This window comes from Carassius carassius, chromosome 6, assembly GCF_963082965.1.
Source record: "Carassius carassius chromosome 6, fCarCar2.1, whole genome shotgun sequence".
NCBI classification, from domain to species: Eukaryota; Metazoa; Chordata; class Actinopteri; order Cypriniformes; family Cyprinidae; genus Carassius; species Carassius carassius.
Window position 1 is genome coordinate 9,733,785 of NC_081760.1, and position 144,179 is coordinate 9,877,963.

General features: G+C 38.4%; 2 long non-coding RNA genes across 2 annotated transcripts; both read right to left on the minus strand.

Annotated features, from left to right (window-relative positions):
- Nucleotides 1-29,932: 29,932 nt before the first annotated feature.
- On the minus strand, nucleotides 29,933-95,368 carry LOC132142368 (uncharacterized). The gene is made up of 5 exons (XR_009434049.1): nucleotides 94,814-95,368; nucleotides 93,467-93,596; nucleotides 93,239-93,323; nucleotides 30,133-30,260; nucleotides 29,933-30,007 (listed from the first exon to the last, which is right to left on the minus strand). It is a non-coding gene; the product is annotated as an uncharacterized LOC132142368 (long non-coding RNA).
- LOC132141865 (uncharacterized) lies at nucleotides 30,981-32,304 on the minus strand. The gene is made up of 3 exons (XR_009433939.1): nucleotides 32,247-32,304; nucleotides 32,060-32,150; nucleotides 30,981-31,110 (listed from the first exon to the last, which is right to left on the minus strand). It is a non-coding gene; the product is annotated as an uncharacterized LOC132141865 (long non-coding RNA).
- Nucleotides 95,369-144,179: the final 48,811 nt, after the last annotated feature.

The window sequence follows — 144,179 nt, forward strand, 5'->3', positions numbered from 1 at the left end:
GTGATTTGAGTGCGTTGGTAGAGATGACGGTGGTGGTAGATCGGTGATCCGTGGTGATGATCCGTGAGTGACTGTGATAATCCAAAGTAGACCGAACAGGAAACAGGGCAAGGACAGGAACACAGGAGCACGAACAGACATCAATACATGGACCTCAAACAACGATCTGACAAACAGGAGACGAAAGACAGGGCGTTATATAGGCGGTTGGAATGAGATGCACCTGCCGCTGATCAGGCGATCAGTGGCCACACCCACATGAACCAATCAACATGACATAACAAGACTACAGCTGGAGACGGTGCGTTCACGAACCGTGACAGTACCCCTCCTCCTAAGGACGCCTCCTGGCGTCCCCAGAATCTCTTACCTGTCGATTGTAATCATCGATAAGGGAGTGATCCAGGATGTCCCTGGCAGGTACCCCACTTCTCTCCTCCGGACCGTAACCCTCCCAGTCCACCAAGTACTGAAATCCGCGTCCCCTCCTTCTAGAGTCCAGAATACGATTTACCAAATAGGTGGTCTCCCCATCTACGAGACGCGGCGGGGGAGGGACCGGGGTAGGCGGATTAATGGGAGAATGAAATACGGGCTTAATTTTGGACACATGAAAGGCGGGATGAATTCTCCTGTACGTAGGAGGGAGTTTAAGGCGGACTGCCACCGGACTAATGATTTTGGTGACAGTAAACGGGCCAATAAATTTGGGAGCCAATTTATTAGATACGGACCGGAGAGGAATATTCTTGGTTGAAAGCCACACCTTTTGACCCACGACGTATACGGGAGGCCTAGACCGGTGGCGATCGGCCTTGGCCTTGGTGCGCGCCCCCGCTTGGAGTAGAGTCTCACGGGCTCTGGTCCAAGTGCGGTGGCACCTCTGGACGAAGGCGTGAGCGGAGGGGACCGCAACTTCGGATTCCATACTGGGAAAAATAGGTGGCTGGTAACCTACACTACACTCAAAGGGAGATAGGCCCGTAGCTGATACTGGTAAGGTATTGTGGGCGTACTCCACCATAGACAATTGTTGGCTCCAGGAGGAAGGATTCTTGGAGACCAAACATCGCAACACCCTTTCCAAATCTTGGTTGGCTCTCTCGGTTTGACCATTGCTCTGGGGGTGAAACCCTGAGGACAGACTTACAGTCGCTCCCAGTAGTCTACAGAATTCTTGCCAAAATTTAGCCACAAATTGGGGTCCCCTGTCGGAAACCACGTCTATCGGTAGGCCATGTAAACGAAAGACGTGGTCTACGACGGTCAACGCTGTCTCCTTGGCTGAGGGTAATTTGGGCAAGGGAATAAAGTGGGCCGCCTTCGAGAACCGGTCCACCACGGTTAAAACTACCGTGTTTCCCTGGGAGGGTGGGAGGGCGGTAATAAAATCTAGAGCGATGTGGGACCAGGGTCTCGAAGGAACCGGCAGCGGTTGGAGTAACCCATCAGGGGGCCGATTGGAAGTCTTACCAGTGGCACAAACCGAGCAAGCCAAAACAAAACTGTGAATGTCGCGAGCCATAAGTGGCCACCAGAATCGTTGCTTGACTAAAAATCTAGTACGGTTAACCCCTGGATGGCAAGCTACATTCGAGCAATGTCCCCACTGGATAACGTTGGACCTTAATCCCTCCGGCACAAATAAACGGTTCGGTGGGCACCCGGGCGGAGGCGTTACCCCTTCTAAGGCCGTTCTGACCTTCGATTCGATCTCCCATGTGAGAGTGGAGACCACTAATGTCTCAGGAAAAATACACTCGGGAGTGGACGGGCGTTCGGAATGGTCAAAAATACGCGACAAAGAATCGGGTTTGATATTTTTGGAACCCGGGCGGTACGAGATAGTAAAGTCAAAACGTCCGAAAAAAAGTGCCCACCGAGCCTGCCTGGAGTTCAACCTCTTGGCGGTGCTAATGTACTCTAAATTCTTGTGGTCAGTCCATACTATAAAAGGAACCCCCGATCCCTCTAACCAGTGTCGCCATTCCTCTAATGCCATCTTAACTGCCAACAATTCTCGGTTACCAATATCATAATTTCGTTCTGCCGGAGATAAACGATATGAAAAATACGCGCAAGGGTGGACCTTGTCGTCTAAGGGAGAACGTTGAGATAACACCGCTCCTACCCCCACCTCTGATGCGTCGACCTCCACCACGAACTGACGTGTAGGGTCAGGGGTGATCAGAATAGGGGCTGAAGTGAAACGGCTCTTCAGTTTGGCAAACACAGCCTCAGCTGTGTCCGACCACCTGAACGCAGTCTTGGCGGAGGTCAAGGCGGTCAGAGGTGCGGCTAGTTGGCTGAAGTTGCGAATAAAACGCCGGTAGAAGTTAGCGAACCCCAGAAACCTCTGTAGGGCCTTACGGGAATCTGGGCTTGGCCATTCTACCACAGCCTTAACCTTCTCGGGATCCATGCGTATTCCCTCAGTCGACACGATATACCCCAAAAATGGAATTGACTGTGCATGAAATTCGCATTTCTCCGCCTTGACAAAAAGCCCATTCTCTAGCAACCTCTGAAGCACTCGTTGGACGTGCTGCACATGTTCCTGGAGAGAAGAAGAAAAAATCAATATGTCGTCCAGGTAGACATAAATGAACTGATCGATCATATCTCGCAGCACGTCGTTGACAAGTGCCTGGAAGACCGCTGGGGAGTTGGAGAGCCCAAAGGGCATAACCAAGTATTCAAAGTGCCCTCTGGGGGTGTTAAAAGCGGTCTTCCATTCATCCCCCTCCCTGATCCGAACCAAATGATACGCATTGCGTAAGTCCAGTTTTGTGAAAATTGACGCTCCCTGCAACCTCTCGAAGGCCGAAGACATCAACGGCAAAGGATAAGTATTCTTTACCGTGATGTTGTTCAGTCCCCGGTAATCAATACAAGGTCGCAGAGATCCGTCCTTCTTTCCCACAAAAAAGAATCCCGCCCCCGCAGGAGAAGAGGAAGGGCGGATGAATTTAGAAGCTAGAGAATCAGAAATATATTTCTCCATAGCCTCCCTCTCTGGAACAGAAAGTGAATAGAGTTTGCCCTTAGGCGGAGACTTACCTGATAGTAAATCTATGGCACAGTCGTAAGGACGATGCGGAGGAAGAGAAGCAGCCCGAGACTTACTGAACACTTCCTTCAGATGGAGGTACTCAGCGGGCACGTTAGACAAATCCACCGCCTCCTCCTGCAACACAGACACAGACACAGACGGACAGGCAGACACTAGACAAGACTCATGACATCTTTTACACCAAGACAAAACGGAGTTAGAGAGCCAGTCAATGCTAGGGTTGTGGAGGAGGAGCCAAGGGTGTCCGAGGACAATGGGTGCCAGGGGAGAGTCAAGGATGTGAAAAGAGATGGTTTCGGAGTGATTGCCAGAGGTGATGAGTGTAATGTCTTCAGTGATGTATGATATGGTGGGAAGTTGCTGACCAGTGAGGGCGTGAACCGTGATGTGGTGCGGAAGAGGTCTGAGGGGGATGTGGAGCTTGTGGGCTAATGTGCTGTCCATGAAGTTACCTTCTGCCCCGGAATCCAGTAGTGCCTGACAGTGATGTGTCTGTGCTGACCACCGCAGCCATACCGGGAGGAGCGTAGAAGATGATGGTGATGATAATGATGATGATGAGGTCTTCTCGGCGGAGATCCCACCCGATAGTAGCCTCATACGTACTACCGGGCCTGGCCTTTTACCGGACAGGCGTGGGCTTGATGTCCGGCTCCCCCGCAGTAAAGGCAAAGGCCCAGGGACCTCCGCCTCTCCTTCTCCTCCCGGGAAAGCCGAGCTCGCCCTACCTGCATGGGCTCGTGATCGTAGACGGGGCTGGCCACGTCCCCGCCGCTGAACCGCACGTCTGCCGGTCCCCTGGATGGGGTGTTGAGTAGCCCCCTCCTCTCCATCCGTGCCAGACGTGCGTCGACCCGAAGGGCCAGCTCAATGAGTCCATTGAACGACGGGGGAAGGTCCAGGGCGTAGATCTCCCTCTGGACGCGGTCAGCCAGCCCATGCAGGAACATGTCCCACTGCGCCTCCTCGTTCCAATGGCACTCCGCCGCCAGGGTCCGGAACTCGATGGAGTAGTCCGAGACGGATCTCTCGTGCTGGCGCAACTCCGCCAGCCTCCTGGCCGCCTCCCGTCCTGCGGCGGCCCGATCAAAGACCCGTCTCATCTCGGCGGAGAGGGCCTGGAACGAGGCGCAGCATGGGTCCTGGTTCTCCCACACCGCTGTTCCCCACAATGCCGCCCTCCCAGAGAGCAGGGTCAGGACGAACGCCACCTTGGCCCTCTCAGTGGCGAACGTTCTAGGCTGGAGGGCAAAATGCATATCACAACGGTTAAGGAAAGCTCTACAATAATCGGGTTCACCTGAGTAAGCCTCCGGAATCGGGAGGCGTGGTTCCGGCTGGGAGGGGGCCTCCGATGGTGCTGGTGGAACAGGCGGTGTGAGTGGCGCAGTGGGAGCTCGTAATAGCTGGAACTGTTGGGTGAGCTCGGACACCTGCGTCACTAAAGCCTGAACCGCGCGACCAGTGTCGTTAAGAGTCCGCTCCTGGGAGTCCATCCTCCGAACACTGGCGCTGAGGAAAGCTTCGAGAGAGGAGGGTTGGTTACTCGCTGCCTCCATGTTGGTCAGATCGTTCTGTGACGCTAACAATGGAGGACAGGAGGCAGATGCAAGTAAAGGTAGTTTATTGACAGGAGTTGTGATGGATGAATGCTGGTGAGTGACGCAGGAACCACGATGGCAGCACAGACAGGTGGGTAGGTGATTTGAGTGCGTTGGTAGAGATGACGGTGGTGGTAGATCGGTGATCCGTGGTGATGATCCGTGAGTGACTGTGATAATCCAAAGTAGACCGAACAGGAAACAGGGCAAGGACAGGAACACAGGAGCACGAACAGACATCAATACATGGACCTCAAACAACGATCTGACAAACAGGAGACGAAAGACAGGGCGTTATATAGGCGGTTGGAATGAGATGCACCTGCCGCTGATCAGGCGATCAGTGGCCACACCCACATGAACCAATCAACATGACATAACAAGACTACAGCTGGAGACGGTGCGTTCACGAACCGTGACAGGGAGGCAATACAATACTATGCACTTACATCATATATATGCTAATTAGCGCATGACATCATCTAGTTCATGTTCTCATGATTTATTTTTATGAATTAAAATGTTTCAAAACACCCCCCCCCCTCTGTTTTTTTTTCACAAATCGCACCCTGATTATAAGGGTATTTTTAAGGCGTTATAATGAACGTTTAATACATTAAAAAAAAAAAAAAAATATATATATATATATATATCATCTTGTAAATAATCATAACAACAATTATAATGTATTAATATATATATATATATATATATATATATATATATATATATATATATATATTAATATGTATAATACTTAAACATTTGTAGTTATGACTTTTAAGATTATGATTATTTATAACACACAATGAACACCATAGTAAAAATCTACATTTACATTTATAATGGACCATATATCTTGACATTGTTTAAGATCTGCACAGTATCTTACTACATCTTGTAAGTGGTTAGGTGTGGAGTGTTATTTGAGTATTCCCTGTGTTAATATTCATTTTGATGTGAGCTAGTTAATAATGCAGTCTCAGGGGTTTGGACGGGCCCGCAGCTGCAGTGGCACATCAATTGCCTAGAGTTGTTAGCAGCGCACCTTGTCTTGAACCATCTCAAAGGTCTCTTACGAGGCAAGCATGTGCTGGTCCGAATGGACAACACTGCAACTGTTGCGTACATCAGCCGACAAGGTGGTCTGCGCTCTCGTCGTATGTCGCAACTCGCCCGCCACATCCTCCTTTGGAGTCAGAAGGTTCTGAGGTAACTTTTTGCCGTTCACATTCCAGGCCTGCTCAGTCGTACAGCCGACGAGCTGTCTCGAGCAATGCTCCCGGGAGAATGGCGACTCCATCCCCTGATGGTCCAGCTGATATGGAGGCAGTTCAGAGCCACTCAGGTAGACCTGTTTGCTTCTCCAGAGACCCCTCACTGCCAGTTGTTCTACTCCCTGACCGAGGGAACTCTCGGCACGTATGTACTGGCACACAGCTGGCCGCGGGACCTACGCAAGTATGCATTTCCCCCAGTGAGCCTTCTCGCACAGACACTGTGCAAAGTCCGGGAGGACGAGGAGCAAGTCTTGCTAGTAACATCGTATTGGCCCACGGGGACCTGGTTCCCCGAACTAGTGCTCCTTGCGACAGCCCCTCCTTGGCCAATTCCTCTGACGAAGGATCTACTGACTCAGAGATGGGGCACCTTTTGGCACCTGCATCCAGACCTTTGGAATCAATGAAATCGTACAAAACCACCACTGTAAATCAGCAAATATTGGAAAATATCACTGAATTGACAATTTTAGTGATACAATATGAAACAATGACCATAATTAATACGATATTTAATTCCACAAATCACAAATCAGTGAAACAGCATACAGAAAGGAAATTACAGTAGGACTATGGCTATGCATTTTAATTGTGGAATTGTACATTTATTGCAGTTGACTGAAAATGGTGGTTTGTTTCTGCAAAACTTGTCTGGTGTAAAACGCAGAAAAGAGAGGAACTGAAGAGATTAGCTATGCATTTCATATTACTCATGGGCCTGTCTGAGTGCTTCAGGTGTCAGCAAAAAGAGTAAACTTGAGCATGGCTAGTCATTACTTAGGCTAATCAGTCACAAAGGGTAACTATAGCTTTGTGCTAATTAAAGGAGGATTGTTTCACTGGCAGTTTCTCTCAGTGGACTAAGCTAATGAAGCAACAGCACAAAGTTCTACAGCTTTAGATCCTTACTGTAACTCTGTAGTAGCCACTATTCCTCATTTTGAAGCAGGAGAACATCTTAATTACTTCACAAGAAGTTTGTGCATAGCAGTGTCAACCCTCTGCTGTGTAACACACTAAAGGCTCAATATTATGGGTTCAATATAAGTTAAGCTCAATCAACAGCACTTGCTGACTACCACAAAAGATAAATTTGACTTAAAAGTAACATTTTTCAATTCTGTTGCCATGGCAACATAACACTAAAATGATTGTAAAAAAAGAGCAACTTTACAGCTCAAATAATACAAAGGTTTGGTAACATATTACAATAAAGTCCCAATAGATAATGTTAATTAATGTTTTAACCAACTTAAACAAACAAAGAAAATTTGTTCCCTTTCAGTCAATCACTCACAACATAGTCTGGCATAGCCAGACCTTCAGACTGACAGCTGTAGGTCTGGAATCTATGGCAGCTTTCATTGGCCAAGGCTTTTAGACTGACATATCAAACAACCAATCACAGTTCGTTTCATTCAGGGTCACGTTTTGCGGCGTGGAATTGTCGCCACAATAACAGAATAGTGTGTAAAACTCTCAGACGTATTTTAAAGATTCTATGCCGTAAACTTTAAAAATTTCTCATACTTTTGAATATCCAGCATTTAGTTGATCCTGATAAGCGCTCGTCGTCACAGTTGTAAGCACAATGGCTTTCTACTTTCATCACAGGGTTTGGCGCCACGGCATTTTTGTTTCAAGGTGAAACATTAAAGAACGCAACACACTTGTATCCCGGAAATCCTGTATAATTCAACCAATCCGATGATGACTTCAATACTCCTTAAGTGTTTTCACTTTTATGTCCCATATACATCAGACGTTTAGCCAACGGTCCATGGGCGTGACTTCTGAGACTGAGACTACTCACAACATCACTTTGGATGACTGACTCTCGCTTAGAGAGACCAATCCACTTAAAGTGTAACCTAAACGTGCCAATGCACATTTGCATGCAATAATTGCATCCAGTTGCTGCTGATCACAGTGTGAGTATACGTAGGCAGCAGGTGCAGAGCAAAAAGTTTTGGCGGTATGGAGCTTCAGCGATGGTAGTTTCCCATGTAGAGTGTGTTGCACACATCAGGCTGCACTGCTGCCTTCTGGGACTGTAGCAATGCCTGTATCGGATCCGGAAATAACGGCTATGCTTTCCTGGGTGGCCATAGGGGTAGGGCTCAAGTGGAGACTCCCACCATGTCCTGAGCCCTCAAGCTTGCATGAGGAGCTCACCAGGTCATGGACGGCAACTTTTACTGCTGGAAACCAATCTGCTGGTTCCTCCTCCCTCAATACCTTCGACGGTGGTGCAGCTAGGGGGTGTATGTGGGTATAGCGGTAAGTTGAGATGGAGTTGTGTCCTAATACGGCCTACACCCGGGAGGGTTGAAACATGCCTCCCCTCCAGGGTCTGTAGGTACTCTTCTGACCAGCGATGCTTATACGACCTGTGGAGAAGCTGCCTCCACATTACACGCTATGGCCATAATGCAGGTTCTTCAGGCTAAAGTATTGAGGGACCTGCATGAGGGTGGTCACGAACTGGAAGTTCTAAGAGAAATCCGAACCACAGCTGCTCTCACCATGGTTACCGCGAGTTCTCTGGGTTGTGCGATGTCTACTCTTGTGGTCCAGGAGCATTTCCTCTGATTGTGTCCGGTCAACATGAGGGATGCCGACAAAGTTTGTTTTCTCAAGGTCCCTGTGTACCCAGACCAGCCTTTTTGGTGACATAGTCGAGAACATGGCCCAGCAGTTCTCAGCTGCACAGGAGCAGACTGAGGCAGTTCGACCTTCTGCCCAGTGGGCAGCTGCTGCCTCCACCTATCTGTTGGCCACAGCATCCCAGCCTGCTCGTTGCCGAGGGCGGCTCCCTGTGTCCACCCACGCACCATGCAGAGATTGCATTCCTACTTGTGAAGGATGCAATACAGCCATTCCCTCCAGCCAATATAGAGATGGGGTTTACAGCCCCTAATTCGCTGAACCCAAGAAAGGTGTTGGGTTACAACCAATCTTAAACCTGCATGTTTTGAAACGAACAGTTCACTTGGTTACCATTCAAGATGTTGATGCAGGAACGCATCTTCGGGTGCATCTGTCCCTGAGATCATGTGGTGATCCTTCCGCACCACAGATCATTGCTGCAGTTCTTGTCCGAAGGACAAGCGTATTAGTATGAGGTCCTGCCCTCCGGGCTGTCCCTGTCGCTCTGTGTCTTCAAGAAAGTATATGAAAACATACAAAAGAAATCATACGAATTAGCCACCAATTCAACCATAAAATAGGCACAAACTGCTGTGGCAGAGTGTTGCCACCAGCTGCTATAACCTGTTTCTTTCTTTTTTCCCCTCCACTGAAAGACTGAAGAAATTTTAAAATCTATCAGTTTCAAAACTTTTTATTTTTACTTTATTTTAATACACACTTAAAATCACAACTAAAATCTGAATTCAGCTAAATAATCTGCCCTTCTCCCCGGAAGCCCAGTGATAAAATCAGCTAAAACGAGCCAAAGTGAATAAACTGAGAAGTGTGATCTAAACTGCTCTTCTGTTTATTGTGGAGGCTTACAGAGAGAGATGACTTTTATATACCAGGGGAGTTTTCATTAAAAACTGGAAACGGCCTAATAAGACAATATGCAGGTAGAGGGACATCGTCCTGTAAATGTTTCTATAAACAATTTTGAACATAATCGGAAACATAAGCCATTTACCAAAAAAAATAAATAAAAAAAATAGACTATATCTGTACAGTATATTAATAAACAGCAGATATGTGCTGATTGATGATGATTATTATTTGAGGACGAATTTAATGGTTCAATCTATTAATGATCATCAGACGTTCATGGAGACACATCTGACATTTAAAGGGTTAGTTCACCCAAAAATGAAAATTCATTCATCTTCTACTCACCATCGAAGCATCCTAGGTGTATGTGACTTTCTTCTTTCAGAATAAACCAAGTTATATTAAATGTTGTCCTTGCTCTTCCAAGCCTTTCAATGGGGGTAAGCAAGTGTTTGTTGTCAACAGTTCAGAAGATGTGAAATAAAGTGTGCACATCTGTAATAAAATGTCCCTCACACAGCTCCAGGGGGTGAATAAAGCCCCACTGTAGCGAATGCACGCATTCTTTGTAAGATAAATATCCAGATTTAAACTTTTTTTCTCACTTCTGCTGACTGTGGGGAACGCGCGGAGAGAGAAAAAAACAAAATGCAGGTCATGAACTAGAAGCACAAAGCGATTTTATTACAGATGTGCGCACTGTATTTCACGTCTTCTGAACTGTTGACAACAAACTCCCACTTACCCCATTGAAAGGCTTGGAAGCGCAAGGACAATTTTTTTATATAACTCCATTTGGATTATTCTGAAAGAAAAAAGTCACATGCACCTAGGATGCTTCGAGCATGAGTAGAAGATGGACGAAATTTCATTCTTGGGTAAACTAACCCTTTAACAAACATTCTCAAGATTCCACGAAACTCACCAAGCTCATTTGGTATTCAGTCCGTGGTACATCATTGCCTGAGGAAGTCAGTTGTAAAGGGAAGAGGGAAGAAGAGTTGTAAAGGGTTTCCTCACAAACCACTTTATTTTCCTCTTTTCATCCCCTCTGCTCTCTCTCGTGCATCACTTCATTATTCTTAGGGCTATTTTGTAAAGGTTTCATCCTCTTTCTGTCTGTTTTTTTTTCTTCTTTTCTCTGTCTCCCTTTAAATTAACAAGTATCTTTGAACTTTTGAACAAAAGTGCAGAATTACTGTAGAGTAGAATTTCTCTCTCTCTTTACTGGTGTACTGTAGAAACACACAAGCCCTATATTGCTGTTACTAACCTAGTGAGCTGGCTCACTGTCTACAGTCAAGAGGCAGAATCCTAAATGTTGCCTTAAAAGCCTAAAATGAAATAAATTAAGTTACCTTTCTATAACATGCATTTAAAAAATAGGGTGAACTTTCATTTCATGCCAGCCTAAAACCCCACATCACATAACACTCTTTCAACATGTCCATCAACACCCGAGAGGTAATCAGGGTAATTTCAACAGTCATTATATCACACACTTGACATTCTAGTATAAAAGTTCAAACAGTAGTGTAGAGTAAAGAATCTAAGCCATTTAATGCACCTTCATTCAACAACAACAGTTTTAATCCACACCACAAGAGAAAAAGCCAGACAGCAATTACTGAGCTTAATAATTTTTACCCCCTCAGGGGTGAAATAACTCACTTGAAACCAAATCAAGAATTATGCATAACTAAGGGCTTACCCATTTATAAAAAGATAAAGAAATCCTTGAGATATCTCAAGGGATGTTATGACTTAATGAGATCACGCTGAACTAAATGTGAAAAACATTAACACTGAGTATCTCTAAAAGCTTTAAAGGCACCTTTTTTATCCCATTTTTTTATCACACGGGGCTATAAATAGATAAGCCACAGGTGCATCATCAGGATATTTTGTCTGAAGAGCAGTCCTGGGCAGGGCTCTGAACCGGTTCAACGAAAACGAAAACCGGAAACAAACGAAATTTTGACAAGAACAGAACCAGAAACAGAAACTAAATCAAATTTTATAGTTCCGAACAGAATCGAAAATTTTAAATGGCCATTAACGTTATTTTATCGTTCCATTTAATATTAGAAATTTGCTGTCAATTAATCATGAATTCCAGAAGTACGTCCTATGCAAATGTGATGCTGAAGCCAGCGAGTGAAATGTTCTCTCAGCTGTGAACTCATCATAGGCAAGTCGCATGGCAATGCACCGCCCTTAGAGTTTATCTGAGGATATGTGAGATGAATTCAACAGATCACATACCTGCAGCACTTCTGTGAATGGAGAAAACTGAAAAACGAACCCCTATAGGCTTACATAAAGAGGAATATAGGCATATACACTAAATATATTTCAATTAAATCATATTGACAGATTAACGAAACGAAAGAAAAAGTGTGCTAAATTACGGTTCATTGTGACACTTTCCAAAGTTTTCGGAAAGGAAAACGAAACTGCAGAGTGAAGTGTTCTTCATTTTGCAAAAGCTTTACAGTTTTACGTATTTTGCAAAAGCTGACAGCTTTGAATAATGTATTGCTTCTATATAATCAACCAGCTTTGGTATGACCAACGCGCTGACACAACATCATTTTGCTTTATTAAAGCCTGTTATCAAAATAAAATAGAGTTAAAGAAACAAATTAAAAGTTAGACTGCTCCGTTGTACAACATGTTGCATTCAGAGTGACTGCGCCTCACTGTGCTGATACAGCCGATGTGAAGGATGATGTTTTATGTAGATAAAAGTAAAAACACTATATAATAAATAATAGTTTAGCATCCAAATGCGTTTTTTTTTTTTACAATTCAGCAAATATTTTTAAAATATCTTTAAAAAACTTTGATGCCTTTAAAGTGTTGATAGATTTTTTTTTTTGTAGCCTACATTTATCTAGAAAATCTAGAAAAGATGACTAACCACAGCGGGTTATTGACTAACGTTAGATCTCTATTTTTTTCTTTTTGAGTATATAAAACGCTGTACTTTAATATTATTACATTACTATTATTGTAGGGAGTGAAATTTAAGGTTAAAATGAATGTTCTATAACTTTAAATAAGATATAAAGGTAATATCGCGAGAACAGAGACCCGCGATTAGAAGCGCGAGAGAGAATAGTCTGCGCGCACTTATGAGGGGTAGAGAGAGAGAGAGAGAGAGATGACGCACACTGTGTAATCGGATATGGCTAATTCCTAATGTTCACCTCTTCATGTTTAATAAATCAAGTGTTATGATCTGCCGAGCTCCCTGTCGGTGTCCTCCTTTCAACAAAGCCAACGACCTAGCGCACGGTAAGAACTGTAAAGCCTGCATATAGAAACGAAGCGTGTTACATTATTATTAGGCAAATTATAGACCCATAATATTATATTATTATATTATAAATAACGTTATTAACCGGTATTTTTTCCACCCGATCCGGTTTCGGAATGGTAACAATTCAGAGGAACGCAGGAACAGAAACGCTAAAATATCGATTCTGCTCAGAGTGAACCGATTGAATTTTCTTTTCATTTTCAAGCCCTGGTCCTGGGACATCTTTAGCATGGCAACGAAGTGCAGCATCTTGTTCCGCTTTCTCAGGGATCAAGGTTACATTTAAGTAACTGGGAACGTTCCCTTTCGAAAGCTACAATCAATGCTGTGCTGCTCCGTGCATTGGGAACAAGAATACCCACGCCACCGTGCTTGAAAATGTCTGGACCCCTATGGTTGTGCGGGTGTGATCACAAAACCACAAGAAGGCCTCAGTTCAATTCAATTTAAGTTTATTTGTATAGCGCTTTTTACAATACAAATCGTTACAAGGCAACTTTACAGAAAATTATGTTTCTACAATATTTAGTAGTAGCTAGTTATTAGTGCACGTTTGACAGGATTTTAGAAAAGATAAAAAATAATAATAATAATAATACAAGACGTAGTCAGCTAGACGATGAACTATCAATATTAATTAATAGTTATTATATGATGCAGTCACATGTAGCAATAATTGTTAGTTGTGTTTGTTGATTCAAGGTTAGCATCATCTGGGGTCCTCTGAGGGTCAGCATCATCTCTTCTCAGGTGTTCTGGATCCAGACTGGAGCTTGTGTAAATCCTAGTTAGGCAAAACATAGAAACAAAATAGAGACATCATTAGCATAGCTGCTGATCCAACAAAGTAAAATTAGTTTAACCCAAGCTAATGAATAAAAATGCACATTTGATCAGATGCAACTACACTCACAATTTAAAAGATACATTATTCGTATGCTTGGCGAAAGAGATGTGTTTTTAATCTAGATTTAAACAGAGAGTGTGTCTGAACCCCGAACATTATCAGGAAGGCTATTCCAGAGTTTGGGAGCCAAATGTGAGAAAGCTCTACCTCCTTTAGTGGACTTTGCTATCCTAGGAACTACCAAAAGTCCAGCGTTTTGTGACCTTAGGGTGCGTGATGGGTTGTAGCGTGGTAGAAGGCTAGTTAGGTACGCAGGAGCTAAACCATTTAGGGCCTTATAGGCAAGTAATGATAATTTGTAACTGATACGGAACTTAATAGGTAGCCAGTGCGGAGACTGTAAAATTGGGGTAATATGATCATATTTTCTTGACCTCGTAAGGACTCTAGCTGCTGCATTTTGGACTACCTGTAGATCGTTTATTGACGAAGCAGGACAACCACCTAGAAGTGCATTGCAATAGTCCAGTCTAGAGGTCATAAATGTGTCACCGGTGCAGGCCGGGGCGGACGACCAGCCGCCCCTGACTCCAGACGCCACCGTGAGGAGCCGATACCACAGGCACGCAACAGACGGACAAAGGAGGAGGCAAGTAATTGAGTTCAAAAGTAACAATCTTTATTGAATAATAATCGACTTAAGGAAAGAATGAGCAACTCTCGTCTTCTCGGGCTATTTGACCGGAGTAGCCGCTGGGACGATTCTTCACTGTCTTCGGGACACAATGGTGTGATAGTGGCTAGGAAGGCTTACTCCACGGCGTTGTTGCACATCTGTAGGACTCAGGCGGTAAGTAACAGGTAATGCTTCTTCTCTCAACAGCAGATTATCTTATCAGGACGTGAGGGGGAAATTGTGACTTTAAAACTCACTTCACAGCGTTGCTGCATATCTGCAGGACTCAGACGGTAGGTAGCAGGTAATGTTTCTCTTAACAGCGGATTCTCTTATCAGGACGTGAGAGGGGAATTGTGACTTTAAAACTCACTTCACAGCGTTGCTGCACATCTGCAGGACTCAGACAGTAAGGAACAGGTAATGTTTCTTCGAGACTTGTAATTTTCAGAGAAAGAGAGAGAGTTAACAGGAGCCTTCAATGAGGAATTGCTTCACAAAAATACTCAGTGGAAGAGAGGATAATACAAAGCATTACTTCACCGGTTCAGTTGTATCGTTCTGGAATTTAGATGGGGACCAGTAGATCATTTCACAAGAATGAAAGCAGGCGTTGGGAGACTCTTCTCAGCATAGCACACAGCACTCATGTTCACTACAAATCCACAGCATTAATTCAGCGTGCATCAGGTAAGGCAAACAACTGCTAATCAATCACACAATAGGGCTGATCAAAAGCCTCGCTTCATCCATGCATTTCAATGGGAATATTCAACTCAATTCCTCTCCAGTGTATCTGGAACAGATGTCCTCCTCAACAGTAAATTTCACATTCACAGTCTTTTCTTCAAGCTCTACATTTGATTCAACGATGTAATTAATTCACTTATCTTTCTCTCTTCCTCTTCCAGCACAGATCCAAGCAGCAGTTCAATCCAGTAATATTCCACAAGCAGCTCTAAACGACAGACTCCAATGGCAGTTCTTCACTTACACGAATTTCCAGGATTACAACGTCCAATGTGAGCGCTCAAATAGGAGATCTTCTACCCCAAAACACGACGACAGAGACCCAGCCGAACCTGATCAACTGGACACCGACTGCCTTTTACCAACTCCAACCCTTCTCCTCTCTTCTCTTCTGAACGGCTCTTTTATCCTCCTCTTGTGAAGCGGAAAGCCTGTGCAAACGCCTCTCCTCTCTCTCTCACACCTGCCGTGTATCAGCAGTAATTAGGTAGGACAATGCCTCTGCTACACCCGGGGTGCTTCTCAATTCATATTTGTGCATCCTCGTTTCCTTTCCTCGCTTCCTTTCCTCGTGTCTTAGCTCCACCCTTTCAGGATGCGAGGGAAGGACGCAAGGAAAAGACGTGAGGATGGAGGACTTGAATCAAGTGAAATGATTTATCCTCGCTCCCTTCAGCGTTACTTCAAAGTGTCATCAGCTGTAATTAAAGGGATCTGCCCTTATGTTGTTTAAGTTTGTTAATTAAGACATTCATAATAAATATTAATAAAGCAAGATGCCCTGTTTGAAATATATGGGTGCTTCTCAATATCCCTCCTCGTCTCCTCTCTCCTCCGTCCTCTATCCTATGACCCGGAAACCGATCGAGCTCAGCCATCTTGAAGGACATCTCAATTCTCTAATTGCACTGCGAGGAGTCGAGGATCGAGGAGTGAGGAGGCTTCCAGAGGAGTCATGAGCGAGGATACACAGGTGCATCCTATGCGGAAGAGTTTTATCGACTAAAACATGACGCACGTATAAATTCTCCTCCCCCTTCACATCGGTCACAATAATTTTGATTTCTACTTTACTTTTGCAGTTTATATAAACCACACACCTCACATATTTCAACAGGGTATCTTTCTTTATTATTATTTATTATGAATTTCTTAAATAAACAAATTTCAACAACATGAGGGCAGATCCTTTGAGCGCTGCTGATGACGCAACGAAGTGACGCTCGAGTGATCAAGGATTCCAATGTGTAAAAAAAGCTTTCATTCGATCCCTCCGTCCTCGCGTCTTTTCCTTGCAGCCTTCCCTCGCATCCTACAGGGGGCGGAGCTGAGACGCGAGGAAAGGAAGCGAGGAGAGGAAACGAGGATGCACAAATAAGAATTGAGAAGCACCCTATGACATGCATGGTTTATTTGAAGTGAAAAGGTAAAATATAAATAAAAATTGTTACAACAGATGTGAAGGGGGAGGAGAATTTATACGTGCGTCACGTTAAGTCGATAAAATACTTCCGCATAGGATACACCTGTGTATCCTCGCTCATCTCTCCTCATGAAGCCTCCTCCCTCCTCGATCCTCGTCTCCTCGTGGTGCAATTAGAGAATTGAGATGTCCTTCAAGATGGCTGTGTTCGATCGGTTTCCGGGTCATAGGATGGAGGATGGAGGAGCGAGGAGACGAGTAGGGATATTGAGAAGCACCCCCGGACCCGGAGTGAGGCGTTACACCAAACTAATCCCCTCGGGGAACATGGAAAAAGAAAGGTTCCGCTTTCCCAAGCATTCTGTCACCCGTGACAAATGCATGAACTAGCTTTTCTGCATCAGAAACAGATAACATGTTTCGTAGCTTGGCAATGTTTCTAAGATGGAAGAATGCAGTTTTTGTAACATTGGAAATATGATTTTCAAAAGACAAATTGCTGTCTAATATAACACCCATTATATTATGATTTCTGACTGTAGAGGAAGTAACAGTACATCCATCTAGTTGCAGATTGTAATCTACAAGATTCTGTGTAGTGTTTTTTGTCATCCAATCTTTTACATTTTTAACACACTCTGTTAGCTTAGATAATTGGGAAGTTTCATTTGGTCTCGTTGAGATATATAGCTGAGTATCATCAGCATAACAGTGGAAGCTAATTCCATATTTTCTAATAATATTACCAAGGGGCAACATGTATATTGAAAATAGAAGGGGACCTAGGACGGATCCTTGTGGCACTCCATATTTTACTGATGATAAATGAGATGACACCTCATTTAAGTAAAAAAATGGTAGCGATCGGACAGGTAGGATCTAAACCATCTTAGAGCCTGCCCTTGAATACCTGTATAGTTTTGTAATCGATCTATGAGTATGTCATGATCTATGGTGTCGAACGCAGCACTAAGATCAAGTAAAACTAGAAATGAGATGCAGCCTTGATCTGACGCAAGGAGCAGGTCATTTGTAATTTTAACAAGTGCCTCAGACGTTAGCTTGTGACGTTGAATCAAGGACATAAGAGCCCGGAGTAGCATGAACATCCAAACTATAAAATCTTATGAATCTTTATGGAGAGGACCAACCTGCCGCATCACAAACCTGTTGTAATGGGCGCACCCCTTGCTAAAGCTCTAGAGGAGGAGACCCCGCTGGTGGAGTGAGCCCTAAGACCTATTGGCAAAGCTTGACCATGTGCCTCATAAGCAAGAGCAATAGCATCCCTGACCCAATGAGACATGGTCTGCTTCGTGGTAGCTGCTCCTCTGTTACCACCACCATAACAGACAAACAGTTTGTTCTGACTTACGCCACTGGCTAGTGGGGTGGATGTAAGTCTGAAGAGCACGGACTGGACACAGTCTATAAGATTTCTCCTGCTCCAGTGTCGTGAACAGCGGAGGGCAGAAGACCTCTAGAATGACCGGATGTACAGCCGAAAATGGAACCTCAGGCAGGTAATCAGGATGAGGATGCAAAATCACTTTCACCATTCCTTGGGCAAAGTCTAAGCATGATGGAGAAATAGACAGAGCCTGCATATCCCCAATTCTCTTTAAAGAAGTTATTGCCATGAGAAATTCAAATTCAGATTTTTAGAGTCAGAGGGTTATTAGATGCTGATTCTAAAGGTTCAAAGGGGGTTTCAACAAGACCCTCGAGAACTATAGCTATGTCCCAAGAAGGCATCTTGATTTTTACTTTAGGCCTCAGTCGTCTGGCCCCACGAAGGAAGCAAGAGAGCAGAGGGTGTCTCCCAAGTGGCATTCCGTCAACCAAGGTGTGGCAAGCTGAAAGAGCGGCCAAATTGACCTTAAGAGTGGCAGGGCATGTGCCTGTTGATAATTTCTCTTGCATGAAGTCCAGAACTGAAGCAATCTGGCAGTTGACTGGATCTACATTGTGTACAACACACCACCTTTCAAAAACACCCCATTTACTGGCATAACTCTGTCTAGTGGAGGAAGCCCTAGCACTTAGAATGGTATCAATAACATCTGGCGAAAGCCCTGTGTTTCTCAATTGGTACCATTCAGGGGCCAAACATGAAGATTCCACAGGTCGGGCCTGGTGTGCAATTTGGTGCCCTCTGCCTGAGACAGAATGTCCCTCCTCTCCCTAATGCCCATGGTGAGCCGCCAAGTAGAGATATTATCTCTGAGAACCACACTCTGTCCAACTTGGCACTATCAACAAAAGGCAAGACCCTTGTTGGCAAACTCTGGTTAGAACTCCCGGGAGCAGAGAAACTGGAGGAAACGTATACAGGCACATTTTGGGGTATGTGTACGCCATCGCATCCAGACCCAGGGGGGTTGGGTGACTCAGAGAGAAGTAGAGGGGACATTGCGCTGTCTAAAGGGAGGCGATGAGGTCCACCTCCACTTTGTAAATTTTTTCCAAATCTGTTAGGTTGCGTGAGCGCAGACCCCCCTGGTGATTTATATAAGAGACTGTTGCTGTGTTGTACTAGGACATGACAGCCCCTCAATTGATGGAGAAAATATTTCAGAGCTAGAAAATACGCCATCAGCTCGAGGAAATTGATGTGCCAATCGAGCTGATGACCCTCCCATTCCCCTTGAGCTGGATTGCCATCCAAGACCGCTCCCCAGCCCATCAGGGAGGCATCCGTCGTTAGCAGTCTGTGATGACACGGTGCCCCTAGAGTGGGACCCAAGGCAAGGAACCGGGGTCTGAGCCACAGAGATAGTTTACGAAGCCCGCGGCACGACACTTTTATTTGCTTTTGAGGATTGGCTCTTGAATGAAATCCTCTGGCTTTTAGCCACAACTGAAATGGTCTCATGTGCAATAGCCCCAGAGGAATCACCGTGGATGCTGAAGCCATGAAACCTAACATCTTTTGGTACTGACGAACAGTGCGATCTTGGCCTAGCCTGACCTTGCTCATGGTCTGCCGAATGGTCTCGATTCGAGTGGGAGACAGTTGTGCCCGCATCATGATCGAATCCCAAATGATCCCTAGATAAGTCGTTCTCTGGGCTGGATAAAGAACACTTTTCTTGATGTTGAGTCTCAACACTAGAGAAACTAGATGAGCTGTGTCTCTGTGTTGTAGCACCATCTCGTGAGATTGTGCTAGTATTAATCGATCGTCGATGTAATTCAAAATGTGAATGCCTTGGAGTCGTAATAGAGCCCGTGCTGTATCCGTGCATTTTGTGTACGTGTGGGGTGATAAGGCTAGGCCGAATGGAAGAACCCAAAATTGGTACACTTTGCCCCCGAAAGCGAACCTCATGAATTTCCTGTATGGCAAAATTTTTATGTGAAAATATGCGTCCTTCAGATTGATCGTGATGAACCAATCATGATGTTGGATTTGCGACACGACCATCTTGACGGTTAACATCTTGAACTTGAGCGCTTTGGGGCAAAAAGGGGCGAAAAGATCTCGAACACGCCCCATCCTGTGAGGGACTACCCCCACCAGGTCGGGCGCCAGACCATCAGGACTTTCTCTTCTTATTAATGATAGTCCTGAGGTCTGGCTTGGGAGGTTGCTGAGCACGGTGAACCTGTCCCCAATCCCTACGAGGGGGAGCATGGTCCGCCACGCCCTGCTTTTTAACCTCCCTGGCTTTTGAAGGACTGGGGCGAGGCTGGGTGGCCGAAGGCCCATCCCCTTGAGTGCGGTGAGGAAGGAACTGAATGAATGCTTCTTCATGTTTTTTTCACTTCCTAAAACCTGTTGACAACCGTATTAACTGAATCGCCAAACAGGCCAGATGGAGAGATAGGAGAGTCTAAAAGAAACAAATGATCTTTCTCTTTAATGCCCGTCAAATTAAGCCACAGATGCCTCTCCGTGCTGACTAAAGCTGACATAGAACGGCCGATGGCATGGGCCGTTTGCTTGGTCGCACAGAGAAAAAAATCTGTGGCTCGACGAAGCTCAGCGAACGCTTCCTCATCGATTGTACTGCCCACACTCAAGTCCTTCAACAGGTCAGCCTAGTATGCCTGTAACACTGCCATAGTGTGCAGCACAGCACCAGCCTGACATGCAGCATGTAAGCTTTACCCACTAGTGATGACAGGACAGAAACCTATCCTCTAGCTTACTATGTTTGGGGGTCTCTTGTTCGCGTGGCAGTCAAGTTGTAACCTGTCCTCTGCGTGAGTAACCACATCAAGTAGCTCTTCTACAGATTTTTTCTTACGAGAGGAATGCTCAGAGGCGGGCTGATCATAGTCCGAAGACCCAAGAGATATATCATCCTCGTCGTAAACTGAAGAAGCACCAGAGTGCGCTTCGAGATCACGAGAAGGGATGCGTGGATCAGGTGACACAGCAAGCGAAAGGGACAGGCCCGTCGCTCACTCGTCATGCAGATCCCTACGAGAGCCCCTCGATGAAAAAGTGGGTGTGGTCTGGAAATAGTTCAGACGAGAGCGAAGCATCTTAACTGAGAACAGTTCATAATGCTCGCACTCACCCGTCTCTAGAGCCAGAACCGTGTGCTCTTCCCCCAAACAAACAAAACAGTAATCGTGTGTATCCAGCTCAGACATGGGACGGGAGCATGGAGGAACACAACACTTAACGTTTCGTTGGCTCATCCTAACGAAGATCTGAAGCAGATGAAATAGTTTTTTTTACGCACACATGAACAGAATGATCTGAAGACAAAAGACCTGACGATGCACCTGTGGCTTATGTATTTATAGCCCTGTGTTGCAGACGCGTGCCGATGACGTCATCAACCGACGCTATATTACCTCCGGGTCAATTCTATTGATATCATATATATATATATATATATATATATATGATAGTGTATTTATTTTATTATTCAGATGTATTGATGATGTATTCAGATGGATGTATTGTTCAGCTTTGAATGTGTATAGTTCTTTAGGATGGTGTTCATGAGCTGTGGATAAATTATTTTGAGTTGGACAAGGATCTCAAAGAAAGAAAGAAATGACAGAAACAAAGTTAATATGTTAATGAGTGTGTAAAATATGTTAGCCCCCTACAAACAGTGATTAGTAAGTGTCTACCAGCAGGGTCCAGCTGTACCATTTGTAAACCAAAATACACATTTCTGGCAGGTTTCTGGTGGTTTTTCAGTTAAAGAACACTTAGTCTAAGCTTTTAGCCATGCAATGTATAAATATGTAGGATATAAATTTCGTTCCATAGTAATGTATGTATTTATCCCAATCATGCCACATTCCATGTAAATTATCAATTAAGCTGAAGCTGAACTCATTACAATCCACCAAAGAGTGAACTCATTAAAACCAACCAGACTCATTGTCTTACATTGGATTTTTAAAACCTAATGTGTCTGGACATGAAATGTTCTACACTCCCAGTAATTACTTATTAAGCTAATGACTTCCACAGCATGCTAATATATATATATATATATATATATTTTTTTTTTTCCTCTGGGCAGCTATTGCCTTCAAAGACTTACAATAAATATATAGTAGCTAGAATGTCTTTCTTGCTGTGAGGTGGGGAAAAGCAGCATTGCTGTGATGTAATTGTTTGAGGCCAACAATATATTTTGTGTACTAAATACACAGACAAGCGTCTTCCCCAGCTCATTTTAAAAGAGAAACTACTCTTTCATTTTAATGTACATTGATGAATCACGCACAATAAGACCAGGGATAATTATTTAGAAAGTAAAAAGTGTCCATACAGTTCCGGTTTCATTACAACTTAAACTCTTTTACAGATTTTTTGACAGATAAAATCTGTAATAGCCATCAAAATCATAATTCTGTACCTTCAATTGATAAAAACTAACAAAAAAATATATTTGCATTATTGCACTTACAATACAATTTAATGGGGCAAGAAATTACATCAGTTTGCATGTTAAAACACACACTTGTTTCTAAAGTACATGTTAATGTGTGAGACTAGTGTGAAATAATCACTTACTAATCTTAATAACTTGAGGCCTTTTGTAAAAAGAATAGTTTTTCAAAGCTGGTGTTGTACATCAAAGAAACCCACATCCACACAGATTGAATGTTCAAACATCTAATATTCTATAAATATGACAACAGTCCCTGTATTTATTCACTAGGACTTGACATTCCATCTGTCTGTTTTCAAAACACTGATTCTGTCATTGAGCTTGTGCTCATCTCCGTCTGCTCATCACTTCAGCATTCTTGTATTTTCAGCATACATATCCTCTTCATCTCTGAGTCCAAAGTTTGTGGCAATAATAGCAAATAATGATTTTAAAAAGAAGCTTGATCACTGGGATAAATCTAGACACTCAAGGGCGAGCTCGACCTTTAGCCTCCAAGTTCTGGACGAAAAAACCCCTCAAAAATGGGTGTTGGGTGTTTAAAAAGGGTAATTGTCCTTCACAATTCAATACAAACTCACATTCAGATCTGGCTCCACTCTGATACCTAACCAACCCAGTCTTACGGCAGTTCGTGATTTGGTCACGTAATTTAATCTATTTATTCGTGGCAGGGACACGTTTATTTCGTTATTTTCGTGATTGCAGCACGTTTTTTAAACTAATGCATTTCAATTGGATGCATCTTTCGTGCATCAGCACGATACTTTCTGATTAATTAATTATTATTTTTTTTTTCCACAGGACAACAGAAGAAACTCACTGAAACTTAAAAAAAAAAAAAATCGGAGCTTAACTTACTGTAATAAAACTGAGCAACATACTGTATTGCTGGTGACAAAAACACATATTAAAACGTTTTTTGCTGTAAAATGCGCAATAATGCTTTTTTACTTTTTTATTGATTTTTTTTTATAGGCCTACTGTAGATTTTTTAAAATTACAGAATTCAATATCAAGTCATTGACACATAACTGTAACACATTTTCACATTTAGAAACAATATAGTTTAAATAAAAAGAACAAAAAAAAATATAAAAATAAATAAATAAATAAATAAATAAACTAGCAGAGATAGGCCTACAGATCTTTTTTTTTTTTTTTTTTAATTTAGACTCTAAAGTTAAAAGTTTTAAATAAGGTTATTGAAAAGGCTGCTTAAAAATGCGATAGCCATACTGTCGTTGATGAGCCGCTGATCGCTGTCAGATTCTGTAACCAAAATAATATAATTAAAATAAAGAAATGAACGAATACAATGATAACATCTAAATAAATGTTGATAGATGTAGAGTTATAGTTTTAAAAATATCAATAAACAGCAAATCAACACAGCTTCGAAATAATAACCGAAAAAGACCTAAATAATAATACTACATAATTAATATACAGCGCAGCCACTCCCACCACGCGCATCACGCGCTGTGTGTCAACCCATTCTCACTCCCAAAGCTTCAAAAACTGAAGCACGGTCAAGCGCCTCTAGCGTCACTGACATGTTTATCGCTATCGCTATGATATTATCACGTTCAAGAAGTCTCATTCAGCACACATCGCGATCAGTGTTGCCAGACGTACGATAATTATCGTATTTGTATGATCATTTTTACCTCTGTACGATGTACGATCAATAATGAAAAAAATCCCGTAATGTACGATAATTTCAGAATTTTATGAAAATTTAAATGATAGTAGTTGCAGTCATAGGGCTTCTTTACTCATACAAGAAATGGGCTCATTACAGACACTCTAAATGCGTTTGTGTGCAGCCGAGGGTGTGTTAAGAATGCAGTTGAGTGCCCTGCTTTAAAGCCAACGAGCACTAGTTGCGGTCCATGACAGCAAGAACCCCTTCAACATCTGGCAACACGCAGGATTCCGATGACAGCGGCTCAGATGTGGAGTTAACTGCACCACGCACCAACAGCTAAATTCCTTCTTCACTGGACGCGACAAAGCAAGTGTTAAAAATCATTTTAATATGTTTTAATATGCGCCGCGAAGCAGACAGTCACTGAAAATATGGGATAGTATTTTGTCTCACTGCTTCCGTCCAACAATTCGCCTTGTTATCTATTGTGGTAATTTGCAGGTCGTGTCAAAATGTTGTTGGTTTAGAATAGATAAATAACCCTTTTGACTCGTGTACGATAATTTTCTTCCAAATACGATAATTTTGAACTTCTGGTACGATACTTGGACATTTCCAATCTGGCAACACTGATCGCGATACTTGCCATCAGTTTACAAGAGCCGCAGGTTGGGTGAGTAATAGTAAATATGCTCTTTTAATGCCTGTTATAAAACGTATTCTGTCTTCTTTATTAATCAGATGAGCGATTTATGTTTACTCTCTTTATTATATCGGTCATCCGAGGCTGTCTTTGAGTTTCATTGTGTTTAACTAAATGAACAGAGCTGCTAACTGGGGTGATTAAACTCTATCTGACACGTGACGTGCCATAGACCTGGGATCCGTTTTATATTCATTTCCGGTTCTAAGATGTAAGTTGTATTTGTAGTAAAATCATGGTAACCATGACTCCTACAATAGTAGGTAAAAGCCAATACACAAGACATTTAACATGTTTTTTACCACAGTAACTGTAGTTTTACTATGGTATAGTAATAGCACAATAATCACCAAAATAACTATAGTTGTACCACTGTAATGGTAGTGTTTTAATGTACTTTTATATGACATATTTCACAGTAATCACATTTACTATACCATGCTTGTAATACCTTTTTAATGTAAATACAAAAAAAAAAAAAAAAAAACATTTTTCCCATCTTGCAGTTCATTCATATTAGTTTAAATCTTAAATATTTTGCTCACAGATCAATATTAACATTCTGTAAATAATTCTGTTTTATTTTCTTTCCCCTTTCTCATTTATTTTTTAGCTGAAAAGACGTAAAGGAAGCAGTCACCCCAGTCATGTTTGTGGAGAGGTATTCCTTCAGAAATGGAGAAGACAGAAATCTGCAGAGGCAGGTTGGTCTGCGATAGTTTGTCCCTTTTATCAAACATTCCTGCTGTTATCATTTGCACAGCAGTTGTTGTTTCTTAAACTGTTGTACGGTCCAAATACCCACACTTACCATTTTTGCACATTTCCTTTATTTGGCCCAAGTGAGCATGAAGATCACAAGTGTGTGTCGACAAAGTTCGTTTCAACTTTGCATTTTAAAATAAACTTCTAAATGTCTTTTCAATAGTCCCTATTAAAGATGACAATTTCATTTGTGGTGCTTCTAATTAAGTGATAAAAAGCAGTTGCAAATGATGTACAAAATAAATATACTTTTCTGTGCACCAAGAAAACGTGCAACACTTTGTTTTACTACTAAATTATTCTCAATATCTAATTATTATTATTAATATTTCAGATACATTGGAAAGGTTTGCGTGACCTCTTGTGAAATCTCTGCAAAAAGTCTCACGATTAATTCCAAGACATGATGCATGATGGGATACATTAAGCGTCGTATAGTACTCCGGAGCAGTATTGGAGAGGTTTAGTGTGTGTTAAAGACGCTCCGCTTTGGCATTATTAAGACCGGGGACAGTCTTGTGCATGCACTGTCACGTACACAAGCTGTCAAGTGACTAAGACCTCAAGTGTGGGTATTTGGAAAGTGGAAAAGTCTTTAAAATTATCCCTAAATACAGTCGCACATCAAAGTCTTAATAATTCAGTAATTCAATTTAACACTTGTATGATATTGTATGGTATTGTACAAGCCCCTGGACAATCTCATCTGACACTATCACAATATTGGAAAATCAGTTGCCCCACACAGTCAGAAAGTTTATATTGTTCATTGGCCTCTCATTAAATTACTTCAAATAAGCCCCATCAGTTCATGTTCCCACTATACTATGATCTCCATGAGTAGGAATTGCTATTAATGCTATAAATGGCTTTTAATAATGGATGCATTTAACATTCAATTATACAGCATCTTTGCAGAGGATGCTTTCATGGTCAAAAAAAAAAACACAGTAATCTTGCATGTAATGAAATAATATTTCTTTCCTTTCTGTCTTACAGGATTGTTTGCAGATAACACTGTAGTTCTCCATCATGCACAAGGGCTCACCTATCTAACTCTTTACCCCCCCCCCCCCCCCACACACACACACACACACATACACACACAGAAATGGTTCCTGGATCAGTGACTTTAGACTTTGAAGTGGTAAGATTTCTGCGGAAGATGTAACTTTGTTTTAATTAAGCTTATAATGAATACAATGTGACCTTCCACCAACCCATATACTGTACTGTATACAGAACCAGTGATGACAACAATAGTTAAAAATAGTATTTTCATATTGATAAAGCATTGTGTTCTCTTTTTCAAGCTTCATACGGTAAACTTTACTCCTGGTGCTTTTATCATAAAAAAAGCATCAGTTCTTATCAGGAGTTTTAGTAAATGACATATTCATGCACAGCCATACCCTAGTTCCAGTCATGAAGTGAATGATGTTATTGTTAAAGTTATATTTCTGCATTTTTATGTAGCAGGTGTTTGTTTTCCTGAACACTTTATCTTTCTTCCATTGTACGGACAATCAGTGTTTATTTGATGCTGTGCTGATTGAGTTTTATAGATGATATTGCACACTTGACATGCATGTCTTCATGATGTTATTTTGTGAGTTTGAAACATTTACATTGTGTTGTATCACTTTTTGGTCAATAGAATTTTTAAAGAAAATGTATATTTTTCCAGTGTTCTCTGAAAGACATATACTGAAAATAGTTCATGTTTACAACATAACTGCCTTTTTATTCTTCATAGTTTTATTCTTCAAAACGAGCTTGGTGACAGTGCAGTAATGTGCACACTTTGTCTTTAAATGAGTTTGACATATCAATAAATACTGGAAAATTCTTACAAAATGATGTATGTTCATTATGCTTTATTTCAGTTTTTATTCCTAGAGATCAATTGGTAAAGCAAGGCAAATCACAGAAACAAATGTGAATAATTTAATAATTAATAACTTAATAATTTCACTCTTTACTTTTTATTAGTAAATGCACTTGTCTTTGGTCTGGAAAAAAATGTATCTTTTAAATTGAATGAAATGAATCTATTGGTTAGATAAAATACAATTGTGACTGTGCATTTCACATCACATGTGTAGTTGTACATACACGTGCACATCAATATTGCCTAATTTTTGTCAAGCTGAATAACAATAATTTCTGTATTTGCATTATTGTTGGAAGAAAGTGTAGACGTAACGTCGTAAGACGTTAATAAAACACTATCTAATAGGTGGCAAATTTAATTTATTGTTAACCAATCTATCCCTTTAGCCGACAAAAACAGAAGACAGCGCTCATGAATGACCATAAATGGTTAATGAAGTGTGATGATGCTGCTCAGCTTTGATGTCATTGGCTGTGAATGTCCCTTGTCACCGCAGGACTGTCTGTGGTTGGACTATCTTTTAACCTGTATTAAACAGCGCATCATGTTACGCATCAAAAAAGTATGTTTTGCTGCTATAATCACATTAGTAAATATATTAAGTCAACAATGAAGTGTTTCTATGTTGAGAAAAATCAATGTTAGTGAGATCCTAACCCTAACCCTAAGAATAACTTCAATGAACTACAAAAAACAGTGCCTAGTTTTCCCTTTCCATATATAGAACGACGGAGGCTTATGGGTAATGTAGTTTAAAACGTTTTATTAATGAAATTAAATAAATAATATATTTAATGGTAAACTGGACATATAAATATGTTCACTGTGTAAACCACTATGATATATTTGAGAGGCATGATGAAATTTAGTATTTTAGAGTGAGCAATATTTAAAATGCCTTTATGCCACCTTTCCATTTATTCCTGAAAACTGTGCCCAACATTATTTTATTAGCATAGCATAAGTAGTAATCCTGCTGATTTTCGCTTTGATACGTTAATTGGACTCTGATTTACAAACATTTAAAATGTACAGTTTTTGGATCTTCCAGGGGGTGCTACTGGGCCCCTGGGGGTAGAAGGGCAGTAAAACCTACATGTATGTATTCTCTTCATCATTGACAACAAACTGAGCTGAGTCACATTTATATCTGACAGTTTTCACAGACCAACCTTTTCTATTTTTACATCATGACTAGGATAGCTTTTGACAGGACATTGTGAGGCCATCTGATGAAACATGGAAAAATTATAAATGATTTAATAATAAAAATAATAGATTGTTTATTTGATTTTTGAAGTAAACAGCAATACATATAATGGATGAACCTGCAACAACATGCCATTATCTATTCCCCACTGTTAAGCAGTAATCAAGCACAATGTATACACATTGTGATACTTCACTATTACACAAGGACAAATTCATTCATATATATATATATATATAACTCATTAGCAAAAATCAGTGTAAAAATGTCCTCCTCACCCCTGTACCTTGCTCCTCAGGTGCTGGACATCAGTAATGTGCATGCTCTTGGTTTGAATACAGTACAAGATCCACGTTGATCATTCATGCTACATTCTCAGTTATCCCTCAAGTGTTTGTAACAATAACGCCCATTGCACCATCTTGTAATGCAAAATAATTAAACTTGTAACTCCCTTTCTTTCACAAAACAATTGGCATTTGTTACTAAATATAAACAATAATAACTTGCTGGTGTATTGATTTCCCAGATGTCATTAATCTGATCAAATCAGGTCAGAAATCACAGCGGGAAGTAGTGGCCTAATGGTTAGAGAGTCGGACTCCCAATCGAAAGGTTGTGAGTTCGAGTCACGGGCTGGCAGGAATTGTGGGTGGGGGGAGTGCATGTACAGTTCTCTCTCCACCTTCAATACCACGACTTAGGTGCCCTTGAGCAAGGCATCGAACCCCCAACTGCTCCCCGGGCGCCGCAGCATAAATGGCTGCCCACTGCTCCGGGTGTGTGCTCACAGTGTGTGTGTGTGTGTTCACTGCTCTGTGTGTGTGCATTTCGGATGGGTTAAATGCAGAGCACAAATTCTGAGTATGGGTCACCATACTTGGCTGAATGTCACTTCACTTCACTTCAAATATTTTTATGTCTTAAGTAAAAAATTATTCCGATAATTAATAATATGTAGTTTTTCCAAGTCTAAAATAAACACATATGAGCCTACCTAGTAAAATGATATGTTTACCAATAATCTACAGAACACAATATTAACCATATTCATTTTATTGAAGCATAGACTATGAACATGATAAAGTAGCATCAAGACAAATAAGATTCAAGGAAAATAATTATTTATCATCAAAAATACATTAACCTCATATATTAATCAGTTCACACAGATGAGTGATGAAATGTCCTTAAAAGTCACACAGTCCAATCCAGTCAACTGTGATACAGATCATGTGCTACATATAAGACATTTGACACGGTTTTAGAAAATAATGATTCCTTATCATTACATCTAAACTGGTTTCATTGTGATCTTCTTCTCTTGTGTCTGGAAACAGTTTGTGGCTGATATCTAGCATTGATGTGCTGTAGCTTGTTCTCAGCCAGAGGATCTCTCAGTCCTAAGATCCCAGACCTGGTCACGACTAAGTAAAACAAACAATCTAGATGAAGTTGTTTAATGGAAATAGAGCTCAGCTTATGTTCTGTGTGATTTTAGCAGGGTGAGCAACTATGACCCTTGTAGTACTGTACACTTACCATTCTTCAAGCTGTTTTAAGACCTTTTGAGAAGCTTTTTCTCTGAAGACAATTTACCACATCCTCTTCTTAAACTCCTTTCAAGAGCATCACTTGGTCAAAACCCCTCATTTGGCTGACGAGACCATCTGTACAAAGTAATATTTTTAAAATACTGCAATAAACAATTTCATTATGCAAGAATTAAGAAAAAATTACAGAGGCAAAGGTCTTGCTCATGAGACTCCATTAGCATGTGTAGTTCTCATAGACTCTAGAATTAATCTATTGCTGCAGTAAATGTGTCTTTTTCCTCTAGAATCTTTCTCCAAAGTTCCTGACTTCTCTCACAAATGGGTTTTAGTCTGTGCAGTGTAAGGCCTGGCTTCAAACCAAATAATTATCAATTCACAATTTATAACACAACATTTACAAAATAATGAAATAATGTCAATTGGTGTTTATATCAATTAAACCACTTTTATGACACTTGTATGCTTTTAAGAAAAATAGTATAATATAAAATAAAATAAATATAAAAACATTGGAAAGAATAATCACGGCTGACATGACCAGTCCTGTAAGAGATAATCACAAAGTCCTGTAACACATAACACAGCATTGCTTCAACACACACATACCAGAGGACTTCTGTTCGTTTGGGCACAAGATGGCCATCTTCATTCCTCATTCTGAGCAAATAATTTCCTTGGTCTTCCTTCTCTTTTATGAAACAAGATAATCTCTACTTACTCTGTGTGCAATTAATATTGCTCATTAATCATATAATTAAGTTAATTTAAAATAAGATTCAGACCTGAGCATTTGATGAGTAAATGTTGATTCAAAAATATTTTAAACAAATGTACCTGGGAAGAGCTGATCATGGCAAGACTCGCTGAGACTCAGTAATAGCTCTTTTAGTTTTTAGGAAGGTTTGTGAGGGTTGGCTCACCAAAAACTTCTAAAAAAGAAGAACAGCATTATCTGCAAACAATCCTGAAATCGCGGATGAGTCATTAGTTGGGAAATAAAATAAATAAAGTAATAAAGTAAAATAACGAATAATAATTATATAATAACGAAAAATTAAAAATACCCCCCCCCCAACGATATCATAGTCCATCCCGATGTTTTACTGTAAACATCGTCAATTGCCAATTTAAGGGACATCGCCCAACCCTAGTGTCAGATGAGATTGTCCAGGGGCTTGTACAATATCATACAAGTGTTAAATTGAATTACTGAATTATTAAGACTTTGATGTGCGACTGTATTTAGGGATCATTTTAAAGACTTTTCCACTTTCCAAATACCCACACTTGAGGTCTTAGTCACTTGAGAGCATGTGTACGTGACAGTGTGTGCACAAGACTGTCCCGGTCTTAATAATGCCAAAGCGCAGCGTCCTTAACACACACTAAACCTCTCCAATACTGCTCCGGAGCGCTATACGACGCTTAATGTATCCCATCATGCATCATGTTTTGGAATTAATCGTGAGACTTTTTGCAGAGATCTCACAAGAGGTCACGCAAACCTTTCCAATGTATCTGAAATATTAATAATAATAATTAGATATTGAGAATAATTTAGTAGTAAAACAAAGTGTTGCACGTTTTCTTGGTGCACAGAAAAGTATATTTATTTTGTACATCATTTGCAACTGCTTTTTATCACTTAATTAGAAGCACCACAAATGAAATTGTCATCTTTAATAGGGACTATTGAAAAGACATTTAGAAGTTTATTTTAAAATGCAAAGTTGAAACGAACTTTGTCGACACACACTTGTGATTTTCATGCTCACTTGGGCCAAATAAAGGAAATGTGCAAAGATGGCAAGTGTGGGTATTTGGACCGTACAACAGTTTAAGAAAAAACAAATGCTGTGCAAATGATAACAGCAGGAATGTTTGATAAAAGGGACAAACTATCACAGACCAACCTGCCTCTGCAGCTTTCTGTCTTCTCCATTTCTGAAGGAATACCTCTCCACAAACACGACTGGGGTGACTGCTTCCTTTACGTCTTTTCAGCTGTAGTAAAAAACATGGTAAATGTCTTGTTTACTGGGTTTTACCTAATATTGTAGGAGTCAAGGTTACCATGATTTTACTACAAATACAACTTACATCTTTGAACCTGAAATGAATATAAAACGGATCCCAGGTCTATGGCACGTCACGTGACAGATAGAGTTTAATCACCCCAGTGAGCAGCTCTGTTCATTTAGTTAAACACAATGAAACTCAAAGACAGCCTCGGATGACCGATATAATACAGAGAGTAAACATAAGGCGCTCATCTGATTAATAAAGAAGACAGAATACATTTTATAACAGGCATTACAAGAGCATATTTACTACTACTCACCCAACCTGCGGCTCTTGTAAACTGATGGCAAGTATCGCGATGTGTGCTGAATGAGACTTCTTGAATGTGATTTCATAGCGATATACATCTCATGTCAGTGACGCTAGAGGCGCTTGACCGTGGGTGTTTCTCAATGTCAAGGAAGGATCCTCGGAAGCCAGTATTCCGAGGATGCTACGTCATCGACATCCGTCGAAGGACTGTTCCAATGTCAAGGATCCTCGGAATTTCAACCAAGGACTGAGTCCTTCGTTCGAAGAATATCCCACACACAGGAAAGGATGCATATGTGTATCCTTCGCGCTCTTCGCGCTCTCAAATCACCCACAATCCTATGCGCGCAGCTTTGCTATCTTGTTCAAAAATTCAAAAATGTCGAACGTGAGCGGAGTCGGAGCATTAACGTTTTTTATTTACGTTACCAAACATTTGTTATAACTGTAGTAAATATAACTAAAGTTTAACGTTTAAATGCCAGTACAAATTACTACCATATTTATATTGTAAATTATACAAATACAAATGGTTAACTGAACCGGACCTGTCATTTAACAATTAGTTGCATCATCAGCATTTCTTTTATAAATAACTAGTTAAGTTGTCCAAAGTAATTTAACAATACAGCGTTATTCAAACGGATCTTTTCACTGACGTAATGACGCAATTACGCGCACTTGCTAGCCTGTTCCATTTACGTGTTCTCCGAATGCTTAAGAGGAGTCTCGCCTAGCCTCTGAAGGAAGTGACTTGGAAGGACACGTCCTGCCAGGGAAGGATCCTTGACATTGAGAAACACCTTGTGCTTCAGTTTTTGAAGCTTTGGGAGTGAGAATGGGTTGACGCATAGCGTGTGATGCGCGTGGTGGGAGTGGCTGCGCTGTATATTAATTATGTAGTATTATTATTTAAGTCTTTTTCGGTTATTATTTCGAAGCTGTGTTGATTTGCTGTTTATTGATATTTTTAAAACTATAACTCTACATCTATCAACATTTATTTAGATGTTATCATTGTATTCGTTCATTTCTTTATTTTAATTATATTATTTCGGTTACAAATTATGAAAGCGATCAGCGCATTTTTAAGCAGCCTTTACAATAACTTTATTTAAAATTTTAACTTTAGAGTCTAAATTAAAAAAAAAAAAAAAAAAAAAAAAAAGATCTGTAGGCCTATCTCTGCTAGTTTATTTATTTATTTATTTATTTATTTGGTTCTTTTTATTTAAACTATATTGTTTCTAAATGTGAAAATGTGTAACAGTTATGTGACAAGGACTTGATATTGAATTCTGTAATTTAAAAAAAATCTAGGCCTATAAAAAAAATAAAAATAAAAAAAGCACCATTGCGCATTTTACAGCAAAAAAACGTTTTAATATGTGTTTTTGTCACCAGCAATACAGTATGTTGCTCAGTTTTGTTACAGTAAGTTAAGCTCCGATTTTTCGTTTCAGTGAGTTTCTTCTGTTTTTCCTGTGGAAAAAAAAAATAATAATTAATTAATCAGAAAGTATCGTGCTGATGCACGAAAGATGCATCCAATTGAAATGCATTAGTTTAAAAAACGTGCTGCAATCACGAAAATAACGAAATAGACGTGTCCCTGCCACGAATAAATAGATTAAATTACGTGACCAAATCAAGAACTGCCGTGAGACTGGGTTGCTCCATTTTCAAATCAATTCATGATCCAATCAACTCCTGATGTATAAAATCAAGTGCCATCTTGTTTTGTTTTTAATATCCAAAAATATATCACATAAAAAAAATAAAAAAAATAATAAAATTAATAATAGTTCTTAATGCTGTATCATATTCAGTTTACATGTTTACATAAAGTATATTTAGGGGAAAAGAAACTACAAATTACAACTAAAAAGCTAAATACATTATAGTTCGTTCAGTGTGTCTTTGATAAAAGACTAAAGGTGCAGTCACATTTAGCATTTAACAGCAAAATTTTGCTAATGTGGCCAAATTAGGACGTCCAACCATGACCCAACTTCTTACGTCATCTTGATAATCAACATTTGACCTTAACTGGGTAATCTTTTTGGACGTCATTTGAACCGAATTTGGACGTCCAAAAATTACATGAAAAAGACTTAACTCCGACGGCACATTGTGCAGGGGGTGTACCTTGAAAATAATGAGGGTTGAGCTTAAGAATATGTCAACAGTTAAATAATGGTCAAATCTTTTTAACATCATACACTTACAATAAGAAAAGACAACTTCTCTTTTTGCTCACTTTTCCTCAAGTTGGGACAAGTGGATTTTATATTTTAAATCAAAATTATATAATAAACAAATAATATTAATAGAGAGACAAAAAAGAAGATGAGGGATGTGAAATCTGTAATGATGCTGAGAAGAATTGATTCACACAGATTTGGCCTCAACAAACAAACTCCTACCTTATATTGAACTGAGTGATTTTGCAGACAATTCAGTTCAGTGTCACCCTCATTTGTCTCACCTTTAAGGCACTGGAGCATGAAATGCTGCTGCTGGCTCAGACAGCCATGGGCCAATGCTGCCAGACTACTGTCCTGTGCACCTGAGTACAGCTAAGAGCAATATGGAAGTATCCATTTTACTTGGTGTAAAAAGCACATTCAGATTGTTTCATTCCATTTAGAAATCTATCCTTTAAAAAAAATAAAAAACACAGTAAAGTGGCAGTACCAGGGTACAGTGATGGAATCAGATGGTTATATTTACTTTTTAATACATTGATATGTAATCATTTAGCAGATGTTTTTATTCAAAGTGACATACAAATGAGTAACACAAGTGATTCATCTTAGATAGGCAAGCTTCAAACATCATCTAGAATATTATAATCTATAAACCGCAATTAATTAAAAGGATCGTTCACCCAAAAATAAAAATTACTCACCGTCAAGTTGCTTCAAAGCTGTTTAAGTTTCTTTCTTCTGTTGAACACAAAAGAACATAAAAATAATGAACTAATCAGAATTTAATATTGATATTACAGCAAATACAAACTACTACAAAAGAAAAAATAAAAGTCGGAATGTTGCTAAATGCATTATGCCTTTTTCCCCACAGTCATGCTTTAACACACCAGTGCTAAACTATACTGTCTGCACTAGAATGTGAAATACAATGTATTTCATCATACAATAAAGAAGGATGCTCTTCAGGGGAAAATACAGTCCCGTTTTTTGTTAAATTAAATGATATTTAGAAAAAGAGAAGAAGAAGCTCTCTGTGTCTCAGCAGACATGAATAATTCTCAGGAAAAATATACAGTTTTCCATTTTCCACCATCAAGGCTGATTCTCACACAACAGGAAGACAAATGTATTACGTGCTGTTGGAATGTAGGAATGTTTCCAGGCTGCACACTAATGCATTTTAAGACATGATCCATGAGCAAATTCCAAGGATCTTTAACCCCAAAATTAAAGTTCAAAATATTAAAATATCAAAAAGTTTAAGAAGTTTAAAATTATCAGTAAAGAAAATGAACTGTACCTTTTTTATTTTATTTTATATAAAATAAATATTTTTCTAAATATTTCTGAAATATTTTAAAATTAAAGGCTTATGTCTAATTAAGTTATGTTCCAAATTTGTTCAAAAGTTGATATATATAAAAAACAGGTTTCTAAAAGATTTAATTAAGGGTGTTATGCAGCCATCAAAACTTCATTCAGATATTTAAATGAATTTTTTAAATGAATTGTCTCAATATCTCTGTCAATATTACTTCTATCACAAAATAAAATTCTGAGACCTTTTTGACAATATGTATTTTGACAAGATTCTAAAAAGTTTTGATTCTAAAAGACTATAATACATTTTGTAATATGACACCTGACTCCACCCACTAAGGGGGAGGAGACCGCTAAGATATTTTAAAGTACCATTTTCATGGTAATGCAATGTCCGATTTCAAAATGGTTTCTCATGATAAATTTTGAGGTTTTAATCTTTCAAATGATATTTAATTTATGATTATTACTAAGAAATATGACAGAGAAAAAAACAACAACGAATAAAAGAACACCAACAGTGGGCCAGTGGCACTTAAGAGGTTAATAATAATAATGATGATGATGATGATGATGATGATGATTATTATTATTATTATTAAAATTAATTTTGATATGCACAATAAAAAATAAATAGATAAATAAAAATGCCTTTATCTTTATAGTACTCTTTATAATTATCTTTATAATAATCTAACAATCCATATTTTTTTATAATATTGTTATGCAAACATTTACATATCTTGATCACCCCGAAAAGATACTAAGTATAATTTAATTAAAGCTAGTAAAGTATTAATTAAGTTTGACAACTTGTGTTAAAACAATATACAGACAAAATTTCCTTATTTGTCTTTCCGTAAATGTAAATTATACATATATTTAAATATTAAATTACCCCAACACACATTCAAAGTAATAATTTCAACACGTTACAGACCTGTTAAGATAATGTTCAACTCAACTGTACCAGTTCACACCCCATCTGATTTACATGAGCGAATCTTTCCATCAAGTGTTTTTTATTTTTATTTTTTTTTTATTTCAACAATAATCATAAACTTATACAATCATGCCAGAGGCAGTTCATATACATTGAATACAATTTGTTGAGGATAAAATACACAAAAAAGCCTCTGACTTATTTCCATTGTGGTCCTCTACATGCATAAAATGAAACGAACAGTTCAAATGGGAATAAAATCAAATAACAAGCAACTCACACTTTACAAATTCCTAAGGCATCCTAATTGGAAAGCCATTTTTTAACTTCACTTCTAAAGGGCCATGCTTCCTGTAATTGTTTTATATGATCAGGCAATTCGTTCCAAGCAACTGGTAATCCAAAATAGATGATAAAGGTAAAGTTTAAAATTTCTACAAATACAAATCAACAGCATTTCATATGTGCTATACATATACATTAATTTAATACTAGTCATAATATAACACATTTTTATTTAGTGTAGCATAATCAAGTCAGAGCTGACATGTAAGTGGCCTTTATAGCAGGTTACTTTTGAAAAGCCATAATTTTCCTAACAACCTCTAGGCATTTAATTTCTGAAGGATTCATTTAAGGTTTTAGACAAGCGCTGTAACAGGAAACCATCTGAAATGACCCCATCTTCTTTGTTTTCTGGCAACGTTGCTGAGAAATGTAAATGCATTATTCTGATAAAGCAGAGTGATTAATTAGCCTCACATTTTTTAAACAATAAAGTCTTCAGCATACTGTAAAAAAAAAGAAAAGAAAAAAAAAACATTCTACACATCACTTAACAATAAACTCCAACATGGAGTTATTAAGCATAATTTTAAAAACACATTGTTGTAAACAGGGTTGTTAAGACTCCTAAATCTCTGCATGAAAACACCTTTGAGCATGTGTGATATAAGAAACACATTTTTCTAGCTTCTTCAAGCACAAAGGTTATAAGATAATGTAAAGGATGTTATGTATGTCAAATAAAAGACCACTTTGCTGTGCATGGTGTATAACATTTTCAAAGATAGAACTGGTGTGTATAACACACACACACACACACGCACACACAGCTTTTTGAATATGGTAGTTGAATTAACAGTGGTCAGTGTCTTTTTGTTGGTTTATAAGTTTCAGAACATACCATGTTTAATATTCAGTTATGTCATGTATTTAGAAGTGTTTCTGTAGCCATCACACATGCAATAAACAAGAAATGACGCATCATCATCATCATTCACATATAACACCATCTACAGAAATTTGTACGTTTTTCACATAAAAAATATGCATCACATTATATATTACTGTATATTTGCTGTTATACTGTTATACTCATAAATCTTATAAACACACACAAGGTTATGTGCACCTGCTTTCCCACAGTCCCTGCATTCACCATGTTAAGGTGCACCTGTTGACAAAACATGTATGCTCAGATTTGTATGTTCTGATAGCAGTGGTTTGGGACTGTGACTTTTGACCTGTACCACTGGTTGTTATATGCAGCAGTTTTTCTGGAGTCAAAGGTGATTCTCTGGTGAGCTTTCTGCAGGGTTTTAATGCAGTAGGTGCTCCCACTCTGAACCATATGCAAACCTGAGCACATTATAAGTAAAAAAGGAGACTTACAGCCATTTTAACTTCTTTGTGAATGGAGCTCAAGGTCTTTCTTTCCTATAGTTACAGTACTTTTCACTATGATACAGGCATCAGTCTATTATGATGCTTGCAGGTACTCCAAACTCTTCTAGTTATTGCATCTCCAAATCTCACAGGAAATGAAAAAAGTAATTCTCTACTATTCCCTAACATACTGTAAATGTAATAATAATTAATAATAGTAATTTTACTCACCCCTTTGTCATTTCAAACCCATAAGAATCTCCCATTGAAATAGTTACACTACTTATTACATTTTAAATAGGTTAACTTGTAATCTGTAACCTCTTACATTACCAAAGTAACACTGTTTATACAATATAATTACTGTTAATGGCTAAATGCTCTACACTGTGTAAGAAAAAAAAAGGAAAAAAAGAAAAGTTCTATTTCATACTGGATTCTATGCATTACATTTCTTTTGTTTTGTTTGCAAAATTTACTAATGATTTCTAAGTGAAAACTATTAACTACACCACATTTTTGTCTTGCAAGTTATTACAATTTTAAAGAATAATAATAAAAAAAAAAGCCTGAAGATACTAAACAGAAGTTTCAGTGACTTCACAGCACACTAATGGAAAATGACCTAAAGAATTTTTACATGACCGGTTGAGTTATTCCTGTCTCACAGAGAGAATGAAGATTTAATGGGGCGTGAGATGCAGTACCCTTTCATTTTTTACTCTACAGTCACACTAACAGAGAACTGGAGAGGCATCTATTGCAAATCCTTCATTATAAGATCTCTATTGCCCTTCCTTGCTGAAGAGACCTATTATTCGACGTTCTGTTTCTAGTAAGGTGGAGATATATTCACCCATACTGCATCAACACTTCTCTTCATTGTGTTTCACCATCTTCTAAGTCAAAGGGTGAGGGGTCACTAGAGGGTCATAGAGGGCCTTCTTAAACCCGTAAAAGCTTTGTTCATCTTCGGAACACAATTTAAGGTATTTTGGATGAAAACCGGTAGGCTTGAGACTGTCCCATAGACTGCCAAATAAATAACAGTGTCCAGGTCCAAGAAAGTACGAAAAACATCATCCGAATAGTCCATCTGCCATCAGTGATTCAACTGTAACGTTATGAAGCGACGAGAGTACTTTCTTTTTGCCATCTGAGTACAGCTCAAATTTGCCTGCCTCGTTTAGTTTGAATTTGCCACTTGCTCACAACTGCTGTCTTCACGGAAGCTTTGTGTTCAAATACTTCAGCTCAAATCAATATTTTGCATGTAATTATTTACTTATGTGGCCGGGGTCCTGATCACATTGTCAGGGTTTAGTCTGCGAGAACAACCGGCTGGATGTACATTATCCCTTACATATAATAAAACAACATGAGAGATGACAAGTAGTTGATTGATCAGTTGTACTTGTGCTGGTATTTCTTAAGGCAGCAGTGGGCAGCATTAAGGGTGAGAATATTGTCTATTTTTCTCTCAGACTTTTACTCTATTCAAAAAACCTAGTGGGCTGCCTTGGAAAGTGTTCCCGAGTAAGAGCAAGGAAAATTATTGCTGATTACCACACAGTACCTCTGTAAAAATCAGCGCCTGTTTATAAAGACACGATGAGTCAGTGGACTGAGTCATACTGGTAAAAACAAGCAGATGAACTCAGGATGAAAGGTGACTGGAAAGGAGAGATATGGGCATACACTGGTCTAGAGAAGATAAAAAATGGTGGGAAGTGGTGGTTAGACAACACATGGGAAAATAAAGAGGTTCGAGCTGGTTTATCATCGTAAGCAGGTTCATTCCTCTATGATGTACAGACAGTTTAAATGGCAGAAAAAGATACTCCCCTGAGGAAATGGATTCCTTTTATATGGACTTTCAAACACAAACACACACACACACACACACACACACACACACACACACACACACACACACACACACACACACACACACATCTATCTATCTATCTATCTATCTATCATAGGCGTCGATTTCGGGGGGGGCGGGGGGGACGTGTCCCCCCCAGATTTCGTCATGAGTCATTTTGTACCCACCACTTTTTTTTTTTTTTAAACCTCGAGTTCTGCTGCTGCGCTGGCTACACGCTTTTCTGTTCATTAAAACTGCAACAACTGTAACATTGGGATACGTTCTAGGTTGGGGGAGGGGGAGTCATCGTGTCACTGTTATTATTTTCTCTATATGCCGGTTTCAACGGCAACAACATAAACAAACGTTACAGCGCATGCGCGCTTTTGCGGACCTAACTTAACTTCCGGTAGAATTCCAAATAGAATCAATAACATCAGCCAAGTCCCTCTAGAGTAGATATTTTTTGATAACAAACAAAATATGTTTGCTGCATGGATCAGGCGGACTTAATGAGAATGCAAATCCATTCTTTGCCAATAGGAGATGTTTTAAAGCATAGACATAAAGCGCGAGAAATGGAGGTTTCCCCAGTAACAGCTGTAAACAAAGTACGCTCACACACGCTGCTTTATCAGGCATATAACATGCAAGTCTTCCTTCAGAAATACAGCGATATAAAAAACACCTGTGCCTCGTTTTGATATTTAAACATATAAATGTAAGGGATTATTATTATTAAACGTGCAGTACATAACGTTACTCATGTTTATTCAGCGAAGCCTTTTTGAAAATCGATCAGTTTTAAAATTGTGGTGAGTTTCCAAAAATAAATAAATGTATGGGAAACACATCCCGCAGCACAACCACCTGAGCCCTCAGTCTACTCATCGCCTTGACTTTAGAAGGCACTGCAGCCAGACCGATATACACAACACAGACCGGAAGTTAACTTAGGTCCAGGCGCGTGCGCCCGATGAAACCGTCTATATGACTATCGCGCTTCTTTTTTTTAAAGAATGTTTTTCAAATGAGTTGACAGTTTGGAATGGACAGTGAACGAGCGGGAACGAGGCTACCTAGTCTTTGCTGGGATTGGCCAGAATTTCTGGCGAATGTATCATAGACGAGCAAGTCATTTAGCCTTCATACAATATCACAAGGTTGCATCCTAGTGCCATGGACTATAACATATCAAAGTGATAACTTGTAGAACAAATGGATGTTGTTGTTCACACAGCAAGGGTCTGCAGAGCATTGACACAAAGGTAAGACGCGATAACTTATGTTTATTAAGATTTGCTGGTATTATGGCTAGGTCTTGTGCATTTGCACACAAGGGATCGGCTGTTTTAATTCTTCTCTTGCAATTAATGTTACGTTAGACTTCCTTAGCCACCAACTTAATTAGCTAGTTACGGTTTGCGTTCATACAGCAAGTATTGGGGAAAATGATTGTTGAGTAGTCAGTATCTTGTTTAATTATTGCTTGAATCTATTGCTGAATTCTGGAATAGTTGTGATGATGATGATGATGATGATGATGAGGAATGGATCAAGTTTTAGTCAAAATGCCTGATGTAGATTGGACGGATGCATGTTGTTGTGAATTGAGAGCAGTCAGATCATGGTGTGATAGTCAATAGTGTTCATGTGCTACACGTATTTTTGCTTTTTCAATCTTGATAAAATTTGTAGTGCTTAAGTTGTGTTGTGTGTAGATATGGTAAATTGTACTGGGAATTAAATCAAATTATTACATGGCTTGGTTGAATTCCACTGTAGAATGAAGTCTGTTATTTCTTGATAATAACACCGTTGCCATGAAAAACAGAGCGTTGGTATGGACGCGGCAGGATTCTAATCGTAGAGACGGAACTATTTTCTTTAGCGGAAGCAATACAATCGTGTTTAAATCAATAAACTCTTTTTTAAATCAATATTTTGTGTCAAATTATTGATTTATTTGGTGGGTAGCCATGTAATAAGCGGGATAATGTAGAGCGAGGCCCGATTTTGGGTTAGATTTTTTTCCCCGTTTTCAGTGGTTATAACAAAGCAACATGAAAGAGAAATTTGGTAATCATTGTTTAGGTACATTAAACCACGTCATGGCCATGTCATATTGTCAACATGGTACTTATATGATGATATGAAGCAGATTAGTGGGTCATATATCATATGTCTAATGCTTTGTACGGCTTTCTTCTTCATAAAACGAGTCGGACATCATCACATTTTTGTATACATTTTTATTTATTTACATTAATAAGATACAGGACGTCTTTCAAAACATGACCTGCGCGAAAGAGAAAAAAAAAATGCATCATTGTACCCACCACTTCTGAAAATGCACTTCTGAATGCGTCTCTGTCCCCACCACATTTCAAACCAAACTGACGCCCATGCTATCTATCTATCTATCTATCTATCTATCTATCTATCTATCTATCTATCTATCTATCTATCTATCTATCTATCTATCTATCTATCTATCTAACACTAAGTCATTTTGTAGTAGGCCTATATTTTTCACCAGTGACCATTTTTGAGGGCCCTGAAAAGCATGACATATATTTGTGCATATATTTTTGTTTCACAGCTCAGTATAGTTGCTCTGAAGGGCTTTGAATTGTATAAGGACCAAAGGGTGCCATAGAATCATGTCAATTGTCAATTTGGTCTATATATTTTCAGAAAAAAAAAGAAAATATTCAAAACAAGTTTCAAAATGCACTCTAAAGACCTTTTCAAATGGTAATTGTTTCTCAGGGGGGCGTAATGGATTTTCACCATTTACAGGGGATAGTCAGTGATTTTATTGACGTCCGAATCCAGATTGTCTGTGTTTTTCTCGAACCACCCATGTAAAAATCCCCAGCCTAAATATCTGCTGTTTTTTGACATACACAAGGTCATGTGGTGATTTTATTACTGTCCGGATCCACATCTTTGAGTTTACAGAAAGAAATCAATTCAAAATTCATAGTTTAAACAAGTGCTCTGTGTATGCATGTCATTCTGTCTTGTCAGTCTTATTTATTGTCGTTTGTCACTATTAGCTCCTCTAAAGTAGCAATATTATGTCAAAGAGCAAAGCTAAGACTAGGCATCTGAAGGGGAGAATCCAGATTGTGTTTCAGATTGTATGTTCCTCCCTGCTCTCGCTACATCACAAGCAGGGATACACATGGTTTGTGCGTGATCTGCCTGGGATCAAAGTGCGCTGTGAATGATTGCCAAATGCGGTCGTTTCAATCCTGGAGGGCTCTCTCCGTAAGGAGCCTTCGCCTGCATTCCTCGCGGTGTTGGTCCCGCTTCCGCCATGGTGGAACGACAGCTGCCTCTGCTGGGTTCGCAGATAGATCTGCTGGAGGAATAGAGATGGGTGTGTCCCTATCTCCTACATCACCCACCAGATCTGCCTGATCTATGAGTTTGGAAGCCCGAGCTGTGGTCCTTCCCCCCAAGGAGCGGGCACGATGCTCCGCCTGTCTTTCTCCGAGGAGATTGACACGGAGGGCGTCGATAAGCTCGCAGTTCCACAAACATCAGTTGCATAAGCAGCAGTTACACAAGCATATTATGCCTAAATATTATAACGGGCAGTATTAATGAGGAGCATGCTCGCACAGTCGGCTCTCTGAGAAAATAAGGAGGCTGATTGTGCTTCTCCACATATCTGCCGGACAGGTTGGAGACAGTTCTTCCTATATCTACCAATGTTCTTCGATGTGAATTGTATCACAAGCCAGAACGTGTTTACTTGTCTGATTGTTAGATTGCATTAAATTCTGAGAAATATAATTACATTTATCTAACTTTGAGAAGTTAGATATACTGGAGGAGTATATCAGGAGTATCCACGTACAAACAGAGCATTACCACCCATGCTCCCTGCTTCGGGACCGGAGGCTGTAGCAATGCTCTGGGCCATGGATTTCCCAAGAAGTCCTGACGCGTGTCGGTCATGACTGCAGAGGGTGGCCCCTACTGGTGTAGAGTGATGTTTACACACATTACATGGTGCCGTCTCTCCTCAGTGCCCTCATGAAGTCGATCTGCCAATTTTGCCAGAGCTCCAGGACGCAGTGGCTTCCGGCGAGCGCTGCTCTCAGTTCTCAGTTCTTAGCTCAATCAGAGCAGATGGCACTTTGACATCGAGATGTCATTCTCGCCCACATGGGGGAGCGGGGTTTGAGACTGAATGCCAGAAAAGTGTACTTTTTCTATTACAGAGGACCACTTATCTAGGCGTAGTGTGGGATTCAACCACAATGCAAGCACGTCTGTCTCCTGCTCATGGTGTAATCCATTTCAAAATATCAAGGTCACGCTTCGATGCCTCCATGCCTTAGACATGTGGAAGAAACCTTGGTTCTTGAATCAGGCCCCACAAGTCTCAGTTAGTCTAGTACAGAACGCATAGCCAGTTTTTTTTTTTTTTATAAATTAAAAGACAAGAAAAGAGGGAAAAGTGCTAGTATTAGTTGGTTAAATGCTGGCGAAAAAGACGAGTCTTTAGATGTTTCTTGAAAATGAGTAAAGACTCAGCTGTATGAATTGAGATTGGGAGGTCATTCCACCAGCTGGGCACAGTCCCGGAAAAGGTCCGTGAGATTTTGAACTTCTTTGGGATGGCACCACAAGACATCGTTCACTTGCAGAGCGCAAACATCTGGAGGGCACATAAGATTTAACCAGTGAGTTTAGGTATGTTGGTGCCGTGCCAATGGTAGTCTTGTAGGCAAGCATCAGTAGCTTGAATTTGATGCAAGAAATATATTTATTTACACATATATCTATTCATTTAGTGTGTGTGTGTGTGTGTGTTCTTGTTTTTGTGACATATCAGGACACAACTCTGTATAATGACATGGGTATGACACAGGTATTACAAAGAGAGGGTGACTTATGAGGACAAAACCCATGTCCCCATTTTTCAAAACGATTATAAATCATACAGAATTTTTTTATTTTTTTATTTTTTTTTGAGAAAGTAAAAATGCACAAAGTTTCCTGTGAGGGTTAGGGGTAGGGTTGGTGTAGGGACATAGAATATACAGTTTGTACAGTATAAAAACCATTATGCCTATGGGATGTCCCCACTTTTCACAGAAACAAACGAGCGTGCGTGTGTGTGTATGTGTGTGATAGGCCTACAGTAATATCTTACCTCAGTGGGATGTTATTATACTAAAAATGACAAGAAAACCATTGGAGAAAATAAACTATGGAGAATTGATGATACTGTAGTTTACAGTGGTATTCCAGTCAATGTGATGCATTACATAGGTAACTCATTCTGTAAGGAATACATAAGGTATACATTATGAATGGAGTGTAGTCCTTTGAATTCTATATCTAGGATTGGATGACAACCTTGCATGGGTAGCAGAGGAAAACTTCTCAATGAACAACAAGAACCAGTATGTACATGTAAGTCAGTTACTGGTTGTCCATCCTTATAACCTTTTTACAATTAAGCAGTGGTTCCCAAACTTTTTTGTGTATCCAGGTAATCCAGGTATGAAAGTATTTGATTTATCTGACTTCAACATTTTGCCTAAAAACTGCAGCTTACTATATGATGCAATCATCATTATAATTCTTATTTCGAGAATATAACATACAATAAGAATAAGGGTCAAATAGCTGCAATTAGTCCCTCCCATGTAAATCTAACTAATACTGTGGGTTTTACTGTAACATTTCAGTAAGTCTAATCATTGATGATTTTCCCCCTCCCCTTTCTGTCAAATATTCTCTGTAGTACCTCTGCATATGGGTACACGTACCCCTGGTTTGGAACCACTGGAATAGTGCCCAGTAGTATATTGAACTTGTGGAGAACATAGAACATTCCTATGTAATTGTCTGTAACTGTAGTGTATGACTCTTCAGTATGACTGATTTTATGTTTTCTTTTTTTACGCTATTGTAGAGAATAATGGCATAGGAAGGACATGAAACCACTCACATACTCGTGTTTGTGAATGAAACTGGCTTTAACCTGGCCAAGGACCGAAGACGTTGCCATAATTATCATTTAGTTGATCCTCTAATAAATGTTTATAAATAAATAAATAAAAAATAATATTATTGGCCACGGTGGATGTCCCAGGCCAGCGAGGGGGCAATATAACTACTGTATGTGTGCTGCCATATCTGAGAATGGTGTGGCCACTCACATCCCCAGTCTTGGCCCATACAATACACAGAAGCTCCTCATCTTCTTGGACCGCCTTCAATTTGATTTGATCCCTGAAACTGACAGAGGTCTCGTAGGGCCTTACCTACCACAATGTGTCATTTTATGGGACAATGTGAATTTCCACCGTGGCTAGCTCATCAGGTCCTGGTTCACTACTCATGCAAGGATGGTCATGGTGTTCCTACCACCTTACTCTCCTTTCCTCAATCCTATTGAGGAGTTTGTCTCCACTTGGAGGTAGAGAGTGTATGAGCATCAGGCTAAAGATCAGAGGTCATTGCTCCATGCAATGGACGCTGTGTGTGAGGATATTACAGGAGATCATTGTAGGGGATGGTTGCAACGTTTCTTCCCTCGTTGCATCACAAGGGAGAATCTGCGGCCAGACAGACAGCAGTGTGTGGATGGCCAGGAGGGTGAGGACGGTGGCCAGTAGAGAGAGGTTGAGGACAGTGACCAGTGAAGAACTGTTAGTTGTGAAGCTTTATTTACAGCAGTGTAGGCTGCATAGAATTTTCTTTGTGTGTGTGTGTGTGTGTGTGTGTGTGTGTTTATATTACAGTATATTACAGTTTTTCTCAGTCACTTTGGTAAATTTCTCGAATCATCCTTGACATTTGCAAAACAGTAAGTGCATTTCTCAAAACAACTCGTACAAATAGCAAAATAACATGGATTACCTGCAAAAGCCAGTCTCTTGTTCAAAATCCATAGTTCATCTCTCAAAAATAAATATCTGTGTCAATGAACATGTCAGTGCCATCAGAATGTCAAGTCCTTGTGTCATAGTTTATGGATAAGACAGTCAAATTGCTTAGTCATGTTGTCAATATAACAGTGTACTCTGGGGGATGTTCTGATGTAAACTAATGTATTGAACAGTATGCCATATGCTTATGTATGCCATATATCCATTTCAAAAATACAAATTTACACATTACTGTATGTGGGATATTGATTGAAAGAGACTTGATAGAATTCCCAGTTACACTTTTACTAGTGGTCTGGCCAAAAAAACAAAACAAACAAAAAAAAAACCTTTACAATGTCATTGTGATATAGAAAAGGAAAATGAAATATCGGCACAAAGATGAAAATAAGTCAATTTTCATAATTAACTCTTGTGTTGTCCTCTGTCTATACAGTATAAGCTTTCCAACTGAAGATTCATTAGATGAACCTTTGAGATTTTTTAGAGAAATGGTTTATCATTGATTTATCATCTACATTTTCTTCATTAGTCAAGATTTACTTGCATAATTCATGCCAAATTGACAAAAAGTCTAATAACAATTTGTAAAAATAAAAATAAAAAGTGTGCTTGGCATTTTATAACAACTAGATTAACCATTTTGCATTTAATGACTTATACGATGAACTAAAGACTAGATGTTTTGAGCGGTAAGACTATTGCACAGAAAACTATATAATACATTTTGAGCAACATGACATTAGCAACTGATAATGTAGGAAACCGCAGATAAATGTGCATAATCAATTGCATGAATGTACAAAAGCAATCGCAATTCGTTCAAAACAATGATAAACTGGTTTTGTGATGTGTATAAATGACTAGATGATGTGGAGGTTGGACAAGTAGTTTTGAGAATTTCAATTCTGATTTGAGAAATGCACCAAAGTTACTGAGAAAACTGTATGCTGTATACATTTTGTTTTTACTCTGATGTATGGAAGTTACTTAATGTGTGTGAATGATAATGGTTACAATTTCCTTGGCAGTATGAGTGCAATGTGTGATGTCAAAAGTTGGAGGCTACTCTCACCATTTACATAAACTTACTTTTTTTTCAGCTTTATACACAATTGTATTCTGTTAGCTAGACAAAAAAAAAAAAAAAAAAAAAAAAACAGTACAGTAACCATTGTCAGTGGATGAATGGGCTAAGACTGAAAGGTGGACATGAGGGATATTTCAATGGTCCTCTGTCATAGTGACAAAACATCAAAACATTTTAACTTGCAGTGCTTACACGATACAAAAGGGACAAAGCATTTTCGGGGCACTGACTGTTTAAATGAGAAGGAAATTTAGTTTTGACACATGAGTGAACTGTTTTGGGAGAGGTCTGAGCTTTTGCAGGTGAACCATGGTGTTGTTCCGAACCATCCATGCTATTTTGGCAAAAGCACCAAGAGTGTTGAGAATGTCCGGTCTGTTTCAAGAAATGAGCCAAAGCAATTGAGAAGGATCGGTAACACTTTATAATAACGTTCTGTTATAAGCTATTTATAAATTATTAGTTAATGATGAACTAATCAGTTACAAAATATGACTATACTTTAATAAATGATTAATAAGTAATAAGTTAACATTTTAGTAATGTTTTATTAAATCAGTTATAAGCAGGAAGCGATTTGTGAAAAAAGCAGAGGGGGGGATGTTTTGAAACATTTTAAATCATAAAAATAAATCATGAGAGCATGAACTAGATGATGTCATATGCTAATTAGCATATTTATGAGGTAAGTGCGTTGTATTGTATTGCCTCCCTATGCTCACATACTGCAATTTAATTTAGCCATTTAATTTAATTCTCAATAAAACAGTTTTTATTACTATATTTTAATGATTCTGTTTTCAGACAACGAAATGAATATTATAATGACTGAAACCGGTCCATTACAGTTTTTCTCAGTCACTTTGGTGCATTTCTCAAATCAGAAATATTTTTTTTCTGTGCAATAGTCTTACCCCTCAAAACATCTAGTCTCTAGTTCATCGTATAAGTCATTAAATGCAAAATGGTTAATCTAGTTTTCATAAACTGCCAAGCACACTTTATATTTTTATTTTTACACATAATTACAGTTTTTCTCAGTCGCTTTGGTACATTTCTCGAATCAAACTCACAATTTGCAAAACAGTAAGTGCATTTCTCAAAACAACTCGTACAAATAGCAAAACACCATGGATTACCTGCAAAAGCCAGTCTCTTGCTCAAAATCCTTAGTTCATCTCTCAAAAATAAATATCTGTGTCAATGAACATGTCAGTGCCATCAGAATGACAAGTCCTTGTGTCATAGTTTACGGATAAGACAGTCAAATCGCTTAGTCATTTTGTCAATATAACAGTGTACTCTGGAGAGATGTTATGATGTAAACTATGGCAACATTTTGGATGACAGTTACTATATTGAACAGTACACTGTAAAAAATGACTGTGATTTTAACGGTAAAAAACTGTGAAAATGCTACAGTACAAACCTGTTTACTGGTTAACGGTAATTTCCTGTAAACTTTACAGGGAAAAACCGTAAACTTACGTTCCCAGAATTCTCTGCGTTGCATTTCAAATTTTGTTTGCATTTGATGTTTTTTCTTTGAAATAACTATGTTTCTCCTTAATTTTTTCTCATCTGTTATGTTTATTAGGTTTGTATGTTACATAAAATGTTGTTAAATTAATGTTTATTGCATATTTCAGTTTAATGAGTCTCACCATGATGGTGTTTAGTGCTTGTGTGAATGACACCATGCAACTTCTATATATCTTATTATTTAAAAGCTGCTTGTGATGGGCTTTGTTTCACCACGTGACTCTCTCATCACCACCTGCTTTTGGTGGTTACCAGTGTAATACGAAGGTACAAAATAGATTTCAGTGCTTCAATAAGTTCGAATATAAATATTATATCAATTAAATTATGGTATTAAACTGTAAATATAAAGTAAAACCGTTAAACCTACAACAGTGTAACTATTTTTTACGGTATAAAACTGTTAAACCAAAAAATTGTTTTTTCCTAAAGTTAATACTTTTTATTTTACAGTAAATCATTGACTCAAGCACCAGATTTAACCGTAGAAACAACAATGACAATGGCTGCCAACCGTAAAAGAAAAAAATGTTTTACCCGTAACTTTACGGTGGAATTCTGGCAACCCCAGCTGCCAGCGTTTTACCGTAGAATCTACGTTTTTTTTTTACAGTGTATGCTATATGCTTATGTATGCCATATATCCATTTCAAAAGTAGAAATTTACACATTACTGTATGTGGGATATTGATTGAAAGAGACTGGATAGAATTCCCAGTTACACTTTTACTAGTGGTCTGGCCAAAAAAAAAAAAAACCTTTACAATGTCATTGTGATATAAAAAAGGAAAAAGAAATATGGGCACAAAGTTGAAAATAAGTCAATTTTCAGAATGTGTAACTCTTGTGTTGTCCTTTGTCTATACAGTATAAGCCCTCCAACTGAAGACTCATGAGATGAACCTTTGAGCTATGTCAGAGAAATGGTTTATCATTGGTTTATCATCTACATTCTCCTCATTAGTAAATATTCACTTGCACAATTCATGCCAAATTGACAAAAAGTCTAATAATAATGTGTAAAAAAAAAAAAAAAAGTGTGCTTGGCAGTTTATGACAACTAGATTAACCATTATGCATTTAATGACTTATACAATGAACTAAAGACCCGATGTTTTTGGGGGTAAGACTATTGCACAGAAAACTATATAATAAATTTTGAGCAACATGACATTAGCAACTGATAATGTAGGAAACAACAGAGAATTGTACATAATCATTTGCATGGATGTACCAAAGCATTTGAAACTTGTTCAAAGAAATAAGAAACTGCTTTTTTGATGTACACAAGTGACACAATGATGTGAGAATTGAACAGGTAGTTTTGAGAATTTCAATTCTGATCTGAGAAATGTACCAAAGTGACTGAGAAAAACTGTAACAATTGTTTATTGAGATAATTATACAAAACAATTTTGACATAAATACTTCAGTTATTTATAAGTAAGGAATAATGTATCAACTAATGACTTATAAACCATCTACTAATGATCAGTTTGATTTATTTCATGATTTCAACTTTTTTTAAGATAACTTACAACACATTTGTAAATTGTTAGCATACCACTCATTAATCATTTATGAATATATAGTTCATCATTAACCAATAACTTATAAGTGACTTATAACTGAATTAATAAAACATTACTAAAATGTTAACTTATTACTTGTTAATCATTTATGAATGTATAGTCATGTTTTGTAAATGACTAGTTCATCATTAACTAATAATTTATAAATGACTTCTATTTGCCAGTTATGGGCTTTTGCAAGTGCGCTATAGTGTTGTGCTTAACTGTAAGGCTGTTTTGCCAAATGATCTTAGAGTTTTGAGAATTTCATTTCTGTTTCAAAAAACTGTAATGACTTTTGTGATTTGGTTCTTTTTTAGTCTATCAAAATTTCAGCTTACAATTTACTGTTAAACAAGACTATACGAGATTATAAACGTGTATGTGTGTGTGTGTGTATAAAGATGAGATGTTTGTGTGTGTGGCCATTTGGCAGTCACAGATTGCTTTGTACAAGTCTTTGATTTTCTGTCCCTCTCTCAGGCACTCAGTGTAGGACTTCCTTCTAATTAAAATACAACTATCAGAGGGAGGCTAGTACTTGTTGAGTCTTATTGAAATTAGCAGCCCTGCCTCCCAGGAGACCGCGTGTCAGAGGTATAATTAGCTGACACAGGTCCAATTAGGAGAAAGAGCTAACACTTATTGCTTGGAGCTCAAAGCAATGCTAACAGATACACCCCCTCCCACAAAATTATTTAGAAAAGCTTCGACTAGAGAATATATTGATGTGCATTGTATTAGAGGGGCACTCACATCATCTCTGAATTGTGTCTGAGAAGTAAATGTGCTCAGAATCTATGCTTTCATAGATAACTAGATGGCTTTTGCGAATGGAAAAACATGGCTGTGGTGACATTTCTGCAAAATTATATAAAGTTGTTTCTTGCATGTTTCATGACACTCGCCAAGCATTGAGAAGTGCAAATCGATACCACCTACACAAAATTCTACCCTAAACCTAACCAATAATGTTATCAAAAGCCAGTGTGGGATAAAAAATTGAACAGCTATGATTTAGCTTGCTTCTACATGATTTAGTTCTTTATGAATCATGCTTCATAAGTGCAGTGTTGTACTAGGTGGGCTACCAAGCAAGTTTACTGCATCAGAAAATGCAAACATATGGAGCTGGTTATGCAATTTTGGTTATGCAAACATCAAAATTTATTTGTTTGTAAATTATGCACTATGGTAAAAGCATTTTGTGTTCATAACATAGTAATATGTGAAAATAAGTCTTTAGTCTTTATTAATTGACCCTATTAATCTGCCCCTAATCATAATTTGTGTGAAAGGGAATACCGTTTTTATTTATATATATGTATATATCCCTCTACTGCACGCATTATTATGCAATCATGGAAAAAAAATGTTACAGTGTTTTTTATATATAAAATAGACTCAAATTAACATATTTATATTTTTTTTATTTTTTTTTATTTTTCGTGGGGTACTTTTGGGTGCGTTGCCATATGGCAACATTGTGCGACAATGGAACAGCCTGATGTGTTTTCTCCCAAAATTACATGAAATTTATAGATGATTACAGACCTGTCTTTTAGAAATGAAATAGTTTTTATTATTTAAAATGTTTTCAAGAACTTTGTGTACAAAATATGAAACTCATTTTCAAAGTATTATTTCAACAACATTTACAAAACATCTGACGCAAACTCATAACAACAGTGCAAAGGAAGACATGTAACCTGAATGCTGAACATACCGGAATAGATACATACCTGTCTCTTCGTCCTCTGAGTCTACTATGCCTAATTCTGCCTGCCTCTCATACTCCTCGTCACTGATCCCTAGCTCATCCTCACTTTCATGTGATGGTATAACCACTTGTACCCTGTACATTTCAGCCCTCCTCTCAGCCTTGCCATAGAACACTGACGGCTTCATTTTCTGAACAAAATAAGCATTTATATATTATACTTTTATACTTTACTTTTACTTTTATAAATATATACAAATATATATAAATATATGAGTAGAATACAACCATCCAACTATATCAGTGCATCCATACATTGTCATTCATACAAAGCTACTCTGCATTAGCATGGGCAAAATATTGTTCCATTACCGCACAATGTTGCCATATGGCAACATACCTATTTTTTTGAATAAAAAGGTAATAGCAGTATCAAAACAATGTGACAATGATTGAAAAAAGATTAGAACTTACCCCAGATGCTTGATGTAATTTTTAAATTCTGAAGAAGTATGACAAATTGAGGAAAATCTTCACATATTCACGAGCACTTTTTCAGCAACTGGAGTCATCAAAAGTGTGTGAAAAGAATGACAGTGCAAGGGTGTGTAGTGTCATGTGATGTCATCAAAGCATATCATTGGTTACCACCAGGTTCTACCATGAATTTAAGACCAATCAGAGCTCATGTTTATTTTCCAATTTCAAGAAATGTCCAAAAAAAGGGTATGTTGCCATATGGCAACACCGTGCAGTAGAGGGTTAAATATATATATATATATATATATATATAGCAAATGTGATTTCATCAAGTACAACATGTTCCTGAATCAACATCCTTGTTGATCCGGAACAACATTGCAAACAACCAATCAGAATTGAGATAGAACTTTTCAGGAAATGTCAGTTTTAGGTTTACAATCACCCTTGTTAATTGGCTAACATTTCCCTCTGATTTTTAGGAATAAATTATGGGTAAGGTTAGGTTTAGGGGTGGAGATTGGGTTAAGTCTGTATTTTTGGACAGTAATGTTGATCCAGGATCATCAAAATTGGCAAGTAAGACATGTATGTCTGGTATCTGGATCTTTTCTATTTTACAGAGACATGTTTACAGTTTTTGGGACCCTCAGCTGGTGATCCTTGGCAGTTGGGTAATAGCGATCCCCCTCGGTAGACATTGTATGGTGCCTAAACACACTACTGTACACATAAAATAATAATAAAATGATAAATCTATGTACTGTTTTACTAATCATTTAAAAAAATAGTTAGTAAATGAATTGTACATTTATTCACCAATTGTGGCTAAATGCAAATGAACAAATTTAAGCTAACAAAAACAAAGTAGGGAATTCTTAAGACAAATGTTTACAGAACCTAAATATCAGAACCTAAGAAAGAAAGAAAGAAAGAAAGAAAGAAAGAAAGAAAGAAAGAAAGAAAGAGAAAAAAGTAATATGTATATTTTTAGTTTTCTAATTTGGGATGTCTCAAACAAGCACAAGAGGACTCTTACTCTGGGAGATTCATCAAACCTGGCTCGGCTGATGAATGGGACATCACATCCAGCTGGACACCTCCATTTAACAAAGAGGGAGGTCTGCTGCTAGCCAGTGTAAAGGACAGCACAGCAAGCACCAGCCATCACTGGGCAGGACATTTAAGATTCAGAGATGATAGCATTTAAGGATCTTGTGAGCAAGGTGCTACAAAATAGCTGTTACATTTATTTTGGTTTTGGGTATAGACACAATCAGATGAGTCAATAAAAACCTGACGACTAAGCCAGAAGAACCTTATTGTGTACATGTGTTCACTGGAGACGACAACACGGTGTGAATTTGCTGTCAGGTCAACCTCCCATTGTGTGGATTGGCTGCTATGGGTCAGTCAGGCAGGGCACTGTCACAACACATTATAATGAGCTGCCAACATGTGATGTAATGCAAATGAGTGGAGGTCATTATGGTTCACAACACAACAATCTGTTCATTTAACCTTGAGTTTGTAGGCGAATTAATCCATTTAAAATGCTTTAAGTGATATATTTTTTTAAGCTCCTTCTACAGTATGTTCTTTTATAATACACATTATGTACACACACATTAAAGTCACAATATAAATCTTGTATGGGAGCATGTTAAATAATTATTCTATGGTAAATAGATTCACCCAAAATGACAATTTTGCCATCATACTCATCCGCAAGTTGTTCCAAACCTGTACACATTTCTTTCTTCTTCTTTCTTCTTTTTCTTCTTCTTTCTTCAGAAAGTTGGTGGTTCCCATTTTACTCCCATAACAATACCAATTCCAACATACCAGCTTAAACTGGATTTTTTTTCATCAGTGGTTTTGCAGGAGGTTCTGTCATCCTCTGTTTACTTGGGACTGATGTACTTCTCACCAATAATTTAACAGTAGGGGCTTTAAATTTTTTTAAAACACTGATCAGAAACTGACAAGCCCATATAACCCAAACAGAGGCATGCTTTAGGAATAAAAGGCAAAAGTGATAAGAATCTGTGCATGGGAAAAGGATGATAGTGCTTGGACATGTCCAAGCCTCTGAAGTCTCCCAAAGGCATGAGCTGCCATCATGTTTATACAACCCCCACACAACACGTTGCGCTGTAGCTGTCACTAGACTTCCTGACAGGTGAAACCAACCATTCATGTAAATGGCTACTGCTTCCTTGTCACCAAAGTATCTGTGATAAATCAGTACAGTGATGCTGCAGATGTCACGATCAGCACTGGTCAGCAATAGTCAAGAAGATTAATCAAGAGAATTGAAAATTAAAGCCTCTGGTCTTTTAGAAATACTTTATTGATAAAGAAATATTATTATTTTTATTGTATTTTATTTTTATAAGTTAATGTGTAATGTTGCTGTTAGAGCATAAACAATGTCTGCAAAGTTACAATGCTCAGAGTTCAATGCAAAGGGAGATATTTCTTTCAAAGAAAACGCTGTTTAAGGACTACAAAAAATGGCTGGTAGGTATGACAATAAGCTTCTTCTTGGGTTTGTGACATAATTAATCATGACGTTTACATAAACCCCACCCCCGGGAACATGCAACTACCCGTAATGGTAATGGGTCATGATGTTTCCAGACAATGTGCACTAGGCGGTTTGCAAATAACAAACACACTGAGCCTGCTAACCAATCAGAGACCATTGCATATTTCTGAGGGAGAAGCTTCATAGAACCAGGAACTCAACAAACCATTTTGTTCAACAACAATCAAACTTAAAAAAAAAGTCGATCAACCCCCCCTTAAAGATAGGTTAAACACCGCCTCCACAGAAGAACATCAATGCTTAATTCTGTAGCCCCACATGATCCTGTAATTCCCACATGACATAGTAGTGAAATAACAAAAGTGGCGCTAAACCGGATCGAGCAACCAAGAAATAAACATGTTGTTAAAGATCGCAAAATACTGTGCAGTGCTTGGTTGTGGAAGAACACAGTCGTTTCACAACCTTCCTTCAGATTCAAATATTAGGAATGCGTGGTTGAACTTTAAATTAAGTTTCAGCTCACGTGAGTAAAATATTGGGTGTTTGTTCGCTTCATTTCACCGTGGATTCCTTTGTAAACAAGAAATAGTCTGACGCTGGATTTGCAGAAAGACTGAGATTAAAAAGCAATGCTGTGCCATCTATACCGGATAAGACAGGAATAGTGCAGCAAATATTTATACTGTGTGTCAGTATTGCTTTGTTAGAGAACGCTTGATATGTCCTGATTATGTGTACGTCTAACTAAAGTCACAAAAGGCTCCAACTATGAGGTTAGTTTGTAGTTAGTTTACTATGCAAAACTGTTATCCAATCATAGCAGTGGGCATTTACTTCCCAGTATTAAATGTGGCGGACCAATATAAACTGAGCATTTCTCAAGCCGGCCTCAAAACCAGAGTAGAAAGTAGCCTATTACTTATTGATTTTGATGTTTTTGAATGTAAAAACCACGCAAATTTCACAAGTGGACCTCAGACAACAGTATAAAATCCAATTAATGGCCCCTTTAAATAAAGTATGGGATTAGCATCAACTGTTATTAAGTAAAACTGTTAACTTTCAATTATTACCCTAAGCATAAAAAGGCAGATAAATAACTTAATTAATTATCTGCCTGGTAATTATGGGTAGGTTTAGGGGTAGGTGTAAGATTAACGTTAGTGGCTCAAAATAACGTTTTAATGTTATATTTTTACTAAAATTGTGTTTTATTATGTTTTATTCTTTTAACATTCTGTATAAAATTGGTAGGTTTAGGTCCGGGTGAGGTATAGGGATCTTACATTTATCAAAAAAAAAAATATAAAAAGGGAAAATATAAATAAATATTTAAAAAATTAATCCGATACGCATTGAAAAGCAGCTTCATGAGCAAATTTCTATGGATAACTGACTGGTCAGAGAACACGTTCTATCTGTACGTATTTGAGGTTGTTTTTACGTAAATTTCGATACGTATCGAACCTGTAATTACGTCCAGATAATACGTAAATGACACTGTAAATACGTAAAGGCACATACGTATTGGACATTTTTAATTTACGTATAAATAAGTACGTTTTGATTGTGAGATCAGGCTGGTAAGACAGCATCCTAACATAAAAATAAATAAATAAATATTACAAGCGATTGAAATTGATTTTTTTAGCAGTTTTATTGCAGCTCTTAAATTAAATCCAGTAAAATCTGACCGTAGCAGTTTGATAAAGAATCTGAGAAAAATTTGCATTACCGGTACTTAGAAAAAAATAATACTTGGCAAACCACAAACACATGAGAAAACAAACAAAAAAGGTAATATGTGATATATTATTTTACAATTCACAATGATCCTTATTGTCAGAAGTATGCCTATAATGATGTAACATGTCTTCTTGACAGGTAGCTCTCTAGATTTTAAAACAGAGCTACACTACTGTGACAATACCATCATCAGAAATGGTCATAGGAGTCGATCAAGTATGAGCAATGTATAATATTATCCATTTTATGATCTTGAAGGTGCTTTTCAGAAGCAATATTTGAATCTGAATATGACACTGAGGCACACTTAACAGAATTGCTTCCCCATAGGACGTAAGCGGGTGAGCCCACTTGTGTCAAACTGTGGCACGATGCCTCCAACACCATTCAGTCTTTTACATTTATTCTGTCTCCAGGAGTCGTATTTGCATCTGGAGTATTTCATAAGAAATATCGTTTATTCTTTATCGATTATTAATGAGATAACCGCTTGTAGATGTGATGAATGCAGATGATGAAAGATAATATAATATGGAACCTACAGAATACCATAAAAAAAAGGAATATCAATTCCTTGTCTTGAATATTTGACGTATATCTGAGTCACGTCATAGATTATCTTCTGGCTATACAAATGAAAAGGCTTTGATTGTGGTGGATCTCACTTTTAAAACACATTTCCCTTGGATTTATGATAGATAGAAGTCATTCCATCCATTCCAGATAATGCAGGTTATATTTTAGGGATTTCCATGGGTCTCAGGTGCTCTCTTGTCGTTCATCAAATTCTGAAGCATGTTCTATAAATCTGGGCGTACTGTCAGAATCATTCATTCAGTCTTAAGGGAAGAACATCAGCATGTGAGGAAAATGGAAAGGTAATGTGTGCAAAGAGTGATGTTCATTTGGTTTAAAAAAATAATAAACTAGTCAAGGATGAGAGAACTGACCTTCAAGTGCAGAAGGAGGACAGTTACTTTTTACATTCTAAAGCTGTAAAAAAGTGACTCACACAACAGATCAAGCATAGATTTTTCATTGTGACATACCTTTGATTAGTTATATTTATAAATTATTAAACTAAATTATTAAATTATTAAAATATACATTTTTGAAAACATTATGCACTGTCCATTGTGCATTATTGCATTATTCCTAAGCAAGGGCGTAACTTTGGGTCTACCATTGGGGGGGTTAAACTCGCGGCATATTTATTTATTTATTAATTTATTGTATTATTTTCTTGTGTAAAAGGTAACATGCTAATTTGCATAATTTAATTATGCAATCCCCCCCAAAACGGGTGACTGTATTGGAGCAAACAGCAGTTACAATTCAGTGACATTGGTTCTACACAGTCCCTGGCACCCTCTGGCTTTACCTCATAGGACACTGGCAAACGAACATCTAGCCAGCCAACTCCAGTCAACAAAACAAATCATCAGCTAACTCAGTGTTTCTCAAACTTTTCTGCCATTCCCCACTTCAGAGGTAGGAAAGGGTTTCGAGCCCCACCTGTCCCCAATCACCCCAACAAAATGTTAATAAACTAGGCTTTAAGTTTAACTGTTAAAATGTATTTTATTAACATCACATTTTAAAAACTTAACATCAAATAACAGCATTAAAAATTTTCAAATAAAGAAAATGAAAGTGCAATTATATTATCACTTTGCATGAAATAAGACTCAAAATTAGATTAAAAAATAATAATAATTGTGTTTGCATTTAGCCTCTGATAACATCAATACAAGTGTGGACTAACATTAACCTAGTTGTGCTTTGATTCATTTTGACACTTTGCAAAATCCATGCAAAAAGAACAACAAAAAAACAAACAAACAAACAAAAATAAAAATAATCTCAAATTGAACCAGAGGTGGTAAATTCCTAATAATGTACGTATTTTTTTAGGTATTTTAATAAGATAGATACCTAAAATACGTTGCGCATACAGCTCAAGTAATGCGATCGTTATAAAGGTGTTTGAACAACAAAACACATCCACTTGCACATATTTGACAATCGGAATATCAGATATATCCTGCTATAGCTAACACATTTGTGAAATTTTGAATAAAAAAGGAAATAAAAGCAGATCATCAGTCATTCAGCACTATTGTGGCTACGGTGTGACAAGCAATGAATGGCGCGTCTCCATGGGAACCATAAAGCGATACTACGATCAATAACGGTAGCCTTGAAATACTTTTAAACTTACGTGTGAAGAGGTTAAGTAACGTCAAGGCTTACATTTAAATGTGTCTTTGTTTTGAGTGTATGGTCAATAAATAACGGAATTAAAAAGATGGGCACAAAACCTGTTTGTCATGTTTCTATTCCCCACACTTTGAGATACGCTGAGCTAACTTAACAGCTAACTTAAGGGTACCTCCGTTTGGTCAGGATTTTTTTAAGGGTACCTCCGTTTTTTTCTTTTTTCTTTTTTTTTTGGCTGGTGTCGACAAACAATGAAAAATCGTTGTCTGGCTGCCTTTCAGTGTCCTTTTCATCTTTCCGTCAGCTTTCTCCAACCATTCATCCCATCGACTGCGCAAAATAGTGAACAAACTTGGTACAGAAAGCGGGTTGGGTAATACCAGAGACTTTGGTAATACCAAATCGGTGCGGTGGGCGGGGGGTACATTACAGATTATTTAAAATATGATACTATCTTTCTTGCTGGCAAATGAAATTAATAAAGAAAATGAACAAAAGTATTCATTCTGAATATTTCATATCTATTTTAATCTGAATGATGTGATGATATTGGGGGGGTTATATTAGCTGGATCTGATTTTTGGGGGGGTCATGACCCCCGTAACTCCCGTGCAAATTACGCGCATGTTCCTAAGTTATACAACCAAGTATGGTTATTTATTAAACAAATAATTTGTTCCAATTCAAAGCCATAAATAAATGTATAAATTAATTCTAAAATAGAAAAATAGAAACCAGCAGGAAAAAAAAATGTAAGAAAGCAGTTTTTGGGTCATAACTGATTCAATTAAGTGAGTGAGTGAGTGAAGTGACATTCAGCCAAGTATGGTGACCCATACTCAGAATTTGTGCTCTGCATTTAACCCATCCGAAATGCACACACACAGAGCAGTGAACACACACACACACACACTGTGAGCACACACCCGGAGCAGTGGGCAGCCATTTATGCTGCGGCGCCCGGGGAGCAGTTGGGGGTTCGATGCCTTGCTCAAGGGCACCTAAGTCGTGGTATTGAAGGTGGAGAGGGAACTGTACATGCACTCCCCCCACCCACGATTCCTGCCGGCCCGGGACTCGAACTCACAACCTTTCGATTGGGAGTCCGACTCTCTAACCATTAGGCCACGACTTCCCCATAAAGATGTAGTGGCAGCGGTGGGATTATATTGTACAGTAACAGAGAAAGGGAAGATGAAATGTGTTGGCCTCCAGCTCTTGAGGCAGTTTAGCGTGCATCAGAGATCTTGGTGGAAATGTCCTGATGTCCCTGACAGGCATTTTTGTTGGCTTGGCCTCACTTTGCTTTGCGTCTCATTTCCACACAACTAATTTTCACCCTTTGTTCACACTACACTGCATAATCAGAACGACTCATACCTACACAGGCAATCAAAGTGCAGTTCATCTCGACCGATATTTCACTATTTATAGGATGTTAATATTTCAAAGACCTGAATCACAAACAGCTCAGTCCACAAGTAATTAGAATTAATGTGTCTGATCTAAATCGGCTCTCATTTACTCTATGACTGAGATACATTTGTCAGCAGTGCAACACAATACTTGACCCATCTGTTCATTTGCAGAGCTCTGATGATGAGATTTGGGTCTACTTAGTTTTATTGTCATTGATGTCATACAGACTAGATGAAATGTAGGTTTCAGTGACCTTGCAGATGCTTTGCATTTATTGTGCATTATTCATTGTGTATTTACTAGCATGTGTGCTCTCTGCAAATTGAACGCATGACTATTCTTCATGATGTTTCTTTTTCTACCTGTTAGAGCTATTTGATCCAATACTAGAAAAGTATATCCATAGACAAGGTGGAGGTTGATACTAATGTGTTTTATTCAAATATTTGGGCAAAACAGTGGATGCTAGAAATTTACAACAAAATAATTGGACAGCTTTGGGTTCCAATCATCTGCTGTTATTGGCTCCGATTCAGTATCCAGAGGAGCTATTAGAGGGAATTTAGGAGACCAAGTGACAAAAAAAAAACTGATTTGTGCCACTTTATCTCAAGCATGCTTTCAAGTTAACCATACTCCATGAGCCATGTTCCAGTCAAGGCTACTGGATGTAGATAACTGAGATAGTCAGTCTGGTTTAGGTTATAGCACTTACTTAATGCAACCCATAGCTTGTCAAAAGCCATAATAACTATAACATAATAACCCGTTATTAGGAAATCCAGAGACAAAGCATTTTCATGAAATGCTGACACTGCTATTCTGCCACAACAACTGTCAAGATTTCACATCTTTTTGTCCTGCCATATAGCCAAAATGAAGGTATCTGCAGTTCAACACGATCTCTATTCAGCTCCAGAACCACCTGATAATCTGTGAAAATGTCACTGCACTAGCTGATATATAAAGGCTGGATTTTGGGAGATTTCTTGTACTTAGCAAGGTCTATTCTAGTTCTCACAAAGTGATGCTCATTCTAATTAAGGGGGACCAAAAAAGAAAAAAAATATATATATAGTATTACATTTTATAGTTTCTGCAAACTGAAATGTTTTGCTGCCAGAGTGCTGACATTTCAGATGATGTGTAGAAAAGAGATTACAAAGAAGCAGAGGAATAATGGGAAAAATCTATCTTATTCCCCAAATCTAAGATATTTTGACATTTGGTTCAGAGGTGGGCCAGCCTTAACTCTGAAAGCTTTAGATAAATGTCAGGTCATATAATGTAATGTAGAGCTGTGATATTAACTGTTCTGCTTACTGAATTTACAATTAGTCCTGCTTGATTTTCTCACAAGGTGTGTGATTATTGATGAAAATACATATGTAGAAGCCAGCCTTTACAAGCTGTGCATTTCCCAAAAGCATTATAAGCCTAAGTAGATTGTCAAACTATTACCACTAAGGTCCTTTTTTTAAGGTCCCATTTGGCTAAGGTTGTCCACCAGCGCTATGCAGGTTGACCAAAATGTTCCTAGTGCCTGATCAACCACCCAAACCATCTTGGACCAGCACAAAACTATGTGAAATGGTTATATTTTCTTGTTAGCTGCATTTTTTTTTTTTTACTCAAATCCAATCTAATTAAATTTTCCTGGTCAGTACTGAGAATATTTTGTTTTTGGATGTACATGGATGGACTTCTTTAGCTCCAGAGAAATGTTAACCTCTACTGTAGGACAGCATGTATATATTACAGAGTGCATTATGGTTTTCAGTAAGGAAGATGCATACATGATTTTTGTTTCATCTTGTTCCAAGCTTTTGAAAATCCCATGTTCCTAAGCAGTCTCAGTACTTCCTAATATTGATCTTATTACCAAGATATATTGACAATGTATTACTCCTGGACTCCCACAAGCAAAATTATTCCACATCTCGTTCATGTTCATAAATGAACATGACAGGAGGTCCTAATTACTGCATTGCATATAGTCTTTTAATACCCGTCAAAAGAAAATTAATTTGCTCAAAAGCTCAGGCAGGATTTCCCTTTTTATGCCGCTTGCATTTTTCACAAAAGGATAAGATGCATTAATGGGCTGTATGCACCATAGATTTCTAATTATTTTTAAGCAGACACGGAGGATAAATAATGTGTGGTCTGAGTGTCTGGGGGCTTATTGTAATCAACTTCCCTATTGATCGGCTGCCCAGGCTCCCAATGTAATCTATTTTAAGTACACTCTCAGTAGCGCCAACATCAGGTCTTCCCTTATTGTATTGTATTGTACTGTATTGTATTGTAATTGCATTGGCTGTACTCAAAACTGGGCTGCAGGGAGGAAAGCTAGGGAAGAGCGGCACAATTTAGATTTTTGAAGTTTATTGGTATAGTGCTTTTTATAATACAAATCATTACAAAGCAACTTTACAGAAAATTACATTTCTACAATATTTAGTAGTAGCTTATAAGTGGTGACTGTTAGTTTGTGTGCGTATGACAGGATTGTTTAGAAAAATTAATTCAAGACGTAGTCAGCCAGACGATGAACATTATTAACAGCAATTATTATATGATGCAGTCACACTTGTAGCAATATTTGTTAGTTCTGTTTGTTGATTCAGGGTTAGCATCCTCTGGGGTCCTCTGAGGGGTCAGCATTATCTCTTCTCAGGTGTTCTGGATCCAGACTGGAGCTTGGACTAGGATACATCCTAGTTACCACGGGATGTAAATCCTGTGCCAAGACATAGAAACAAATAGAGACATAATTAGCATAGCTGCTGTTCCAACAAAGTAAAATTAATTAGTTTAACCCAAGCTAAAGAATAAGAATGCACATTTGATCAGATACAACTGCAGTCACAATTTAAGAGATACATTATTTGAATGCTTGGTGAAGGAGATGCATTTTTAATCTAGATTTAAACAGAGAGAGTGTGTCTGAACCCCGAACATTATCAGGAAGGCTATTCCAGAGTTCGGGAGCCAAATGTGAAAAAGCTCTACATCCTTTAGTGGACTTTGCTATCCTAGGAACTACCAAAAGTCCAGCGTTTTGTGACCTTAGGGAGCGTGATTGTAACGTGGTAGAAGGCTAGTTAGGTACGCAGGTGCTAAACCATTTAGGGCCTTATAGGTAAGTAATGATAATTTGTAACTGATACAGAACTTGGTAAGGACTCTAGCTGCTACATTTTGGACTACCTGTAGCTTGTTTATTGAAGATATCTGTCTAATTAATAGCTGCACATTTCTAACAAAGTGTCTATATTAAAAAATTTACAAAAGGCACAAAACAAAATACATTAATGTATATTCATGCAGATCAATAGTGTGAGAATATGGCCCCTCAGAGAACACTCAAAATTGGGCATACCCAGAAAATTTTTTTTTTTTTTTTTTTTTTTTTTTTTTTTTACAATTTATGTACATGTTTGAGTTTTTGAGAAATTATGTTTATTAAAAAAAAAAAAAAAAAACTAGTCAACTACCATTCCAAGTTCACCCATTTCAGTTCAATTTAATTATATTTATTTATTTTTCAGAGGTGCTTTAAAATGGAGATGCAATGTTTTAGCATATGCTTTGGTATGCTAACCGTCAGCACCCATAAAACCCATTTAGAATGCTTTAGTTTAATATCGTATAGCAGTTGTTTAAAAGCACGTTAAAAGCACCAAAGTTATTCAGTAATGCATTTTCAGAGGTTCCACATTCAAACTTAAAATCACCTGCCAAGACCAGCATTCCTGCTGTTATGCAAAATCCACAGGTTTATTTGTGAGATAAAATTTGTATTGATTAAATGTAAATATTGTATTTGTGGAGTGTCTCTGAACACTGAAGGGCAGTTAAAAATAGCTGCAGTACAAAAAGGCTCAATAAAATATTGGATGTTGAATGTGGATTGTGAGAATCACCCAATGAGCCTGAAAGCTTTGTTTGTCCCACTCTTATCCTTGATTTATTTAAATAAAGACTTTGAGTAATAAAAGGTAAAAGGTTATACTTATTTGTTGAATATGTGTCATAAAAGGCTGCGCTTGCCATCCACACACACACACACACACACATTCACTTTCGTCCAGTATTAATAATTTGATGTGCAGTTTTCCCCTGATTCAGTTAAAGGCATACTAAGCTGTTTTCAGTGTTGGTTAAATAAACAAGAAGCCAGGCATATGATTGGGTTTTTCATTTAATTTACTTTAGAAAACATTTTTTTTTCTGTGTTGAGTGCTGAATGTAAATATATGAGCATCAAATGAGAGATTTAGCCAGTGTGATAATGCTCTTTTTTTTCTCCCTCTTTATTCTTTGTGGGTTTTCATTTGTGTCTTTGCTCACTGATGTATATAATTAACATTAACATGCTGGGCCGACATCAATTTTCTCACAGCCTCATTATCTTGAAAATAGACAAAATTACACCCTAGAACTAAAATATTTTTTTTTGTAACTAGCTTTGGAACAATACACCATCACAGTCAGAGAGCAGCCTTCACAAAGTTTGGGAATAATATGCTCAATATAATGACATCATAATACTCTAATGGCGCTAGCCTGGGAAAAAAAAGTTCTGGCATTACTATTTTGTATCTTCATAAGGAATAGCATCATAACTCTTTACAACAAGAAAAATATGAGAAAACAAACACCATGGTCTCCTTCATTCATTGTTTAAATTTAATTAACTTTTCTGACCCATAAACTAAGTTTAAAAAAACAACATGTAAGTTCTTTTTCTGACTGTTAAAGAAAATAATTATTCAGTTATTGAATTAACTACTTTGTCCTTCTTCTTTTAACTACATTTCACCCTAATAGTTTAGTTTATCAACTAATGGCATGAGTTATATGAGAAACATATAATTGTTGAGGTATGGCTGTAAAGTGCCTAGCAAAATAAATGAAGAAGCCCCTTTTTTCAGCTTGTGAAACTGAGAGTGCAGTGATGAGGAAAATAAAAGTTGTTTATTAACCATTTTAGCTTCCAAATCAAAAACGGTTTGGAAAGCATTTAATGTACATAACTATGTTTGGATTTTATCAGTGTCATAGTGTGCACTACGATGACAACTAACCTATAAAACAGTAGGTTCACTATCATTAAAACCACTTATTAATTCAGGTACACATTAACAAACACTTTACCTTAATTAGTGTATTGGCAGCACAGACAGTATGCTCATTATTGAAACAAATTAAACCTTTCCATTCATTATACAGCAAATTAAAGGTTAAGGTGACCCATTCCATGGAGAAAATTTATTTGAACTGGTTGAATTACTACATTTAGGTGAATAATTAAAAAGACTCAAAAAGACAGTCACTTGTTTTGTTAATGAACATATCAGTGTTTTTTTTTAATTAATTATTTAAGTAAATTAATCAATTATTCACACATAAAGACACTGAATCAGTATTAAATCAGTTAATAGCAAGTTCAGTATAGAGAAAATATAAAAAAATATGAGAGACAATATAGCTATTCTGAATCCTTCTACATATGTGACCCTGGACCACAAAACCAGTCTTAAGTCGCTGGGGTATATTTTTAGCAATAGCCAAAAAACTTTGTATGGGCCAAAATTATCGATTTTTCTTTTATGCCAAAAATCATTAGGATATTAAGTAAAGATCATGTTCCAATAAAATATTTTGTAAATTTCCTACCGCAAATATATCAAAACATACTTTTTTGATTAGTAATATGCATTGCTAAGAATTAATTTGGACAAATTCAAAGGCAATTTTCTCAGTATTTAGATTTTTTTGCACCCTCAGATTCCAGATTTTCAAATAGTTGTATCTCGACCAAATATTGTCCGATCCTAATAAACCATACATCAATGGAAAGCTTATTTATTTAGCTTTCAGGTGGTGTGTAAATTAAGAAGAAAAACTGACACTTAAGACTGGTTTTGTGGTCCAGGGTCACATATTTTATTCATTTTAAGGCAAAACAACACAAGCCAAAAGTTTAAAATTAATTTTCCTGTGTCAGTTATTTCATTTTTTTAAAATCTTGTTAATAATTTTTACTTAATAATTAATTACACAATCATAATTTTTTAAACATACTACCGCGTGTGTAGTCACATGACTCCACCCCACCCAGTCAGCAGCGTGGAAGCAACATGGAGGAGAACTCAAACAACTGAGCAACAGGAGCATCTTGTACAAAAGAAATATGCAGTGTCCATCGTTTGGACACATTTTGGCTTCAGGCCATCACAAGTCAGAAATGATTGCACAGGGTATTCAGGATAAATTAAAGTAGACACAACTGAGACATGAGAAAGTTCTGAAAGAAAAGACTCCGAAAAGACAATGGTAATCTCTTGCGAGACTCCATTATAAAAATGTTTTACTGCTCAGAGTTTGCTGTTTTTTTACTGCACCAGGGTTTCTCACTTTTAATGGTCTGGGCCAGGTTTCCCAATAACAATTGATCTTAGCAGTAACAGCGTTTTCTACGAGTCATTCTACGATCGTTCGTTATTGTTTCACTTGCGTTACAATATTATATTATATTATATTATATTATATTATATTATATTATATTATATTATATTATATTATATTATATTATATTATAGTATAGTATAGTATAGTATAGTATAGTATTATATTATATTATACTTTACATAATCATATATAATATACTTTCTGCACAAAATAAAATCCTTATATTATAATCACATTGCCCTTGAATAAAGTTAAAAAAGGTGCAATCTGCCAATTGTCCAGCAGGTGACCGCATATATATTTCTTCTTATGATGCACTTAGGGCTTTACAATTACTCCAGAGCACTTGTAGATCTACAATGATTTTCAAGTTCTACTTTAGTTACAATGCTTTTGGGAAACAGACCGTAATATTAAGATCAGTCGTACGATCGCTTTTACGAACTTCTGAGGCTTACGAAGCTTTTGGAAAAAAAGTAGGAGTAGAGACAAGGAAACAATTGGACAGGTGAGAGCTTAACAATAGCAGGAAAGTACCTTTAGCTGAAACCTATGATGTCTATGTTCGAACCTATGAGGTGCAGTTGTGCTTTCAAGTCGATATGCTGCCCACAAAGCTTTGACTCTGACAGAGGTTGCTGTGCCTGTACGCTCAGGATACTAAAGCTGAGTTCAGACTGCACGATTTTCAAAGTAGTTGGGTCACTGTTCTTTTCACACTGCATGACTATCTTAGCCAGCATTCAGTCAGTGCTGTGTTCACACTGCATGATGGATCAGCGACAGAAGGTTTCACACATAGACAGTAAAAGAAATGGACACAGCAACCACATTCGATTCAACGGAGACAAGTGAAGTCAAATAGAAGCACTTACTTCCTGGGGGTCAGGCGTACTACGCAGACTCAAACTGAGCTTGATGACGTAGATGTCAAGTGAGCAACCTGTAAATCTTCTAATCACTGTGCCAAGAGAAATCTGAATCACCCACCGAATCTTCCAGAGAAGGCGAGCGTGAACAGGAGCATATTTTGGTAAGTATTCTGATTAATTATCTCCCTTGACTTCATACCTCCACGTCCCCCCGATAGCCTCATAGACAGTAAAAGATTGCCTGCGAGCTTCTCCTCCTGTCCATATGGTAATTTCTCTACTGTGCGACAGAGAGTCGCTGGTTATGACGCAATCGTTAGCCTATTTTTTTACAAAAACTGCTTCTACGGGACCATAACGTAAGATACAAGGTAATGGAGACTTTTATACATTTTCGTGTTTCTTTCCAAATAATTAATGGACAAATGCAGTCTTTAAACGCCTCAGATTTAAAGTAATTCGCTGTCAGAGTGACGCCAAAATGAATGGGAGTCAATGGAATGCTAACAGCAGGTGGGGGTCCGCTAGCCAATGGTGGCGCCCAGGGGTGCTTAAAAAAAGTATGAAACCCTGCCCCCCTGGTTTGACACTGCATGACTTTCGATAGGAAGAATCGCCGACAACTCTGTCTGCCAGGCAAACTACATTTCACAACCAAACACCCTGAGATGTGACAAGGAAACAACCGGAGACCGGAATTTTAACGTGAGACTGCGATAGATCAGATGAAATGTCAAACAGACACGGGTGCTCCTGCTAAATTTATACAAATTTATCTTCCATTTCATGGGTCCAAATAGACAGAGAAGAAAGCCTTTTTCTGAAATGAAGCCATGCTTGCTGATATTGTGGTCTATAACTCCTCCCCAAGCTCCCCGCTGCTCTGTATCTTGCTCTCTCATGGGCTGTCGGTCATCGCCGATGTAGTTTTCAGCAGTGTTGGGGAGTAACAAGTTACATGTAACGGCGTCAGTTACAGTTACTTAGAAAAACGAGTAATTAAATTACAGTTACTTATGAAAATTTTAACGATTACAAAGGGGATTACATTTGAATATTTACACACATCCACATTCAGCTTATTTCCTTCCCAAATTGTACTAAGACATACGGCTCATAATCTCTGTGATGCGGAAACACAGACTGGTTCATAGAATCGAGTCAAAAAAATGGAATTCAGCCTAACGCGGACGCAATATGCCATATTTTGGACGAATAAATCAAAAGTAGGTCAGTACACTTCAATCAAAACACGATATGAGAGTGTCTGTGAATATTAAGCCTCAAAATGTCAATCTATGAATCATGCACATTCTGTGTTTCTGTAAAAATCCGGCACTGACTGGCCATCTGCGATTATTTCCGAATCCGCCATTCGATAATTAAATCTCTAATAAATCGTGAATCGGTTAGTCGTGACTGGCAATGGTTGGGCTCGCGCGCTCTCCGCACCTCAACCAAACGGGCTGGATCAGACTCAAGAGTAATCAATGCGAGAGAGAGAATAGAGTGAACTGTGGAAGCGCACGGCTGGAGCAGAGAAGCGAAACTTCTGTTCAGGGTTTCAAGGGTAAAGATGCTATTGTAGTTTGTCTTTGTTTACTTAGTCAAGCAGCAGCACATTGCTCACACTCACTCAAAATACTGTATAAACGACATCATTATCATCTATTGTAATGTTACAGTAGTAATTTAGCAGACAAATAATCATATTTTATCATAGGTTTAGGGGTAGCTAGTGCAGACAAGAACACAACCCTTAGAAAAATTAATGTAGCCTATGGTATGGCACTAACGTGGTTTAACCATGGAATTTGTAGTAAAAATAAATACAAGTAGTAATTAATTTGCCAAAAAACTAAAATCCACTTACAAAACATGGTAAAAGTCTAATAAAAATCTTCAGTATTAAAGTCATGAGAGGATGGATGGATAATGGAAGTGAAGGTGCAGTTCAGGAGAGAACTCTTGATTATGTTGCATGTCCCCAACCTAATGATTTAAATCTTTTTCATGTCAGGTCCATACATAAAATAGTGTTGTCCATGTTTCAGAATGTTTTGTGGCTGTATGAGTGTGAGATTTCCCAGCCTAATTTTTTTTCCAGTCCGTCCCTCATGGAAATTAATGGCGCAGACATGCGGTTTCATTTACTACACATAGGCCTACTGAAACTTGCAGTGTTTTCAGCCTCTGCTGCCTCAATATATGAGCACATGAACACATAAACATAATCTCTAGAACTGCTCTGAGTCACTTCATGAGCATTTTACTAATTTTGAGAAACTATCATCATATCATATACAAAGAGACAGCAGTGTTTCAAGAAGACACCAATGTTTCAGGAGTTTAGTAGACAAAATAGGACACATGCTTATTAGATTACATTACATTTACATTACATTACATTTAGCTGACGCTTTTATCCAAAGCGACTTACAATTGCTATATATGTCCAAGGTCGCACGCCTCTGGAGCAACTAGGGGTTAAGTGTCTTGCTCAGGGACACTGGTGTCTCACAGTGGATTCGAACCCGGGTCTCTCACACCAAAGGCATGTGTCTTATCCACTGCGCCAACACCACCCCGGACCACCCACCACACAATTAGATAAAGTCTAATTGTATGGTGGATGTGTTCAAATGTGATCGTCTTAATTCAAGTGATGAAGGATGGTGAAAATCTGACAGTATTGAGCTCTACTTTAAGGTTAAACCTGAATGGTGTAAATATTTGAAAATGATTAACAGTTGGAAATAAACATTCATTAGAAATTTAGAAAAGTAATCAAAAAGTACTCAAAAGTAATCAGTTACATTACTTTTTTTAAGTAATTAAAAAAGTTACACTACTATTACATTTTAAATAGGGTAACTTTTAATCTGTAACTTATTACATTTCCAAAGTAACCTTCCCAACAGTGGTTTTCAGTCAGAACACTTTTCACACAGCATGATTTTGATTTGATTTCTCAAAACCTGTCGGCGAGCCAAAAACTGGGCTAAAATCATGCAGTCTGAACTCGAGATTAGGGCTGCTTCTCTTATATGTCTCATTGATATATCAGCTTTGTCTTAAGATGTCTTCAGTTTTATTTTATGAGAAATGCTAAACTTTTACTAATATTGTAAATAAAAATATAATAATAATAATAATAATAATAATAATTTAAATAGCATTAAATATTTCAGAATTTCAAGGGTTTTCAAAGATTTCAAAACACTAGAAAGGATTGCAATTTTGCAATTGCAGAATTTTTTTGTACATTTTGTGACAGTTTAGGCCATTTTTGCATGTAAATATAGGTTATGGTTTCCTCTGTTAAATCACTGTGCAATAAAACACTGTCTACATAACTGTCAACTTCAAATATGAAAATGCATGTGTTGTCTTTGACTGAAATGGTGTAAATAAATTACACTGAAGCTTACCAGAAGAAAATAAAAATAAAATAGATCCATTTAAATTATGTATCCTAGACAAAAATGGGGTTACCTTAAGATTGAATGGAAACTTTTGCTTGAGTCTCCTGCTTCTCAAACTTGTCTCCTGAGACAAAAACTAACACTTCCACAGTTGTCTTCTTTAAAGCTTTAGAAGAGATCTCAACAACATCACACATTGTGATCAGATATTTCTCCTTATCTAAAGACTCAGCATCTCTCACATTTGTCTCCTCTAAATTTGAGAAGTGATCTCAATAACTTTACAATGTGTGCACCAAGTCAAATGCCTCAATATGAGCTCAAACATTTATTCCATGTATTGAAAATAAAATTAGTCAATTAATAATCAAGACTATTCACATGACTTGCCTTTCAGCAATTCATAAGCATGTCAAATTTGATTATGGAATCCGATACTGTCACGATCATTAGATGGAGTGCCCATGAACTTCAGTAGAGGGCACTCCAATCAGGACCATTCCACATCAACCAACAGATGTCATTTGGACTCTAGCACCTCTCATCTGTTGCACCACACCCGAAATACATTCCCCATGAGTCACTGCATCACAATCACCCTGCCACACCTGAACATCATTCATCAGCCAATTTCCTTTTCACACCTGCACCTCATTTACACACACATAAAAGCAGCACACTCACTCCCACTCTTTGCAAAGTATTGTTTAGCCAGTCTGACATTTCTGAGCGTTTTCCTTCTGTACCTGACCTTTGGATCGTTTATACCGACTCTGATTCTTTGCTGCTTGCCCCCGACATCTGCCTGTTTCTGTTATCGATTCTGGTTATCCCTACATACCTGACGCCATTACTGATCATTGCCTGTCTGACCATTCTACTCATTAAAGTTCTGCACATGGATCCGAACGTCTCTGTGTCATCATTACAGATACATTACTATTTCCAACAACAAATTATGTGCCTAAGTACATAAACATTGTCCTATAAATAGTAACATAAGAAAATGTTGAAAACCCCAGATTATATAGCTAAAGAGAAAAATCTAAGCAGTGTGTGATGTTTTTGAGACCTCAAACAAATGTGAGAGATCCAGTCTCTAGCTAAGGAGAAAAATCTGAGCACAGTGTGTGATGTTGCTGAGTTATCTTCTAAAGCTTTGAAGGAGACAAATGTGAGACCCCCAGAGTCATTAGCTAATTAGAAATATCTGAGAACAGTGTGTGATGCTGCTGAGATCTTGTTTAAAACTTTGGAGGATAGAAATGTGAGACTACCAGAGTTTTTAGACTAGGATAAATATCTGAGCACAGTGTGTGATGCTGTTGAGATCTCTTTTAAAGCTTTAAAAGAGAAAAATGTGGGAGATCCAGAGTCTCTAGCTAAGGAGAACAATCTGAGCACAGTGTGTGATGTGGTAAAGATCAATTCTAAAGCTTTAAACGAGACAAATGTGAGAGATCCAGAGTCTCTAGCTAAGGAGAACGATCTGGGCACAGTGTGTGATGTTGTTGAGATCTCTTTTAAAGCTTTAAAGAAGACCATTGTGAGATTTTATTTTTTAAGTTTGAGAAGCAGGAGACTCGAGCTAAAATCTGCATTTTATCTTAAAGTAACCTAATTTCTCTCTAGGAGAAATAATTGAGATGTTAAAGAGATCTCACTTTTAAATTTTGAAAGAGAACCTGATGGCCATCACCACAGTCTATGGCACCAATGTTGTCAAAGCTGCACAACTCAATGGATGGACATGGTAGAAATGTTTTGGAAACCGGCTTCACCTTGCAATCGGTAAGTGCACATCAGCTTAATGGATACTGCTATAAAATTCAATAATCTAACTGAGCATGTCTGGGTGGTGACTGACTACTATATTCTTTCTGTTTAATTATTTTGCTTTTTTATGACTTGTGTTTTTTATTCTCCTTTTCTTGTATGTGCTGTTGTTCTTGTTAAGAACATGTGTTTAAAAAGGTGCTTTATAAATAAAATTCATCTGAAGAACACTAAATACTGAGACAACAATACAAAAACTGTTCATATAGCACCTTCTTAATTTAACAATGTGCTTCACATTACAATGTAACAAAATGGTATATCGAGTCATTACAGTTTTTCTCAGTCGCTTTGGTACATTTCTCGAATCATCCTTGAGATTTGTAAAACAGTAAGTGCATTTTTCAAAACAACTCATACAAATAGCAAAACACAATGGATTACCTGCAAAAGCCAGTCTCTTGCTCAAAATCCTTAGTTCATCTCTCAAAAATAAATATCTCTGTCAATGAACATGTCAGTGCCATCAGAATGACAAGTCCTTGTGTCATAGTTTATGGATTATGCTTAGTCATGTTGTCAATATAACAGTGTACTCTGGAGGGATGTTCTGATGTAAACTACCTCTGAGACCTCTGAGTGGCGCCGATACAGGATGGCTGCCTCCGTGACGTGCTCTGCAGTTGTTTTTGTGTTTTTGTTAGTTTGTCCTGTCTTTAGTTATATTCCTGCAATCAGTTTCACCAGGGACGAATTGCTGGATATTCGGCAACACACATCTCCCGATATTTCACCGGTTTTCGACTATTCTGATGTTTTGCTGGACATTCTTGTCGGCGGAGCGGCTGCCCTGATCACACGCTTCAAGAGGACGCGCAGGCGGGGAAAGCGAGCGGGAGCGCTCGTGAGACTCAGAAAACGCGGATTTCGAACGCCGTTGCCTAGCATCCATCTGGCAAATCTCCGCTCTCTACCCAACAAAACGGACGAACTGCTTCTGCTCTCTCGGACAAATAAAGATTTCTCCCACTCTGCTGCTCTGTGTTTCACGGAAACTTGGCTGAATGACACCATACCGGACAGCGCGCTCCATCTGCCGGACTTTCAGCTGTTTAGAGCGGATCGCGACGCAGAATCAACGGGGAAATCGCGCGGCGGCGGGACATGCTTTTACATCAATGAACGGTGGTGTACAGATGTAACTGTGTTAAAGAAGACGTGCTGCTCAAATCTCGAAACGCTCTTCATTAACTGCAAGCCGTTCTATTCGCCGCGGGAGTTTCATTCGTTCATTCTGGTTAGTGTTTACATCCCTCCTCAAGCGCACGTGAGCTCAGCTTTACAGAAACTCGCTGAGCAGATCACAGAGACAGAACAACAACACCCAGACTCTGTTTTAATCATTCTTGGGGACTTTAATAAAGCCAATCTCTCCCGTGAACTGCCAAAATACAGACAGCATGTTACTTGTCCCACAAGAGACAGTAATATATTGGATCACTGTTACACAACAATAAAGGATGCATTTCACTCTGTTCCACGAGCAGCTTTGGGACATTCTGATCACTTTCTGGTTCATCTTATACCGACCTACAGGCAGAAACTAAAATCAGCTAAACCTGTATTAAGGACTGTAAAAAGATGGACTAATGAAGCAGAGCAGGATTTACAATCTTGTTTTGACCTCACTGATTGGAGTGTTTTTGAAGCTGCTGCCACCGATCTGGACGAACTCACAGAGACCGTAACATCATATATCAGTTTCTGTGAGGATATGTGTATTCCTACCAAGACTCAACTAAATTACAACAATGATAAACCGTGGTTCACTGCAAAACTCAGACAGCTCCGTCAGGCCAAAGAAGATGCTTACGTGAAGGGGGACAATGTCTTGTATAAACAGGCTAAATACACACTGGAAAAGGAGATCAAAGTGGCAAAGAGGAATTATTCTGAAAAAATAAGGACTCAGTTCACTTCGAACGACTCCGCATCAGTGTGGAAAAGCCTAAAGAAGATCACCAATTACAAGACACCACCCCCCAGCACTGTGGAAAATCAACGACTGGCAGACGATCTGAACGAGTTTTACTGCCGGTTTGAAAGAACACCCATCACCTGCCCTGAACACCTCTCCACACAACCGTTCACACCAATAACAACTCCTGCAACCAACCCTGAATGCCTCTCCAAACAAACGTTCACACCATTCACAGCTCCTGCAACCAACCCTGAATGCCTCTCCACACAACCGTTCACACCATTCACAACTCCTGCAACCAACCCTGAACACCTCTCCAATCAACCGCTCTCACCATTCACAACTCCTGCAACCAACCCTGAATGCCTCTCCAAACAACTGTTCACACCACTCACAACTCCTGCAACCCACCCTGAACACCTCTCCAATCAAGCGCTCTCACCATTCACACCTCCTGCATCCCCCCTCTCCCCCACACCTGCAATACAGATCAGCGAGGATGCGGTGCGCCAGGTCTTCAGGAAGCAGAAAAGGAAAAAAGCACCAGGCCCAGATTGTGTTACACCAGCCTGTCTGAAATCCTGTGCTGACCAGCTGGCCCCCATCTTCACAAAGATCTTCAACAGATCGCTGGAGCTGTGCGAAGTCCCTTCATGCTTCAAACGCTCCACCATCATCCCCATCCCAAAGAAATCCAAAATTACAGGACTAAATGACTACAGGCCTGTGGCTCTAACGTCTGTAGTCATGAAGTCATTTGAAAAACTGGTGCTGGCCCACCTGAAGGACATCACTGGACCCTTGCTGGATCCTCTTCAGTTTGCCTACAGAGCAAACAGGTCTGTGGACGATGCAGTAAACATCGGACTGCATTATGTTCTGCAACACCTAGACAGACCGGGGACCTATGTGAGGATCCTGTTTGTGGACTTCAGCTCTGCCTTCAACACGATCATCCCAAACCTCCTCCTGCCCAAACTAACTCAGCTCTCCGTGCCCACCTCCGTCTGTCAGTGGATCAACAGCTTCCTGACAGACAGGCAGCAGCTAGTGAGGCTGGGAAAATACACATCCAGCACCCGTACAATCAGCACCGGAGCTCCCCAGGGCTGTGTTCTCTCCCCACTGCTCTTCTCCCTGTACACTAATGACTGCACATCTAAGGACCCCTCTGTCAAGCTCCTGAAGTTTGCAGATGACACCACACTCATCGGCCTCATTCAGGACGGTGACGAGTCTGCTTACAGACAGGAGGTTAAAGAGCTGGCTGTCTGGTGCATTCTCAACAACCTGGAGCTTAACACGCTCAAAACAGTGGAGACGATCGTGGACTTCAGGAGAAACCCCCCTGCACTCCCCCCACTCACCATCATGAACAGCACTGTGACTGCAGTGGAGTCATTCAGGTTCCTGGGCACCACTATCTCTCAGGACCTGAAGTGGGACATTCACATTGACTCCATTGTGAAAAAGGCCCAGCAGAGGTTGTACTTCCTTCGCCAGCTGAGGAAGTTTAACCTGCCACAGGATCTGCTGAAACAGTTCTACTCCACCATCATCGAATCCATCCTCTGCACTTCAGTAACTGTCTGGTTCAGCTCAGCTTCTAAATCTGACCTCAGAAGACTACAGAGGGTAGTCCGGACTGCTGAGCGAATTATCGGTACAACCCTCCCATCTATTCAAGAACTGTACTTATCCAGAGTGAGCAAAAGGGCTGTTAAAATCACTCTGGACCCCTCACATCCAGCACACTCCCTCTTTGAACTTTTGCCATCTGGTCGACGCTACAGAGCACTGAGCACCAGAACGACCAGACACAGGAACAGTTTCTTCCCTCAGGCAATCCATCTTATGAACAGCTGATAATAACTGTGGGACACACTACACTATTTATATTTATATACACTACACTTTTTATCCAACACACATACTTAGCGTACACGTAAATCTTTTGCACATAATATACATGTACATACATGGAACACACTATACTACTTATATTTATATTTATATACACATACACTTATTTATCCAAACACACATACTTAGCGTACAGTTACAATTTTTCCACATAATATACATGTACATACATAAATGCTCTTTTTAATATACCTGCCATACATTGTCAATTTGTATATTGTCAATCCTTACCCACCTATTTGTATTTTTTTGTATTTTTTATTCCTTATTGTGTTTTTTGTTCTGTCGCTGTTATGTTGCACTGCGGAGCTCTGTCACGAAAACAAATTCCTCGTATGTGTGAACATACCTGGCAATAAAGCTCATTCTGATTCTTCTGATTCTGATTCTATGGCAACATTTTAGATGACATTTACTGTATTGAACAGTATGCCATATGCTTATGCCATATATCCATTTCAAAAGTACAAATTTACACATAACTGTATGTGGGATATTGATTGAAAGAGACTGGATAGAATTCCCAGTTACACATTTACTAGTGGTCTGACCCCAAAAAAAAAAAAAAAATCCTTTACAATGCCATTGTGGTATATAAAAGGAAAAATAAATATGGGCACAAAGATGAAAAAAGTCATGAATTTTCAGAATTTGTAACTCTTGTATTGTCCTATTATATATATATTATATACTTGTCTTATACTGTCTATACAGTATATGCTTTCTAAATGAAGATTCATGAGATGAACCTTTGAGCTATTTCAGAAAAATGGTTTATCAGTGGTTGATCTACATTCTCTTCATTAGTAAAGATTCACTTGCACAATTCATGCCAAATTGACAAAAAAAGTCTTATATTAATTTTAAAAGTAAAAGTAAAAAGTGTGCTTGGCAGTTTATGACAACTAGATTAACCATTTTGTATTTAATGAATTATACGATGAACTAAAGACTAGATGTTTTGAGGGGTAAGACTATTGCACAGAAAACTATATAATAAATTTTGAGTGACATGACATTAGCAACTGATAATGTAGGAAACTGCATATAAATGTGCATAATCAATTGCATGAATGTACAAAAGCAATCACAACTTGTTCAAACGAATGAGAAACTGGTTTTATGATGTGTATAAATGACTAGATGATGTGGAGGTTGTAAAAGTAGTTTTGAGAATTTCATTTCTGATTTGAAAAATGCACCAAAGTGACTGAGAAAAACTGTAGTAGGCCCCGTCCAGATGGAGATGGTTTTAGCTCATTTTGTATTGTATAGGCATTTTATCCACACAGATCTGGTGTTTTGGGAGAGTGAAACTGCTGTTTTTTTGTTTTTTTAAACCAGAGTGGAGAAATTTGAAAACGCAACCCTTGCATTTTTATGTGGACAGCGAATCCGTATATTTTCTGAAATGATGATATCATCCACCCATGTCTTGCCCTTATTCAGATACCGCTACGTCATGTAACAGAAGCAAAAACATGAACAAACACTGAACAGTTGTCTTTTTTATTAACTAACATTAACACAGATTTATAAATGTATTGTTCCATGTTCGTTTTATATACTGCGCGCAAGGTTTATGTGCATAATCGAAGTCTTCTCCGTAGTATATCTCTGTGGCAGAATTAGAGTGCCACATACTGGTCTGGCATGTAAACTACATTGTGTTGTGTCATTTTTGTGGTTTCGTGTGGACGCAGATATTTCTTGAGACAAGGGGAAAGTAAAGATTGGATAGGGAAAGCTCTGGCTTCATGTCGATGTAGCCTTTAGAATGCTCTAGAGGTCTTATTAATCTGATATTAGTTAAGTAGTTTAAGAGGCATTTCTCCTCTTAATAATTTTGCTACAGTTTGTTAAGGCTTGATGTATAAGGGTATGTATGAGGGTATGCAAAAATATAGTCAGTGCTTTTTTCTCCAGTTGGAATGGGGATCGATGCAGATGATGACTGCGGGGTCCTTGATGGTCCTTGAGCAAAAGAAAGCCACCACACAGGTCCTCACTGATAATAAAAACTAATTCAAGGCATCTTATTTCATCTCGGGCTGACCTGGATGTCTTAGAGGCTGTCAACAATGCTTTCTCCCCTTTGATGGAGTTCACAGATGCCCTGTCAGGAGAAGAGAATGTGACCATGTTATTTAAGAAGCTTATCCTTCACATCCTTAATTCAAGAGTGCTGGCTGAGGAGGAAGATGACATGGATCTGACCAAACCAATCAAAATCAGCATGCTTGAGTACCTTAAGAAGAAGTACTCATACCCCATCACAGAGGAGCTACTGGACACAGCCAGTTTTGTTGATCCCAGATCTAAAACCATACATTTATGTGTACCATGTCCCCACCATTTTTATTTTACAAAAGAAGCGATGGCAACTCCTTGAACTGTACCCACTTTGTAAATTCAGAAAATACAAAAAGCTGAGCTGAGCAGCTAATTGGTGTCCCCCATGCTAGATGGTGAGGAAAGTCCCCCAGAATGGCGGGGAAAGCATCATGTACACTTCTCGAAAAAAAGTAGCTCTGCATACCAGCCACTAGCTTGTCATCAGAGCGGGTTTTCAGTTCCGGAGGACACATTGTTACATGCCTCAGATCCTGCCTGAAACATGAAAGGCTAAATATGCTAGTGTTTCTTAGAAAGACCTTTTTTGCTATTTGTACTTTCTTTTTCTACTTCCTAGGAAATGTGACTTTTTTCATAAGACATTTTCCTTTCAAGAAATTTGTGCATTGATTTCATATGTTTAAAGTATTTTATGAGTAACCATAGTTTGTGTATCCTTCAATTATTTTAAAATCACAAAGACAAGAGATGCACTCATTCATTAGAAAGAAAAAAAAAGTTTACACTACAATAACTTGCCAGTGTTATTTTGATGTGTAGTGTGAGGAAACTACTTGGTTGAATATATTGGTCAACTGTGATCAGTAGTGTGGAAAAGAGGCTAATAAATGAGCCGGCTAAAGGAGCCATTGATCCCACACACCACAGACTTATTTTCAAATTAATTACATTAAGCATAGCTTGGCAGTTCAATACTGTGGGAGGGAATTAGCTCTCGTCTTGTCCACATCTTCATCAGACATCACAGGTAAGAGTGTGCTGATGCAGAATTAACTTCTCTGTTGACATGATATAGAGCTGGTCCTGAATAGTTGTTTCTAACATGGATCTTTTTTACATACTATGAGCGAATACAAATTCAGTTCTATTTTAGCATCCAGAGGTAATAAAAGTAGGAGACCAAAAACAAAGAAAGTGGAAAAGGAATGTTTTTGTACATGTTCTTGCTTTGTTTTAGCAGTGTAGATTGCTGTTCCCTATCTGCCGGTCACTACGAGTTATGTCGAATGATATATGGGGTCTCACTTGGGAGGCCAATCATCTCTGAGTTTAAGAGAAAACAGCAATAAAAATTGGCTAGTGGATTTTGCATGCTGAGCCACTCCCCATGCCTACTAGTATATTGTCCTGGCTGGACTTCAGAAGGGTCCCTTTGAGCCGCTTGATTCGGTTGAGCTGAAGTTCCTCTACCACTCCCTTACAAGACCAGTTGGTGAGTCTGCAAGCACTGCCCCAGAAGGAGGCAGATCCTGCCTTGACATTGCTGAGTCCCATAAGAGCGCTTCGTATATACGGGGACCGCACCCGGAGCTTCAGAAGCTCTGAGCAGCTCCTGGTCTGCTTTGGGGGTCAGCAGAAGGGATGGCTATCTCCAAGCAGAGGTTGGCCCACTGTATAGTAGATGCCATCACCTTGGAATACCATTCCCAAGGTGAGCCATGACCCCTTGGGGTGAGGACTCACTCCACACGCACCTCTCTGGCAGACATCTGTTGAGCTGCGGGCTGGGCGACACCTAACAACTTCGCAAGGTTTTACAACCTTTGTGTAGAGCCAGTTTCTTCTCGTGTGTTGGGTGACAGGTAATTGGCAGGAAGAACTGGCTCGGTTTTATGCTTGCTGTGCCATTCCCCCTCACACGGGGATGCGAGGCACCTTTAGCATGTGCTCTAGGTGTCCATATAGCTTGTTTCCCTAAGGGTAATCCCATATGTTATATTATTCCATATTATTCCACGGTAAGATTTCCTTCTTGGTAAACCTGTGTCTTCCCTTGACAGACCCACGCTGTCAGTCCCTTCTGGCAGCTGCTACACTAAGGTAGGATCTGTCTCAGAGACCATTCCATATGTAGTACTGCCCCCCTGGTCAGTCCATATCAGTATCTCCACATGTCACCTCCCTATGGGTAGGATGTGGTCTCAATAGCGACCTTTTTCCTAGGCTCGCTTCGCCATCTTTCTGCCAAGCTGAAGGAACATATAGGAAAGATTTAAAGGTTGAAATCCCTTCCAATATCTTTTGTGGATGGAACAGCAGCATGGCCTTCTCCAGCAGCAATGAATTTTTTTTTTTTTTTTTTTTTTTTTTTTTCAGAATCAGAAGAGCTTTATTACCAAGTATGTTTACACATACAAGGAATTTGACTTGTACTATTCATACATAAATAGAAGTATAGGGGAAAAAAAGATAATTGTTTAGATAAATGTACAGGTATGTTATTAGTGTGCAGATATGTTATTTACAAAGTGTGCAGTTTAATATAAATATGTCAGATAACTATGTTAGCTGTGATGGATGTTGTGAGATTAATTGTTCAGATGGAATAAAGCTTGCGGGAAAAAAAAACGCCTGTTTTTGCGCCTGGCTGTTCTAGTGGTCAGTGCTCTGTAGTGCCGACCAGAAGGCAACAGTTGGAAGAGAGAGTGGGCTGGGTGTGAGGGGTCCATGATTTATTTAGCCCTTTTCCTCACTCTTGAGATGTAAAGATCTTGGAGGCTGGGTAGAGGGGCACCAATGATCCTTTCAGCAGTTCTGACTCTCCGTTGTAGTCTCTTGGTGTCTGATTTGGTAGCTGAACCAAACCTGACAGTTATGGATGAACACAGGACAGACTCAATGTTGGCAGAGTAGAACAGTTGCAGCAGCTCCTGTGGAAGGTTGAACCTCTGCTGGGCCTTTTTGGCAATGGAGTCTATGTGAGTGTCCCACTTCAGGTCCTGAGAGTTGGTGTTGCCCAGGAACCTGAATGACTCCACTGCACTCACAGTGCTGTTCATGATGGTGAGTAAGGGGAGTGCAGGGGGTTTCTCCTGAAGTCCCTTATCATCTCCACAGTTTTGAGCGTGTTGAGCTCTAGGTTGTTAAGACTGCACCAGACAGCCGGCTGCTCAACCTCCTGTCTGTAAGCAGACTCGTCTCCATCCTTAATGAGGCTAGTGACTGTAGTGTTGTCTGCGATCTTCAGGAGCTTGACAGAAGGGTCCTTTCAAGTGCAGACATTCGTGTAGAGAGAGAAGAGCAGTAGGGTGAGAACACATCCCTGGGGGGTGCCAGTGCTAATGGTGATAGTCCTGGATGTAAGTTCGCCCAGCCTCACTAGCTGCTGCCTGTCTGTCAGGAAGCTGGTGATCCATTGACTAATGGAGGTGGGCATGGACAGCTGTGTATGTTTGTCAGAGAGAAGGTCAGGCATGGTGGTATTAAAGGCCGAACTGAAGTCCACAAATAGGATCCTTGCCAAATTCCCAGTTCTATCGAGGTGTTGCAGGATGTAATGCAATCCCATGTTGACTGCATCATCCACAGACCTGTTTGCTCTGTAGGAACTACAGAGGACTAAAACTAAAGAGGAACCAGCAGCGGTCCAGTGATGTCCTTCAGGTAGTCTAAGACCAGTCTCTCAAGTGACTTCATGACTGCAGACGTGAGAGCCACAGGTCTATAGTCGTTAAGTCCAATGATTTTGGGCTTTTGAGGAACCGGAAAAATGGTGGAGAGTTTGAAGCAGCAGGGAACTTCACACAGCTCCAATGATCTGTTGAAAATTTGTGTGCAGATGGGGGCCAGTTGGTCAGCACAGACTTTTGAACTGGTAGGTGAAACACTTTCCTAGATTTCTGCGTCTTGAAGAAACGGTTCATGTTTTCTACACAGACCTTAAGCACAGGGTAAATTGTTGAGGAGGGAGGGAGGGCGGTTGCAGGGGTGATAAGTGAATGTGTGAAATGCAGATCAGAGCGGATGGGTGGTGGTAGAATAAACTTTTAACATCTGTAGTAAAACACATTCAGATTGTCAGCCAGTTGTTGATTCTCCACAGTCTGTGGGGGTGGTTTTGTACATAGTGTTGTTCCTCAGACCAGTCCATACTGACGCTGGATTGTTTGCTGACATCTCTTTTCTCAGCTTTTCCAAGTAGTTTTTTTAGCCACTCTGATCTCCTTTGTTAGTCTGTTTCTGGCCTGGTTATACAAAATTTTATCCCCACTTCTGTAAGCATCCTCTTTGGCATGTCTAAGCTGTTTGAGTTTCCCAGTAAACCATGGTTTATCATTATTAAATGATAAGAATCTCCTGGCGGGGAACACATATCCTTACAGAAATTTATATAATGAAGTTACAGTCTCTGTGAGCTCATCCAGATCGGTGGCTGCATCTTCAAAAACACTCCAATCAGTGAGGTCAAAACAAGCTTGTAAATCACTCTCTGCTTCATTAGTCCATCTTTTAACAGTACTTAATATAGGTTTAGCTGATTTCAATTTCTGCCAGAAGGTTGGTATAAGATGAACGAAACAGTGATCAGAGAGCCCCAAAGCTGCCTGTTGGACAGAATGATATGTATCCTTTATTGCTGTGTAACAGTGATCCAATATATTACTGTCTCTGTTGGGACACGTAATGTGCTGCTTGTATTTTGGCAGTTCACAGGAGTGATTTGATTTGTTCTCCATGAATCTCCAAGAATAATTAAAATAGAGTTTGGGTAGCTTTGCTCCATTTCAGTTATTTGTTTGGCCAGCTGTTGCATTGCGGCGCTTGCAGAGTTTGAAAAGTCCTTATTGGTGCGGGTGAAGAGAAAAAGTTCATCCGTTTTGTTAGGAAGGGAATGGACATTTGCAAGATGAATGCTTGGAAGCACAGTCCAAAAGCCGCGTGCTGGAGCTTCACCAGGGCACTGGCGCATTTCCCTCTTCTGCGTCTGTACGCATGTTTGAACAACACAGCTCTACCCCCGACTAGAATGCCCAACAAAACGTCCAAATAATCAAAAACCAGAAAAATATTGTCTGGGATGTTAATCTATGTTAAAACTCATAGAAGAAGTATGACAAAAAAAAAAAAAAACTGAACAAACAAACAAAAACAACAGAAGAATTGCGAAGCTCAGTGTCTTGGCCGCCATTTTGCAGAGCCACCGGATGTTCTGGATGCACCGGATTTCTTGGCTATAATCCAAAAGTGAAAGGCTTGATGTTTACAAAATTACATAGGACTTCCTGTAAGTGATTGGGGATACTTGTAATGAAAATTTAAATTAATCATTATTTGTGGGGAAAATAGTCACTGTGGTGTAAATAAATAAATACTCAAAAACAAAATACCAAGATATATTACAGCTCATGAAAGCTTAGATATTAGCGTTACTGAGTTGGAGTTTATATGAAGTTCCTTTATAACTTTCTTATGCTAAAAAACACTCCACACAAAGAAATGGTCATAAAGGATAAAAACAAAGTCAGTTCAATGAATGTGTTTCAATATCAGCAAATAGGATTTCTCCAGTTGCAAAGCTCTTAATGAGCAATACATTGTATTGGGCTGTGTGGCAAATGTGGCTTTAAATGAAAGATGCAGACAGAGTCCTCTTGAACAGAGTAATTTCTATTCCTCGTTGCTTTGGGTTTTCATTATGAAAATGCTGCTTCAGACCCATTAGCTATTTGGCACAATCATGAGCCAGTGTTTGCTGTGACAAAAAGCTTTTAACAAGGACACATAGTTCATTTCGGTGTTTTATGCTTGTCTTTATCAGACTAATGAATGTTGTCTACAAAAGGAAAACAAATATGGCAATGTCTGTTTACTCAATGGATGGGTATGATACAAATTAGTTGAACAGATGAATATATTTTTGCTTCGTAATGCACACTACACATATAATTAACTGACAAGTGTCACGGATCCAGCCAACCAAGCAGTGTCAGACCCTACAGCTCAACTTTCCCGTTCCTGCTCACCTGAGTATTAAATCATTGCACCTGCCGCTGACTAATCAAGACTGGCATATAAACCCGCACTCACAGACACCTAACCGTCTGGTCTCGTCTATCGCATGTTTGTGTAAGACTCACCCGAATCCCGACCTCCTGCCCGCAGATCACCTTCATCGTCATCTTCGTCCTCATCAGCCGTTGGTCAGTGGTTAACAATCCTCTTCCTCCCTGAAGTACGCCCAACCTGGTCTCACAGGATTCCGTGAAATGTCCACGGGCCCTTAACTCAAAATCCGTAAAGCCATCACGGAATTGCCCCAAATTCCGTGACGTGGCCACGGATATAACTCCAACGCAAGTCAATGACACTGACCTTCCGTGGTCCACACACGGATACCCGTTTCAATGACGGAGTACAGAACTCGCTCAACGGACGTGCTTTCTCATTTGGAAATGCAACATTTGAAGTATTTTGTTTCTTTTACAACATCAAATGCCATAATGACGTTAACCTGACAGTTATTGTAGTTATTGCATTGTCCTGTCATCATAAAAATTCAGTTTGTTTCAGTTAGCCTAACTGAAGTCCCGTGATGGCACCACGGACCTCAACAACCTGACCTCACTCACTGGATGTTGTAATGTTGCTGGCTTGTTTAGGAACTTATAAGCTTTTCGTCGACTCTGTTGCAATGGCATGTAATTAACTTGACATTTTTTCTCGTCCTGTCATCATAAAATCCAGTTTGATGGCATTTTACACATATTTTGGCTATAGTCAGAACTGAAATCTGTGATAGGAGCACGGAGTGAGTCTGTGCTGAGATCACGGATAACTCTAACGCAAGTCAATGACACTCATCTTCCGTGGTCCACACACGGATACTCGTTTCAGTGATGGAGTACAGACCTCACTCAATGGACGTGCTATCTCATCTGGAAACGCAACATTTGAAGAATTTATTTTCCAACAACAAATACCATGACCAACCTGACTGTTATTTTAACTTTTGCATTGTCCTGCCATCATACAAATTCACTTTGATTCTGTTAGCCTAACTAAAATCTGTGATACGAGCACGGAGTGAGTCTGTGCTGAGATCACGGATAACTCTAACGCAAGTCAATGACACTCATCTTCCGTGGTCCACACACGTGGTCTGTTCAATGACAGAGAACAGATCTCACTCAATGAATGTGCTTTCTCATTTGGAAACACAGCATTTTAAGTATTTATTTATTTTCCGACACCAAATACCATAAAGACGTTAACCTCTCTGTTATTGTAGCTATTGCATAGTCCTGTCATCATAAAAATTCAGTTTGTTTCAGTCAGCCTAACCAAAGTCCCGTGATGGCACCACGGACCTCAACAATCTGACCTCACTCACTGGATGTTGTAATGTTGTTGGCTTGATTAGAAACTTAAAAGCTTTATGTCGACTGTGTTGCAATGGCATGTAATTAACTTGACATTTTTGTCTTGTCCTGTCATCATAGAATCCAGTTTGATGGCGTTTTAAACACATATTGATCGCTTGGCTATAGTCAAAACTAAAACTGGGTCGTGTCTCACGTCAGTTCGTGATTTGGTCACGTAATTTAATCTATTTATGGCAGGGACACGTTTATTTCATTATTTTCGTGATTGCAGCACATTTTTTAAACTAATGCTTTTCAATTGGATGCATCTTTCGTGCATCAGCACGATACTTTCTGATTAATTAATTATTTTTTTATTTTTTTCCACAGGACAACAGAATAAACTCACTGAAACTAAAAAAAAAATCGGAGCTTAACTTACTGTATTGCTGGTGACAAAAACACATATTAAAACTTTTTTTGCTGTAAAATGCACAATGGTTCTTTTTTTACTTTTTTTTATTGATTTTTATTTTTTTTATAGGCCTAGATTTTTTTTTAAATTACAGAATTCAATATCAAGTCCTTGACACATAACTAACACATTTTCACATTTAGAAACAATATAGTTTAACTAAAAAGAACCAAATAAATAAATAAACTAGCAGAGATAGGCCTACAGATCTTTGTTTTCTTATTTTTTTTTTTATTTTTTTTACTTTAGACTATAAAGTTAAAAGTTTTTTATTAAGGTTATTGTAAAGGCTGCTTAAAAATGCAATAGCCATACTGTCGTTGATGAGCCGCTGATCCCTGTCAGATTCTGTGATATGAATGTCTGCGTTGGATTGTGGCTAATGGGCTTAGAATGAGCCCCGCTCGGGCCGTGTTCTGGCTTACTGTAATATTTCACCGGTAATAAGACCGAAATAATATAATTAAAATAAAGAAATGAATGAATACAATGATAACATCTAAATAAATGTTGATAGATGTAGCGTTATAGTTTTAAAAATATCAATAAACAGCAAATCAACACAGCTTCGAAATAATAACCGAAAAAGACCTAAATAATACATAATTAATATACAGCGCAGCCACTCCCACCACGCGCATCACACGCTGTGCGTCAACCCATTCTCACTCCCAAAGCGTCAAAAACTGAAGCATGTCATGGTCAAGCGCCTCTAGCGTCACTGACGTGAGATGTTTATGAAATCACGTTCAAGAAGTCTCATTCAGCACACATCGCGATACTTGCCGTCAGTTTACAAGAGCCACAGGTTGGGTGAGTAGTACAACCCGAATTCCGGAAAAGTTGGGACGTTTTTTAAATTTTAATAAAATGAAAACTAAAAAACTTTTAAATCACATGAGCCAATATTTTATTCACAATAGAACATAGATAACATAGCAAATTTTTAAACTGAGAAAGTTTACAATTTTATGCACAAAATGAGCTCATTTCAATTTTGATTTCTGCTACAGGTCTCAAAATAGTTGGGACGGGGCATGTTTACCATGGTGTAGAATCTCCTTTTCTTTTCAAAACAGTTTGAAGACGTCTGGGCATTGAGGCTATGAGTTGCTGGAGTTTTGCTGTTGGAATTTGGTCCCCTTCTTGCCTTATATAGATTTCCAGCTGCTGAAGAGTTCGTGGTCGTCTTTGACGTATTTTTCATTTAATGATGCGCCAAATGTTCTCTATAGGTGAAAGATCTGGACTGCAGGCAGGCCAGGTTAGCACCCGGACTCTTCTACGACGAAGCCATGCTGTTGTTATAGCTGCAGTATGTGGTTTTGCATTGTCCTGCTGAAATAAACAAGGCCTTCCCTGAAATAGACGTTGTTTGGAGGGAAGCATATGTTGCTCTAAAACCTTTATATACCTTTCAGCATTCACAGAGCCTTCCAAAACATGCAAGCTGCCCATACCGTATGCACTTATGCACCCCCATACCATCAGAGATGCTGGCTTTTGAACTGAACGCTGATAACATGCTGGAAGGTCTCCCTCCTCTTTAGCCCGGAGGACACGGCGTCCGTGATTTCCAACAAGAATGTCAAATTTGGACTCGTCTGACCATAAAACACTATTCCACTTTGAAATAGTCCATTTTAAATGAGCCTTGGCCCACAGGACACGACGGCGCTTCTGGACCATGTTCACATATGGCTTCCTTTTTGCAGGATAGAGCTTTAGTTGGCATCTGCTGATGGCACGGCGGATTGTGTTTACCGACAGTGGTTTCTGAAAGTATTCCTGGGCCCATTTAGTAATGTCATTGACACAATCATGCCGATGAGTGATGCAGTGTCGTCTGAGAGCCCGAAGACCACGGGCATCCAATAAAGGTCTCCGGCCTTGTCCCTTACGCACAGAGATTTCTCCAGTTTCTCTGAATCTTTTGATGATGTTATGCACTGTAGATGATGAGATTTGCAAAGCCTTTGCAATTTGACGTTGAGGAACATTGTTTTTAAAGTTTTCCACAATTTTTTACGCAGTCTTTCACAGATTGGAGAGCCTCTGCCCATCTTTACTTCTGAGAGACTCTGCTTCTCTAAGACAAAGCTTTTATAGCTAATCATGTTACAGACCTGATATCAATTAACTTAATTAATCACTACATGTTCTCCCAGCTGAATCTTTTCAAAACTGCTTGCTTTTTTAGCCATTTGTTGCCCCCGTGCCAACTTTTTTGAGACCTGTAGCAGGCATTAAGTTTTAAATGAGCTAATTAAGTGGATAAAAGTGTAAAATTTCTCAGTTTAAACATTTGCTATGTTATCTATGTTCTATTGTGATTAAATATTGGCTCATGTGATTTGAAATTCCTTTAGTTTTCATTTTATTAAAATTTAAAAAACGTCCCAACTTTTCCGGAATTCGGGTTGTAGTAAATATGCTCTTTTAATGCCTGTTATAAAATGTATTTTGTCTTCTTTATTAATCAGATGAGCGCCTTATGTTTACTCTCTGTATTATATCGGTCATCCGAGGCTGTCTTTGAGTTTCAATGTGTTTAACTAAATGAACAGAGCTGCTAACTGGGGTGATTAAACTCTATCTGTCACGTGACATGCCATAGCCTGGGATCCGTTTTATATTCATTTCAGGTTCAAAGATGGAAGTTGTAATTGTAGTAAAATCATGGTAACCGTGACTCCTACAATAGTAGGTAAAACCCAGTAAACAAGTAAGTAAACATTTACCATGTTTTTTTTTTTACCACAGTAACTGTAGTTTTACTATGGTACAGTAATAGCACAACAATCACCAAAATAACTATAGTTGTACCACTGTAATGGTAGTGTTTTAATGTGCTTTTATATGACATATTTCACAGTAATCACATTTACTGTACCATGCTCGTAATACCTTTTTAATGTAAATCAAAAAAAGTGTTTTTCCCATCTTGCAGTTCATTCATATTAGTTTATATCTTAAATATTTTGTTCACAGTTCACTATTAACATTCTGTATATAATTCTGTTTTATTTTCTTTTTCCCCTTGTATTTATATTTAGCTGAAAAGACGTAAAGGAAGCAGTCACCCCAGTCGTGTTTGTGGAGAGGTATTCCTTCAGAAATGGAGAAGACAGAAAGCTGCAGAGGCAGGTTGGTCTGTGATAGTTTGTCCCTTTTATCAAACATTCCTGCTGTTATCATTTGCACAGCATTTGTTGTTTCTTAAACTGTTGTACGGTCCAAATACCCACACTTGCCATCTTTGCACATTTCCTTTATTTGGCCCAAGTGAGCATGAAGATCACAAGTGTGTGTCGATCTTAACATGACAAAGTTCGTTTCAACTTTGCATTTTAAAATAAACTTCTAAATGTCTTTTCAATAGTCCCTATTAAAGATGACAATTTAATTTGTGGTGCTTCTAATTAAGTGATAAAAAGCAGTTGCAAATGATGTACAAAAATAAATATACTTTTCTGTGCACGAAGAAAACGTGCAGTACTTTATTTTACTACTAGATTATTCTCAATATCTAATTATTATTATTAATATTTCACATACATTGGAAAGGTTTGTGTGACCTCTTGTGAGATCTCTGCAAAAAGTCTCACGATTAATTCCAAGACATGATGCATGACGGGATACACTAAGCGTCGTATAGCGCTCCGGAGCAGTATTGGAGAGGTTTAGTGTGTGTTAAGGACGCTGCGCTTTGGCATTATTAAGACCGGGGACAGTCTTGTGCATGCACTGTCACGTACACAAGCTCTCAAGTGACTAAGACCTCAAGTGTGGGTATTTGGAAAGTGGAAAGTCTTTAAAATGATCCCTAAATACAGTCGCACATCAAAGTCTTAATAATTCAGTAATTCAATTTAACACTTGTATGATATTGTACAAACCCCTGGACAATCTCATCTGACACTATCACAATATTGGAAAATCAGTTGCCCCACACAGTCAGAAAGTTTATATTGTTCATTGGCTTCTCATTAAATTACTTCAAATAAGCCCCATCAGTTCATGTTCCCACTATACTATGATCTCCATGAGTAGAAATTGCTATTAATGATTGCTTTTAATAATGGATGCATTTAACATTTAATTATACAGCATCTTTACAGCAGGATGCTTTCATGGTCTAAAAAAAAAACACAGTAATGTTGCATGTAATGAAATAATATTTCATTCCTTTCTGTCTTACATGATTGTTTGCAGATAACACTGTAGTTCTGTAGAAAAAATGTATCTTTTAAATTGTATGAAATGAATCTATTGGTTAGATAAGATACAATTGTGACTGTAGTTCACATCACATGTGTAGTTGTACATACACATGACGTGCACAACAATATTGCCTAATTTTTGTCAAGCTGAATAACAATAATTTCTGTATTTGCATTATTGTTGGAAGAAGGTGTAGACGTTAATAAAACACTATCTAATAGATGGCAAATTTAATTTATTGTTAACCAATCTATCCCTTTAGCCGAAAAATGGAAGACAGCGCTCATGAATGACCATAAATGGTTAAGGAAGTGTGATGACGCTGCTCAGCTTTGATGTCATTGGCTGTGAATGTCCCTTGTCACCGCAGGACTGTCTGTGGTTGGTATCAGAGCCGTTAAATAAACAGAGGCAAAGGTCTTGCTCATGAGACTCCATTGGCATGTGTAGTTCTCAGAGACTCTAGAATTCATCTATTGTTGCAGTAAATGTGTTTTCTTCCTCTAGAATCTTTCTCCAAAGTTCATGACTTCTCTCACAAATGTGTTTTAGTTTGTGCAGTGTAAGGCCTGGCTTCAAACCAAACAATTATCAATTCACAATTTATAACACAACATTTACAAAACAATGAAATAATGTCAATTGGTGTTTATATCAATTAAACCACTTTTATGACACTTGTATGCTTTTAAGAAAAACAGTCACACTTGTTTTTGTTCCAGTCACACTTTGCTAACATGCTATAATTATAATATCTGTATCAAATAAAATAAAATAAATATAAAAACATTGGAAAGAATAATCACGACTGACATGACCAGTCGTGTAAGAGATCATCATAAAGTCCTGTAACACATAACACAGCATTGCTTCAACACACACATACCAGTGGACTTCTGTTCGTTTGAGCACAAGATGGCCGTCTTCATTCCTCATCCTGAGCAAATAATTTCCTTGGTCTTCCTTCTCTTCTGTGAAACAAGATAATCTCTACTTACTCTGTGTGCAATTAATATTGCTCATTAAACATATAATTAAGTTAATTTAAAGTAAGATTCAGACCAGAGCATTTGATGAGTAAATGTTGATTCAAAAATATTTTAAACAAATGTACCTGGGAAGAGCTGATCATGGCAAGATTCGCTGAGACTCAGTAATAGCTCTTTTAATTTTTAGGAAGGTGTGTGAGGGTTGGCTCACCAAAAACTTCTGAAAAAGAAGAACAGCATTATCTGCAAACAATCCTGTAAGACAGAAAGAAAGGAAATATTATTTAATTACATGCAACTTATACATTACTATATACTTTAACTAATACATTACTTAGACATTGTTTTTTAGACCATGAAAGCATCCTCTGCAAAGATGCTCTATAATGAAATGTTAAATGCATCCATTATTAAAAGCAAGTCATTAATAGCAAGCTATATTCATATGAGTTGGTTTAAAAATTAATACATGCTAACAGGACTGTTATCAGTAGTGTAATTGATCTGGTTCTGACAAATTAATTAAAGATGTAATATATATCATGTGACACATTAAACTAGCATTTCTATTCATGGAGATCAAGTATAGTGGGAACATGAACTGATGGGGCTTATTTGAAGTAGTTTAAGGAGAAGCCAATGAACAATATAAACTTTCTGACTGTGTGGGGCAACTGATTTTCCAATATTGTGATAGTGTCAGATGAGATTGTCCAGGGGTTTGTACAATATCATACAAGTGTTAAATTGAATTACTGAATTATTAAGACTTTGATGTGCGACTGTATTTAGGGATCATTTTAAAGACTTTTCCACTTTCCAAATACCCACACTTGAGGTCTTAGTCACTTGAGAGCTTGTGTACGTGACAGTGCATGCACAAGACTGTCCCCGGTCTTAATAATGCCAAAGCGCAGTGTCCTTAACACACACTAAACCTCTCCAATACTGCTCCGGAGCGCTATATGACGCTTAGTGTATCCCGTCATGCATCATGTTTTGGAATTAATCGTGAGACTTTTTGCAGAGATCTCACAAGAGGTCACGCAAACCTTTCCAATGTATGTGAAATATTAATAATAATAATCAGATATTGAGAATAATTTAGTAGTAAAACAAAGTGTTGCACATTTTCTTGGTGCACAGAAAAGTATATTTATTTTTGTACATTATTTGCAACTGCTTTTTATCACTTAATTAGAAGCACCACAAATTAAATTGTCATCTTTAATAGGGGACTATTGAAAAGACATTTAGAAGTTTATTTTAAAATGCAAAGTTGAAACGAACTTTGTCATGTTCAGATCGACACACACTTGTGATCTTCATGCTCACTTGGGCCAAATAAAGGAAATGTGCAAAGATGGCAAGTGTGGGTATTTGGACCGTACAACAGTTTAAGAAACAACAAATGCTGTGAAAATGATAACAGCAGGAATGTTTGATAAAGGGACAAACTATCACAGACCAACCTGCCTCTGCAGCTTTCTGTCTTCTCCATTTCTGAAGGAATACCTCTCCACAAACACGACTGGGGTGACTGCTTCCTTTACGTCTTTTCAGCTAAATATAAATACAAGGGGAAAGAAAATAAAACAGAATTATATACAGAATGTTAATAGTGAACTGTGAACAAAATATTTAAGATATAAACTAATATGAATGAACTGCAAGATGGGAAAAATGTTTTTTTTTTTTTTATTTACATTAAAAAGGTATTACAAGCATGGTACAGTAAATGTGATTACTGTGAAATATGTCATATAAAAGCACATTAAAACACTACCATTACAGTGGTACAACTATAGTTATTTTGGTGATTGTTGTGCTATTACTGTACCATAGTAAAACTACAGTTACTGTGGTAAAAAAAAAAACATGGTAAATGTCTTGTTTACTGGGTTTTACCTACTATTGTAGGAGTCACGATTACCATGATTTTACTACAAATACAACTTTCATCTTTGAACCTGAAATGAATATAAAAGGGATCCCAGGCTATGGCATATGACGTGACAGATAGAGTTTAATCACCCCAGTTAGCAGCTCTGTTCATTTAGTTAAACACAATGAAACTCAAAGACAGCCTCGGATGACCGATATAATACAGAGAGTAAACATAAGGTGCTCACCTGATTAATAAAGAAGACAGAATACATTTTATAACAGGCATTAAAAGAGCATATTTACTACTACTCACCCAACCTGTGGCTCTTGTAAACTAATGGCAAGTATCGCGATGTGTGCTGAATGAGACTTCTTGAACGTAATTTCATAGCGATAAACATCTCACGTCAGTGACGCTAGAGGCGCTTGACCATGACATGCTTCAGTTTTTGACGCTTTGGGAGTGAGAATGGGTTGACGCACAGCGTGTGATGCGCGTGGTGGGAGTGGCTGATAATTATATTATAAAATAATTATATTATTTCGGTCTTATTACCGGTGAAATATTACAGTAAGCCAGAACACGGCCCGAGCGGGGCTCATTCTAAGCCCATTAGCCACAATCCAACGCGGACATTCATATCACAGAATCTGACAGGGATCAGCGGCTCATCAACGACAGTATGGCTATTGCATTTTTAAGCAGCCTTTACAATAACCTTAATAAAACTTTTGGACCCACTTTATATTAGGTGGCCTTAACTACTATGTACTTACCATGTACTTATTGTGTTCATATTGTGTTGTAAAACACTTTTGCTGCTATTGAGGTGGGATAGGGGTAAGGTTAGGGAGAGGGTTGGAGGTATGGGTAAGTTTAAGGGTGGGTTAAGGTGTAAAGTATGGCTCAACAGTGTAATTATAAATGTAATTACAGAAATTAAATACAGATGTAATTACATGTAATTTTTTTTTTTTAAATATTCAATTCAATTCAATTCAAGTTTATTTGTATAGCGCTTTTTACAATACAACTCGTTACAAAGCAACTTTACAGAAAATTATGTTTCTACAATATTTAGTAGTAGCTAGTAGTTTGTGCACGTTTGACAGGATTTTAGAAAAAAAAAAAATAATAATAATACAAGACATAGTCAGCTAGATCAGTGGTTCCCAAACTTTTCCATTCCACGACCCACCTAGACAAGTGTAATATATTTCACGACCCACCAAAATATTAAAAAAAAAAAAAAAACAACGAGTGAAATTACTTTAAACCTAATCTTACTTAAAATTTTTATGACAGAAATTAAGTATTTAAGAAAAATAACCATTTTATTTTAGAGTACAACTGAAAATTTCACTACAAATTTACAAGTTTTAATTTTTGTTTACTGGCGTTAAAATATGTAGTGTCCATAAAAACGTGAAGCAGGCTCACTCCAGTGAAGTGTGATCTGCGCTGCTGTGTTTTGTTGCATTCATGATCCTTCCGTGTGTGTCGGCGAGAACGGAGCACAATCCAACACTTTTTTAGAAAAGCATAAGAAGCAAAGCAGAACTATCTAAAACAGTTTGGAGATTAAAATAATTGTGAAATAGGTAAAAAAAGACCGATTGAACCTTTTAATGACATTGCTCTGAGACCTTCAAAACACGCAACGCACACGGACTTAATTGCAATTTGAAAATCACACTAAGGATATTGCAGTTCATTATTAATGTTGGTGGGCTATATCGTTGTGATGAGTGGGTTCCCAGTTCCCGCCTCCTTCTTCCTGTGATTGTGAAGATTTTAATGTTTTACACTGGTGCCGAAGCCAGGGAGGAAGGAGGGGCGCGCTGCCGAAGATCCTTCGCCGCTGGGGTGAATCCGCAGTGCCATCGAGCAGGGCGAAGGAGTCTGCCGCCGAGGGTGCTCGATGTGGTGGGCTGGAGTGAGTTGCCGGGGGGGGGGGGGGGGGGGGGCGAACTCACTCCAGCCCACCGCCTCGATGACTCCTTCGTGGAAAGAGGTGGGAACCGGCGGACAATCAAACAAAGTTTTAATAACCAAATAAACACAAAACAGCGCGACAGCCCCTCTCGGATGACTGCCGTGCACAAATAAAAAACAAACACAAAATAAAACCCAGGCCTGGTCCTCTCTCGTCCTTCACTGTCATCGCTCCTCTTTTGTATCTTTCCGATCTCCTCCGTGGTTCTTGAGACCGGTGAGTGTTGCTCATTTCCCAATCACTCCACCGGCCTAGCTCTGTTCCCATGGCACTAGGCCCCGCCCCACTCGTCACATTCGTGCAGCCCTAGACTGAACTGTGTTAGTGTCTGTGTGTCATTGAAACGCAAAATTAGCTGCAGCCAAGTGACTTTGTGCGACCCACCTTGTTCCATTCCGTGACCCACGAGTGGGTCGCGACCCACAGTTTGAAAACCCCTGAGCTAGATGATGAACTATCAATATTATTAATTAATAGTAATTATATGATGCAGTCACACATGTAGCAATAATTGTTAGTTCTGTTTGTTGATTCAAGGTTAGGATAATCTGGGGTCCTCTGAGGGTCAGCATCATCTCTTCTCAGGTGTTCTGGATCCAGACTGGAGCTTGTGTAAATCCTAGTTACCACGGGATGTAAATCAAACAAAAACAAAATAGAGACATCATTAGCATAGCTGCTGATCCAACAAAGTAAAATTAGTTTAACCCAAGCTAAAGAATAAAAATGCAGATGCAACTACACTCACAATTTAAGAGATACATTATTCGAATGCTTGGCGAAAGAGATGCGTTTTTAATCTAAATTTAAACAGAGAGAGTGTGTCTGAACCCCGAACATTATCAGGAAGGCTATTCCAGAGTTTGGGAGCCAAATGTGAAAAAGCTCTACCTCCTTTAGTGGACTTTGCTATCCTAGGAACTACCAAAAGATTGTAGCGTGGTAGAAGGCTAGTTAGGTACACAGGAGCTAAACCATTTAGGGCCTTATAGGTAAGTAATGATAATTTGTAACTGATACGGAACTTAATAGGTAGCCAGTGCAGAGACTGTAAAATTGGGGTAATATGATCATATTTTCTTGACCTGGTAAGGACTCTAGCTGCTGCATTTTGGACTACCTGTAGCTTGTTTATTGACGAAGCAGGACAAGCACCTAGAAGTGCATTACAATAGTCCAGTCTAGAGGTCATGAAAGCATGAACTAGCTTTTCTGCATCAGAAACAGATTACATGTTTCGTAGCTTGGCAATGTTTCTAAGATGGAAGAATGCAGTTTTTGTAACATTGGAAATATGATTTTCAAAAGACAAATTGCTGTCTAATATAACACCCAGATTTCTGACTGTAGAGGAAGTAACAGTACATCCGTCTAGTTGCAGATTGTAATCTACAAGATTCTGTGTGGTGTTTCTTGGTCCAATAATTAATATCTCTGTCTTATCCAAATTTAATTGGAGAAAATTATTTGTCATCCAATCTTTTACATTTTTAACACACTCTGTTAGCTTAGATAATTGGGAAGTTTCATCTGGTCTCGTTGAGATATATAGCTGAGTATCATCAGCATAACAGTGGAAGCTAATTCCGTATTTTCTAATAATATTACTAAGGGGCAACATGTATATTGAAAATAGAAGGGGACCTAGGACGGATCCTTGTGGCACTCCATATTTTACTGATGATAAATGAGATGACACCCCATTTAAGTAAACAAAATGGTAGCGATCGGACAGGTAGGATCTAAACCATCTTAGAGCCTGCCCTTGAATACCTGTATAGTTTTGTAATCGATCTATGAGTATGTCATGATCTATGGTGTCGAACGCAGCACTAAGATCGAGTAAGACTAGAAATGAGATGCAGCCTTGATCTGACGCAAGAAGCAGGTCATTTGTAATTTTAACAAGTGCAGTTTCTGTGCTATGGTGGGGCCTGAAACCTGACTGAAATTCTTCATACAGATCATTTTTATGCAGGAAAGTGCTCAATTGAGCAGACACAACATTTTCTAAAATTTTAGACATAAATGGAAGATTTGAAATAGGCCTATAATTTGCCAGTACACTAGGATCTAGTTTTGGTTTCTTATTAAGAGGCTTTATAACCGCCAGCTTGAATGGTTTTGGGACGTGACCTAAAGATAACGACGAGTTAATGATATTGAGAAGCGGTTCTTCGGCTACAGGTAACAGCTCTTTTAGTAATTTAGTGGGTACAGGATCTAATAAACATGTTGTTGGTTTAGATACAGTGATAAGTTTATTTAGCTCTTCCTGTCCTATATTTGTAAAGCACTGCAGTTTATCTTTGGGTGCGATGGATGAAACTGAAGTGTTAGACGCTGTAGAATCTACATTCGCTATTGTATTTCTAATGTTATCTATTTTATCAGTGAAGAAATTCATAAAGTCATTACTATTTAACGTTGGTGGAATATTTGAATCAGGTGGCGTCTGGTAATTTGTTAATTTAGCCACTGTGCTAAATAAAAACCTTGGATTGTTTTGGTTATTTTCAATGAGTTTGTGGATATGCTCTGCCCTAGCAGTTTTTAGAGCCTGTCTATAGCTGGACATACTGTTTTTCCATGCAATTTAAAAAACTTCCAAGTTAGTTTTTCTCCATTTGCGTTCAAGACTACGAGTTACTTTCTTGAGAGAGTGAGTATTACTGTTATACCATGGCACAGTACGTTTTTCTCTAACCTTTTTCAATTTGATGGGGGCAACAGCTTCTAATGTATTAGAGAAAATAGTGCCCATGTTGTCAGTAATTTCGTCTAATTCATGTGTATTTTTGGGTACAAATAGCAGTTGAGATAGATCAGGCAGGTTATTTGCGAATCTGTCTTTGGTGGCTGGAACAATAGTTCTGCCCAGACGGTAACGCTGAGACATATAGTTAATATCAGTTATACGCAGCATGCACGATACAAGGAAATGGTCTGTAATATCATCACTTTGGGGTACAATATCTATAGCAGTAAGATCGATTCCATGCGATATAATTAGATCTAGTGTATGATTAAAACGATGAGTGGGCCCGGTGACATTTTGCTTGACTCCAAAGGAGTTTATTAGGTCAGTAAACGCAAGTCCTAATGTATCATTTGCATTATTAACGTGAATATTAAAATCTCCCATGATTAGCGCCTTATCAACTGTAACTAGAAGGTCTGAGAGGAAATCTGCAAATTCTTTTAGGAATTCTGTATACGGCCCTGGTGGTCTATACACAGTAGCCAGAGCAAGAGATACATTAGACTTCTTTTGCATGTCTGACAGTGTAACATTTAGCAGAAGTATTTCAAAAGAGTTAAACCTGTATCCTGTTTTCTGGGTAACATTGAGAATATCACTATATATTGTTGCAACACCTCCGCCACGACCAGTCTGACGGGGCTCATGCTTATAACAGTAGTTTGGTGGAGTAGACTCATTTAGACCAAAATAATCATTTGGTTTTAGCCAGGTTTCAGTCAAGCAGAGTACATCAAAACTATTTTCTGTGATCATTTCATTTACAATAACTGCTTTGGGTGTGAGTGATCTAATATTTATGAGCCCAAACTTTAAAAATTGTTTTTGTTCATTTACTTTAAATTTTTCTGGTTTAATTACGATAAGATTTTTTCTAGATCCTACATTATATTTTGACCTCACTATTCGGGGAACAGACACAGTCTTAATAGTTTTTACAGCGCAAGTACTTTTATCATTTAAGCGGGTGGAACAAAACTCATCATAATAGTTATTAGAGAATTGTCTTACTAGTCACATGGAGCGAAGTGTCCTGGAGATGTTGTCAGAGAGCAGCTCCGCTCCGACTCTGCTGGGGTGTAATCCATCAGCGCGAAACAGCCTAGGACGCTCCCAGAAAAGATTCCAGTTATTAACAAATAGCAATTTCTGTTCTTTACACCATGACAACAACCATTCATTTAAAGCAAAAAGTCTACTGAACCTTTCGTGTCCTCGTCGATACGTGGGCAGTGGTCCTGACACGACGATCGTCGCCGCGGGCATCGTGCTGCGAACCGTCTCGATCAGGCTGCTGAAGTCCCTCTTCAGCGTCTCCGTCTGCTGCAGCGTGGTTTCGTTAACCCCGGCATGAAGCACGACCGCTCTGGGGCTCTCGTCGGCCTTCAGGATCGCGGGTATCTGCGCAGAAACATCGAGAACACGAGCACCAGGCAAACAATGAGTGTGCACTTTACCTTCGGCTAACGTAGCACTTACGTGTCGGACGATGGAGTCTCCGATGATCACAGCGTCGCGTCCTGTCTCGTGGAGGGGAGCGAAGCGGTTCCGGATGGAGATGTCGAAGGCAGGAGGGGGAGAAGTCGTCGCCCGGGACCCGGCTCGAGTCCTCCGCTGTGGATGCACCCAGGGTCCGTGGTGTCCCGGCGTCGCAGTGAAGGACATCTGGGAAGATCGCGTCCTGGGTGCACCGGGCCTGTGCAGAGAAACACACGGAGTAGACGTGGTGGGACTGTTAGCAGATCGCTGTATACTTACCCCGGACTTGTGAGCGTCAGCCCGGGATGATTCCAGCGCGGCTCTCCGCTCTCTCAGCTGGGCCTGCCTCACCTCCAGGTCGCGAATCTGCTTTCCCACGGCCTCGAGCTCGAGCTGCACAGAGTGGAGACATTCATCCGCCATTAAAGCAAGTAACAGTGAGTACAGCAGTGGTAATGTGTGTGAATAGAGTATTAGCAATGTAAGCGCAGTTAGCTGCAACCACGCCGCTGATGCTAACGGGCTAAAAGCTAATAGCGAACCCGGGAGATCAAAATAAAACTAGTGATAGCGAGGCGCTCTGAAGTGACGTCCTTGGAAGTGACGTATATTTGAGCTTTATATAAGTACAATGTAAAAACATGTATGTACACAATAAGTACATTGTACTAAATTATTAATTAAAATGTAAGTACATAGTAGTTAAGGCCACTTAATATAAAGTGGGTCCAAACTTCAAACTTCAGAGTCTAAAGTAAAAAAAAAAAGATCTGTAGGCCTATCTCTGCTAGTTTATTTATTTATTTGGTTCTTTTTAGTTAAACTATATTGTTTCTAAATGTGAAAATGTGTTAGTTATGTGTCAAGGACTTGATATTGAATTCTGTAATTTAAAAAAAATCTAGGCCTATAAAAAAAATAAAAATCAATAAAAAAGTAAAAAAAAAGAACCATTGCGCATTTTAGAGCAAAAAAAGTTTTAATATGTGTTTTTGTCACCATCAATACAGTATGTTGCTCAGTTTTGTTACAGTAAGTTAAGCTCCGATTTTTTTTTTGTTTCAGTGAGTTTATTCTGTTGTCCTGTGGAAAAAAAAAAAAATAATTAATTAATCAGAAAGTATTGTGCTGATGCACGTAAGATGCATCCAATTGAAATGCATTAGTTTAAAAAACGTGCTGCAATCACGAAAATAACTAAATAAACGTGTCCCTGCCATGAATAAATAGATTAAATTACGTGACCAAATCACGAACTGACGTGAGACACAACCCAGATTTTAGTTCTGACCATAGCCAAGCGATCAATATGTGTTTAAAACGCCATCAAACTGGATTCTATGATGACAGGACAAGACAAAAATGTCAAGTTAATTATATGCCATTGCAACACAGTCGACATAAAGCTTTTAAGTTTCTAATCAAGCCAACAACATTACAACATCCAGTGAGTGAGGTCAGATTGTTGAGGTCCGTGGTGCCATCACAGGACTTTGGTTAGGCTAACTGAAACAAACTGAATTTTTATGATGACAGGGCTATGCAATAGCTACAATAACAGAGAGGTTGATGTCTTTTATGGTATTTGGTGTCGGAAAATAAATAAATACTTAAAATGCTGTGTTTCCAAATGAGAAAGCACGTTCATTGAGTGAGATCTGTTCTCTGACATTGAACAGACCACGTGTGTGGACCACGGAAGATGAGTGTCATTGACTTGCGTTAGAGTTATCCGTGATCTCAGCACAGACTCACTCCGTGCTCGTATCACAGATTTTCGTTAGGCTAACAGAATCAAAGTGAATTTGTATGATGGCAGGACAATGCAAAAGTTAAAATAACAGTCAGGTTGGTCATGGTATTTGGTGGTGGAAAATAAATACTTCAAATGTTGCGTTTCCAGATGAGATAGCACGTCCATTGAGTGAGGTCTGTACTCCATCACTGAAACGAGTATCCGTGTGTGGACCACGGAAGATGAGTGTCATTGACTTGCGTTAGAGTTATCCGTGATGTCAGCACAGACTCACTCCGTGCTCCTATCACAGATTTCAGTTCTGACTATAGCCAAAATGTGTGTAAAACGCCATCAAACTGGATTTTATGATGACAGGACGAGAAAAAATGTCAAGTTAATTACATGCCATTGCAAGAGAGTCGACAAAAAGCTTATAAGTTCCTAAACAAGCCAGCAACATTACAACATCCAGTGAGTGAGGTCAGGTTGTTGAGGTCTGTGGTGCCATCACGGGACTTTGGTTAGGCTAACTGAAACAAACTGAATTTTTATGATGACAGGACAATGCAATAACTACAATAACTGTCAGGTTAACGTCATTATGGCATTTGATGTTGGAAAAGAAACAAAATACTTCAAATGTTGCGTTTCCAAATGAGAAAGCACGTCCGTTGAGCGAGTTCTGTACTCCGTCATTGAAACGGGTATCCGTGTGTGGACCACGGAAGGTCAGTGTCATTGACTTGCGTTGGAGTTATATCCGTTGCCGCGTCACGGAATTTGTGGAAATTCCATGATGGCTTCACGGATTTTGAGTTAAGGGCCCATGGACATTTCACGGAATCCTGTGAGACCAGGTTGAGTACGCCAGGACTTGTGTTTTGGAAGTGAAGTCTCTCGGACGCTGGGCATTCATGTAATTTCACCTCTGCGGGGTTTTCCCTGAGTGTTTCCTCTTCATTAAAATTCATTGAACTCTCGTCTTGTCTCCTGTGCTTCAGTGGTGTGTGACAACAAGGAAGTGACATCATCTGGACTTTTTCTACAGCAAATTATCATAAAAAATTTAAATGTTTAATTGCAGTGTTGACTATACTGTATCTGTGTTACAGAAATTAATGAAATATTATAATTTATTATTTATTAATAGAATGTATTATATTTGTTATTAATTTAAATTCATATTCATAAATAATTATTACTTTTTCAAATTGCATTTAGTCAAAAATAGCTGTCCCTACTGATTGATTGATTTGGACAAAGTTTCTTATACATTATACATTTGAGGGAAGTCGTGGCCTAATGGTTAGAGAGTTGGACTCCCAATCGAAAGGTTGTGAGTTCAAGTCCCGGGCCGGCAGGAATTGTGGGTGGGGGGAGTGCATGTACAGTTCTCTCTCCACCTCCACCTACACTTGTGTGTGCATTTCGGATGGGTTAAATGCAGAGCACAAATTCTGAGTATGGGTCACCATACTTGGCTGAATGTCACTTCACTTTCATTAACCCTTTTACCTATTGTTATTATCATTAATATTACAATAATAATAGCAATAATAATAATAATAATTAGTATTATTATTAGTAGTAGTAATAGTTTAATATACTATATATACTAATATATAAATATAAGATTTGTATTTTTAATGCAAGTACAGTATTTTAATAGTAATATTGCTATATAATTTTATAAATTATTTCTGCATATTGCAATCCAGTAACTGCAGATTATTATTATCATATTTATTTTAAATTATACTCTGGCTAGTAGTAATACTATTCCTGAATGTCCCCACAGGCTTTTCAGTTAATAGATAATAAATTAATGGACAATAATATTTATTTTGATCCCATGAGGTTGACTTATGACTTATCAGGTTAACATTCTTGAATATTTTGGACAGTGTAGCAAGCATTATATTTCCCTGTGCCCATTTGTGTGCAGTACAGTATATGTGTTCAGTCTGGCAAAATATCTTACACTGATAGAGTAATGGCATTCTCTGGAGAGATGTGTGTCAAGCTTGTGGAATAGAGGTCGAATTCAGCCTCCCAAAACAACAAGGAAAAGTCACAAATGAAATGAGATCTGACAATCTTTCTGCATAAAAACCTAATTTCTCAGTATTCATAGCCTTGCTCGATGTCCACCATGTTCTAGAAAGTACAAGCTCAGCACTACGAACTGCTGCTCCATGTGTCAAATGCCATTTCGGCGGTGCTTTCTGAAATCCAGGGTAAATTAGTTTTTGGAATACAAAGCTCAGAGGTCCTGCTCTAGTTTATCTGGATGTTTGCCACTGGGAAATTAGAATAATGTTAAAATGTATAAAGAGGGTCAAATAAATAAATATTTGCAATTTAACCTGAAAATGCACTTAGCTTTTCACACAATCTCTATTAGGCTGGAAAAGGTTTCTGGTGATTGTCGGTTTCAAAACAGCTGACAGGAACATGTAACAATGTAAATTGATTGATTTCTGTTAAACGTTATTTGCAGCAATTTGTCTAATGAAAATGAATCTATTGCATCTGAATAAACCATTAAAACATGGTACAGTATTTCCCTTATTCTCTGAAAACCAAGGAAACTTGAGCTCAAACTGTAAAGTCAAGTATATGATCAGTCAAAAAAAGTCACCAAAACTATAATATTAAATAAAATACATATGGAAGCATTTGAATTATGTAAGGCCTAAAAGGTTAATAACTTCTCAAGTACTTCATTACATTACATTTAACCCAGTTCTTAAATCAATGGTGTTTAATCTGTTAAACTATTCAAGTCACTAAATGTCAAGTGCCCATTTGTCGAAACCAATCAACATAGAGTTGAAATAAAATTGGGAAATGAGACATTAAATCAAAAGACAATCAAAATTATGTTTATGCAATCATAGTTACACTTATTCATTATTTCGCCAAGCAGATAATTTGAAGGCTGTGGACAGCGAGAGCTTGGAGAGAAACTCCGCCCACTGCACCATGGCTGAGGGAGAGCTTACAAGGGAACTGGCACAGGGGATTTTGAAGGGGGTTTAATTGATTTATATGCCGACCTGCCTGCTCACAGGTTACAATAACAGTACAGTTGTCAGTAACTTGGCCTTTCAAAGATGCATCTCTTTAATTTCAACTGATAGACTGAAGTTGTGTGGTTAAGATTTTTTAAGATCTTTGTGCCCTCTATTTACACCATCAAAACATATCTGACTGAGATCAAAAGAGGCTATGCAACTAATCAGTCACTAATCAATGTCTGTGTTAATTAGTCATCTGTGAGGACAGTTTGGTTGAGAAAAGCACTGCGGCGTTACTATGTTGCTCACCGATCAGGTCAAATCAGTACATTTATATAAGGAGCTGATGGAGGTGCACATGATAGCTGTCACACTGTTACGTAAACGTACACTGCGTCTGGACTGCAGATGAAAGCCACAAGATTATGACACTATATTGCTCTTATTATAACCAATGATACATTTTACACAATGAAAATTAATTAAAAGCATCTGTTTTCCATTTTTTTAAACATTTAAAAACATTATTGGTGAGCACTGATTATTATAAATAGATATGACATCACTTTTTTTTTTTCAAATATATATTTTTTTTATATAAAATTGACAACTTCAGATTTCTCCCCAAAAACTTGTACCATACGTGGCTAGAGCATGAATTACTGGTGCTAGATAAGAACAGATGTGCTTTTGTCACTTCTGGGCCAAATCAGAAAGAGGAAGAAAAAAAACAGCTGGTTCCTGAATGAAGCCATTGCAATGCTGCTAATGTTACTAGAAACCATGTTTTTTTCAAAGACTAGCCCATCTGTGCAACTTAAATAATTTGAGAGAAATGTTGGAATATCAATCATATATTATTGAGGTTCTGGCCAATGTTCCTTCTAAGCTGCTCATGTGCATTGCCGCACACTTTTTACAAATAATTTATTGAAGAATCTCTTGGTTAGTAACACTGCACTGTAAATAATATTTTCTCAGGTAACCTAAAATGTGCATCGTTTAGTTACATCCAGGGTCAAATCAAATATAAACAGCACATGAAAGCTAATAGTTACACACTTTTTTTGTGTGTGTGCTGTACAGGTCTGGTATAAAGAAAGTTTAGCTCAAGTGGCCTAAATGTCTGCCTAATGAAGAAAAGTTTTCCTCGGCAAAAAAAAAAACAAAAAAAAAAAACAGGGGAACTGGCCCTTTTTTCTGTTCTTGTTATGAGGCAAGTTCTACAATATTTAAAGTGGACAACAGACACAAGTTTCTGCCAATATCATGTTAATCCTGAGCACCTATAGAGTAGTACTGCATCCTTCTTATGTCCAAAAAGTTTTTAGTTTTATCAGATTTATAAAAGTCAGACTCAGCTGTACCGCTTCTCTCCAAAAAAACAGTCCAGCTCCTGGATGAGTGATGTGGATGGACCGAAAGGGTCATGAGCATGCATAGCTTTTGCGAAGCAATCATCTGAAAGACATCAACAGAATTAATACGGGAACAAAAACTTAAATTACTTAAATTAACTATGGGAAAAAATCACATGCAGCCTGTGATGAGTGGGGTGGGGCTGAGAACCGTGGGAACAGAGCCAGGCAAGTGTAGTAAATTATAATGAGCAACACCTGCACCAATCACAGGTCTCTAGTTCCATGGAGGAGCTCCGTAAGGATAAAAGGAGGCGTCATGACAGTGCAAGACAATTTTGTTTTCTGTTGGTTCGGTTTGTGCGCAGCAGTTGTCCATGAGGGGCTGTTGTGCTATTTTCAGTTTTGTGTTTAAACGTTTCGCCGGTTCCCACCTCCTTATACCCGATCTACAATCTTTGTTACATTGGTGTCTAAACCAGGAGGAAGGAGAGACACGCTGTCAGAGAGCCCTCACTGCAGAGGGAGGTCACGGTTGGCTGCTGTCTGAGAAGGAGCGGAGGAGTCTGCGCCGTTGCCTGGAGGCCGGAGCCTGCTCATGTCTGCCATGATTGGGAGGAGCAGAGAAAGGTGGACTCGCTGCCAGCTGCCCTCAACTGGAAAAGCCATCGCCATCCGTCAGGAGGCAGAGCAGCATCGAGCTGTCCACCAAAGATGTCCAGTATCATCGCATTGCACCACAAGTGAGAGCATCTGAGCTGGTTGAGGACCAAGCGGCAGTGTGTCTGGAAACCGGATCAAGATTTTTTTTTCTCCTTTCTCCCCTTTCTCGTCTCTTTCTCGCCTCATCCTTACATCTCCTTTTCTCTCACCTTGTCTGTCCTTACCCCCAGGTCCTGCTGCCGCCGTGACGGGGCCCCGGGTGGGGAGTAGAGCACAGTCTCTGGAGTACCACCCACGAGATGCAATGGGGGCACAGGTATGTGACAAGTGGGAAAGGCCGAGAGCCATGGGAATGGATTGAGGCCAGCGGAGTAAATGATAATGAGCAACACCTGCACAACTCACCGGTCTTGAGTCGCATAGAGGAGCTCAGGAAGGATAAAAGGTGGAGTGATGACAGTGCAAGACGAGAAAGGACCAGGCCTGGATTTTATGATGTTGTTTTATGTGGCAGTCTCCTTGAGGGGCTGCCATTTTTACTTTAGCTTTGTTTATTTAAGTATTGTGTTTAAATGTTTGCCAGATCCTGCCTCCCTCTTTCCGATCTACAAACTTTGTTACACAGCCATATAGACTCTTTGCAAACACGTGACTACGACCACGTGACGACGCCATGACGGATGGCAGAATCACTGGAAGCACAAGCTAAATAGTAGTAGACGAGCGGGAAGTTTCAATCAATTTAAAATAAATAGCACAAAATTTTATGGCTTCTTCTATTGAACAAGCTGTCGTACCATTATCGGTCGAGGTAGGGCATCTGGTAGGAGCTCACAAAGAACGGTATTTGGAGAAGTTGAAGATCGCAGGATTGGATACCGATCCTTATTCCTCCGTTTTCACGGACCTCTACCCAACTTCATTCCACACGATCTGTACCACTATGTGGTAAACGGAGTATCCACATGCACTGGTGCTGATCTCAAAGCTTTTAAAAGTCTGGATGCTTACCAGTTCTTTGTAGCTGGCTGGGTTACAGGTACACAATGCTACGCTCACGGTGGGGGGAGGTACCTCATAATGGCAAAGATAAGACGTCAATCTAGGGTTTATTTCGTATCAATATCTATTCTTTACTTAAGAATCCTTTACACATAGCCAATGTTTTTAGAGGACATGGTCGTTTGTGGCAACCCACTTAAGCTACCGTTGTTCACTGTGTGTGCCAATGCAACTTTCTATTGATTCATTCAGTTGATCTATACATTATATACCAAGTACCACCTCAGAAAATATTTGGCTGTCCAAGTACCACCACAATGACCAATATTAAAATACAGTAGCGTAGTATGCCTAACTATTCAGCTAACGTTACTGCTCTGCACGGAAACGACTCAGTTTTATTCCTAATAAGAATATTTATTGTTGTCAGCCACTTTAACATTGTAAATACACAGTTTGAACATTAACACTGCACTGTGCCTACATACAAGTAAACAAATAACCATTTTATTACATGAACGAACACAAACTCGTACACGTTTAGCTTGCCATCCGTCCTCTAGCATAGCTCTTCTGCCGTCCGTCATGGCGTTCAGAATTCGCGCAAGTAGAGCGTGACGTCACGTGCGAAGGGTCTATATCTCCGATCCAGAATTAGATCGTTATGACTTGCGTAACCCGAATGAAGGACATTGATGGGCGTGCTCTTGCTTTCGCTCTGGTTGATGTGTGCATGCACTCTTCCTGGAGAAGTGCCTGTATAAGGGTTCCCTACGACTTGCGTAACCCAAATAAAGCAACTATTTATCAGAATGCATAAAATAGCATTAATCATCCCCTTTAAAAAGATGTTGAAATTCTTATTTTCCAGCTCATCAATATAATATAGACATGTGAGTGAGCAGTATTAAAAACAACAATAAATCAAGGTAGTAATCAAAGAAGTGTCACTTGTTCATAATAATTAAATAAATATGTGCCACGTGGTAGGATTCTTTGACTTTTCTGACTTTTGGTCACACTTCCATATGTGTGCTGTAATTTCACATTGCTCTTCTGCATATTGACTATTCTGCCAGAATAAACACTTGTAGTCTTTTTATAACAATTACATAAAAAATTATAAAAAATAAATAAAATACAAAACAAAACAGTAATTGTAATACATTCTGATGCACATTGAATAAAAAAGCAGATTAATAAATTAATATTTATTTATTTATTCTAATTTAAGATGAATAATTGTATGATATTATTATAATATATGGTAAATTATATATTTATAATATTTATATATATATTTATTTATATATATATATATTTAATATTTAATAGTAAGTAGGGATGGTAGAATTATTATTTTTTTATTATAAATTATTAATATTTTTATTTTGTTATTATCTTAGTTCATATATTCATTTGGCATGTTTGCTTAAGCAGGCTTTTCCTTGTGCTGATTTATCCTTGGCTGCTTCACACAGCATGAAGAAATCTTTGTGTTCGGGGACAAAGGTGTTGTAATTGTCCATTTACCAGCTGCTTTCATCCAAAGGAACTTTCAGTACACAATTTATAAGGACAATCCCCCTGGAGCAAGCTGGAGTTATTTGCCTTACTCAAAGGCTCAATGGTGATGCCTCTTGGTTTGCTCCTGATGGGGTTTGAACAAGCTCTTAGCTTAAGCTATTTCGTCACACTGCAAGAGAATTTTGGAAAATATAAAAAAAATTTGAATGTAATGCTTTTTAATTCAAAGTGATTTACGGGAGCCTTATTGCAACAATAGTAGTTTGATAGCAGAGGTAGGCAAGTTCAGTCCTAGAGAACCGCTGTCCTGCACAGTTAAGCTCCAACCGAAAAAAAAAAGGAAAGAAAATTGCAACAATAGTACTTTGATAGCAGGGGTAGGCAAGTTCAGTCCTAGAGAGCCGCTGTCCTGAAGAGTTTAGCTCCAACCCGGAAAACAAAACAACAACAACAAAAAACCTGCCTATAGCCTTAGTAATCCTGAAGACATTTATTAGCTTGTTCAGGTGCATTTGCTTTTTTTTTGTTAGAGTTAAACTCTGCAGGACAGCGGCTCTCTTGACCCACCCCTGCTCTATCGCATCCCTTGTTTGAGATTTTCACTCATGGACACAGCAAAGGGGCTTGAAATTGGGGCTACCAACTCAGAAGATAAACCACTACACCATTTGTTTTATTGTAAGACTCACTAAAAAAGTATAAGTACTTGGAAAATCAATCTGAGTCTATTAGAATGTCTCAGAGCTGCAGATATAATATATGTTGGTTTTTGGGATCTCACAAGCAATAAAAATGCCATTTGGATTAAACTGTTCTCAAAAGAAAGTTCACAACTAATGTATGAATATATATATATATATATATATATATATATATATATATATATATATATATATATATATATATATATATATATATATATAGTACAGAACAAAAGTTTGGACACACCTTCTCATTCAAAGAGTTTTCTTTATTTTCATGACTATGAAAATTGTAGAGTCACACTGAAGGCATCAAGGGCTATTTGACCAAGAAGGAGAGTGATGGGGTGCTGCGCAAGATGACCTGGCCTCCACAGTCCCCGGACCTGAACCCAATCGAGATGGTTTAGGGGTGAGCTGGACCGCAGACAGAAGGCAAAAGGGCCAACAAGTGGTAAGCATCTCTCGGGGAACTCCTTCAAGACTGTTGGAAGACCATTTCAGGTGACTACCTCTTGAAGCTCATCAAGAGAATGCCAAGAGTATACAAAGCAGTAATCAAAGCAAAAGGTGGCTACTTTGAAGAACCTAAAATATGACATATTGTTAGTTGTTTCACACTTTTTTGTTATGTACATAATTCCATATATAATTCCACATGTGTTAATTCATAGTTTTGATGCCTTCAGTGTGAATCTACAATTTTCATAGTCATGAAAATAAAGAAAACTCTTTGAATGAGAAGGTGTGAACTTTTGTTCTGTACTGTATATATACAAACTTTTGGTCTGTACTGTATATATATATATATACCGTGTATAAGCCTCTAGAATGTAATCACAACCTACACAACTCCTAAACTGAATGTTTGCATAACTAATGAAGCAAAAAAAAACTTGTTTTATGAGTGCTCTTAATATTTTAATGGAGTTGATTTATGATGGAGTTTTATGTCAGCAGTTTGAATGAGCACCTGGAGAGTTTACACAGCAGTTATGGAGTGTCAATCACTGCATTTAATGTCAACAGGTCCATTTTGCTCTTGATGTCTAATTTAATGAATTATTCATTTGTCATTATTTTTACCATGTATATTCTAATGAATCCACTGAATAATATAATATATTATTTTTGTTACCTGAAAGATTTTGACATTCTCAAGTCACAATTTAAGACTTTTGTACCTATTTCTGACCACTGAATGTTCATTTGTAAAGTCTTTTGGCTGTTTTGTTGCCATTACAGCATTAAAACAAGTTTTGTACCAATGAATGTGCACAAGCTTTTTGTTGTTCTGATGCCACTGATCCATTAAAATTAGAGGAAGACATTGTTATAATACCTAATTTAAACACATCTATATGGGTTTAAAATAACGCCTGCATTCCTCTCAAAATAGACAATCTTACTGTAATTTAAATGAGGTCATTATTGATTCCATTTCTAGGTCACTTCATCCAAATATATTTTCAAATAAAGCTTCATTTTCAAGAGATATTTTCATGAGCTCCACTTCTGATAAGAGATCAATTATTTGATTATTCCAAAATATTCCCAATTATCTTTTTCTTTCTCTCTTTTAATCACATGTCTTGCTCTTGCTCTTTTTTTATTTTTGCAGAAATGTTTCAGTGCAGCTATAAATAACTAAAAGCATAGAACAATAGTCTAATTGTCTATGATCTGCAATGATACAACTCAACCAGCACTGTGAGTCACACCAGTTTTGGTTCTGATTTAACAATTCATCAATGGTTCTGGTAGTGCTTTAAGGACTATGGATGTATTGGATGATAGAGACTTGGGTTTACAGACAAACAACAAATTCCATTTGAGGTCATTAGTAATAATACCGTATGTGAGAAATAAATATTTTATGCTCATCAAGGTTGCATTTATTTTATCAGGAATAAAGTACTAAAAGTAAAATTGTGAAATATTATTTAAAAAAATCTATTTGATACTTTGTTAAAATGTAATTTATTATTCACTGTCAAATGATCCTTCAGAAATTATTCTTATATGCTGATTTGATGCTCAAGAAACATTTCTTATTATTATGTTTTGAAAAAAAATCCCTGCTACTAATTATTTTTGTGAAAGCTGTAAAAATTGTTCATGATTATTTGATGAACAGAAAGTTCAAAAGAGCAGCTCTTGAAATAGTACAAATTTTTTTATTGTCATTTTTGAACAATTTAATAAAACATTTCTGAATTAATTTTGAGCAGTATTTCCATGCCCCTAGGAGTATGGTCCCACATATGGGATTTAGAATGTTCGGTGACGTAGCGTAACTGCCAAATTCAAACTTTGCTTTCACGCTTTAGCTGGCACTAAGCCAGAGAGATACGTGCACTGATTTTGTCATATTATCACAACTATGCAGTGTTCTTAACAGTGTGTCTTGAGTGTTTTGACTATTTTTTATCCTAAAATCTATTTTATATGCCATAATTTTTGTTTCTATAACGTGTGAATATATCCTCTATCATATTCTACAATGAAAACAATCAGAGCGCCTTGTTATCTCTAGTTTTCTTTTATTTCCCAATTCCGCTATTAATCTTATAGCCTATTAGTATCGCCAGCGCAGTTGCCGCTAATCCCACTTGCATTGTTTAAACTCTATTCACACACATTACCATTGCTTTACTCACTGTTACTTGCTTTAATGGCAGATGTATGTCTACCTTTGAGTGCAGGTGAGGATAGCTTCGAGGCCATGGAGAAGCAGATTCGCGACCTGGAGGTGAGGCAGGCCCAGCTGAGAGAGCGGAAAGCCGTGCTGGAAACCTCCCGGGCCGACAAACACAAGACGGAACGCGACGCTGTGATCGTCGGAGACACCATCGTCCAACACGTCCGTCCTACGCTAGCCAAAGGTGCTTGTGTTCTAGATGTTTCTGCGCAGATACCCACAATCCTGAAGGCTGACGAGAGCCCCGGAGCGAATGTGCTTCATGCCGGGGTTAAAGACACCACGCTGTTGCAGACGGAGACACTGAAGAGGGACTTCAGGAGCCTGATCGAGACGGTGATCAATGATCATTGTGTCAGGACAACTCCCCATGTATCAACGAGAACATGAAAAGTTCAGTCTGTTTTTGCTCTTGTACCGACAAATACATAAAAAAATATGTGAAAATACCCGTCTTGGATAGTATGTTCGAAAAAACTGTTGGTTATGTCTTAAGTGAAAAAAAATCGTATGTGTATTATATTGGATGCATTCATTGTCTCTTAAAGTGACGGCGCCTAATTTAGCTAGTAGCTGCTGTAATGTTAATCCAATGAAAGAAAAATAAAAAATAATAAAATGAAAGATATATATATATATATATATATATATATATATATATATATATATATATATATGTGTGTATATGTATATGTATATGTATGTATATGTATATATATATATTTTTTTTTTTACTAGTACGTGCAGGACACTATTAATTAATGTGTGTAAGTGAGTATAGCAAAATAAGAGGGCCAGCTAATAGTTAGAGAGTTGGGCTTGTAACCCAAAGGTTGTAGGTTCGAGTCTTAGTGCTGGCAGGAGTTGTAGGAGGGAAGGAGTGAATGAATAGCGCTCTCTTCCACCCTCAATACCTACAAATGAAGTGCCCTTGAGCAAGGCACTGAACCCCCAGTTGCTCCCGGGTGCTGGATCTATAGCTGACCACTGCTCTGGGTGTGTGTTCACTTCTCATTGCTGTGTGTGTGTGTGCGCACTTGGATGGTTTAAATGCAGAGCACTAATTCCGAGTATGGGTAATCATAATTGGCAAATGTCTATATCTAAGAATATAGATATATTTGTGACCAAAAATTTTTCCGACACTTTGACCTGACCATGTTTTGCTTACGTGTTTTTTCCCGGAATTGCTAATGCAAAAATCTCGCGGTACTTTGATGCCACACGTGACAGTCATGTAGCATCGGCGACATCTCAAGTCGGTCAACATTTCTAACCGGCCTACACTGCTTCAGGTCAGATTGCGATCAGTTTGCATGGTGCTGCATGAAGTCGAACATACCTATTGTGGCTGCGATGTGTCATGTTACTTGCCTACTCGCTAGAATATTTTAAACTCACCACTGAAAAGGTAAAGCTGTTAATTTCTTCTAAATACTACTACTACTACTACTAATAATAATGATAATAAAAGAAAAAAAACCTACTAACCCAAACTATATACATTTTTAAGAAAAACTAGGCTATATGAATTGTTTTAATTAATTACAAACCTAATTTCAAGCAACATTTTAAAAGAAGAATTGGATTTCATGAGGTCAGAGCTGCTGGGGCAAAGGTTATTATCTAAAAATATATAAAAAATAAAAAAGAAAGCTAAGACATAATGCATGTCATTGGTCATTTTATCTCAGGCTTATGTTTTGAATTGTTTTTTCCCTTTCATGTAGCCTCAGACAGGACACCACACACAGAATGCCTGCTCTATATTCTACAGTACATACAAATTTCTCTGCAATGCCTGAAGAGAGAGAGAGAGAGAGAGAGAGAGAGAGAAATTCATTTTTTTTTTATATTTACAATTAATTGAATAATAATAAAAAAAAAAAAAAAAGCCATTAAATTCCATGCGCACCTAAAAAGCAGTCATACTGAGACCCTCCACCATAAAGCATTAAACTACCAAGAACTGAACACAGAGAAAAGACCCCTCAGCCAGCTGGTCTAAGAAAGGACTTTACAATGCTAAACCCCAGCTAGACTAAATCAAATCATTAAAACACAGAAAGAGAAATATCTGAAACATTGGACAGAAGCAACTCATCAAGATTGCGCAACAGCTTTTCCCCCCAGGTTGTTAGAGCCCTGAACGCAAACCACCCCACCTTCCTCTGAAACCCCACACAAACCCCCTACCTCCTGAAACATCGACCATCTCACCTCCTCCACCCCCAACACACCCCAGCCTTACCACATCACAGGAAAACTGTTTGAAACACTTTTGTGCAATTCTCCTCTTAGCGCACTAGACATTTTTCAAACACACTGCTGTGTGTACAGTACATTATCCCACAAAAGACTCAAATATGTGTAAGTTTACATGCTCGTGCACTACACATCATCCTGCACTGTTCCCCAGCCAGCTTGACAATGTTTCTCTTTGCACATGTACAGTATTATGTGAAGCATTCATATAGTCTATATATTTTTTTTCCTTTTCAGTCTATGTATAGGTAAACATTCATAATTATTCATATTCAAAATCTGTCAGCAGGTTAGTTGTGTACAGGTAGTGTTTATGTGTAGCATTTTTTATTTTTTGTTTAAGTTTATGTATAGGTAAACGTTTATACATAGCATTTAGTCAAAATCTGTCAGTAGGTTAGTTGTGTAGGTATAGTAATAAGTGAAGCATTCGTATAGTCAGTATTTTTTAGCTTATGTATAGGTAAACATTTATATATAATATTTAAAGTCAACATCTGTCAATAGTTTAGTTTTATACTGTATAAAGGTTTATACTGTTTTACTTCATTGTTGTATGTCTGTATTTATGTAGCATCGTGGTCCTGTGAGACACGACATTTCGTTCCACTGCATGTCCACACATGTAGCGGAATGACAATAAAGCTTAACTTGAACTTGAACTTGAACAAAGTAAATTAGAATGCTATCTGTCTCCAAACAGATAGTATAAATTGGCAGAATACCTAAACACAGTGGGAGACCCTAAACTAAGAAAAGTCCTGACCATGCACCATAACATCATTATAGAAACAGGCAGACACAGACAGGCCTTGCAACCAAAAGAAGACATATTGTGTCCACACTGCACATAACATTAATTGGAAACAGAACTGCACTTTTTAACAACATGTCCTAATTATACACAAATTAGGGAAACATCCTTCCCCCAATTCACAAACCAGCACAAAGACTTGATACAACAAAAGGACAAACTGCCATACATTCTGGGGAAAACCTCAACCTGGCTCTAACCTGGCTGCAAGTTACGTCAAGTCCTGCTATGATAAAAGAACAAGCAGTATGCCACAAGTCACCGCAGGAAGAAAACACTGTACAAAACACATAAACTGGTAAGACAGGATCCTTCTCCTGTCTCTTTATTATAATTTTTTATTAGCACTAGAGTCTATATATCTGCATACTGTAAAACTAAGTAGCTAAAAAAAAAAAAAAAGAAAAAAAAATCTATCTCTCCAGTGAGAGGTCTTACAGAGGCTGGCTGGAGCAAATACTGAAACTATCCTGTTCAGAATCTTCACATTATCAACTCAACAGATGACAGTGTCTTTTCTTTCGAATTATTATAATGATAATTATTATTATTAGTAGTAGTAGTAGTAGTAGTAGTAGTAATATTATTAGTATTTTTGAATTTAAAAATTCCACAGCATCTACGATGTAGTCAGCTGGTGAGTCAGACATGCAGAAATACACTTGTTCTTTGATCTGTGATGGCCCCAGTACAGCAGACTGGCATCAGGGAGTGTAAAGATCAGTGTGTTTAGTCAGTCAGGTTCACTTCAATGTAACAGCCTGAGGAAAGGCAGATGACAAGATATTGCATATTGGTACTGCATATTAATACTAATGCACTTTTAGATCAGACAGAATGACAGAGAGAGCAAGAAAGTAGAGAGATGTTTTACAAAAGAAAGTTAGCGATCCCAGAGATGGTCAGTTCTAGTAAGAGTCATGTGAAGGTTAGTGAAAATGTATCTAAGAGCATTCCAATATGCCATTAAAGCCATCTTAAGACAGATTTGCAGTCACAAGGATTTAGTACATAATAATATAAAATAAAATGATTATATATATTTTAAAAAATACATTAAAAACTAATGCTTTTATATATATATATTGTATTGTATTAAAAATATTGAAATATATAGGGAATAAAAAATAATAATATAATAATAATAATAATAATGTGTAACTTGAAAATTTTTAATTGCACCACAGTGCAAATAAGTTCTCATCCCATTCCATTGCTCATAGTTTGGTGCCTCTAGTGGAGAAAAAAAAAAAAAAAAAAAAACTTTTTTTTTTTTTTGTCTCATAAATGATGCAACAGAAAAACATAGGCACAGCAAATATTTCAGAATTATTAAGATAAATGCTTAAGTTGCTCCCACAAAACATGACTTGATCTAATTGTGTCTGTAGGACTTTGAAACAGGACCAAGAGAGTTTTCAGGGAAGCTCCATTTATTTGGTCCAACGGTTGTTCTATAACCAAGTCTGTTTATTTGCTGTATGTTATAATGTATGAGCTGATGGTACTGAAGGGAAAGCAGAGGTAATAAGATGTTATTAAAACCCTGAAGGGAACTGTGTCTCCTTATTCTACAGAGCAGAATACAACCTATTGCCCTCAGAGTGGCCAACACCATATTACAAACTGCTAGCAATAAAACCCCTTTAATGTCAAAGTAAGGCAATTACTCAGAATGACCAAGCAGATCTTTTTCTACAGTCACAGCTTGGATGCACTTGATAACCTGCTGAGCAATTACCCTGCTTACTAATGTTGTCCGTTCTTCAAAGGGTTAAGCATCCAATATATGTACCCAAACATTGTGTTAAACCCAATAGATTTGTGCTTTAAACTAAATATTATTACACTGGCAACATTATATAAAAGGGAAATGACTCAAACAAAGTTAGCCCATGTTCTAACTTCAAGACAAATGTTTTATTACTTAAACTACAGATACTTATGAATGCATAAATCATGGCAGTTCATCAAGAACAAATAAACAAGAGGTAATTAAGTTCAAGTATGTTTTAAAATAATAGAAACAAGAAACTTGTTATAAATAACGAGAAAGCCAAATTCAGGACAAAATCTCATTTAACTCACCCAATCACCACTAACAAGAGCAAGATGCTGCTGTCATTTTAAAAAGTGCATATGAAATGCAATCAAATAAAATGCAGAGATAAAAAAAAAAAAAAATATATATATATATATATATATATATATATATACGAAATATTATCACAATTATTTTCAATTCAGAAAATGAAAACAAATAATAAAAATAACCTAAAATAAAATAATTATTAGTAAATGACCATCTTAAGAGAGATTCCAATTTGCAGGGAGTGTATATTTTTAAGTGTATTTATTTGCAATGCAGTGCCATGAATAAAATAAAATAAATTGTAAAAATATTATTTAAAACATTGAACAGTTTAACTAGTTTTAGTCAAATGCTTCAAAAAGTTCAGGGACAACTGAACACCATGAAAGGCAATGCTGGCTAAACTGTCCTTCACCCTTTACTTGCACAAACCCAACCTCACATTGTTAATATATATATATTGAATATTAACATCATTATTAACATAAACCCTGTCAGTGCACACTATGCAACAGCCAAATCCTCATTTCTCTTTTACAATGAAATTGACAGTTTTATCATTTGGATGGTTTATATAAAATATTTTTTATGCAGAATCTAACGAATCACAAGTAGTTTACTTGATTTACTTGAGTGAACCACTTGCATCACATAAACTGTCCAAATAAAACTGAACCTGATTCACCTGAGGCTCTGCAAAAAATAATGTTTGTTTAACAAAATATTTAAATTTTTATTACTTAGAACTCCAACCTGCTTTAAATTACTGATACATATATACATGTGCTTTATGATTAGCCAACATTTCTTAAAAAAAAAAGAAAAAAAAAGAAAAATATTTCTTGTCTAAACATCATGTGGGAGCTGAAGCCTCACAGAAGACTTTATTGCAGGACTCTCATCTGTGATGGTGATATTGTTGAAACGTATTATTACTTTATTCCTTACTACAGTTTTGGGATGACATAAAAAGGAAACAGCAGCAAGCTAAAGCTATTATCAAGACAAACTGTATATTTTTTTTTCTGAACTTTAACAATAACAAACCTTGGACAAACTATTTGAAGTACTGCTCAATATTACACACTTTGTCATGATGCTGCATTATGTATAACATAGGTGTTGACTCGGCCATCCATCTGGTGGAGGACCACATGGTGGCGTGCCCAGGGGTCGGCGAGCCCTCTACCTCTCTCTCTTCCTCTCTTCCCCCTCCTTCTCTCTCTCGCCCTGTCCCTCTCCATAGGTCCCGGCCAGCCGGCCCTCCTCGAGTCCCGCCCGGGGGCAGGGCGGGACGGACCAGGGCTCCTTCGCGGGTTCCAGAGCCCGCCCAGGGGGGCGGGACTGATGACAGCTGGAGGCGACAGCGCTTCTGTTTCTCCGCTCTCTGCTCTCTCCACGCCAATCAGGGAGCAGGGAGAAGGTCTTGGCTGGCCTGCAGGTCACCCCCGGTCAGGCCGGCGAATACCAAATACCTGTGAGTATCAAGGGGGGTATTTATCCGGCCTTGGTGGATTCAGTATGTAACCAAACCTCGATCCATCAAAGCCTGATTCAACTGGGGGCATTGGATACAAGCCACGTGGTTAAGGTGCGGTGTGTGCACGGGGATTTAAGGGAATACCCGCTAATGCCCGCCATTATCCAATTTCGGGGTCAAAAGCATAGCGTTGAGGTGGCCGTTAGTCCGCACCTCCGGCATCCGATAATTTTGGGTACGAATTGGCCTGCCTTTGCTGCTCCATTGGGGTCTCTGTGCGCGGATGCCTCTTGGGGAAATAAGGCACAGAGCGGGGGCACGTGGGTGCAGGTGGGAGAACTTGAGCCGGGACCGCCGAGTCCTGCTTCAGGGGAAACGCGTGAAGTCGAGAGGTGGGGTCTTTCAGAGCGCGATGACTTTCTCCTGGAGCAGTCTCGAGATGAGACATTGAAACATGCGTTCCAATGTGCGCAGGTGGTGCGTGTCTTGTCCTGAATACCAGTTGGTAAACCCACCGGCCACTCCAAAAGCGCCATTGCACCCTCTTCCGTTAATGCAGGTCCCCTTCGAGAAAATTGGTATGGACCTCATCGGGCCATTAGAGCGATCTGCACAGGGACATCGTTTTGCATTAGTCATAGTCGATTATGCAACACGATATCCTGAAGCAGTGGCCCTCCGCAACATTTCAGCTAAGAGTGTTGCAGACACCCTGTTTCGTTTAATCTGCCGGGTGGGGGTTCCGAGAGAAATCCTCACCGATCAAGGCACGGTGTTTATGTCACGTACGTTACGCAAACTTTACGAATTGTTGGGCATTAAATCGATTCGGACCAGTGTCTATCACCCACAGACCGACGGCCTGGTCGAAAGCTTTAATCGCATGCTTAAATCAATGGTTCGTAAGTTCATCCAGGAAGACGCCAAGAATTGGGATAAGTGGTTAGAGCCCTTGTTGTTCGCCGTGCGAGAGGTCCCACAAGTAAGTCCAACAGTAACTGGGCGAGCCCGATAGTTTTGGTTCCAAAGCCAGACGGCTCGGTCCATTTCTGTGTGGACTACCGCAAAGTGAATGCTGTGTCGAAATTCGACGCGTATCCAATGCCGCGGGTTGACGAGTTACTTGATCAGCTCGGCACGGCTCGCTTTTATTCGACGTTGGACCTAACGAAGGGTTATTGGCAGATCCCCTTGTCTCCATTATCCAAAGAAAAGACAGCTTTCACAACGCCGTTTGGTTTACACCAATTTGTTACCCTTCCGTTCGGGTTGTTCGGGGCTCCGGCCACCTTCCAGCAGCTCATGGACAAAATCCTGTGACCCTATGCTGCCTATGCCACTGCCTATTTGGACGACATCATTATATGTAGTAATGATTGGCTGTGGCATATGCAGCATTTGAGGGCGGTCTTGAAGTCGCTGAGAGGTGCTGGACTCACGGCCAACCCGAATAAGTGTGCGGTTGGGCGTGTGGAAGTAAGCTATCTGGGCTTCCACTTGGGGCATGGACAGGTGCGTCCCCAAATTGATAAGACAGCCGCGGTTGCGACCCGTCCGCATCCTAAGACCAAAAAGGAGGTGAGACAGTTCTTGGGGCTGGCGAGATATTATAGACGGTTTGTGCCTAATTATTCGGACCTCACCAGCCCCTTGACTGATCTTACTAAAAAGGAGGCACCTGATACAGTCCAGTGGACGGAGCCGTGTCAGCAGGCCTTAACCCAAATGAAGGCTGCCCTATGTGGTGGGCTGTTGTTACACGCTCCTAATTTTTCTCTCCCTTTTCTGTTGCAGACAGACGCGTCGGACAGGGGGCTGGGTGCAGTCCTGTCTCAGGAGATCGAGGGAGAGAAACGGCCAGTGCTGTACATTAGTCACAAGCTCTCTAAGAGAGAGACTAAGTACAGCACCATCGAAAAAGAGTGCCTTGCCATCAGGTGGGCCGTCCTCACCCTCCGCTACTATCTCCTGGAACGGGAATTCAGCCTCTGTTCGGACCACACCCCCCTGCAATGGCTCCACCGCATGAAGGATACCAACGCGCGGATCACTCGGTGGTATCTGGCTCTACAGCCTTTTAAGTTCAAGGTGATCCACGGACCTGGTGTTCAGATGGCTGTGGCCGACATCCTCTCCAGAAATGGGGGGGGGGGGGGGGGGGCTGCAGGCCGGATGGCTACCCAGCCTGAGTCGGGCGGTGGGGGTATGTGGAGGCGTAGGCGTGGTTTGGCGAAGTCTGCAGCGGGAGAGAGAGTTGGGGGACGAACGGTGAGTGAGCGGGGTGGGCGGAAATAATCAACACCTGTCTCCTGTTTCAGTAATTGACGTGGAGAGAGTATTTAACGCCAGGAGAAACAGGAGTAGGTGAGAGAGAGAAGGTCTGCTGACGACTGCCGGAGCCGGTTGACATGAGCCCGAAAAAAGAAACCAAAGTCTATGTTACAGCGTTTTTCTTTATTTACTGAATAAAATTCATCAGCAGACAAGCCGACCCCTCGTCCTCTTCCTTTCCACCCCCTGAACCTTTCTACACATTTATCAAAAGAGACACTACATTTAAAATGTTATAAAAAGTTTATATTTCAAATGAATTTTGTTCTTTTGATTAATTCTATTCATTAAAGAATCCTGAAAAAGAAAGAAAAAAAATGTTTCTTGAATAGCAAATTGACATATAGACTGGTTTCTGAAGGATCCTGCATATGGCACTGAACAGTGTTGGGGAGTAACTAGTTACATGTAACGGCGTTATGTAATTTAATTACAAAATTATTGTAACTGTAATTAGTTACAGTTACTAAGAAAAAATGAGTAATTAAATTACAGTTACTTATGAAATTTTTGACGATTACAAAGGGGATTACATTTGAATATTTACACACATCCACATACAGATTTAACTGATTTCTTTCCCAAATTGCACTGACTATTCTGAGACATACCGCCCTAATCATTTCTGGGATGCGGAAATACAGTCTGGTTCATAGAATCCAGTCATAAAAATGGAATGACTAACGCGGACAGAATATCCCACATTTTGGATGACTAAATCAAAAGTAGATCAGTACACTTGAATCAAAACATGACATTGACTAGTGTCTGTTAATATAAAGCCCCAAAAATGCAATATATGACTCCTGCAACTTCTGCGTGTCTGTGGAAATCAGGCGCGGACTGGACACCGGGAGAACCTGGACACCGGGAGAACCAGGACAATTCCCGGTGGCCTGACAGCCGATTTTGCCCCACTATTTAATATCATTATTGTATAATTGCCTGCCGAATGTACTAAAGCGATCATTTGCGAATCCGCCATTTGATAATTAAATCTCTAATAAATCATGAATTGTTAGTCATGACACGTGCGCTCTCCGCGCCTCCGCCAAACGGTTTGGATCAGACTCAGAGTAATCAATGCGAGAGAGAGAGAGAGAGAGAGAGAGAGAGAGAGAGAGAGAGAGAGAGAGAGAGAGAGAGAGAGAGAGGATTGCTGGAGCAGAGAAGCAGAACTCCTGTTCAGGGTTTCAGGTCAGTTTCATCTGTAAAGATGCTTTTTTGTCTTTGTTTTTTTATTTATTTAATCAAGCAGCAGCACGTTGCTCATCAGTCATCACTCAAAATACTATATAAAGGACATCATTATTATCTGTTGTGATGTTACAGTAGTAATTTAGCTAAAAAAAAAATCAGATTTTTTTAATAGGTTTAGGGGGAGCTACGACAGACAACAACACAACTCTTACGAAAATTAACATTTTAATATTTAACTATAAATCCAGAGAAAATGGTTACTATTGTTTAACTGTGATAACCAAAAATGTAAAATTATTTTACAAATGTATTTATTTATCCATTTGCAAAAAAAACAAAAAATAAAACAAGGTTATTTTACTTTTATATAGGCTAATAAAAGCATGGTAATTTTTTGTAAGGGAAAAACATGACTCCTGTACAGTATTAGGATTTTTTCTATAAAGATATTGTAGCATTGTAGAGTATTGAATTGTAAAGTATAGTTTTGTTCAATCTTGAGTATTAAAGTCATGAGAGAGATGGATAACAGGGCAAAATAAAGAGACTGAAGAGAAAAATGGAGGTGAAGGTGCAGTTCAGGAGATAACTTTTAATTATTTTGCATGTCCCCAAATTAAAGATTTAAACCTTTTTTATGTCAGGTCCACACAAAAAATAGTTTTGTCCATGAATTTGTTTGTATGAGTTTGAATTTTCCAGTCTGAATTTTTTTTCCCAGTCTGCCCCTCCTGTAAATTAATGGCAAAGACATGGTTTCATTTACTGCACATAGGCCTACTGAAGCTCGCAGTGTTTTCAACCTCTGCCATCTCAATATAGGAGTACACGAGCACATAAACACAATTTCTAGAACTGCTTTGTGTCACTTAATGTGCATTTTACTTATTTTGAGAAAACTATCATCATATACAGAGACAGCAGTTTCAAAAAAACACCAATGTTTCAGGAGTTTATTACACAGAATACGTCACATGCTTATTAGATAACTGTATTTAAGTTGATGTATATGCTTTTATTTATTATTCTTTAATTTTCACAAATTTAGAAAAGTAATCAAAAAGTACTCAAAAGTAATTAGTTACATTACTTTAATAAAGTAATTGAAAAAGTTACACTACTATTACATTTTAAACAGGGTAACTTGTAATCTGTAACCTATTACATTTCCAAAGTAACCTTCCCAACACTGGCACTGAAGACTGGAATGTGATCTGCTGAAAATACAGCATTGCATCACAGGAATCAATCACAGTTTAAAGTAAATTTAAATAGAAAACTGTTACTTTAAATTGAAAAAAAAATATACCCCAAACTTTTAAACCGTAGTACTGTATATGACCTCAAATTGTGTCTCAAATGTCACATGATCTCAGCAGTTGACTCTTCCTTGTTTATAGTCCCTATACAATACAATTGAATACAATATTAATTTCTAAAGCTTTTATCTTATATGAGTCATTTAGACTTAAGTCCTTGACTTAACTTGTGGCAAACAAAAGAATCTGTACTACGACATTGGTTACTTTCACTTTAATTTTAGCGTGATTTTGGGTGGAGTGTGTTAATTAATGGTGGAAGGGAGTTGTATTTAAAGGGAGCGTGTCGTACCTGAATCAGAAGCGTCATCCGTTTGTTTGCACATGAGGGTCGCCCGTATGAGTGATGGTTTACGGTGGAAAGACGGCTGCGTGTCAATCAGCTGTTTCATGGGTATGATGTCTGGTGTGTGACTGAAGCATTGCACTTCCAGACCAACTGTCATGAGCGGTCCTGAAGACAAGGCAAAAACCGCTTATCCACCTATCTTGGTGTCTGGTGACCCGCGATACTCATTAGTGCCTTCAATAACTGCAAACGTGGTCAGTACCTTTGCGCCACCATTACACACACTGCAACACACGCACGCACCCACTCGCATAGCTTTCATATTCGCACATTCTGTGTGCTTAGTGTTTTGTTTATAATTGTTGTTGCCCGTTAAAATTATTGATGCTGTTGATTTAATGTGGGTGATTTACCACAAACTTAATGAGATGTTCATCCAATTGTTTTCTTTGTTCTCTCTTTTACTTTATTTTTAATATGGACATTTTTGTGAATGAATGTGGACACGAATCTGCGAACGTGGATTAGCGTGATGCGGTCGGTTTCTGGCACGGGCACGGATTTCGAAGACCAGAGACCGCTAGTGGGAACGTGTGGTCATTTCTTATTTTGTTTTATCTTTTTTTTGTCCATTTCGGTTTTCTGTGTTATTATGATTTTGAACATATGGAAGAATAAATATCCTGATGACCTTTAGTCTGGGATTATTATTATAATTTGTTGTGTAACCGGTGGTTATTTTTCTGCTGTCCTGGGTTAAGTTAATTTTTGATAGGTCTGGCGCCCGAAGGTTTTTTCTTTAAAATAGTTATTTAAGTTAGGGCAGCTACCACCGTTATAGAGTGGCGCCCAAACAGGGACTTGAACTGAAACCTGCTTGAACACTTGAAACTTGAGCTTTTGATTTTGACAATCCCTGTGAAATGAAATTGTCTGAATTAATCTTGTAAATTGTTTATGCTTGTGAAAATAGTTTTTTTTTTGTGTGTATAAACTGTGAATGCTAAATTAACAATTAGAGGTGTTATCTCTAAGGTGTCACAGTAATTGATAATTGTTTGAATATTTGAAATAAGTGAAGGTGACTTGCTTTGAATACTTATTGTTTTTGATTTACTTAGTGTTTGTGAGATAATACTGATTGAACAGTTGTGAAAAGTTGTATTTTGTTGTTTAGTAGAAATATTTCAGGGACAAACAAACTGACACACATCTCATTTACTGATATTTATTGTTTTTCACACTCAACATTCTTACACTCAATCACAGCAATCATGGCGCATACCCCTCCTTCCCAAACTACTTTTGTGGAAATTGAGCCTCCACCAGACATCTCAACTCCAGTATGGGCGCCTGCACCGCGACCGTGGATGCCTCTGGAACCACATCCATGTGCTCCGGTGTTCTATCATACCCCCACTCCACTCAGCCCTGTTCATCCTGGAACCCGTGTGCACATGTCCTCTCCTGCTCGGGCTGGGAGCACTACAGTACAAATTCTCACCTGGGCAACACAAGTGGATAACGTGCAACTTTGCACCTCTTCTGAAGGTGGAACTCCTTCGTCAGTGGCACAACATGACCTGCCCAACATTCTACCAACTCCTGGAAGGGAAATACAAGAAGTCACTGCCCGGGTACAAGGGAACTGGAATACCTTGTTTGACTTAATGGCAAGACAAGAAAGAAGAGTGAATGAACTTACCCAGGAAGTGAAAGATACCTCTTCTCAGCACCAGAGACAGATTGCTGATCTTGCTGCAAAAGTGGAGGATAACAAAAATCAAGTTTTAACCCTGTTTACTACCACTAAGCAACATGAGGAAACTGAAGCAGATAACCTGACTAAAGCGATGAAGTTAATGATCACGGAATAACTCCAGAAGGTGGAATCTACCTTGGTGTCCGAACTACGATTCATGGTTGATCAACTCCAAGCAGAGGTTCAGCAGGACGTCAAAGCTGTTCAAAACACTTTCCAAACAAGCCATAATAAGATAACTTCACAACTCCAACAATGTGTTACTCAAACTGATCAATGTCTCACCGGTTTCAAAGAGTTGAAAAGTGAAGTGGAGAAAGGATTTCAAAGTGTTAAAAAAAGTGCAGATCAACAAAGGTTAAGTGTATTGACACCACCAGATCCCAGCACTACCAGTATTTCATCCCAGCCATCTCCTTCTGCTCCAGTGACTCCTTCAACTTCTTCAACCCCTCCTTTAACATCTGTGGTTAAAAGTGACCATATTAAATTAACCTTCCCCACATTTGGAAGGCCTTCAGACGATGCAGACCCCTATTGTACCTAACCAAATGTCAGGATTTTTTGGCTGTACATCCCCTGACAGATGCAGACATCCTGGCTACCTTCCGTACTGTCTTGTACGGAACAGCACGAGACTGGTGGGAAGTCACACGGTCCACCATAACCACTTGGAATGAGTTTGAGACTGCATTTTTATCTGCTTTCCTTTCTGAGGATTATGAGGACGAACTGGCTGAACGTGTCCGTACTAGGATTCAAAGAGACACAGAATCCATTAGAGACTTCGCGTTTTCTTACAGAGCTCTCTGTAAAAGATGGAAGGCAGATTTTACAGAGGGTGAGATTGTGAAGATGATACTTAAGAATATCAAGCCGTACCTTGCCAGCCAATTGCGTAGCCGAGTAAATACTGTGAAAGAGATGGTAAAATTAGGACATCAACTGGAAAGAGATTATAAGCAACAGCTTCGTTATGATTGTGGTCGAATGGGCCCTAAGCATCAAACCACATCACAAAGACCCTACTCAAACCAACCTACTGAGAAAATCCCAGTTCAGTGCTGGAGATGTAGAGGACAGCATCCACCCGGAAAATGTCCACACTATACCTCTCCCCAGTCACCTCAGATGTCTGGTCCACAGTATTCCACCAGCAGCAACCAATCTTATCACCCCAAGTCAGGTGGTCATCTGTCCAACAACTCTGTTGCTGCAACAAGAAGTCATAAGTCACAATCAGCAACCAAGAAAACCTCCTCCTCATTTACAAGCTCTAATGAACGTGTAGCGGTACCTCAACAACTAGTTGTTCCCCTTTGTATTGATGCCTGGTCAGGTAAAGCCATTGTGGACACTGGTGCAAGCTACACACTCATCCATGAGAATCTCATGAGGCAGCTTACATCCCCCGACCAGCTGCAACCGTGGTGCCGTGGTCCTCTTTATCTGGCGAATGGAAAAGCAGAGATTTCGTTAGGATGGCTGAATACCACCATTAATTTACATGACCAAGCATTTACCTTACCTACTGCTGTACTTTCATCCCAAGCTCTAGCCTATGCTGTAGTCTTGGGGTTGGACTTTATTTTCTTCAGTGGGCTGCAACTCAATGTCATTGATCAAAAATACTCCTTCAAGCTGGATCCTTCAAAAGAGTACTCCTTTCAACCAGGAAATCCAAGTGTGCCAAATGTAAGTCCCCAAAAAGAGAGATGTCAATTTAAGGAAGCCACCCAAAACTTTCCTTATTAACTTCTGTGCCCCCTCCATCATCACCATTGCAAATTCAACACCCGGACGGTATTGATGAAAAGACATTGATAAAAAAAATGCTGTGGACGCTGCTCATTTACCCTTTGAAGAAAAGCTACAGTTACTCCAAATCCTGAATGAAAGCCCTCAAGTGTGTACTCTCCGTACTGGACGTACTGAGGTTCTCCAACACAGCATCTATGTCACCAGCCAAGTCCCCATTAAACAATGGCCATACCGTTTGTCTCCCCTGCAGCAACTTGCCCTGGAGGAGCAACTTGATGAGATGTTGAGGCAAGGAATAGTTGAACCATCCCACTCTGCTTGGGCATCACCGGTGGTCTTAGTACCCAAAAAAGACGGAAAATTTAGATTCTGTGTGGATTACAGAAAGGTTAATTTTGTAACTGAAAGTGACGCTTACCCTCTTCCCAACATCACAGAAATTCTGGAATCCCTCTCTGGGGCAGCCATCTTCTCTACTATTGATCTAAACAGTGGATATTGGCAGGTAACCATGGAACCCATCAGCAAAACCAAGATAGCCTTCATCACTCCTGCAGGTCTCGATCAATTTAATGTTATGCCGTTTGGTCTCAAAAATGCTCCCGCAACTTTTCAGAGACTCATGGAGACAGTTCTGGGAGAACTAAGGAGAAAAATATGCTTTGTGTACATCGATGACATCATTGTGTACTCGCCTTCAATAATTCCACGACCTCCAGACTGTCCTCCATAGACTAGGATTGAGGACAAATTATATCACAAAGCATACCTGACAAATAACCAACTGCATTACAGAATCTACATTCCCAGCAGTCTCAGATTCACCCTTCTCCAGTACTATCACTCCACTCCCATCTGTGGCCATGGAGGAATCTACAAGACCTATAAGCGACTTCAGGAAGTAGCATTTTGGCCAGGCATGTGGTCAGTGGTGAAACAGCATGTGAGGACCTGTGTTAAATGTCAAACTCTGAAAAGTGATAACAGGAAGCCTGCTGGAAAACTAGAGCAAATCACAACAAGCCGCCCAAACCAAATGCTGGGAGTCGACCTCATGGGTCCGTTGCCACGTAGCACAACTCAAAATGAATACCTGCTGGTCTTTGTTGATTATTATTCTTGATGGGTGGAGTTGTTCCCCATTCGGAGTGCCACAGCGAAGAATGTTGCCTCCATCTTTAGAAAAGACATCCTGACACGTTGGGGCGTACCAGACTTTGTTCTCTCAGACAGAGGCACTCAGTTTGTTTCATCTGTTTTCAGAGAGTTATGTGAGAACTGGAGTGTTATTCCCAAATAAACTACAGCCTATCATCCCCAAACCAACATGATCGAAAGAGTTAATCGAAATCTCAAGAGCATGATGGCAGCCTATGTGGACGACAACCATCAGAGGTGGGACCAGTTCTTACCAGAATTCAGATTGAGGAACTAAAACAAAAACAGGAGAGATGTAACATTCAAAAGCAAGGATCGAGTGTGGTTGCGTAACTTTCCACAGTCTAATGCACAGCGTAAATTTAGCGCAAAACTAGCCCAAAAATGGAGAGGTCCTTACCGCATTATCAAGCAGCTGGGTCCATTGAACTATCAAATAGCCCTTGAAGACACTGGAGAAGACGTACGTACAGCACATGTTTGCAACATAAAAATGTGTTATCCAACGGTGGCGGAACTGGAGATACAAGAAAAGAAAAAACTCCTGGATATATTTCAAGAATCCTCTGATGACGAAGATTTTCTAGGATTTTAGTCTGTGTTTTCTCTCTCCTAAACAACCATAGGGCGGCTACCACCGTTATAAACTGGTCAAGATAAATATTATCCATCTGCATGCTAGTATAGTGATGCCTCAGTGTACTGTAATTACATTTTATCTGAACAGCAGGACTGACACTTTCACAGAGCAATAATGTGTGCAGGCCATCTGTTTAAGTGAACTATGAGTCCAATGACAGTTAGGCAATGTCAACTTGCATAATGAAATGCCATGTACAACATTATCATTTGCCCTAACTGACCCATGACAAACCACAAGACCACCAAGAGCTTTCATTTTTTTATAAGTCAACGATGAGCCCAAATCTAAGCAATACACAGGCATTTTTATTTTTTTAAAACATTCTTAGTAAATCAAATTAATTTAACCATTATTTCATCAGCAACTTCAGATTTCTGACATATTTCCAGCAAAACACTTTACAAGAAATAGGTTTTAAATAAGATTAAGGTCCTTTGAATAAGGTAAATTGAATAAGGTTTTTTTTCCTTGGCAAGGAAATCAGGGGGATGCTTACTTCTGGTTGACCAAAAAACAAAACAAAAAAAACAACAACAACAACACATATTTACTTAAGCTCTGTGGAGAGAGAAGTGTGTGCCCCAACAACAGTGTAGTTCCATAATTTGCCAGCAGGTGCTAAACCTAGACCCAAACTTCCTTGACTGGTAACTCTACTTAAGTTTGCAATGCATTTGCAATGAAATATTTTTAAATTAAGTTAACATTAAAATAAAATCAATATATATAAGCTGAAATAAAAGTAAACAAAAACTACATTTATTTCAGCTATTTGCCAAATTTGTTTAGTTGCAGTATTAAAATAACTAAAACAAGAAAAAACTAATCAGAAAAAAAGAAGCAATTTTGCTTCTAGTAAACATTTCTTGTCACTGGGAGTGATACCTTTTCAAAGGGAACTAAAATGTTCCATTTAGGTACCAGTATACTTTAGATACTAATAAGTACTTTTAAGGTATAACTAATACTATGCATTCTTTGAGACAAGGACTGTCTTGAAAGGGTTATACATTGTGGCTTAAAAATATTTTGTTCTGTGGAAAAACAAATTGTGAATGGAAATTGAACATCAAGAACCCTGCTGTTACATTATTGTTTGACTGAATATGACCTCAGTGTCTTGCTAGGGTTAGGAAAACTTTCCTCTCCCACTCTTTGACCATGTCTGAAAAATTCAAGCAGCTTGGAAAGCAGTAGGGAGACTGTTTCAGCCGTGTGCCATCAACAGGAATGCTCGGAATAAACATGTCCACCTGCCATTTATTTCTGTCCTTCTATTGTAACACAGGCAAACCGGATCTCTGCAACAGGACAATCAAAGGCAAGAGTCAGTGCTCATCAAGTCACATCATTATATAGCCTGAACACTAATTAGGAAGATGCTGTGAGTGTGACAGCCTCGGTATTGAATGTCTCTTGGGGGTAAGGAGTACTGAATGTAAACAACACATAGGAACAAGTTGAAGACTACTAGTTGCTCATATGTACTGTAGTCTTTAATGCACATCAATGGAAATACATAAGTCCTCTCTGTGCCAACTCCATAAGCCATACACATGGTTACCCTTTCTGTTCTCTTCCCAGCCATCTGTGGACATGCTGAGTCCCCAAATCATGGTTGTTTCTGCCATTGAAACATATTGCCTTCTCTATGAGAACATGGCAATGAAGTCATCCCTGTTGGCATCACTGGAACAACATCCAACTAAAACAAAGAATCAATGTGCTTTAGCTCAGTTGTCCGCTGATACGTTTTGCCTCTACCTTTTCATATGTAAAACAGTGGGGTATTACAATCTTTTTGTTGTGGTTGTTGTCTGAAAAGCAAAGATAAATAAATAATAAAAAATAAATAAATATTTGATCAAAAACAGAAAAAAACTGTAGAATTTTGAAATAGTATATATATATATATATAGAAACAGACAGTATATTTATTTATATTTTATTGAAATTTTAGAGCTCTCTACTACCAAAATCAGATGTCTTATTTTGTATATATATTTAATTATATTTAATATATATACTAAACTGCAATGGATTTCTGTGATAATAATTTTTATTATTTATTTTCAGTGTTAAAAAAAACAGTTGTGCTGCTTAATATTTATCTTTATCTTTATTTTTATTTTTTTATTTATTTTTTTGTGTAAACTGTGATACTTTTGTTTCATGATTCTTGAATAAAAGGATAAAATTAAAAGGAAATTCAAAAGAACAAGAGGAATATACATCTTTTGTATGTTGTTACATCCCATGCAGGTAACATGTCTATACTGTCACTTTTCATCAATTTAATTTGTCCTTAATGAATAAAAGTATTAATTTATAAATAAATAAAACTTACTGATCTCAGACCTTTGAATAATAATATATGTATATTCTATAAAGTTCTTTGTAAATGTTTAGATACGTATTTATCTATTTATTTTATTTTACTTTATTTATTTGCCTCGTTTTTATTGTTCACCAAGTACAGTTCATACGTTTGATTAGTTAAAAACATAATAGCAAATCTCTCCTCGATAAGCCACAATTCATGTCCACAGCAGGTTGAGTTACCCTCTAAAATTTAGTTAATACTTATGGCAAAAAAAATAAACAGTTACATACAGAAAATAAAAGTGATAGTTCACCTTTAGTTGTTGGTCCCCATTGACTTCCATAGTATGGAGAAAAACCTATCCAAGTCAATGGGGACCAGCAACTGAAGGTGAACTATTCCTTCAAGGCAAAAGGGGTTTTCTGCATAAAGCAGCAAATAACTAATTTAAGGTTTTTATTTAAAAAAAAAGATTCCAGTTCAGAGTTCAGGAGGGACTTTGATTCCTTGAGCTAACCGGAGCTAGTTGTCATTCAGCAGCTGATGCTAGGGATGGCCTTGCACTAATTAATGATGGTTCATGTGTGGGTCTCTCTCAAAGGAGTCAGCTAATGAAAGATTCTCCTGCTGTATTGCCCATTTACCTAAGAACAAGTGCAGCAGTGTAGAGATCCCATCTCTGGCTGTGTAGCTCTAGCAGCTGTCAGTCAAACTAAAGCCTCCTGGTGACTGGGAACCACCAAATCCATCACTTAAGGGACACAGACTGTAAGCGTGGAAAGCACGCTTAATGCAAATACTAGCAAATCTTGATGCCGAGAATGCAAGGATTTGATTAAAATCTCATTTATTTCATGTCATTGAATAATAACACATTAAAGTGAGAGGTCACCCAAAAAACTTGTGTATTCACCATAGAATACCTTTTCTGTTGCTGTAGCCTGAGATCTAGGTTTGTGATAATACATGAAAGCACAGTGATATAAGAAAGACAAGAACATTTTTCAACTGTTAAGTGCACACGCTTAAATTTTTGATGGATCATCACATGTCTACATTGCTAGTTCAGCGTCAAAGATCACATGATCTGACACAGTGAGCCATGATGTGGACAACATGAGGCAAATATTTCTAATTTATGTTCTCCATTTACAGTACTAAAAATGGCAAATAGATAGACCTATCTAACCTATCAATTTGTATATATATATATATATATATATATATATATATATATATATATATATATATATATATATATATATATATATATACAAATTGACTTTAAAGACATCAGTAGCAGGGAGGAAGAGGAGGTGGACTGAGGGAAAGAAAACGTGCAAAACAGAAAAAATGAAAGGGACAAAAATAAAAAAGGACAAGCAGGCAGACTAGATGACTTCAGTCCCCAAGCTCTCTCTTTTTCTGAATTCTCCTATCTCTCAGTTCAACATCCAGTACCGACCAAATCTGGTGTTGGCTGATTGCAAATGTTTTTGTTGTGTTAAACAAATTGATTGGCCACTGGTCAGCCTAACCATAGTGATAAAAACAAGAGGGACTGTTTTGACATTGAGCTAGATGCTCTACAAAAAAAATATATATATACCTCAAACCTGGCCACATTATTGAAATAATTCTTGGACTTTGTTTGCATGTTAAGTCACATCTGCACTAAGCTTATCCACCATTCCAGCCATGTTCAGTCAGGCCCTGAAGAGTAATCAAAGTGAAAAAACCCCAAAGTGGTTTCAGAATGTTTTATTTTTATTTTTAATTTTTTTTACAAATATTGCCTTTCATGCAGCGTGTAATGTAGCTGTATGTGAATGTAAATGATCTGGAAATTTGTAAAGCCGAAAGTGCATGTTGAATAAAGTTATTACCTCCCAAAAGAAATAATCTACTCTGAACAGCCTAAACAAGTCATTAGTAATTTGAAACCCACTTCCGTGATGGCAACATGTCATGGGGTAATGCATTTGCATAAAGCCCACTTTAGCCGATTTTGCATTATTGATACACTATTTTCCTATTTAATACTATTTTAATACAGTAATTTGACACAATTTATTGGTAACACAGCACTGTAACAAATGTTTTCTGGAACTATGACAATGGTCATATCGTTTCCAACACAGTAAACCAATCACAACAGACTGGGTCATCTGGCCAATCAGATCAGAGCGGGTTCATGGAAAGGAGGGGTTTAGAGAGACTGAATCTTAGAAGTGCTTCCAACAAACCATTTGAGGAGCGTTTTGAGAAAACAAAACCTTAAAAATGGCATAATCGGGGCACTTTAAATAAAAATAAATAAATAAATAAATAAATTAAAATCCACTAAAATCCCACCAAAATTAATGAATAAAAAGCATAAAAGAATAAATTAAATGGAATTATTTAGGATGTCTGTGGTGCAAAATCAATCATATTTTATCCAATTCTGTTTGGTCACCTTTTATTACCTTAGTGAAAAACAGCATGTTGAAGTGAATATATTTCAGTTCAATTTGTTCTAGCTCTGGTTATAATGACTCTCATTAGACTGTCAAGTGTGTGAATAGCAGAGATCAGTTTGAAGTACTGTAGCTCTCCTGTGGAGAAGGCTAGCTGAAATCCAGCACTGGCTCATGGTCGAAACAATCACCGTGACTAAATACTGTAGTTTAGTCAATGAGGTTGTGAGCACAAACCTTAGTGAGTGGCCAGTGGGGACTTTTACAAGGAATAATATACTGTAGACTGGATATACTGTACTTTACACCACTAACAGCTGCCGTTGTTTAAACAATATGGGTGGTAACTGTAATAGGATGTGGCAAGTCGAGTCACATTTCTTTTTTTTACATAGCATTTTACAATACAATAATAATAACAATAACATAATGTTACAAATAATTTATAAACAAATTCAATTTAATAATTTGTGTCATTTTTCTACCTACAATTCAAATAAAGCAGCTCTATAGAAGACAATATCACCATTATTTGGCTCGATGTTGATTTAATTTTATTGACTAAATGTCAATGTTACAAAGTTAAATTATGAAAAAAATACAAAAAAGCAGCACTACAAAAGACATTAGTGTCAATATTCAACTTTTGTTGACTCCCAGTGTCAGTGTAATAAATTTAATAAATTATTAAACTAATTCAATTCAGCTATAAAGCAGTTCACCAAAAGGCAACTGTCTACTCAATTCAGTGTAAGTGTTGCAAAGTTCATCGATTATGAAACAAATTAAATTCAAAATGTGACCAAATGGTGACTAAACAGCTCACTTATGAAACATATTCAAAAAGCTATATAAAAGACAATAGTGTAATTATTCAGCTCAAGTTTTGATCTTATTAGAAAACGTTGGTGCAGTCAAATTGATAATTTATTTAATATAAAAGAATATAGGATATTGCTCTAGTGGCCCATTATATCAGGTAGTGGAGTTCATTAAGAGATATGAATTGATTTAAAAGGTTAGAGGGAACCCAATTATCTGTGCTCTGGAAAATTTGAAGTGTTTTCCATATTTTCCAGATCCAAACAGAGGCCCTGCTGTCTGTGCATAACAGGATGTGATACACCCTGCTGGGACTAACAAATCAATACTGTGGAAATGCTCTTTGCTCTCAGTGGGAGAATGTGAACTCTCTCCGTAGGCCTGTTTCTGCCTTCATTTACTGACTGAGAGGTGAGCGCATGGCATTTGCCATCGTTACCTTCGTAATGTCAGAATGACTCCAGCCAAAGAGAGGACACAGATAAAAGTGAGTAAGTGAGTGAGTGAGTGAGGTGATATACATCCATGTATGGTTACCCATACTCAGAATTTGTGCTCTGCATTTAACCCATCCAAAGTGCACACACACAGCAGTGAACACACACACCGTGAACACACACCCGGAGCAGTGGGGAGCCATTTATGCTGCAGCACCCTGGGAGCAGTCGGGGGTTCACTGCCTTGCGAGAGGGCACCTCATTCATGGTATTGCCAGCCTGAGACTCAAACACACAACCTTAGGGTTAGGAGCCAAACTCTGTAACCATTAGGCCACGACAAAAGGTAAGGATCACTGTCCAACCTGCATGAGCCTTTCAAATCAGACCTACATCTTTCTGCTGTAAACCAGTAGATTTACAAACTTTTTTACATAGCATTTTACAATACAATAATAATAACAATAACATAATGTTACAAATAATTTATAAACAAATTCAATTTAATAATTTGTGTCATTATTCTACCTACAATTCAAATAAAGCAGCTCTATAGAAGACAATATCACCATTATTTGGCTCGATGTTGATTTAATTTTATTGACTAAATGTCAATGTTACAAAGTTAAATTATGAAAAAAATACAAAAAAGCAGCACTACAAAAGACATTAGTGTCAATATTCAACTTTTGTTGACTCCCAGTGTCAGTGTAATAAATTTAATAAATTATTAAACTAATTCAATTCAGCTATAAAGCAGTTCACCAAAAGGCAACTGTCTACTCAATTCAGTGTAAGTGTTGCAAAGTTCATCGATTATGAAACAAATTAAATTCAAAATGTGACCAAATGGTGACTAAACAGCTCACTTATGAAACATATTCAAAAAGCTATATAAAAGACAATAGTGTAATTATTCAGCTCAAGTTTTGATCTTATTAGAAAACGTTGGTGCAGTCAAATTGATAATTTATTTAATATAAAAGAATATAGGATATTGCTCTAGTGGCCCATTATATCAGGTAGTGGAGTTCATTAAGAGATATGAATTGATTTAAAAGGTTAGAGGGAACCCAATTATCTGTGCTCTGGAAAATTTGAAGTGTTTTCCATATTTTCCAGATCCAAACAGAGGCCCTGCTGTCTGTGCATAACAGGATGTGATACACCCTGCTGGGACTAACAAATCAATACTGTGGAAATGCTCTTTGCTCTCAGTGGGAGAATGTGAACTCTCTCCGTAGGCCTGTTTCTGCCTTCATTTACTGACTGAGAGGTGAGCGCATGGCATTTGCCATCGTTACCTTCGTAATGTCAGAATGACTCCAGCCAAAGAGAGGACACAGATAAAAGTGAGTAAGTGAGTGAGTGAGTGAGGTGATATACATCCATGTATGGTTACCCATACTCAGAATTTGTGCTCTGCATTTAACCCATCCAAAGTGCACACACACAGCAGTGAACACACACACCCTGAACACACACCCGGAGCAGTGGGGAGCCATTTATGCTGCAGCACCCTGGGAGCAGTCGGGGGTTCACTGCCTTGCGAGAGGGCACCTCATTCATGGTATTGCCAGCCTGAGACTCAAACACACAACCTTAGGGTTAGGAGCCAAACTCTGTAACCATTAGGCCACGACAAAAGGTAAGGATCACTGTCCAACCTGCATGAGCCTTTCAAATCAGACCTACATCTTTCTGCTGTAAACCAGTAGATTTACAAACTTTTTACTCCACAAATCACAATTAATATAGGATTTGTGACTTTTACTTTGTAAAATGTTTGTAAAAGGCATTTCACCAAGATACACACTGTGACGAGTTAGAATGATTTGGAAATGAGCGACACCTGCACCACTCACCGGTCTCGAGTCCCATGGAGGAGATCAGAAGGATACAAAAGAGGAGCTACGACAGTGAAGGAGGAAAGAGGACCAGGCCTGGATTTTATTTTTGTGTTTGGTTTTTGTTTGTGTGCGGCAGTCGTCCGTGAGGGGCTGTCATGCTGTTTTGTGTTTATTTTATTATTAAAGTTTTATTGGAAATGTCCGCTGGTTCCCGCCTCCTTCTTCCCGTGATTAAGAAAGTCGTTATGTTGTTACACACACTTACAAAAGTAAAGCACAAAACATTGTGTACTATTTTAGATGTGTTTGGATTAAAATAAGGTTTCTTACACTCAAATATATTTACTTTAAGTGCTATACCCGGTTTCCCTCTCTCATATCCTTTTCTTCAGTCCCCTCCATACAGACCCGAAGGCAGTTTATCAGTAGAAGCGGCCAAAATACCTTGTCCTCTTTTGGATTTGCTAGCATGAACACATCTGCGTCCTCCAAATGTCTCCCTCAGGAACCCCTAACTGTGGAGTGCAGATTCATGCTAGCATAATGGAGAAATGTCCCCTAAACAAAACATTAAGCAACATAATGGTTGGAATAACTACCGGGAAAGCTATAGGGAAAAAAGAGACATTAGGAAATGTATGTGTATTTATGTATTTTTGTGTGTACATGTATAAAACTTTTTTTTTCGTATAGTATTTAATACAAGGTTTTTAATAAATGAAGGTTTTATAAATAGATAGAATTCTGAAATTTGACTGAATGAGGCATGATTAAAGATGTCAATAACATTAGCACATTATACATAAAATATATTTTATTGTGCATAAAATACCCTATAACCATGGTAAACCCACTGTAATGTACACCTCACACTGCTTTAATATTTAATTTATTTATTTTTTCTTTTCCCCATAAAATCTTTTTAAAATGTAATACAGTATCAATTATAGATCTATAATTTAATAAAATGCACTTTGATATTTATAAGGCTAAACACTAAGACACAGTTAAAACAAAAGACTATGTCAAAGTGAAATTCTCATATAATCATTCATGATGATATGCATATTGAATGCCTTTCTGAATGAAGTACGCTTTTGTTAATTCATACAACTATGAATTAGATGCTGCAAAACAGAAAACAGCATCATCATTAAGAGTCATTCACTCCATTCACATTAACAAGGAAAATCTGACAGCATTTGGAGTGAATAGAAGCAGATGGAATCAATGTGCCAGGGGTGTCAGTGTCAGAACGCAGCCTCACACTTTCATTTTCATTTATTTCTCATTTGCCACAAGCAAACAAGAGCAAAGAAACTGTAAACAAACATCCCGTGGCCAGTTTTGCTAATTGATAATTACTAAATATTTTTCAATATTAATGTTTTCAGAGTATTCCATTAGCAGCATAACTATCACAGAAGTAATAATCTTCTCTTTTCTCTTTTAAATCTTTTCTCATTATCATGTCATTCAAACCTGTGTTTCTGACTTTCTTCATAAAATAAAAAAAAATAAAAATAAAAATACCAGTGCAAGCATTTTTCCAAATCTCTTTTTTGTTGCATGAACGAACAGAACGAAGAGAACCTTTTTTAACCCTATCTTTTTTAGGTTTTTAAGCCTATAAAGCCTGTATCACATTTAATGCACACAATTTCAATGCCTCTAAATTATCATCATGACCAAAATGTTGCTGAAAAACCTGCTGTACATGATCTACTACACTCCTTTTGTCATCTGATTGATAGTGTATATTTTTTATATGTACTGTATGTGATTTAATTTTTTTATGCAAACCTAAGTTAACATAAGAATAACTTTTATATTGAGCAGTTTTTTTTATTTTTTTTATAACATTTAGGCCTACGGGACTTTTACTCTTTTATCCATAAATAGTTTTTAGAAAAATCATATTAAATTATGTATCAAAAATTATTATCAGGCTTTTGAGGGTCATTTATTTGATAATTTCTTAACCGTTGTATTGCAATGGGGATCTGCATGCCAATTAAAACTACAGAGCTGTGAGCATAATATTAAGCATTTAAATATAATTTTTCTAAAGTTATTGAGAGACATGGAGTGACATCTTGTATTTTATGTATATAGACTGCTTTACTGTTATAAACATCACAAAAACATTGAATTGTAATCTATCAGAACTTCATTACATTTCTAGCCTTTTAAATTTCAGCAACTGCAACAAAATCTATATTTTATTTCTTCTCAAGTATGAGCTCCACATGTATCATCATAAAAGACTTTTGAAAACAAACTTCAGATTACCTCAGCTGTACATGTTATGTTAGTAATACCCTTGTTCCCTGTGAATCAAGCTAATGATGTTGCTAGCCCTAAGTTAAATATTAGTTGAAAAAAAAAGCACAATAGGTGAAGTAATTCCGCCTTATACTCTTTTCATCAGGACACTCACAGTAAGCCTGGACACTCTAATGCTTATATTCTGGAACTCACTTTGCAATCAAATCATAAAATGGCAGTTATGAAGGGGCACTGTGACTGATTTCCAATGTTAAAGGTGAAAAAAAGGATTGCTGTACATCAGATTGGAATTATAATAGAATATTGTACTGGATGAGGGAAAACAGAGTGTGGGATTTTCAGAACACTCATTTCAGCTTAATGAGGCTTTGAAACCGGTTGGGTTCAATGTCACCCTCATTTGTCCCACTCAGGGCACCAGTGCATGAAATGTTGCCTTTCACTGTGATTGCCATTGGCTATTCCCCCTACCATAAAGATGCTGCATCACACAATATGATGTTTGGATAAAGTCAAGGCAAGTAAAGGCAGTTCATCATTGAATTCAGTGATGTCATCATCTTTACAGGGGATCTGTATCTGGGGCTCATCTAGTTGTCCTGGTCTCAGCTGTCTTTCAAGGCTGTAGAGGTCCTTTCTAGGTGCTGGTCCACCATCTGGTCTGGATATGTACTGGATCCGGGGGACTGCAGTGACCATCTGATCTGGATATAGACTGGATCTGGTGGCTACAGTGACCTCGGTATAAGAGAGATACAGACTAATATTAGCATAGATGGCATTCTTCTAACGGTGTCGCAAGTACATCTGTGTTATGGGAAGTGTTCCCGGTTCCAGTTTACCTAATTAATGTAGCCTAAAAATCTTTTAACAGGTTTGGATATTAACCATATTAGTGTGTTATGTGTAAGCCAGGTTTAAAGAGATGAGTCTTTAATCTAGATTTTAAACCGCAAGAGTGAGTCTGCCCCCCGAACAATGTTAGGTAGGTTAATCCAGAGTTTATGCACTAAATAGGAAAAGGATCTGCCGCATGCAGTTGATTTTGATTTTCTAGGTATTATCAAGTTGCCAGAGTTTTGAGAATGCAGCGGACGTGGAGGACTATAATGTAACAAGAGCTTGTTCAAATACTGAACGGTGCTAAACCATACAGGGCTTTATAAGTAATAAGCAAGATTTTAAAATCTAAACACATAGATTAACATTTCTGCATTTGACATTGAGAGCATATAGGCCGTAATTTAGATATATTTTTCAGATGGAAAAATGCAGTTTTACAAATGCTAGAAACAAGTTTTATACAGTGCTCTAGGTTATTACATGCAGAGGTTTTAGGTCCTATAATTAACAACTCAGTTTTTTTAGAATTTAGCAGTTAGAAATTACTTGTCATCTATTTGTATTTTTTTTTTAAATATTAACTATGCATTCCGCTAGCTTTTCAAATTGGTGTGATTCACTGGGCCGTGAGGAGATATACTGCTGAGTATCATCAGCATAACAGTGAAAGCTAACACTGTGTTAGGGTAGCGTAAAGTGTGAAGAGTTACGGCCCTAGTACTGAGCCTTGAGGTACCCCACACTGCACTTGTGATCTATATGATACCCCTTCATCCACTGCTACAAATTGATGGTGGTCATGTATGTATGATTTAAACCATAATAATGCACTTCCATTAATGCCAGCAAAGTTTTCTAGTCTATGCAAAAGAATGTTGTGGTGAATAGTGTTGAAAGCAGCGCTGAGATCCAATAGCACTAATAGAGAGATACAACCATGATCAGATGATATGAGCAGGACATTTGGAACTCTAATTAGAGCAGTCTCAGTACTATGATACAGTCTAAATCCTGACTGAAAATCCTCACAGATACCATTTTTCTCTAAGAAGGAATATAATTGTGAGGATACTACCTTTTCTAGTATCTTGGACAGAAAAGGGAGATTCGAGATGTGTCTGTAATTAACTAGTTCTTTGGGGTCAAGTTGTGTTTTTTTGATGATAGTCTTAATTACAGCCAGTTTGAAGGTTTTGAGGATCGATGACTTCTGGAGGCACCTCTTTTAGGAGCTTAGATGGAATAGGGTCTAACATACATGTCGTTGGTTTAGATGATTTGACAAGTTTACACAATTCTTCCTCTCCTATGGTAGAGAATGAGTGGAACTGCTGCATGGTTACAATTTTATCTTTAATAGTATCGATCTTAGAAGTAGTTCAAAAAGTCATTTCTGCTGTGCTGTTGGGAAATGTCAACACTAGTTGATGCTTTATTTTTCATAAATTTAGCCACTGTATTGAATAAATACCTGGGGTTATGTTTGTTTTCTTCTAAAAGAGACTAAAAGTAATCAGATCTAGCAGTTTTTAATGTGTTTCTGTAGGATAGGTTACTTTCCTGCCAAACAATACGAAATACCTCTAGTCTTGTTTTCCTCCAGCTGTACTCAATTTTCCTGGCTGCTCTCTTTTGGGTATGAGTGTGCTCATTATATCACGGTGTCAGACTGTTTTCCTTAATCTTCCTTAAGCTTAAAGGAGTAACTGTATTTAAAATGCTAGAAAAAAGAGAGTCCGTAGTTTCTGTTACATCATCAAGATGTTCTGAGGTTTTGGATATGCTAAGGAATTCGGATCCATCAGGAAGATTACTTACAAAGCACTCTTTTGTGTTAGAAGTGAAGGTTCTACCATACTTGTAACAA